The sequence below is a fragment of the Falco cherrug genome, chromosome 1 (assembly GCF_023634085.1).
Source record: "Falco cherrug isolate bFalChe1 chromosome 1, bFalChe1.pri, whole genome shotgun sequence".
Taxonomy (NCBI): Eukaryota; Metazoa; Chordata; class Aves; order Falconiformes; family Falconidae; genus Falco; species Falco cherrug.
In genome coordinates, this window is record NC_073697.1 from 68,760,906 (window position 1) to 68,882,801 (window position 121,896).

General features: G+C 45.2%; 1 protein-coding gene across 6 annotated transcripts; it reads left to right on the forward strand.

Annotated features, from left to right (window-relative positions):
- The first annotated feature begins 47,167 nt into the window (after positions 1–47,167).
- LEF1 (lymphoid enhancer binding factor 1) lies at positions 47,168–117,835 on the forward strand. Of its 6 annotated transcripts, none has more exons than XM_055704221.1 (12): positions 47,168–47,467; positions 48,017–48,245; positions 49,132–49,195; positions 50,690–50,823; positions 88,388–88,520; positions 92,578–92,668; positions 94,926–95,009; positions 96,898–97,020; positions 97,749–97,911; positions 100,517–100,624; positions 104,320–104,368; positions 116,718–117,835. In XM_055704221.1, the coding sequence occupies exons 2-12, from the start codon at positions 48,036–48,038 to the stop codon at positions 116,795–116,797; spliced, it is 1,239 nt and encodes a 412-aa protein (XP_055560196.1). In that variant the 5' UTR covers positions 47,168–47,467; positions 48,017–48,035; the 3' UTR covers positions 116,798–117,835. The 6 variants fall into 6 exon arrangements, with proteins under 6 accessions (XP_055560196.1, XP_055560201.1, XP_055560208.1 ...); XM_055704226.1 differs by lacking the exon at positions 47,168–47,467 and adding an exon at positions 47,580–47,634; XM_055704233.1 differs by lacking the exon at positions 47,168–47,467 and adding an exon at positions 105,019–105,059 and having other exon boundaries at positions 47,847–48,245; positions 116,718–116,856.
- Positions 117,836–121,896: the final 4,061 nt, after the last annotated feature.

Consider the following 121,896-nt stretch of genomic DNA (forward strand, 5'->3'; position numbering starts at 1 on the left):
TGCCATGCATTTTAGAAACAGTCACCCTGGGACTGCATTCATTTAGTATTGTTGGTAACTTAACACTATACAGGCAGTCCTTATCCAGCACTAGCACTCAGAACTTGCATGCGTGTAACAGATATTTCATTTCTTGGATCAGGCTAACAGCTTTATTAGTCAGGCCCTAACGAAGGATTCAATCTTAATCCCATAGGAAGCTTCAATAGGAGCAATTTCTGACCCTCGGGAGTCCTGACTATGTTTTACTTAAATAAAATAACCAAACCATTGGCATAGCCTTTGGAGATGCTGCATATAATTCTTGGAACAAGGCAGCAGAAGAAAATGCAAGGTGTAAAGAACTGATAAGATGACCAAGAGCTCACCAGCTGATCATGCACATTAGCAGTCAGCTCTCAAAGAATGGGGCCATCATCCAAAAGCCCCATGGATTATTGACATTACAGGAGGGAAGGCCACCCATCTGCAGTGCTGGATTTGTTTCCTTTACTTTGGCAAGGGGAGCATCGTAAGGACATTCATGCTGACCTCTCTGAAGAGCACTGTAACTCAGATACTCCTTTGGCTCTGGAGACAATTCCTTTAGATACTGTACTCAGCTGTATTCTTGTTATCCACAACTTTCTTCCTTTTGCCATGCCCCTACCCCATCTTCTGCACTTTCTCCAGCTATCCTAAAGAAGCAGCCATGCAAAATGTGAAGCGAGGTGTGAAATGTGACTTCATAGTCTCAAACCATGTGCCCTCTACTGACAATTTACACTAGTCAGGCTGCCAAGTACCCAAACACTTACTCTCCCCTTGACATGCTTCCATTCTGTTGTGGGCTGGCCCTGGTAGGCAGCTGAGCCCTACGCAGCTACACTCGCCCTCACACACACCCAAGTGGCATGGGGCAGAGAATCAGAAGGGTAAGCATGAAAACCATAGGTTGAGATAAAAACAGTTTAATAGGCAAAGCAAAAGCTGCACACACAAGCAAAGCAAAAGAAGGAATTCACTCACCACTTCCCATGGGCAGGCAGGTGTTCAGCCATCCCCAGGAAAGCAGGGCTCCATCACATGTAACAGTTATTTGGGAAGATGAACACCATAGCTCCGAATGTCACCCTTTTGTCCTTCTTTCCCCCACTTTTTATTGCTAAGCATGATGTCACATGGTGTGGGAATATCCCTTTGGCCATCTGGGGTCAGCTGTCCCAGCTGTGTCCCTTCCCAGCTTCTTGCGCTCCCCCAGCCTACTCACTGGTGGGACAGTGCAAGAAGCATAAAATGCCTCAACACTGTGAAAACCCTGCTCAGCAGTGACTAAAACATTAGTTTGTTATCAACACTGTTTTCGTCACAGATCCAAAACCTAGCACCATACAAGCACCTCCAAAGAAAATTAACTCTTTTCCAGCCAAGCCCAATACACATCCTCACCACAACTGCAAAAGTAACACTAGGATTTGTACTATAGCAACAGCAAACAGTTCCCCTTCATTCCATTACGGGGTATTTTTTAGTTAGGGTTGGTGGGGTTTTTTTCAAATCTAGAGAAATGCAAAAATATACCTTTTTCATTTTTGGCCTTCTCCCTTTGGTCACGCTCGTTGAAAACAACAAAAAGATCTGCAAGATACGTGCTGAAGAGCGGTTAAGCAGAACATGTTTTAAAATAGAGAAGTCACCAGTCACTGAGGTTCGGTGCTGTTACTATGCAATAAAAAACTACTGCCTTTTTCAGATTATGCTTTATTTACTTGCATGATTTTCTACAAAATGAGCATTTCTCCAAGGCTCCATGCCAGCCAGGCTAGGTTGTCAGAAAGAAACACATGGATATATTTCTAAGACATTGCTGAAAGTAGGTGTTGTATAGAGTATTTCAACTGAGGCGGGGGGGCGGGAAGACTGTCTGAGCCTTAACTGTGAAAAAAATGGACTATTCCAACTGTCTCTAAAAACAAATAAAACAGCAGAGAGCAGAGAAACTAGCTGGGCTTGGAGCTGTGAAGGCCAACATTCCCTGCCAGCCCCAGGCCAGCAGGCTTTTACTCTTTAATGGCTTCATGCCCTCTAATTAAGGTCTCCAAGTACGATCCCTTTGAACAAATGTTTACATTTCTCTTGTTAATTCCCATTACATAATAATCAGAGGCCACTGCAGTTACCTCAACACAGGCAAGATGAACCAAACACATGATCATATCAGAAGTTTTGACATTTAAGTACCTGATTAGTGCAAGCATAACAGAAGTGAACACCCGCAGGTGTAAAAAACAGATGAGCAAAACTGACAAAGCACATTTAAACTCCAGGTAAAAGTATGTAAATGCATCTCATGGGATTATAAAACCAAGGTATGACATGAGAGTCTCATACAACATCTTTAGTGCTTTTAAAAAACATCTTGCCCAAATTTTTCTTAAAAAAACATAAGTTACCCAGAAAAGAAGGAAAGTTGCCTTTTCCCTCTGACAGATCAGTCATTTGCTGTCTGTGCTGCTCTCCTTTGGGCAAGTCATTAAATCTCATTTGGGCTATATTTAGTCAAATAAATGGAGGCAATAGCACTTCCCCATGTCAGTGCTGTAAATGAGCAGGCCCTTTAACAGATGCGAGTCAGTCAAAGCTGTGTTTAGGGGAACTACAGAAGCACCTGGACAGCTGAGATAGAGGCAGGAAAAAGTCAAGAAGATTAGAGAAGCCAAGCAGGTAAAGACCTTCTTGTTCCGAATGTTTTTTTCTCTCTTGAGGGGGCATTGAAAGCTGTGCCTCTAAAAAAGAGAGCATAGAACTACAGAAAAATGTATATATAGGTGCATGGCAATCTGTAACGCTGGTTTGCTGAATTTTTTGTTTGTGTGTTCTCATGATGCTAGGAGACATCCTTAAAAAAAAAAAAATCATTGTTTTGCCTACTTGAAAAAAGAAAACCAAACCCCAAAACAAAAGATAAAAGCAGAAGGGAAAGACAAAAGCAGGTAAAAGGGATGGAAAATGTGTCGTGTCATTTTGTGCAAGAGTTGAGGGTATGGAAGTTTAGTGGAGACATGACATCACTTGGTCAGAAGGCTGTATCACAGCAGATACGTTAACCACCAGTTCAACTGAGGGCTAGCAGACCACAGTATGCAGTACTACAGCCAGGTACCACTCTGTCCAGGACAGCCAATTAATACAAGCATCACACAACCCCACCAGGCAGTCATCAACAAGGTGACAGAATCTCGGCTTTCCACTCAGGAGAATAAGGGTCCCAGCTCTTCTCCACAGCAGGCCTACATTTACTGCAAGCCTACTAGATTGGGCCAAGCTACAACAGTTTCTTCAAAATCATGATGCCCACTTACAACTTAACTTGTAATGGGTATTAACATTTTTCCTCCCCTCCTATCTTACATATCACATACCTGCCTAGAGCAACATTTTATGGACAGATATAAAATTTAGATAATGGAGGTTTATTGTAAAAATGCTGGCACAACTGTTACCAACATGGGACAAACTGGCGCCACTATAATTAAGTAGACATTTAAATGGGCAGTTGCTTGTTCAGTAGGATGAGTGTTCAGGTGCACAACATTAAGCCATTTCTCAACACCTCATCCTAGCCAGCCAGCTTTCATAAGTAAGTGCAGGAAGTGCTTTTTGCATGTAGCAAGAATGAAATGCTGGAATTCTCATGTTCTCCTCACATGCTTCATGGCAGGAACCACATGCTCATTTTACTAGAAGCAGCCCCAACAAAATGGCTGTCTGTCCCTAGCACTTGAATCACAAAATGTAGAGTCCTTCTTCTAATGGCAATCTGTGTTACAACTGTGGGAAGCTACACCTCCACTTATTTTCTGCTTTTTCTTCTGCTGCTTTCAGCAATGCTTACACTAGCTCAGCTGTGACCACTTTGCCAGCTCTAACATGCCAACAGTAATACCAAGCCACTCCAGATCCAAACACACAGAGATCAAGGTGCGCTGTACAGGTCTGCCAAGAAATCCAGCTCTTAAGCTCACGGCAGCATCCACATCTCCACAGCTCCTGAGATCAGGTAGCCAAGTGGCTTGCAGCCCAGTGCTGCCAGCACAGGGAACATGCATCATTCTGATGCACCTGGCTGTATGGCTGGAAGTACTTGATAAAGCCTTTGCTCTCATTTACCAGTTCTAGTCCCCAGTTCTTCCATCAGTCAGACTGTAACTAGTCAGTGATTGGTCAGACAGTCATCTTAAAACAAAACCTGTAAAGCTTTTTTATTGGTAGCTTTTCGAGGAGGGAGATTATAAAATACTGAGCCAACTATAAACAGCTGTATGGACTAATTTTCTTATGGTTCGCTGGAAGATCCAAAAGAGACCTTCCTCTGCATAAATCCCCTTATTTTCTTACTGAAGTGAAAAGCTGAGGCAGAAAAAAAGAAATTTACCAGCCTGAAACAATGTCTTGCTTGACTTCTACTTTCTTAAGCCTTTTGATGCAAAAACTGAAGGACAATATTTTAAAGTGGTCTTAGAAGAAAACAGAAATCCTTTTACAATGATTTTTTTTTAACAACCAGAAGCGACAAAAATAAAATCCTAAAATACTAAATAGCATCACTGAATTCCCATTTTAACATGCACTATGCACTTCATCTGGCTCTGCAGGTGAAAGCCAACATGCTTGCTTTCTCCCAGCTTAAACACAGGTAAGCTCAGTTTCCTCAGACACCTATATTCAGCCTTTTACCAGGTGCTCTAGGGGTTCAAACAGCCAACCATCTCCCTGTCTTAAGACACCCGTTTTTTCAAATGTCACATCTGTATTTGCTTGCTTGTTTGTTCTTGACAAGCTCCACCTCTTTCTTGTTTTGGCATTGCCACTTATTACTCAAACTTTTTGACAAGTAGCTTATCTTGCATCTTTTTCTCACCTATTTCTCTCCATCCCCCTGTATTAAATTAAACAATATCATTATGCAGTAAACAGCCCAATAACCCAAGTCAGCATATGGTATTCATAAGTTCTTACTGTGCAGCTCTAAATCTGTCACAGCCTCCATTTAAATATGTCCTGAACTTTGCAAAGGTCTGAAGTATGTGGTAAAGATACAGCTTCAACACCAGCAGAAAACCCATCCCATCAGAGCTGAAAGTTAATCCAGCAGTCAGAGACTTCATATACGGACAAAATGTGAAGGTCAGGCAGGAGAAGGGACGGCCAACTTTACTGGAAAGCACTGGCTCTACTCTCTGCGTGTAAATCAATTAATACTGTGCACATGCTTTAAGTCTGCTCACACTGTGTAGAAAACAGCCACAAAGCACAACCTGCTTCTGCTGGTAAGTCCAAGCGCTCCAGTCCCCCGGCCAGACTACCTGGGCACAATTGCTGCAGCGCCCAAGACAGACAGAACAGCAAGCATCCCCCATAACAGCCTGCCCACCAGGTAACATGATCAGGACAGAAATTCTTCTTTTCTCTCCTTTGCTCATCAGCAGAGGAGGAGTATCGACAGTCCCCACCGTAAGAATAATGCAAAACGTTTTCAAAATGTTTTGTTATTGATCATTAGATAAAGGAATTCTCTCTTTAATGTGGCCATTGAGTCTGACAGCTAATTTAGTTGTATACACACAGAAAGCAGCAAACAAGAGCAAGCAAGAAAAACAAGGAGGCACAATCCACTCCTACGTTGTGTTTGGTGATGCTACACAGGTTACACTGGGAACTATATTAGCATATGACCTACATTTTAAAATTAATTTTGTTCTCAAGTTAGGTGTTCAGGTTTTTTTTTACTCCTGCAGGCAATTGGTGCTATTGTATGTGTATTAATATATCAGCTCCACCATGTGTTTCCCCTCCCCTCCAGTGTTTGCAAGGGAGGTTTTAAGTAGCAGGGGGAGGGTCTTCTCATAATCAAGGTCCAAGCATTGCTGACTCTCCCATTCTGCACACTGCAACACTCATGTCAGCAAAGCAGCAGTAGCAACTGATGAGTGTTCACATGGGACCACTCAAAGCTCCAAGGACAAAGGATAATCGGTACTGGAAATGGAGGAGGAGGAAGAAACTAAATGAGAAGGCAGAGCCAGTTAAAGTTTTCAAGGAAAAAAATAAAAGGCTATAAAAAAATCAGAAGGAGAAAAGGAAAAAACAAGTTGATCTGAACTGGAAGAGGGTTAAAAGAATGAAAGGTTACTGCAGGTATTTGAAAGAGATTAAGCACAAATTTTGAGATAAAGTTGATACAAATAACTGAAATTGTTAGCACAATAGATGTCTTTTTGAAATTGTCTAACAAGAAACAGAAGCTTTAAATAAGTGAAAGTAGTTTTTGATTTCAGTTCATTTATTTTACAGGCAAGGTTACATATGGAAATGCCACAGGCTGGGGTGACATTTTAATGGGTTTGGGGTATTATGACATGTAGACAATTGGAGCACCTCTGAGAAACACTTTAAAAGAGCACTTGGGAAGTGGCAAAATATCAGGAGGAAAACACAGATACCTTGCTTGAAACAGAAGAATGAGGACTTACAGCAACTGTCACCCAGCCAACCATGTAAAAATTACTACAGTCTCAGACACTAAGGAAAAAATTATGGGTATTAATACTGGGGACCAACCCTCAGATAGAATCATACCCACAGGATCAGTACTTCAGAGCATACTACAGCAGCTAACAAACTGAAATAGGACAATTCCACAAGAACAAAGTCTTTTTTTAGGTGAAGAACAATCTCCCCCTTGCTTATCTGTGAATTTTTGCTCCATCTACTATGTTTCATAGTACCTTGTAGCATTTGCATTACCTGTAGCCAGCTTTAGAGCACTCAAGTTCCTCAACTTGCTGGAATTAAATAGATGTTAAAAATCTTCTTGTTTCACTTTTTATTTGGTAGTGGTTTTGCACAGAAGTTGTCCAGTTACTGTGCCTAATTCAGTGAGCCTTAACCAATGCAAGTAACCTAGTTTGTCTGAACTAGCCCTTCAGCCCCCAGTGAGGCATTTTCAAGCAGGTGAGAGGTGGCTTCAGATCTGGCATTTTTAGGTGCTGTTTGCCTGGAGGACAGTGTTCTCATCTGGGACTTGCACAATACCTGCTTTTATTCCTGGCTACCCTGCTGGGACAAGGAATTTTCACTTCTTTCCATAAATGTTTAGTTCACAAGGAGAAGGCAGTTCTGTGAATTAGGAACAGTCTCATCTATGAAAACCAGAACAGAATAGGTAATTATGCTGTTTGCAGTCTGTTTCTTGCAAAATTATTTAAGTCAAGATTTTTTTTACCTTACATTTACAAATTTGCAATACAATTTTTTTCTGGAAAAAGTGTGAATGGAATAAACTAAATGTTAGACTAAAACATTAATGTTCTATTAGCATGAATGCTGAATTTAGTGGCTAGCCTTATATTCAAGGTGAAATTTGTTGAGACATACTGCCTCTGACAGTCACATTTGTGGGGTCTACATCAGCAAACCTTCCCCATCATGAGGCCAGATGTGTACTACTAACAGTTAGAGGTATTCACTGGGTCCCATCTCAATCATTCCCTAGCCAGAGGCAGGAGGGACTGTCATGCAACTCAGCTCAGGCAACCTAATACAGATGCACATGCTCCATCATATGGCACCACATGTGCTCCTCATGTGAGCAATGCTGTCATTTTGATCAAAGAGCAGGAACAGATCTCCTTGCTGGTGTGACAGGAGGAGATTTGCACAGTTCTAAGGTTGGGGCAACAGGGAACTGATAAGCAGGACCAGGGGACTGCTCACCAGGCAGCTCTGGCAAGCCATACCCACCTGACAGGCACTGGGATGCTACCTTCAGTCTACACGATATTCTCTACAATTTGGGATGTCCTCTTGACCTACATGGTAGAATTGTTTATCTTCTTCATTCTTTTCTTGCCCTTTTTTTCCCCCACCCAGTAAAGCTTGAATAATGTCCATGTTTTCCACACCTCTCATGGGAACTGTGGGTATTCTTTAATTTTCTTTTCTCAGTTTGGATAACTCCAAGATAAATTTAACAAGAAACTCCTTTCATAATGCCTTCAGGATAAAAAGGAAGAAATGCGAGGTTTAAGAGTAAATGAAAGATGACAGCTAAATCTTTAAAATCATAGAAAGACTAATCTGTTAACTACAGTATCTCCAAATCACATGAGTTCACTGATCAGAGCATATTATTTGTCCTTCTAGGTAGAGAGATGCATTTTGAAAAGCTCCAGTGTGAGCCAGTGGTATTGGACTTAGTGGAAATAATTAAAATAATAACTGTAATCACTACCAAGAAATACTTACAATTTAATTAAAGGCAAGGATTCTTTGTCAGTGTCTAACTAGAGCTCTCTATGGATGCGATTTTCAGAAGCACTGAAATTTCAGGGGGAATAAAGTAATTTTAGTCTTTTTCTTTGCCAAGTTTCCAATTCATGAGAAAGGCTGACAATATACAATCATATCTAGTTCTTAGAGGGATTTTTAGGTCATTAAATCCAGTCCCCTTGGTCCAGAAATCGAACACATCATATAACTTTTTATAAATGTGTACCAAAACCAGTGCTGGCTACAGAGGTGTCCTTCAGCAGTACTAGAGAAGATGTCTGCTAGCAGGTGGTGATGCTGGGTCACAGTTTGTTCAGCTGCTGTAAGCACCTAGTCCCACAAAAGTGGGAAGATGAAGCTCAACAAGCCTGACTCAAAACTGTCCTTGAAAAGTCAGAAACAAATGCTTTTCTCTGCCTTTAAATGTCATGCTCAGCAATGCAAACCAAAACAAGTAACACTCCTGCTCTCACCCATTATCATCAGCAGCATTTGTCAAAAGATGATCACTATCATTCATATATGGAAGCCAAATGAGCATTAAACAAATTCAAGCTTTAGGGCTCTTTTTTTGTAAGATAACATCAGATATTAGCCACCATTTCTTGCCTCATCACATGCTGATCCCCTCAGTAATCAGGATTTTAATTACACAAATCTGTCACTGGGTATTTTCTTGTATAACCACTCAAAGGCATGAGTATACTGAACTTGTGGCTATAGTAGAGATGTGTGTTACAGACAAAATTCAAATCGGGATATGGTTTTCAAACTCTTCAAAGTTCAGGTGTGCAGAGATCTATGGGTTTATATCAGGGTGTTTAAAGATAATGGTTTTGTGACCTTCTTTTTACTCTGACCCTAGAAAGAATCTTGGTAATTAGAGACATATGCTTATATCTGCATATGCAGACATTTGCCAACATTATATGAAAGGAGATGTTTGTGTTGGCAGTTTTCAAAGTGCTGGCTCTTACTTTTGAAAGCTTGTTGCAGGGAAACCCGATGAAGGTTCTGACCTGGGAGCTTCAGCTCCTAACAGGGTAACTTCAAGCAGTTCAGAAGTCTGGTTACTTCTGATAAACACTCTCCAATTTGATTGCTTAATAACCTCCACCCAGTAAGCCTTCAGCCTGAACTAGGCAACCCCTTCGGTTCAGGCCCTCTCACAGGTTCCAACATTTTCCCATTCATTCCCCAGTTCCCAAACAGAACCAAGAAGAGCCTGACACTATAATGATAAAAATTACAGATAAACTTTGCCCTGTTGCATGGGGAGAAGAGGCAGGGGTTTAATCCTTGTCCAAGTATAAGGATTTTTCAAATCTCTCTACAGGGCCTATGTTACTATGTCTTCAAGGTAGACTTTTTAGTGATACATAGAGGGCAGCTACTTCATTTTTAGCAGGGTAACCAAAATTAGAACTTGACTTTTGACAAGCACTGAGAAATTCCTTGTGTGATATTTCTCATCCTATGTGAGAATGACAAAACACACCACCCATTTCACATACTTCCTGCATGAAAGCACTACTGTTCCCATGCTTCAGCATCAGTTTAAATGATGCTGGAAAAAGCAGCACATACTTGCTTCTTTTCTTTGTATGCCATAAGCAGATGCTGTACTAACTCATTTCCTTCCACATTAATACCCTGTTAACTTACATTAATTTTTGCACAAGTTTTTAACCATAGAAAAAATTAAGTAACATTTGCTAAGGCTGGAACCAAAATGGTTTTAGTTCTTGAGACTAAGAATGCTCACTAGCATCCACATGAGCAGCTGACAACACCCTGAGCTAGGAAAAGCTTGGAACAGAGCTGGACTCCAAATGACCCAGTCCAGAAAAACATGTGATAGGACACAAGCCTCAAGCTCTTCCCACCACAGGAAAATTAGTTCACAATTTAACTGCTCATTGGTCAGCTTTTATACCACTCAAAGACAATATATGGATTAAATTAAGGTCTTTAACAAGATAAACATTACCAAAACCCTGGAACAGAGTTAAGATTAAAAAAATAGGTTTGAGGAATGTGGGGAGGAAAAGGCAGACAGTGATGCTTAACAGAGGTAAATATCCACAGAAGCAATCTGAGGGGCAGAGCTGGCTGCCTTCCATTTTTGTGATACAGCTTGGTGAGTTTGGAATGCAGCGTGTTGTGTCATAGGGAAGACAGAAGTTAGCAAAGGTAGCTTGGGATTTCCATTTTTTTCCACACTTTATTAGCTTCCATTATTTCTCTCTTCCTCTCTCAAATGGTTAGGCCCATCTCTTTCAGAAGTTGCACAAACAAGAATTTTTCAGGTCTTAATATCTTTCAAAGGAATGTTACAGATGCTGTAATTCTAAAACAAAAAATCTTGAAAGAGGTAGGCTTCTAGTCTAGGCACTGAGTCTCTCCTCAGAGAAGCCTATCTCTGCATTCACTACAGGGAGATAAAACTCCTTATCAAAGCAATTCCAGTGCCTCAAGGCAGATGATGCAAAGCCTCCCTGCTCCAACACCACTCCTGTTCTCCTTAGCACACCCAGGCACAGCACTCCGTATGCCAGCTTGGAAGGTCACAAGGAAGACCTTCAGTTCACATCCAAAGACAGGACTTAGAGCAACTCTCAGCACTTGCCAACTTACATCTCTGAAGGCAAGGCAGAGGGACTGTTGGACATCATTCAAAGACAAAAGTATAGGAAAAGTCTTTCACAGTAACATCGTGCTGATGCAGCTGCATCTTTTGAAATTGACTGAATGACACCTCCACTTCCATATTGCTAGCGCCAAGCTGTGAGCAATGCAGAAAACACAACTCCCATCAAAGCCAAGTCTTCTGCAGTAGAGCAGAGCTCATACAAAAAGACGACAGCCTTGGGTTGCTTTTAATTTGTATAATATACAGCTTGCCCTAGTTTAATACACACTGCAGCATTAGACAATTAGACATGCTGAAGTATCATTATTCGCCTGACTTGCAACTGAGCATCCTCTATCTCTGCTCCCCTCCTCTCCCCTGAGTGTGTACCATTATCCTAATTTTTGCAACTCTCACAGAATAGCTGCCCCACAACTATAATTAGTCCACCGCTTGTTTTAACAGCTGTATTTTCTAAATCAAAAGTGGCATTCTTTTTTCAACAATCTTGATTTGCAAATTTTTGCCTAGGATATTTCTTTCAATTATTTTTCCTCTATTATCACATCTTTGTGGGGAAAGGAAAGGGCTTAGTTGAAGTTAAGATTGCCAAACTTAACTTCTGAGCTTAGGTATATTACAGGATTAGTAATTTTTGAAAATGAAAACACAATAATCTTTTGCAGAAGTGTCAGAAAGCAGGAGAAAAAAAAAGGGGGGTTGGAGAAAGTATTTGCAGCTGTTGTTTTATAAAGCAGCTCTATTCTAAGGTTTACAGCTTTTTCCCAAGGCATAGAAACAATGCTTCCCCTGTGACCTTGAGTAAAATTTATATAATGGAAGGATCACCAACAGTAATGTATACTTGTAAAATGTCTAACTGTTGATAAACTTTGCCAGAGATACAGAAACAGTAGAATGCACAATATATAGCAAAACACTGTGAAATGCAGTACATATGGAACAACTGAGGATGAGCATTGGAAAATTTTTCTACACTATTTTACATTATAGTCTACTTCGAGGTAAAGTTAGTATCCCATACTCATGCCAACAAATCAGGTCATGTGATCACATATTATCTGATATTGTAAATAAATAGGAATGTTGGGGAAACTTCAAATTGCTTGCTGGGACTACTTTTTGTCTAAACCTGCACTGCATTAGTTACCATTAATCCTGCTGTGTAGCTCCCAAATGGCAAGAAAAATAGCCACTTTGAAAAATTCCTAAAAATGACACTACTTTAACATCCATCATCTTGCTCCTTTCTAGCCCTAAGGAGTTCTTGTGCAGTCTTATGGGAAGTTTACAATATCTACTGCTAATAGGAGATGCTATTAGCAATACTGGTTTTTAGTAATACTATTTTTTAGATCTACAGGCTTGTGACATACAGCTTCTCAAATCTAGTTTCAGTTCATCCTTAAATATTTTCTTTTTCCTGCCTGCCTCTGTAAATATTACAAATGCCTGATGTAGCCTGAGTATTTTCTTTTTTGTACAATTTCTTAGCTGCCTACCCAAGTTCTTTTCTGAATATTTTCAAGTAAGTTCTGGGAACTTTATTCATGCAGCAGCAAAAGTTAAGGTAGTAAAAATAGGCTGCAAGTGTAATTTATCACATGAATGCCAAACGCTGGAATCCATGGAGCATTAAAACATAGAAATAACTTAGTCCACAAATTTAGTATCTTTTCTTATTCATTGAATAATATTAACTGGCAACTCCCTCATGCTGGGGTGAACATAATTTTTGTAGCTCTTTTCTGAAATGACCTGTATTAAGGCTCTATCACTTCTGAGGATCAGTATTTCTGAAACTGGACAGACATAGGTTTCCAAGTTGCCAAAAGTAGAAAGAGTAAAGAGTGGTTTAGCATATCCAGTCCAGGCAACTTCAAGATCTGCTCAGGGTCCTTTCAAAGACTACAGGACTGACTGGATTAAACTGTGGATTTATTTGGAGAGTTCAGAGCTTGCCTGTCTCAAGGGAGACCGAATAGCTCAAGAAGTAGTATCTTCTCAGGCAAAAGCTGGTAAGTTTGCTGCAGCTGAGCTTAACAGTCCAGAGTCTCCTCCTTTCTTTACCCCATCCACCCAGGCGAGACACAGAAGTACTGTGTGTTGAAATCTGCAGGAATTTCTTCTCCAAGCTGAAGAATCATATTGCTCTGAAAAATCTATTCCATTTTTACTAATGCTTGCTCAGTAGAAGAGTCACATTTGAGCAGAGATAGAGCCACCAGGGGCATATTTTTCTCCAAATAAAGCCATTAAAAAATTCAAAACATGCACTAAAATGGCCAAACTCAGAAAACTGCAACACCTCATTAAAAAAAAAAATAATCAAAAACCACCAAAACAACCAGTCAGGCGCATCACCATTGCAGGTACCCAAGCAGCATCAGGAATTACACTGCAATCTCTTGTGCCTTTCCCAGTTTGAGAGCTCTGCACGGTGTTACAACTTGCAGCTTCTCAAGGTTGGAGAGGCAGACAGCCCCAGTGGGGAGCCCAGCAGGCGCCTGTTGCATTTCTGCTCTTCTCTCCTATGTGGACTTTCCTGCAGCAGAAGGGAACAGGATGTTCATCATTAGTCAGCCACCATCTGTAGCTAAAGCATCAGATGGCAATGAAATGGAAGGGAGTTACTATTCTCTTCCAACCCTATTTTTTCAACAAGACAGAGGCAACATTCAAGACCTGAGATTAAAAGAAATATGATTACCATGGCAGAATGGAATTTTAGTCTACAGATTCAGGTGGCCAAATGTAGCCAAAGCTCACACATGGACAGACTCAGAGATGCTCTAGACCCTATTCCTGAACACTCCTTGAGAACCAAATATCAGAAAAGCCACATTTGTCTGCAACAGTGGTCATTGATTGAGGAAAAATACTTTTTGTATATGTCATAGCAGAATAAAAATATGCAGGCAAGAGAATACTACGCAGAGGAGAAAGAAACTAATAGTCCATCAAATTGAAACACTCTCTCAAAGCCCCACATCACTGACAGTCATGATAAAAACAAAACCCTACTCTGGGCCAACAGGTATAGATTTTTTCCTTGAGGATCTCAGTAGACAGTTCATGAAACAGTGTAGTTGCCACAGGGGGTTAGAAATAGAGTTTAACCTTGGGATTATTTCACATGGAAATTTGTTTCAAAAGACCCAGGCAAGCAGAACAAACCTAGAGGAAAGAAAATCTGGACTTGTGTATTTTGCCTACAACCTTTTTAGCAGAAGTAACACAATCTGTGATTGCAACATGACTCAGTGACTCATGTGAACATGCACCAATGTTAACAGAACTCTGCAGCCCCAAAATGAACCAGCAGGAAGACAACAGTGTATCCAGCAGCTTGAGCCCTGTATTCTTCCAACACTACGCCCCTGCTCCAGGAACTTAACATGATTTGGGTGGGCATTTTTCAGGTCTCAATCTCTACCTGCTGGATGATAGGCCAGCCTTTCTTTTTTCAGGTTCACTGACTCTGAATATTCGTACACACTTGCAATGGAGTGAAGCACCCACAATATCCTGTTTACCTGACACAATAGCCTACTTCATGAAAACAAACTGGCCCTAATCAGTACAAAGACAGTAAAGTAAGTTTGGAAGAATTGTGTCAACTCCAGCTTACATTGGACTGGGCAACTGAGAGGAGTGCATTGACAAGGACAAGAGAACCTCCTGAGGACACCTACTTTATTCCTTTACACCTTTCCTGTCTTTAAGTGTTATTCTTAGACCAGTTTTAAATATCACAGGCTATACCTCCAAGTGCTTCTGGAATTTAACCCAGCTTATTTAGAGCTATGCCTAGCATGTCTGTCCCACGCTGCAGTGTAAACAAACCTGGGGACAATGGGGCTTTCTCATATTCTTAGGAAGGTAGAAGCAACTTAGGATGCTTTTAGGAAAACTATCACACAAGCACACAGATTAGACTACAGGATGTCACCGGTATTGCTCTCAGTTGTGCCATTTGGCTCATCTTCACGTTTTTCCATGCTCTTCAACAAATACTAAATGTTTATCAAGCATAAAACGCATAATCATTATAATTCCAGTATATTTGCATTTTATATATATAATGAAAGAGAAGTTAACACTGAGCAGAGACCATACATAACATCTAAAAATATTTCACTGATTAATTTCAGTGGAAATTACTAAAGACAGAGCTTTATACAGTATTTAGCTATGGATAAATAATGCAATTAATCATGTGCATCTGAGAGAGGAAGAGACTATTATCCCTTCATGTTCTGTAACACTGGCAGCCTTAGGTTAAACATTTTCAAAGTCTTTCTCAGCTGAATCTAGTATTCCACTCTTTTGAGGAAAGTTGTTGGATCCCACTTAAAAGACCAATAATCCTGCAAAGAGGAAGACCACATTACCACAAGCAACTAAGAAACCCTCTGACTATCAATTATTAGACAACATTCACCAACAGGCCTGGCATGCTCTAAAATACATTAACTTGTAGCAATTGCAGGATATGTTGCTGTTTAAATCATGCACCAAGCATGAGAGATCAATTCACATCAAGAAAAGTCTTTTGGGTAGAAGATCAAAGCTCTCACCACAGTAAGACATTTCATGATCTGTCCCTTACATGCTGACATTACGCCTGGAGTTCCAACTTCAGGAATAACTGACTTTTCAGGTTGGCAACAGAACATGGAGGACAGGGGAGTGTCCTGACTACAACTCTTCTGAAATTTTCATTTTTCTCACAACTGCGAAAGCAAGCCATTTCACTGGGCACAAAACATGTTTTCACTATGAAACATTTCATTTGTAGGCACTTGGAAAAGAATCAAATGAAGCAGAGGGCCAGATGCACAAAACTGCAGGAGACCACTGCATGTCCTGCTTGAGAGAGCAGGAAACCATGTACACAGGAGTATGCTGGCTAGAGGTCCCTAACGGTACCTTGGCAATACAGGAGACAGGAACCCAGGAAGGTGGTGCTGGAGGGTACTGCACAGTCCAGTATAAACCAGGAAGCAATTCAGAGGCAGAGACCAGAACCTCTCCACGTGTCCTAACAGTCTCACAGCAATGGGGGTGAAAGCTGAGCATTTCAGGGGCATTCTCCAAATTACAAGTCTCATATATAAAATACTCAGGTGTGGGATTAGATATTTTTCCTCAGCCAGGAGTCAGGGCAGTTCCTGATGCTGAGAGGTCCTGCCTCTGAGGGAGGGAGGGCTGAAGGGTGTCCTTGCTTATCTTCTTGCCTCCTCCTGCTTGCATCTAGCAAGTTGCTGGAAGGCTGCAGCTGTGGGTTGACATTTCCATCAGCAGAAACCCATTGGCTTCCATAGCCCCATCTCCTGCACCAAACAAGATGACTGAAACCAGTGCTTTCCGAGAGCAGTTCTGCCCTTCATCACCTACTCCCACTGCTGCCCCCACCACCACTACCTCCCTCCATACACCGTATCTACCCAAAAAGACTGTTATAAGCTGGATAACAAACTTCACCCAAGATATCAAATGCCTATAACATGGTGGAATTACTATCTTTCCTCCAGCCTGCTTTTGTTGCACCCTTCTCTGAAGAGGCAACTAATATAGAAGCCAACTCGGGCCAGGGGCCCTGCAGGTCTGCCCCCAAAGGTGGCGATACCCACATTTTCACAGCAAACTGGCTGGAGACTTGCCTGCTTGTGCAGTCATCCCAGCCTCCTGAGGTCTTTGCTTCTGTTCTCACAGGACAGGAAGGATCAGCCCCCACTTTCTACACTCGTGAGACTGACCCTTAAGGATAAGCCATTGTGTTGTATTATTGAAAATATAATCTTTCCAACTGCATCGCTCATCACACTAACACGTTCCTGCTTTGGCATTCCAGAAAGCCTTCTGTGACCCTCCCTCAGCATGCTTTGCACCCCCATGCTCTGCAGCCACCAGATAGCATTGATGTCCTCTAATGAAAACAAGCCCTTCCTTCTCCTCGCTGAGAGGCAGGCGCTGTGACTCAGCAGAAGCTACCGTATGAATAAACACAGAAAACCAGATCCACCTTGACACAAGTAGCCCTTTGGCACCCTTCTGGCAATGCCAGAGAGCCCTGATGTGATTGCAAGCATGCCTCACACCTGCTTTAAGGTAATTTTGCCATGCCAGGGACAAGTAAAGTAGCATCAGAATAAATGAAATCAGGCCCAGCAAGGACAGAAATACTACAATGGCATTTCTGTGGGAACTTTCCCAAAAGTCATCTCCCACTGAAACTCTACTCTAGGGTGATGCTCATTCTGCTGGTCACATGTGGCTCCCAGATCTTTCCAGCTCATCAGCTTCTGAACATATGTGATGGCGTCTCTGTGTGGTGCAAAAAAAAAAAAAGAAAAAGGTGGCTCCGCTTCCAACTCCACAAAGGATATGAGCAAGCTGTGTATGCTTCTGCAGTCCATGTCAGTCAGTAAAATTAGAACCTTACAGCCCTCTCCCTTGAAGACATGTAACTAGCTTATACATCAGGCTGTACAGAGCTCTGTTCAGGCACGAGTGCAGCAGGAGAACAGTAAGAAGAATGCTGGCTTGGTTTTGCCACCACCAGGATCTTTCCAGTAGCTGGTCATCTCAGAGAGAACAGCAGTGAACAGGCTGCAAGGGCTATGTGGAGATACAACGGCCACTTCTCAAAATTATCACAGTATAATTAGATACTGTTTTCTTTTAATTAAGACTTTCTGATGAGCTTTAAGCAAAACATAGGAGTAAAAATATCTGCAGATTTCCAATTGTTTTAAATTACAGATTCATGGCTTTGTTTTTCTTGCTTGCTTTTTTTTGAATTCTAAGTTGAAAGCAAACAGTCCAAGGTTATCCTAAAGAAAATCTAGGTACGTGAGGTTCTTGTTAATTCTGTCTATAGGGGAAAAAGATAGGCGGCTTCTCTTTAAACCTTTAAAATAAAGTTCCATACCATAATCAGTGCAATAAAATGAACCGGTCAGTTGTGTGAGAAGGGCAAGAGGGGCTAATTTTTCCAGAGATTCCCGGTACCGTCTATGATATCTACGCTGAAGATTATACTCACAAGCCTTTTACAGTACTGCTGCCATTCCATGCAAATTCCTTTGCTAACTGTGTATTAGTAACATTTACAGTGATCTTTTTAACCTCTGGGTCCCCAGTAAGAGGAAAGTTGACTGAAAATGCAGAGAGCAACGAGCACTTTATGAAATTTAAACTGAGGACACCCCAAAGATGAATGCTATTTCAGACATTTGTTGACTTTTTCCCTTTAAATTAATTCAAGCACTTAAAAAAAGCAAATAAATGAGGAAAAAGCATCCCCAAAGGGTTAAATTTTTCCCTTACAGCTTTTCTAAGCGGAACTTATATTCTTAGTCTGACTTAAGGATATGGAATAGAAAGGCTGCCAACATCTGTTGTGGTCAGACACAGATAAAAGAGACTAATTCAGGGCTGGAAGAACCCATGTACAGCATTCTGTGTTGCATTACCCTTTTCACAAAAGCACGCAAAATAGTATGTGATAGTATGGAAGATACATGCTCACCTAAACTTCTTCACTGTAAAAAGCTAGGAGTTTCACATGTACGTGGGTACCCTCATTGTCATCTCGTCACACAGAGACAGTGAGAGAGCACAACATGAAACACTGAACTTCTAACTCAGGAATTCCAAGTGAGAATATTTCAGAAACACTAAGTATATAGTCATGCTGCTGTATAATGGGAATGAATGAAAGAAAAGAAGAAACAGGTCATTTGTGAGCTTACAGGTATTGGGAACAATACCGATTTAGCTTGCCAACCATGGAAAAGTTAGCACAGAACAGACTAATATGCTAATTAACTTTGGATGTGGATTAGCCCAAACTCTATGAAGCCACTTAGAGCAAGAATATCCACACAGAAACTTCAAGAAAAGCTACTGTGATTTACATTCACATACTAATTCAGTTATTAAACATACTTCATGTAGGCAAGCCTTCAAATTACTGCAATCGGCAACTATTTCCAAGGAAGCCAATTGTATTATGACAGTATAAGAGGCATACAGTCAAAACCAGCTCAAAATCTATGGACTGCAAAACTATTATGTCCATCTCTGTTTACTTTTGCCAGGACTAATCTCACTATGGGAAGGGAACTTCAATATCTGAAGTGGATTTTGAATAACAGCTATTTTACTACAGGAAGGAAACATTTTACAGGCAGGCAGCCTAATTACCAGTGAGACTGAAGTGACACCAAATGTTTAATGTAGACATTTTCTTTTGGTGCATCCTCTGCTGTCCTTATTCCACAGAAGCACCTGGTGAAGTCAGGAGAAGCTCTGCACAAGGAAAGGCAGCCAGCCTGCCTCTTTCGTCACAAAGCAAGAATTATCCCTCACCTTTTGTTTGCATCAGTTTGTAAGATGCAGGCATGGAACTAGAACTCCCTGGCAATGGGGCCATGGCATGCATTGCTGCCAGGGTAGAGACTAGAAGTGGTCACAGGGTCTGGGCCCAGCTGCCCAGCTTTTGGGAAGGGTAGAGCTGGAGAAGCTCTGCCTTCATTTGTTCCCCTAGCAGGTGGCCCAGTCCTTACTCCAATAGATGACTAAGCTTAGCAGTATTTCTCTCAACCTCTTACACCCTGACATGCCCCTAAAAGCACATCTCAGCTTTCTGCAGATGTGCAGAACTTCAGTAATAACCAGTCAAAATCTCAACCATTCTCCTTTAGCTACCTCCACCCATTTTAAAATTCACTTTGCACTTCTTGATCTTAATAGCCTGGAGAACCTCATCAAACATTTCTCACTTGATACAGAATAGTTCAGCTGGAAAAGACCTACAACAGTCATCTAATCCAACTGCCTGACCAAAAGGTAAAGCCCATTAAGAGCATTGTCCAAATGCCTCTTAAAACTCTGACAGGCTTGGGGCATCAACCACCTCTCTAGGAAGCCTGTTCCTGTGTCTGAACACCCTCTCTGTAAAGAAATGCTTCCTAATGTCAAGTCTGAAACTCCCTAAGCACAGCTTTATCAGATTATGAAGCACTGGATCAATAATTAGGGATTCTTAACGTAAACACCAGTTTCTTCTCATATACTTATAACTATGCATACCTTTCACAAAACAGGTGTAAATTTAGAAGCTGACTTTGAACTCATCCCCCATTGCCAAACTTTAAATTTTTTTTTCTACTCAATAGCACACTTACATATTAAATATACAAAGAATTAAGTCTTATTTACTGAGGGTTTACCACTGTTAGAGATAGTTATTTTGCAACATTTAAAGCCTCCAAATATATTTTAAATTATTTATAAGCATGTATTTTGTCATAATAGTTTTTTTGCAAATATAAATGTTTTGAATAACTGATCTTTACTTTAGAGGCATAGAAATCAATTATTTAAAACATACTTTGAGGTTTAAACAACTATACCATGTCTACCTCTTCTGTAATCTCAGGCTGCATATATCAAAATCAAGATGCACGCTGCCACTTAAAGACAACTTGCTACAGCTAAATGAAGTATCCAAATGCAGCTCTTAGATCCCAGACATGTTTCCCTGTTGTTAAATAGTATGCCCAGGAGGCTAATAGCAGTCTTTGTGCAAAACGCTATCCAGCAGGATTTTGCTGCCCAAAACCTGCCAGCCTCTAGATCCGTATTTCTACAACTGCAAAGGCAGCTCCCTGCAAAGAGACAGGGTTTGGGCAAGAAATAGGCGGCTTTAGTATACCACACTAGTTCCTCATCTTCCACAGTCCAAAATAGACTTATCTGGAGCCAATTTACCGAGTGTAATTCATACCAGACCCTTGCTGGAATGACTTGCACTCTTGCAGCTCTTCAGATGTATATCCAATAGGGAGCTGTCACTCTGTATGACTTTTAATACAGAAGTCCAAGTACAAAATCCAGTACCCAGAGACACCATGTGGCTTTGTAGCTCTCCTTGAGAGACGCTGAGCCAACATGAGAGCAGCTGGGCTACACACATCCATGGAGTCTTCCTACTTGTGACAGGTATAAAAAGAAGAAAATAACCTATATTAAGTTTTGACAATGTTCTTCAATAAATAAGGAGGTCAAATATTTATAATGAGGTTTTCAGCCTAAGAAGTCATTTTTTAACTTAGCTGTTATTTCAGAAGGACATACCTGGTCCTTAGAGATGCTGAGCATTGGCTACACCTCAGAAGAAAAGCATAAGGTATATACAAATTTCTTATGAATTTAAGGCCCTGGTAGCCTTTCATAGTGTTTAAGAGCATGAAATCCAAAAGTCTCTATATAATAGTCTCCTATATATCTGATGCCCAGTCTATATGTATTACAAACAGAGAACCCAAAACACAATGTAAGGAGCAGTAGTAGCCATCCAGGAATATCATCTGTATGCGAAGGAGCAATGCTTTGGAAACCATACGCTGAAGGTATGCCTCCACCTGCACCCTGCAATGCAGTACACGCACTCAACTTTCAGCAAACCATTTCCCATAGCAGAAGTAGCACAGGCTAGGCAGCATAAAGCTCATCAGGTGACCTCTCCGTAAACACTGGAAGAGAACCACAATAAGCAGAATTTAGCTCATTTCGTTGCAATTATAGTGTCCAGAAGTCCTTAACTAAAAAAGGGAAGTAACACTCCTGTTACATTTCCCTCAGAATAGTAGAAGCAGATTCTGTGCGACCTGCTGCATGGCTTTCTGGATATTAATATACAGAAACAAGATTATCTTCACCTGCAAGTAAACCTTAGACCATAACATCACTGTACTATCAAAAGGCAATTTCTAGCAGTCTCACATCACCCCTGCACCCTCACTATGTCTATTTTTCAACAGGGAGATAAGGTATAGGGAGACTATGCCTAATATCACACAGGCAGTCAGTAAGGGAGCAGAACGGTGAACGTAAAGTTACCGCATCCTAGATCACCACCCTATTTTCTAGAGCATCCTTTTAGCTTGAACAGAAGGAAGAAGCTCCCTCACACTGTGTGTCCAGCAGTTCCTGAACTGCAAACAAGACACCAAGCTTGCAGGGCAGTAGAAATGTCACCAAAGTTAAAATTAGTAGATTTTCATTAGCTAAATCTGCAAATGGCTTATGACAGCAACATGGCAGATTCCTAGTCATTCATTTTAATAGGCCCACTGCCTTCTGGTAAAGAACTAGGGATCTTTCCTAGATATTTTTTGCTAAAGTAGCTGAAATTTTTACAGCATTAGGTACCATATCAGTATTTAAGACTGTCATACTGAAAACCCTTGGCCACACACAGCAGCCTCACCAGCTTTGATATTTCAGTGATAAGAAAGTTCTTTTAAATTCTCACAGCAGGCAAAACAGGGCAGTGACCCCAGCCCCAGGGATATTTAGTTTCTGATCGCACAGGTGGTGTGGCCATCCAGCCCCACCAGAGCAGAGGACCAACAAGCAAAAAGGGCCACAGCAATGCCAGTGAGGACCCCAACCTCCCACACCACCCATCCATCATCTTGCTGGGGCCGGTGTGGTAGCCCAGTCATAACCTGCAACTAAAATCCAGGAAGCAGAGACAGGGAAAAGGTGAGGAACAGTGCTTATGTAGGTGCTCATCTAATTAGGTACTGAGGAAAAGAAAGATACAAGCAAGCTCCGCGGCTCATGACACACCTCTGCCACCTCCTGCGCTGGCAGTCTGTCCCATGCAAGCTCAGGGTCACCAGCCATAACCTACCAAAGCTGCCTGCTAGAAAGCAGCAACCATCCCATCACTCCATCACAATGCAAACCATTAGACACACACTCAAGTGCTTATTTATGAGTAAGCAGCACAAGAGCAGGGCTTGTCATAGTTCTCCAAACCTCTTGCAAGAGATTATTCAGCAGCAGGACACCATAGACGACAAAATCATCAAATACATCCTGGGCAACAGATACAGTATGAGGGATAAAGCCAAAATATGTATCAGATATGTATAGACTATTAGGAATACCAGCTTTAGGAAAATAGATGAAATTGCTGCCCTCATAAAACCACACATTAATAAGAGAACATGCCTACAGCTTTCTGTAGGCCATCAACATTTTAAACAAATGAAATAAAGGAATGCTTTTTCACCCCTTAGGCCCCACATCCAGTGACTTTAGAACACTTTTACAGTCTGCCTCTAACCTCACCGCTGCTTGGCACTAAGCAGCCACAACAGACAAGAACCTAGTCTGAGAAGGCTTGAAGTTAAAAAAAAAAAAAACAACCCAAAACCTCAAGAATAACCTTTGTGAGATCAAATGCTCCCATTTCATAGATGGATGGACCTCTCTGTACTATGCTTAACATACATACACAAGCCCTACAAGTTAAAACAGCACAGGCTCAAACAAGGCTGGGGATTAGCACAAATCAGAAAACATGGAGAGCTTACCTCAGTTGTTGAAGCATCTTAAAAAAAAAAAAAAAATAGCTCTGGTCATAACAGACTCATACCAGCTTAGATAGCTCTTCTTCCCTCCTCCTTTAAAGCCTTAGCTTTCTCCATGGTGCACCAAGGAGAGCAGCAATTACACACAACATCACCTACCCACAGCACAGCAGGGAAGATGGGAGTGTACATCCCCCAGCCCCCCAGCCCTTTATAGTTTGTTTTGCCACCTGGTGTGAGACACAGCTGGGATGAATCTTCCAGAACTGCTCCACCCAAAACATTAGGCTGTGTAATTTATGCAGACCTCATGGCTGTCAGAGTGGCACTAGGAGCCGATCTGTCTTTCAATGCAGCAGCAATTCTGTCTGCTAACCAGAGCAACAGCGGCTCCTCCAGAAGGCCCAGAATAAAAATGTAGTGAGCTTCTTTCCAATCTTTTGCAAAGAAAAGCTATTCCCTCTCATCTGTTAGAAACACCTTCCCAATGATGTGCTGCTTGCAGTCAAAATGATACCAGTACTTTGTTGACACAGACCTTTCATGGACAAACAAAGACCATAAAAATAGTCAAGTCATCAGATGATAGGGAAGCACCAACATATTTCCCCATGGCAAGAGAAAAAGCTATCATCATCAGCCTAAGAAGAAAAGGGTTGATTTTTGTTTACAATACTTGAATGTGAGAGCAAACTGGGCCATCCATTTAGAGCTGGATCCTGCTCCCTGACTGCACAGCTATTTTTAACTTCTGTGTTTTTATAACAAGTCTGGCTACAAACTCTGCTACAGCTCCTCGTACAAAGAGAATTCATAGACTTTCAGCAAGACTGCTGTATTTTAGATTAGATGGCAATTTTATTTGAAAAGTGACAAGGAAAAAAGTGGTTTCTCTTACTTGGCAGATCTGTGCCCTGTGTGTATTCAGTTATAATTTATTCATGGTGGTGATGAAATACATTCCCCTCATTTTCAGTCACTCAGCCCCACAGAGCTGGTGGAGCTCAGAGACAGAAGAGCATCCGCATCTTGGGGCTCTGCAGAGCACATCTGTGTAAAACTTCAAAGGTTTATGGTGTGGGGTTTTTTTTCTTTCCTTTTTTTTTTTTTAATTTGGCTGGAATTTCCATAGGTAGCAAGCACAGGTGGATCTCCCCTACAGCTGCCCAACTGAGCTACTGTGTGTCCAGATGCTTGTACCATCCAGGACCCACAAGATCTATTCAGCTAGCAGTAGGTAAAACATCATGAAATTCATCATGAAGCCAAATCTATGAGATCCTCATATAAATCCCTTGCCTCCAATAGCTAGGACTTTGAACAAAAGTTGTGAGATTTATGATAAAAATCATTTGGCGTACATAAATGCCACTGAGGTTAAGCAAAAGCTTTAGAAGAGATGAGTCTGCAAAGGCAAGCAAGTATGTATTTTGGCCATAGCACCACCTCTGTCCTCTGGGCCCACTGCCACCACAGCCAGCTTTGCCGCCTCCTGCCAGTAAAGCCCAGTGCAAGCAAATGTGTCACAAAAGTCATCGTGTTGACTAGCTACCACATATATCACATAATGTGATATGCTTGTAAGAAAATCACATATGCTTGTAAGAAAAACTGTAAGAGGTGGTAAGTCCAGTCCCAACTTTTAGAAGCATTCCTGCAAAAAGGCATACAGAGAGGACAGAGGAGGAGCAGTCCTCCCTGTCCAGGGATGTGTGGGACAGCTTGGAAGACAAGCAACTCTCCTACAACATTTGATACACACATTTGTTTGGTGGCATGTACAAGTGGTATTCCTTGAAGTTGGCCACCAGGTAAACAACACAGATGACACAGATGCAGCTGAAAAATGTATTCCTTCCCTGGGGCTCCCTCCAGAGTCTAGCTTTTAGCTTCCTGAACTTTAGGGAAAAGTTTTATTTGGGGAACGTGGGGGTGTCGGTGATTTGGCTTTTTTAATTTCTACATAATTTCAGTAGATTCCCTAAGATAGAAAACTTTAGAAATCAATCAGCCAAATATATAAATAAAGGGGGGGGGGGGGGGGGAAATGATGTCACCCTCAAGCAGTTCCATCAAGGGATGACATTTTAAATCACATCATGTCTCACACCCATTTCTTAGTGCAAAATAAATCACTTGAACAGAGTGCAAGCCAATTTTTACTTTAAGAAATGTTGTGTCCTAAGGCTCTCTTCTTGAACTTCAAAAGCATACTTCATAATTACTCTACCTATCAAAGGAAACTCAATATTTCACCTCCAACCTCCCTCTGCTTGTGTTACAATTTTTAATTGTTAATAAATTATATTAATTTTAAACTGGTTATTCTCTCTTGAAATTACAAATAAGTATGCAAACTTATTTTAAATTAACATATTTACCTTAAAATTATATTTCAGTAATTTGTTTATGACTTTTCTTCCCTGTTAATTCTTGTATTAGGATTTCAATCTTGAGTTACCCCATTTAATTTTATATTAATACTGTTGTCTCAATTTAAAAGTCAAAACCTATTTCATAGAGCTTGAGATTTCTGGCAAGCAAATATTCTTTTTAGCACATTTATATATTTTTGTTTGGAGGCCTCATTATCCACTCCATGGGCTTTTGTCACTGCAGACTTCAGACACAGGAGGAAAATTGAAGGTCTTTTTTACAATCTAAAATCTTTTATTACAGGTGCATGCAGCACTCTCACAGAATATACCACATCAATATTTCGGGCAGGGCTATATTATTTTCTTCAGCTAGCAGATATTTCACTTAACACTCAGTCCTTGCAAATATATTCAAGAAGGCCAGACACAACAGACTCCAGGCATGGTATTTTCTGTAATGCTGAGGGTGCTTCTGAACAAGGAAGCAAGGTTCCTGTGTATACTCAGGTCTGATAACAAAGGCATCATTCTTCACAGAGTCCAGCAGTCAACATTTAAGAGCTCTCAGTGATTTTTCAGGGCTGGTCACATGCTTAAATGGGGGAATAACTATTACAAAATGGTAGAAAAATGTCAGTATGCCAATGCCAGTGTGACATAAATCCGCACTCTTAAAAACTCCATCATGCAGAAATTACCCTCATGGCAGGACCAACCAAAACAGGTCGCAAAGCCTTGTGCTCAAAAGTGATTTGAGCTAGGAAACAGAGAAGTTCACACTCAAGCAACGTTCAGTTGGCTTCTGAGGCTCTTGGAGTGGATCAAGGCATACTGGAGCATGCTGCAAGGGAAAAAACGCATCCAGTTGGTGAACTCAACTACGTGGCTGAACAAACAATTCCCTCATTGAAAGAAAAATCTTCCCAGAGATGCCTTTGGGATTCCTGGGCAGCACACAAGAAAGAAAAACAAAGCGGAGATTGTCCCTGGAGAGTACGTTGCAAATGTTATGTTAAGACCAGTGTCTACAGGACACTATTCAGTGCCAGGTGGGTACTCCTCAGTCTGCAGGGTAGTTTTTTAAATAAAACAAAAAAGAAGACTAGGACTGTCTCACCATGTCAGTAAATTACATAGCCACATACAAAATTATTTTTTTCCAAAGTATCATAACCAACTGCAAATTGCTCATATTAGAACAACTCTGGCTATCAAAGGTGAGAGACAAACAGCCTGTATCTCAGAGATTGCTGCTTCCCAAACCTGCCACATTTTGTCATCTTGCCCTCGTTATTCTTTATGCACAACAGTCTTCCTGTAGGAAAAAAATCTGGGGTTTGCTCTTCCTTCAGCCAAGCTCTCTGCTCACAACCAAATCCCCAGAGACAACAACTATTTGTGAGTCCTGACGACACCCATTGCTGGTAGATCACAGGAGGACTAAATCACAGGATGATGGAAGCAGTACAAGCACACCAAAGAAGAATAGTTTCAGACCGAATTCACGGTCTTGCATAAATCTCAAGACATGCTCCCAAGTCCCAGCTCATCAAGATGAAAATGTAGCTCCTAATTCTTCCCATATGTTTCAAACAAAATGTTATGAATGAAAGATGGATCCTCTTCCCAGTTGTTCCCTTCCAGTGCAACCCACCCAACTCCAGATTAACCCACTTCATTTTAGTTCCATCCCCTCTGTGTGGTCAGAAGCAAAGCAGGGAGATGTGCCAACACAGACACTGGACTTCTGCTCACCAAAGGAGCAGGCACATGAGGTAGAAGGCAGCATGCACTGGAAAACTCAGATGTCAAAACACATGTTTTTCTCCAGCAAAACGAGAGAGGGAGGGGTCGTGTGGAGCGAGGCAGAGCAGCTCCTCTCTTTTATGTTGTGAGAACTTCCAAAAGAGAAGTGTCTTTCAAACAAAAGTGAGGCACGGGTAGCTTGCCAAACGTTCTCAGCTTTTTTCTGATAGTTGTCTTTATTTAAGGAGCAATGTGTTTTCTCTTGAGCCTGGAATAGCCACTGGCTGAAGCAACAGATGTACCACACTGATGATCCTGAAGAAGGAAAACACATCTGTCTGCAGTAGCTTTTTTGGACTCTGAGGACCAAGTGTGTAAGCCTGTGGGAACTTCACAGACACTTGAAGTCCTAATTTATTCATTGTTGACTTATTTATATACCTTTATGCAAGAGCTTTGGTGATACACAATAATGTATACAGAAAAGTTTTAGCATATAAATTACATTTGTTCCCCATGTTAAAATAGCAAGCAGGGAAAAAAAAAAGAGGCTCTAGGTATCTGTGAAGTGGCATGTCATTAGATACTTGTGTATTGAAGTGGGCATCACACGTTTTATAGTGTACACAATTGGCACACCTGGGAAAATGCATACACTGCCAGCTAAAATGCCTAATCTCTTCTTTAGCACATTTGTGGTTTAATTACAAAACCTACTGAACAATTAAAATTCCGGTCAGCACACAGCAGCAATACCAGCCTTTGATGTGGGGTCAGTATTGGTCACAGTCCTGTACTCATTACATAGGTTAATCAACTTAGTGGAGTAAATATGACAGGACTGACCAAAAATCGATGTAATTACCATCGCTCTGAAAGCACTGGCAAGCAGGGCTGGTTTATTTGTTTGACACACAAGCATTATTTTTTCTAAATAAAACACAGATCCAGAGCTGTTAGTGTAAAGCAGATCTGTTTCTTCCACGAGCAGTCATCCCTGTCGTTGCTGCTGCCCACCTGCACACGCATGTGCACGGGGCAAGGTGTGCACCCCCATGTACACACATGCAGGCACCCCCACACACACCCCATCTCGTCATTAGATTTGTACGAGTGGTTACTACTGCCCCTGCAGCATCCTGCTGACCGCAGCTGATTATGTTCTGTGCTGACTTGCAAAGCCACAGTGCAGACCCCATTGCAGCAATTTCACATGAAATAATGCGCACATTACTTTTTGTCTCAGAAAGAGAGAGGCATCTGTGTGACAGTGGCACTTAAATGGGATGGGAATATATGGCAACATATGTTTGTGACTGCCTCAGCCAATCTTCACCTCCTAGTCCAGCTCACGAGCCCTACTTTTTGTCAGTACAAATTTTTGGGCACGGTTACTGCTTAATAGAAATGGTTGCTACAGCCAGATCAAATATTGCTTTCTCTTGCCCGGATGTAGATTCTCCTTGGAAGATTGTAGATTCTCCCTGGAAAAAGGAAACCCATCACAAGCCTCAGACAGGTCATACTCTGTGCAGCTTGAGGGATGTAGCTAAGGCCAAAATGTCAAAACCCTCTGCAATGGAAAAGAGATTCCTGCTGGCTTTCGGGTGGGATGCACAGTGCTTGCTTCCCGCCTTGAAAGCCAGGAGTTATCAAGCTGTTCAGACTGGGATTTTCGCAATAGGCACCCAATTCCCCCTGAAAGGAGAATGACAGCTAGGAGGTTTGAGCTGGGATTTTTGCAACAGTCACCAAACTCCCAGGGAAATTCAGTGAGAGCTGGAGAGTTTTGATCCCTCACATGAAAGTTGATAGCAAATTAATATGCATTTCAATGGGAGTAGGAGTAGGTCCGGATGCCACACTCCCATAAGCTCTTTTGAAAATCACAGCCTTAAATGGTAATATTCTGATATTCCAAATATGTGGGGTTAGGTAATTTTTTCTAATTCTTAAAAATGTATTAGTCATAATTTTCTTCTGCCTTTCACTGCCTATGAGATAAAAGGAGTCTGGCTTTACAAGCAGCAAGATTTACCAAAATAGCCCCAGAGAAGTTTTAAACCATTTTCTACAATATTTCCAAATTCTTTCCTAGTTTTTCTTTCTGTAAAATGTGTGCCATACAGGGTGTAGGACTGTGGGCACTGTCCTGGCTGAGCATTTGTCTGGGCTGACATATGTGTGTTTCAGATGGATGTCATCTGAACACTATTGATTACCTTTGTGGCATCCCCCCTAGGAACAGCCAGCCAGCCACAGGTGACAATTAACCAAGGGAGGAAGCTGTAGAAACGTGCCAGAGGGTACACACAGCCACAAAACACAGAGCCAACAGAGTACAGCATGGCATTGTAATGGCATGCTGTGCTTTCATTAGGCTGTGCTGAAATATTAAAATAGGACAATAAAGAAAAAAATGTTTTTGTAATAAACCATGGGCCATCCCTTTGTGAAACAAAAGCTTAATTGCTCTAGAGACAAGGTCTCTGTCTTCTTGTGCTTGTTTTCTGGTGTCTGTCTCACCAGCCTCTTTATATACTATTGGAATAACGATAAATAACAGGAGACTTTAAGTGCTACTATAGTGTTAACTGGTAATGGGTGTTGATGAACAGATCTTTACTGCACATTTTCTGTTTGAATCCTACTCCCTACAACACTCTGCTCTCTCGTTCTCCCCACCCACTGCATTTAAACGAACAAACCACGTTTTCTTTATGTCATCTCCATCCATCCCAAGAGCTTTGATCACCAAAGGGAACATGTCAGAGCTGGCAGTGTTCTCATTCTGGGGGAAATGTTGATATTTTGAACTTATTTTTCTTGTGCATCTGAATGACAGCAAGTATTTTCAACTGTTTTAGTTTTCCAAGGAAAAACCACTCTGGTCAGGATAGCTTATTTAGCTTACTTTAAACATTTCATTTGCAGTTTGACTTATTTTATTTTTTAAAATGACTTTTTAACTGCTTCCTAGAAAAATAAAAAAACAAACCTTCAAGAAAAAATTGCTTGGAAACAAAACGCTGAAGCTGCTTGTGGTAGCAGTAAGCAAAAAGGACATATTAATATTTTGCTTTTGTATTTTCAAATAAAATTCAAGGAAATGGTCACAGACCCATTAGACATTCACTTTTTTAAATAAAAATGTTCTTTTTGGTAGAAAAAGATTCCGTATTATTTTTCATGGCCTAGTTGAAGCTACCAGGGACAAGCACAATGTCATTTTGCTATTTCTCACCTCCCTATTACTGAGTTTTACTGCCAGTTATTCTGCGGACTTCAGCTGGGTCACGTGGAAATGTGGGAACAGAAAGTTAGTTACGACACCCTTGAACTGAGTTAGTGGAGTATCTGTACTCCATTAGGGACTATATAAATATGTATCTGAGGCAGATGGCGTAGTGTCAGTCACCAGCGCCATCCCTATCACCATTCACAGCAGCAGAGCTGCTGATCCCACGTTGATCATTTTCCTTTATCTCAAGAGAACTCGCTTGGCTTCCCTTTTTTATTCCCAAGTCTGGAAAACAGGAGCAGTCCAAGGGCAGTGCAGTGCAGCGCCAGCAGGAGGTGCTCCTATAGCAAGAAAATCTGTCCAACAAAATAAATCATAGATAGGTGGCACCAAATTTCCCTTCCGCTACATAATAAACATTTGGCATACTCAAAAAAGGGGTTTTGGCAGAGCAGGGAAACCAGTTTGAGCTCTCCTACTGCAGAAACCTAGACAGATGCAATATTTCTCTTGTTTTTAAGTTACTGTAATCAAGCATATTGCAAAAGAGGAAAAAAATAAACGAAAATATGTTATTAGGTCCTAGTAGACTTGCCATTTCTGAAATTCTTTTACAAATGCCCATAGAGTATTCCATCTTTATCCTCCCAAGTCACTGAGAATAACACATCAAAGAGCATGTTTGCATTTCTATAATAGATAACAGCATTGACATAAGCTTCAGGGTTCGTACAAACTATAAACTGAATTACCAATCTCCTATCTCACATATTTATAAACTGTAAGTTGAGCCTGGAGAAAAAATTCCAACTCCAGGTGAAATAATTATTCTGGAGCTTTTAAAGATTCATTTCTGAGCTGCAATCTGAATTCCGGTGGACGTGAATTATCAGTTTGGTTTGTATCAGCCTCTCTCTGCTTGTGTAGCAGCAGTCAAACAGTGACCCAGACTCTGCTGGTCACTGCAGCGGTAAGGTTGGCTTCATCGTTTGAACCAGAAATTTTCTAAAAGTTTCAGGTCTGCCTCTCCCCTGGCCGAGGAAGGATGTGATTTTCTGCTGCCGTGCTCTTGCATTGCCTCCAAAGCCTGCAGGACCCAGCTCTCCCACAATCCTCCAACATGCCAGAGCCTTAACTGAAGAAGCCTTGATGGCCCAGAGCTTCTGCTAATGATCCTGAAAGCATTATAAACTATGACACTTTTCTCCTCATGCCTTAAGGAGGAAGAACATAATTACCCTTATTTCTGTAAACCAGAAGGCTCACACAGAAAGGACCCATTTTTGGAGAAACTGGGCATCTTCCAACCTCCTTTGACACCAAAGCATCAATAAAGCCAGGGGGTCCTGCCTCAGAGGCAAAGGTCAGCAAAACATCTAGAGTACTTCCAGAAGACCACAGGTAACCCAGCTATAAGTATGCCCTGACAAAGGCCAAACTGGGAAAAGTCAATGAAATCTGCCTTTCTCCTGCCTTTCTCCTATTGCCAGGTGCTTGGTTGTGCGTGCCTCACCTAAACCACAGGCCGGAGACCATAGTTCTTGGGTTAGGACACATGTCAGTGAAATACAATGTTTGGAGATAGCATGAGTCATTCACGCAGCCACTCTCTATACAACTACACTGAGGTTTTGTGTGCTATATTGTCAGAAAGGAAAACAAAGTGAAAAGGCTATCGTGCTGTCTCACGCACATATGTTAAAAGAGAAACCGAAACCCTTAAGCCAATACCACTTCTGGGACTCCAGTACTGGTCTGAGCAGTCAGCTCCTCACCATTACTCCCCAAAGCCTCTCTTCTGCTGTTACTGTTCAGCATGCCCAAAAGAAGGAACAATAGGTGTCAGAGAAAATAGTGGTGTGGGATTTGAGGCAGGATGTTCTTTTCCTGGGTAGTTTGGCAGAGACTGACCAGAGACTAAGGTGGACACATTTGTTTCTAGACCTCACACAAAAACAGTAGACCCAATGTTTTATGTGAACTTCTCAGTAGCATTTGGTTCTGGAATATATAACAGCACGTAGGCATTTAGGACACGCAAAATTAAATTAGGGGACTTCAGTTATTATGGGCTTGTTTTGAAAATTCAGACCTCTCCTCTTAAGGTCTTAAGAAACTATCTTGTCAGGAATGGCTCTAGTTTTTCATCTTAGAGACTTTATATTGCATCAGCCCTATGGTTCCTCACCACAATACAGATAGGAAGAATCCATTTCATTGCACCATCCCTTACTGCAGTACGCAAACACTGGAAATCCATTAAATTCAGTACTATTATGTACCTTGGAAGTGAAATCATCAACTATTTTTATTTCAGCTATAGGACAAAAAGCTTTTCTCTAATGTGTTGCTAATTTATGGAGCACTTACTAATTTAAAAACCTTTCCTGACAGACAGGACTGGTTCCAAACCAGACCAGATATAACACACTAGAAGTTCTGCCATGTGGTGACAAAACCAGCCTATAAAATGACTTTTTGGAGATTCTTTTAAGTCTCGTCAGCATGATCAATTCTTGTTCGCTTACTACCGCATCAGTATGCGCAGAGTTGGCATTAGGATTTGGGGTCGGATCAGCGAAAGGATTCTGGTGACAATAGCAGCATTCACAAGCTCTGTCAATGTGGCATGCTTTATTTAATTCAGCAAACACTTAGCTTTGGCAGCAGAGAAAGGCAAAAGCAATGCAGACAGAAATATTAAGGTAGAAGTACAGAGAAAAAAATTTCTCCGGCTAGACCATGTCTAGATTCAAAGGAAAATTGGGGGGGGGGGGGGGGGGGCAAGGGAGTGGGATTTTTTTGTTGTAGTTGTTGCACCTGGATTGGTTTTTTTTTTCTGAAACAGAGTCCTGTTCTTGTGCTGCAAGTGGCAGAAACATGAGGTGAGGATCACTAAGTGATGAAGGCTCTGCAGCTGACAGATTACAGGACAGATTCAGCTCAGTCTCTTTAACTTTGTTTCTCTGCAAACTGAAACACTTTTATTTTTCTCATTGGAGATAGTCTCTAAGAGGATGGATACATGGGAGAGAAGAGAGTTCAGTTTTCTGGGAAACAGAGACACAGCACTGAAGAGATGCTCAAAAAGGCCCTAGAAAGTACTTGACTCTTGAATAGGTTATTATTTAAAAAATTGGACTGTGTAAGTGAAAGATGAAAAACTGTTCCAGTAGACTATGCACCAACACTTTAAAATGGAAGTTTACAAACAAGAGCCCCTTTGTTCAGTGGCGCTGTTTCGTTTGGGGTTTGGAGGTTTTTTTGTTCCTTCCTGGCTCCAAGTTGCCTTAAAGAAACTAAAAATAAATCTTGCTCCAAAATCTTGCTGAAAAAATACTTCCAAGTTAAAACACACAAAAAAAGCACACGAACATGATGGGATGGTGTCGTGGTTTAACCCCAGCCAGTAACTAAGCACCACACAGCCACTTGTTCACTTCCCCCACAGTGGGGCAGGGGAGCAGATCAGAAGAGTAAAAGTGAGAAAACTTGTGGGTTGAGATAAAGACAGTTTAATAGGTAAAGCAAAAGCCATGCATGCAAGCAAAGCAAAACAAGGAATTCATTCACTCCTTTCCATCACCAGGCAGGTGTTCAGCCATCTCCAGGAAAGCAGGGCTCCATCACACATAACAGTTACTTGGGAAGACAAACACCATAATGCCAAATATCCCCCTCACTTCCTTCTTCCTCCCCCAGCTTATATACTCAGCATGACATTCCATGGTATGGAATATCCCTTTGGCTAGTTCAGGTCAGCTGTCCCAGCTGTGTCCTCTCCCAGTTTCCTGTGCCCCTCCAGCCCTCTCGCTGGCAGGGCCCAAGAAACCAAAAACTCCTTGTCTTAGTGTCAACATCACCCAGCAACAACTGGGTAAAAAACCATCAGCGTCCTATCAACATTGTTCTGACACTAAATCCAAAACACAGCACTGCATCAGCATCTATGAAAAACATTAACTCTATCCCAGCTGAAACCAGGACAGATGGTATGTTTGATCAACTCTCATTTCAAATGATTTCAGAATTTAGTTGCAATAGAGAAGTGGGGCAGATCCTCCTGTACATCAGGGAAATGGCCAACACCACCCCAAAACTGAGGTTGCTCAATAACGTGCAGGTGCAGTTATTATTGAGTGTCCCTGATACCTTCACATGACATCTCACTGCCAGGTGTCTTACTTGGTTTTCTCCAAATGGCTTGCAGCTTTTCTGCATGTACTGCTCCATAACCATCACAGCTGGCAGTTGTGCCAGACGCTGTGAAGTTTGAAGGAAGATGGGGTCCAGGGTACAGCATTTGCTGTGAGGTTCTTTCACCTTTATGGAGAGGTCTCCCTGCCTTTCCCAGGACAGCGTCAGCAAAGGCACTTCATACACTGCAAATAATGTATATCGAGGCTGCAGTCAGCAAGGTGGGTTTCTGAGACAGGAGCTGGACTTACAGAGTTGAGTGAGCAGTTTTGTGTTCTCCTAATAGTTTCATTTGATTTAAGCATTTAAAGTCCTACAGACTTAGAGAGTTGTCCTTATACTTTTTATGTAAATGAAATAAATCAGTACTACTGCAAAATTCCTGCCAATAAAGAATTCCCACTACACTAGTGTGTCTGAATAGTCAGACCTACTCATCACTACTAAACAGATGGTGGGCTGTTCAGAGAAACCCTCCTAGGTTAAGTAAGTATGGTTGATGGTGTAGGCCAGCACAACAGCTTGTTTTCATGTACAGTAACTTGTACAGAAGAAAACCTTCCATTGGAAAAGAAAAGTATAGCCAACAAACTAGCCCAGCTTAGACGCACATGAATTTCCCCACAGCTACATGCACTGAACTCAGACAGGGCAAGGAGGTAACTACGAAGAAAATGCCCTGGCTCAGCAGCCTCCCACTTTGCCAGGGAAAGGGCCGAAATCTTCCAGTAGGAAAATCTCTCACAGCTTCCCAGCTTGGCCATCTACTTGAAATAAAAACACTGTCAATCCTCACAGCTGAAGTTGTACAGCAAGTTATGCTGTGCTGTACAGCCAAAGTGAGCGCTGCTTCTCTGAAAGGCCCCGCTGGGCTGCCATCACCCTCTACATGAGCTAATCAAAGGGCATAAGCAGGACTTACGAATTGAAATAACACATATATTTAGTATTTGTGTCTATCACAGACCTGCAGGGTTACAATTGCTAAGAAAAAGGCGTGCCAAGCATGTTTCACCTGAGCAAAGAAAGGGGGAGAGCAAGGTTTCCCCTGCACCCAAGCAGGGAGCTGCGCCAGCCCGGTGAAATGAGGGCAGGCCCGGGCCCTGCTTGGCCACTTGCTTGGCCACAGCGATGTTTACACCAAGCTGCTCAGCCTGGACATATATGCTATACGTATACATACACGTATATGCACATACAGGTGTGTATTCTGACTCTAATTGGGACTGGAGTCCTGTTGTGTTCCTCATGGAACAAACACAGAGGATACCATGGGCCTGCTCCAAGGGGCAAGTCTCTGAAGCCACAAGCAAGGATTAATTTTAAGCAACTGCTGCCAAGACTGCTGAAAGTACGTGCCTGAAAACTCTTTCAATGTCCCTTGTGCTGGAGGCCGAGAGATTAGGAATGTGCAACCAGCCTCCTTCAAACACCTCTGACAGGACCCTAAGCCCAGCAGCACTGCGGCGACCCTGGCAGCCCTCCATGAGGAGATCGCGTTTTCTCCCCTTCACCAAGGAACAATTGATATTAAACACTTCTAGGTCTTAGCCAATGCTGTTTTCTTTTCCTTTGTTGGCCTCATGTCTGAGTCTCATAAAACTAAGACCGAGGGACAGTAAGTTACCTTGGGGCAATTTTCACACCAACCATCTGTTGCACGTAACTTCACAGGTGAAAGGGCCGGCGCCCTCGACACATCCAGCACGGAAGGAAGGACTCCCCAGAGGGCAACTGCGAAGGCGATGCCACATCTCGCAGTCAGCCCCAGGGCTGCTGTAAGCCTCCAACAAGCCTTGCTTTCAGAGCTGAACACCTGGCAAGCTCTTCCATCCCTGGCATGGCCAGGGAGCCATTTTCAAGGATCTTCCCCCCAGTCTTTACCCACCTTCTTCAACACCACTGCTGCCAGTTGCGCCTGAGCATTTCCCAGCTGCAGGCAAGGGGCTGCCTCCTCGCCATCCCCTGCCTAGCTCTGCTCCCGCACTGCCTGCCCACCACGGCTCCCCTCCTGCACCTCTGCCAAGCACCCCACTGCGCCGTGTGGTCTCTATCATCATCCGTCTTCCCCGGAAACTGCTTCCAGCGATCCTGTTGGGGCACGGGCATTGTCTTCCCGGACCTGATAGTAGCCCATGTCTCTTTCCAGGATCCTCCAGCCACACAGCGATCCCAAAGGAAGCTGAGCACTTGGATCAATCTCAGGCCATGCTTTCTCCATATCACCCAAGCATGGCTGACATTTAGGCTCCTGGCAGAACAAAAGAGGCAGAGCAGTTAAATGTTAACTATTGCATGCTTATTAAATTATGTCATATTATATTATTATCTCCGTTATCATAGGGATGGATCTCAGAATCGGTGTGAAAATTGTTGCTGCTGCCATTTCCTCCTCTACCATATAATAAATGGTTATTTGTGCCTTTGACAGGAGTAAGGCACGCTGGATCCCATGCTCGCGTGACAGACGACATCAGGCAGAGGCCCTTAGCCTGGGCTGAGGGTGCCTGGTGGAGGCTTTTGCATGTACGCCAACCCCCACTGAACCAACACGCAGGCACTGGCCCAAGCCCGATAGTTACGGGCATTGCTCCACACCAAGTTATATTTAATGAAGGGACCTAAACTACACAGCAGATGAGGAGAATCCCCTTTGAAAAGGCTTACAAGCTGCCACCTGTTTTTTCCCAGGTCAGAGTCAGGACTTTTGAAAGCACATATACTTTATAATATCCAGATCAACTGAATAAAGTAACACTAATAGGACTCCCTCCCCTGCTTAGGCAATGGGCACAAGGCAGCTGCCTTGGTGCCTGGGTTAAAATTAGTAGCATCTCCCAGGGGATGTTGCAGGCTTCCCCAGCTGTGGGGAGAGTTCATAGGGAGGATGTGCAGCAACAGCAAGGGAGACAAAAGTGTGACTGAGGGGACAGGGAGCTTCTGAGAGGTGAGAAGGAGCTGAAGGATAATGAATTTCCCCAGCTGAGGATAATTCAAATGAGGTCACATAGGAGCTTCCTCCAAAGCAGAAGCTCCTGTCTTTGGAGCAAAGACCTGCTAATTCAGAGAGCTTCCCATGTGCAACAAGAGGCTGTGTGGGCACCTCCATGAACTGTTGGGGGAAGCAGGTGGTGAGACCTTCCTGCCTGAGTCAGACCTTCCTTCAGACTCACAACACCAAATCCACCAGCACAGGCTAGCGTATGGATGAAGTAGAACCAGCTCATTGCAACCCTGCACAAGAGCTTGCATAAAGCAACAGACCTGAACGCCCCCCAAAGGTGCTCTGCGCCCTTTCTCTGGATCTGCCTCTGGAGTCTGCCTCAGCTGTCCTTCAAAGCATCCACAGCAGTTCCTAAAGCACCACCATTTTACTATCTACATATAAAACCTCCTGATGTGTTGGGTTTTAGTGAACCACAAACTACCTTAAAAATGCAACGTAAAATTAAAGAATTCACTGTTCATAGCTTGTTCATAGCTCCAAGTAGGGAACCAAGTAATTAATATACAGCTTAATCTACAGCTTCTGCTATCCTTATAAAGCTCCAGCGCTTTGGCCTGCAGCCCCTTTGCTTTAATTGCTCTCGCTAAAGATAGCACTCTTCTAATGCAAAATAATCTGGTGAATCCTATGCCCGTATCAGGGCTAAATGCAGGGTGCATAAGAAGAAAAGAGAACTCAGCATAACAAGGTGTTTGCTTTCATTCAAGGGAAAACAGAAAGGTTTACCAAAAGTCAAAATAATATATCACAGATTAAATTAAACCCCACTAAAAGCTAATTTTTCTAGTTATCTAGTATTATTTTGGTTATGGTGAATGTTTCATCGATGGTCTTTTGTTAACATATAATGTTGAGCCACAACCTGCCTGCATGCTAATGATACCCTCTAAAGAAATAAAAATACCATGCAACACGTCTATACTTTCTTATATAAAGATTATTTTTTTTTATGAAACACTATTTAGATGCTGCATGGCCAGCAAACATAAATAAATGTTATAAAAAGTAGTCTTGGCTGTGAGAGAGGTCTGAAAGACTGAATTCCTCAAGGGACAGACAAATAAACCAGGGAAAGTTTTATTTCATTATCAACATAGTAGTGGCACGCACACATCAGCTGGTATTAATCTTGGTTATAGCTTGAGGCCAGTGACTGACGGCATGTTGCAAATTCAAATTCTCAAGGAAAAAAAAAAAAAGTGACCCTCTTGATTGATATATTAAATCTCATTTTACATTAGATCAGATTGCAGACATATGACTTTTCCATCACAGCACACACTTGGGTCAGTTTCTGCAGGTTTTGGTTTTCTGCTCCACACGCCTCTGCTGTGTTACCTTCCCTGTGCCCAGAAGGACTGTCTGCAGCTGGAGGTTCAGGGACTTTTAAAGCTGGAGGTTGTATCTGACCTGTCATGTTTCATAGCTAAAATGAATTTGCCTAATCCTTTTCTGAATCCGTTCAACATTTTGGTCTCCATAACATCTTACAGCAAGGAGCTTCATAATTTAATTATGCATTGTGTAAAAAGGTACTGAAATTAGTAAAAGTTATTAAAGTCTTTTAGCCGAGAAGAATATTATTAGCTGGACTCTCTTGTTTTGTTGAAAAGCTTTGCTACGTGGGCAAGGAGGGTCAGATCTGCTGCTGGAAGTTCACCCAGATGTGTAAGTTTTGCAGCTACTCCTTCCTTCTGACCAGCACAAAGCAGGAGAGGAGGTAAGGCAGAAACAGGAGAGCAAGCATGGCTTTCTGCGGAGATGTGCAAGCCAGAAGATGGCTGATCAGTCATGGCATAACAGCCTGACCCAGCAGATGGGCAACAACAGCCACAATCTGAACCCTGTCTGGCTTCAACCCTTCCCAACCCGGCCAATCTCAACAGGTCCCTCTCCCTTGTTACCCTTCTCCAGTGAGGCAGAAATGACTCCTTAGGCAGTGGCTTATTCTCAGGGGGGCTGAGCACCCACAGCTCTAGCTGAACTCAGCAGGAACCACAAGCGGTCTGAAAGACTCAGGCCAGCACCCCACAGGGAATTTTGTGATGATAAGGGCAACCATTCACTTACTGTTTTCTCCTCTACACCACACTGTCTGTAATGTCATCCCCCTCTTTTCTAGCTCAGGATCTCATCTGTAGGTCCCTGCTCCAGCACAATTATGAGTCAAGGTCTGCAGAATTTGACCCAAACCTCCTCATGTATGGTGTTTGCCCTCCTTCGACAGCCCAGCCACACCCGCAGGACTTTCGCTCACATCCCTTTACTTCCCTCAGCCTTAGACAGCCTTCCTGAAATTGTGAATTGCAAGCCGAAACTGCCTGTTTTCACAGGACATGGACGCAGTAACCCATGAGACCCACGCAGAGGAGAGCCGAGCTAAAGGTGAAGCGGCCAGCTGCAACTTGGTCTGATCTCGCTCTTCATCAAAAGGCAAACCCTAATTGCTCTCCCCATAAGCCGTGCCTCTCTGCCTTGCAGTCACCATGAAGACACCTATTTTTGAATTGTTATCAGACCCAAAAGCGTGAAGCTGTGATGCTGGGATGACGAGGCTCTGACCAATATCCCAGACTCCTGCAAACTCCTCATTGTCTTCTTCTGACACTTCCCTAGCAAACACCACTGCCTTTGACTGGCATTCAGCTGCTACTGTTCAATACCTCTGTCAGGCAAATTAGCAGCAGTTACTTCCCTGGGAAGTGAGAGATGGTACTTTAAAATAAGACCCACCTCCAAATAACTTCCTCAGCAAGAAGGAAAATTTGCCACCTCGTTACTCGCTTCAAACACTTCCCCAGGGGGAGTGCCCCGTATTTCTCCAAGTGCAGCGAGTTCCTGGTACAGCCCAGCTGCCATTCCCCCTCCCCATCCAGCTGTGTATGGGCGATGGACTTGGTCACACAGAGGTCAGAGAATTAAAAAAAAAGTAAATAGAAGTCATGCCCTAGGAGCAAACATTCACTGCATTGCTGAACTGTCTTACTAACCCAGGAGAAGCCTCCCACACTCCCATGCCGTTAGTGCACAGCTGCCACTGGAAAGTTGCCCACGGAGCCTCCCTCCCCTCCCACCTCTTTGAAAGGACCTTGTCTGGAGCTACCAGGCTTCTGCCGGCAATATTTGTCAGGGCACAGAGAACTAATGTCACTTAAAAACAAGCAAGGGATTACGAGATTATTTGTTTTCGTTGTGAGCACATAAAGGGAACGGCCACTGTTTCAAAAGCTAGGAGGAAATGCTGGTGCACAGTCAGCTCGGCATGTTCAGTATATATTTGGCAGAATGTATCAATTGGTTTAATGCAGATTTCAAAAACAGGCCTAGCTAGAGCCATGCCAAGGGCTTTTGTAGAAGGATGACTTCTCCACAAAGCACCTTACATACTTCTGGGGCTACAGATAGTAATTTTGCACTGTACAAGCAAGTACCAGTAGAAATAAACATTTTCAGCGCAAGGCTTCCAACAACATATGCACAAAACCCCCAGCAAAAGCCCCTCGGTGCCTTCCCTGGTGCATCCAAGGAGTCGCAGTGTGAGAGACATGCACCGGCACCTCTGAGTGCAAAGCTGAAGAAGAAGCGGGACTCGGTCAGAGAGGCCTTTGAAAACCTGCCCACGGACACTACCCCTGGGTGCGGCATCCTGGCTTTCAGGGATGGAGAAAATCTCATGTTTTCTGGGACACATATAACATTTATTTACTCAGGAGCAGAACTTGCCCTTCTAAGAAAGCAGGAAATGTTGACGTAAGCGGGCAAAACTGCTACTCTGCAATTAAAATGCACTCCTTGTGCCAGAATCTCTCATAAATGTAGTGTCCAACAAAACTACTAAAGTTTGGATTTTCAAAGGGCCCCTCGGGGATGTGGTACTCTACTCCCTTTGAACATCTCTTCAGTCCTTTCAGAAATCTCAGCCTAAAAATCCCTGCTGGGGGGCAGCACATTGCTGTGCTCTTTTGAGGTCTTACCTTTAATACAACATTAATCTCACATTTTGCATTCTTCCATGCATGGCTTTCTGAGTTTGGTTTTGACTCTGGGTCCCTCCTCCCCTTTTATCCACATGCTGTGGATTATCTGATCTGATGAATCATCAGAAATAATCCTGCAACAGCACTGCTCGATGTAAGGGTTAGTTTGCAAGCTACTTCGTGTCACCATTTATTTGAATAAACTGTGCCACTTCCCCTGTATTTTATCTTGCGCTTAAAGAATGGAGAAGAAAGCTTGAACTGCTTACTATTTTACTCTCAGAGTAAGAGAACATATTTGTGAGATCTGAGCCACCAATGCCTTCCTCTAAACAAAAGGTCTTACAGTAAAAACGTGCTGGTGAGATTTTCCCACTCAAATCTCATAAAGCCCATGTTGTTGCAAGGGCTAAGAAAACCTAGCTCTTTAAATAGAGTAATTCTGGGCTAAGAACATTAATGGCATCCCAGAACTGGAAAGCTGGATGTGTAAATTAAAAAGCAAAAAGCACATATACACTCTTAATATCCTAATACCTATTACATGTGATCTCTTTCAAAGTAGCTTTAAATGAGAAGTACAGTTACTCTTTGATATAGCTGCTAGAAACGTAGCCAGGATGTCCTTTGTTGTAATTTTAAAAAATGAGCCCACATCTCATAAAGATTCATAATAACTGAGTTTTCAGAGCCAGCACATATTATTCCCTTTTTGGTTTTTTCCTCCATTCAGAGCACAAATCTGCAGCAAATACGGAGCTGTTTCCTTCACTCGGCAGCATCCTCTTGACTTCGCTCAACCACGGACCATTAGAAAGAAGCCTTTTTAGCCACCATAAGGGAAATGACGATGCATGTGGTGAGAAATCCCACCCCACCCTAAGTCCCCCCGAGGCTACTGGGGACTGGCATCGCTGGTTCATCAACCGGGACCCACAGCCCCAGCAAGGTCTGGAGACCACAGCAGGCAACCCACACTGATGAGCAGCTGGATATGGGTCATGGTCACAGCATCTGCAACCCAAACCTGGACCCAGATCCAAAGCTACACCAGCTATCTGGCCCCTGTGTTAATAAAAGCACTGCCAAAGGGACCATCTGCCTGGTACAACACAAGAGCGAGGGTGCTTTGTTTTTTGCCCCCAAAACATCCAGATATGTTATTGACCACTTTTCCTATGGCATTCATCTGAGGAGCCACAAGCGTTTTACACAGAACGTTGCATTTGTTCTCACAGGGTGAAAAAGTCTTAGAAGTACTATCCTTGTTTTAGAAGGAAAGAACGGGTCCATATTCCTAAATACACTCATGCAACCTGAGGCAGCCAGGGGCTGGCTCGCTGGTGGTACAGCACAGCAGCAGCGCATGTGGGAGACCGCAGCGATAACGCTGGAGCCCAGGGCTAATCGTCGCATCCCTACTCACCCCATGTCCTGACGGAGGAGGATTTATTTGCTTCAGAAGGAATTTGGGAATTCAGCCTATATATTCAACTTGCACATAAATCACAGATGTTATCTAAATAGGGTGGCAAACGCAGACCCAGGGAACATGCATAATTCAGTCACATTGCCTTGAAAAGGCACTGTAAAAGCTTGTTTTGAGAGATTTTGAAATCCAACATCCTTTTTTGTGCTTTGCAGTCCTGGGGGAGCCCAGAGGTGGGTGGCCGTCCCTGTGGGCCCAGGGCGAGCAAAGTGTGCACAGCGGTGGTTGGGCCCCCGGGGGCTCCCCTTCTGCACCCCAGCCCTGCCACCCATGCACCTCACAGCTCATAAAAAAGTCGTGCAGCACCTCAGCAGCGAGGTGCATGCCTGTCCCGCTGGGGAGCCACAGGGCACAGCGTGGGCTGCTGCAAAGAGCGCCTGCCCCACAGCACACCCACCCTTCGGGGGGCCACCCTCCACATTTCCCACCTGGGGGAGGAAAACCCACTGAGGGCTTGCCTGGAAAGATTCCCTCCAGACTGGCACTGGCCTCTCGGGCGGGGGAGGGGGGCTCTTTGCCGCTGTTCACTCGTTTGTCGGTCAATATAAAGTTTTGCCCATGGGGCCGCTCAGCCCCGGCCCGGCCGGGCGCAGGGACGCGCCGTCGGGCAGCACTTCCAGGCGGAGCCTGCCTGGCTCCACAGCCCGGTGGTTTTAAACAAAAGGGTTGGTGTTTCGGTTTGTTGGATTTATGTTTTTGGTTGTTTGGTTTGTTTTTTTTTTTTTTTTCTTCTCTGAACGTAACTACAACCCCCTTTGCAAGCATATATTTTATTTTATTTTTTTTTCCCTCCCGGAGAAAACCAGCTCCTTCCCGCCGGTCCCTCCCCACCATGTGCGCAGCGCTCCCCCCTCTCCCCCATGCCTCCGGGCTGGCATGCGCCCAGGCCGGAGGCTTTTTTTTTTTCTCCTTTCCTTTTTGTATTATTTTTTTTAAATTATTATTATTTTATTTCCACTGCACATTTCGGCTCCCCAAACTCTTTGATCTCCCCCCTCTGTCTCCTTACCCGGAAGAAAACCCTTGCCCGCTCAGCTGGGAGCTCGGCGCACACGTGGGCGCCCTGGCGCGCCTCCATGCTCCTGCCAAATTTAGTCACACAAAGGGCCCGGGGGGGGACCGAGGGGGGGATGAAAGGGGCCGCCGGCGGGACATCAAAGGCGCCGCCGCCCCGCCCCGCTCCCGCCCTCCCCTATATAGGGGCGCCGGCGGCGGACGGCGCTTCGCACGCCAGGGTGTCCCCCCTTCGCTTCTTGCCATGGGGAGGGGCGGGGGGTTCCATAGCACCCCGCTTTCCTCCGCTCCCCGGTCAGCCCCCCGCCCCGAAATCCCGCTGCCCTCGCCGCTGGTGCTCGGCCCGCCCCGAGTTCCGCTCTCTGTTTGCCCCCCAACCCCATCCTGGGGACGGGCGAGCCGGGGTGGTCATCGGAGAGTGCTCCAAGTGCGGAGCCCTCAACGCTGAAATGCAAGAAAAGAAAAAAAGAAAAAAGAAAGAAGAAGGAGAGAAGAAAGAAAGAAGAAAACCTCCTAAAACGCCAAAACCCGCTTAAACGACCTAAAAAAGCTAAAACGCAAAAACGTCCAAAATGACAAAAAAACCCAACCATCCCCCCAGGCAAACCAAACACGCGAAAATACCAAACTGCGGTAAAATGAAACGAAACCCACCCGCACCTAAAACGGAAAAATAACCCCTGGTGAAGTCCCAAGCAGCGGGCGGCCGGTGCGGGCAGGCAGCGGGCACGGCGGCGGGCGCGCTCCCGGCGGCGCGGAGGGGGGCGGTGGGGTCCTGCCGGGGGCGGGCGGGGGCACCGCGGGGCGCCCCCCCTGCCCCGGGCCTTGCCACCCCCCTCCCGGCCGTGCCCCCTCCCCCGCCCCACGAACTGCGAGTAAAGCGGCAGCTTTGTGTTGTCTCCAGTCAAATCTGGCGTTGGGGTTGAGGTTTCCTGAATTTATCCTCTTGCCATAAATCATTACGGTCTCCACCTCCCCCCCCCCTCCCCCCCCGCCGCCCGGCCGGCCCTTTTCTGCCTTCAAAATCCTTCCACCAAAAACTGATCCGGGAAAAACTCCAGCCCACATGAAGGGGAAGACCCCGGGACGGCGGAGGGGCGGGGGGAGGATGCTTTGCCAAAGGGACTCGGTAATGAAAGAGGCGGGTGGCCGTGCCGCCGGCTCCTCCGGCGGGGACCCCCGCCTGCTCCCGGGCCGTGCCGCCCCGTCGGGGGAGCGGGCTGCAGTGCTCGGGCGCTTGCCGCGGGGGTGCTTTTTTCCCAAAAGGGCCCGGGCGGGGGCACCTTCCCCCGGCGCGGGTGCCCGGTGCCCGCCGAGCGCCGGGAAAGGGAGGAGGGTTGGGAGGGATGCGGCGGCATCTCCGCGCACAAACCGTCCCCGAGTCGCCGTTTTCCAAACAACCGCTTCCCAGCCGCCTCTCTCCGGCCGCCTTCGGGAGAGGGGGGGCGTCCCTGCATCCGGGGAGCGTTGCACAATTAAGCCCCTTCCCAGGGTTTTACATTTCTAATTTCTTTCTTTCTCGATTCTTTATTTTACGCACTTGTTCGGCTTGACAAGTCCACCCCCGTTTCCCACTACCTGCCCCCTTTCTCGGGGTTTCGCTGGTCTCTGTTCTCAGCTCGATAATTTTAATTGCCCGTTGGCGGGCAGCGGCGGGGCGGGCGGCCGGGCTCAGCCCGCCCGGATCCCAGCCAGCCGCGCCGCCGCGCCGGCCCCAACATCTGCTGGAAACGGATCGAGCATCCACATCTTCCCGTTCCTCCGGCTCCCGACGCCTCAGCGGTTAGCAGCCTCGCGGGGCATGTGCAAAGCACGAAGCGCACTTTTCCGATGCCAAAATCGGGGGAAGTTGTTTCCTGCAAAATGTGCGCCCATCGAGTTCGCAAAAGAAAAGAAGTTGTGGATCCTGACGTTTCTCAAACGCAGCGCGCCTGCTTTTGTTTGGATGATTTTTTATTATTATTACTATTATTTTTAAAATTTACTTGTGCCCTGCGCTGGGGCGATGCCGTGTCAGCCGGGAGCTAACGGGGCAGCGGGCGGCTGCGGGAGCGGGACGGGGCGCAGGGGTGAACCCCAGTGACTGCGCGGGCTGCGTTCACCGGTCTGAACGCGGGGCGAGCTCACCCCGGCTGGTTTTCTCCCTGTTGCCCGGGGGCTACTACACGTTTCTGCCGGGCACTTGCTGGATTTAATGGGATGTGTTAATTCTGCCCTTCGTTCGAAGTAGGCGCGGGCAGCGCCCGGGCAAATCCTCGCACACTCCCTCGCTCCCCCTACCCGAGCAGCGCCATGTGGCTGCAGCACCCCGCACCCCCCAAAAAAAAACAACCAAAAAACAAACCCGAGGAGTCTCAACAAAGCAGCCTTAAAAAAGCAGGTCTGCCTGCCTGGGGGGATGCGGCGAGTGCCCGTGCCCGGCTCGGCAGGCTGCTGGCTGGGGAGAGAGAAGCGCGGCAGTGCCCCGGCGCAGCCCCCCCGGTGCGGCACACGCACACGCACACGTGCGCACGCACACACACACGCACACACAGACTGCTCGGCGCAGCCTGAGCAAAGTTTGCCCGGGGGCAGCCCCGCAGCCGCTCGCCCCCGAGCCGCCGGTCCCGGCCCCCTCCCCGCCCCCGCCGCCCGGCCCCCCCGCCCCGGGCGCTGTGTCAGTCACGGCGGCGGCTCCTTTCATCTCCGCCGCCCCCGCCCCGACGGCGGAGGGAGGGAGAGAGGGAGGGCGGGCGCGGTGCTGAAGTTGCGCCGCCGACGCCCCGCGCCCCACCGCCGCCCCCCGTGGGGCGCCGCGCCCGCCGGCTGCGGCAGGCGGCCCCGCGCCGGGCGCTGAGCGCGGAGGCGGCCGGGGGCGCGGAGGCGCCGCGGCGGCAACTTTTTTCCTTGCCCGCGGGCGCGGAGGGAAGCGGGGGGGCGCCTGCCCGCCCGCTCCATCGCTCCCGCCCGCCCTCCCTCCTGGGGCTGTTTCTTCCTTGCCCCCCCGCCCCCCGCGGTGCCGCCGAGCCGAGCCCAGCCGTGCACGGAGCCGCGGGCGAAGCGGCGGACAAAGGCCCGGTGGGTGCGCGCCGCGGGCAGCGCCGTCCCCGTCCCCCGGGCGCCCCCTCCCCCTGCCCGCCCACCCCCCAGCCGTTTTAACTCGGGCCCTCCCGGGTGGCGGCAACTTCACTCGGAGGCGAAACTCGGGCGGGCTCCGCTCCCCTCCACGTCCCCTCACCCCCGGGGTGAGCCCGGGCCCCGGGGCAGGGGGGGCGGGGGCCGGGGCTCCGGGAGGGCGGGCCCCGGCGCGGTGCCTGGGGGCGGGCGGGACACAAGCGGGTGTATCTCGACTTACTCCGGCCGTGCGGCGCGGCAGGGGGGAGGCTCCCCGCGGGGCCGTGGCCGTGCGGGAGCTGGGGTACCTCGGCCCCGAGGGGGCGGGCGCGCGGGCGGGGGTCTCTAGCTGTCGAGAGCAACCCCGAGGACTTCACGGGATTTTTCCTTCTTCTCTCCTCCTTTTCCTCCTCTCTCCTCCTCCTCCCTCCTCCTCCTCCTCCTCCTCCTCCTCCCCCCGCTGCTCCTCCCGCTCCCGCTCCCCTTCCCGCGGCGGGCCGGCGGCCGCAGCAGACGCCGCGTTGCCGTGAGGATGCCGCAGCTGCCGGGGGCCGGGGGCGGTGGGGGGGACCCGGAGCTCTGCGCCACCGACGAGATGATCCCCTTCAAGGACGAGGGGGACCCCCAGAAGGAGAAGATCTTCGCCGAGATCAGCCACCCCGAGGAGGAGGGCGACCTGGCCGACATCAAGTCCTCCCTCGTCAACGAGTCCGAGATCGCCCCCGGCGCCAACGGGCACGAGGTGCGCGGCCGCGGGGGCTCCGCGGGGCAGCGCGGAGCGGAGCGGCCGCGGGGGCGTGGGATGCCGGCGGGCTCCGGGATGCCGCCGACGGGAAGCGGGGGGAGGGAGGGAGCCTCGGCGGGGCACCGGGGAAACCCCAATTTGCCGAATTTTGCCTGAAAAAAAAAATCATCCTACCCCATGTCCCGTTTCCAGAGGGGCGGCGGGCAGAGCCGCGCGAGCTCCGCGCCCCTCCGCGCCCGGGGATGGTCCGGGAAGGGGGGGCGGGGGGGGCGGCCCCCTCTGCGCTTCGGCCCGGGACGAGAAAGTTCCCGCGAGTCCCCCGACGGTGCGGTGGTATTAGACCTCAAGCAGCCATGAAATTTCCTCGGTGAAATCAGCGGGGTCGGAGCATTAGCCGTAAACTCTTTAAGGGATTTGCATAAAACTGTTTCGGAAGAAATTCCCGACGCTAAAACAACTTTAGGGCGAGCGGGGAACCTGCCTTTTTTTTTTTTTTTCCCTTCCTCTTTGCCTTTTTTTTTTTTTTTTTTTTCCCTAAACATCTGGTAACGAGGGCAACCTGTTTTTCATCATTATTTTTGCTATCTTTTTACCAAGAGTGTTTGGACTGCAGAAGCTCCAAATATTTTCCAGAAATAAGCCAGTTCCATTAAATGTAGGGCGCTTCTGCTAGAAGCGTTTCGCAAAGCCCCATAGTTATTTATGTCGTTTCTGGTACAGTTGCCTTCCAAGTGACTTAAGAGGGAAAAGAAAGATGCTTACATCTTACTCTTAACTTTTTCCATTCTACAAGAGGCTGTAGTGCCATGATCGATACATGAGCATCCATACAATGACTATCCTTTTTCTTCTTCTTTTCTGATGGTGGATCCCCTGTGGTCAGGTTTCGAGGCAGACCCAAGCGCAGGATTCCTACCATGATAAAGGCAGAGAGCACTCCGAGGAAGGTGAGAAGTGCATGGTCCTCTCTTCTGATATTGGCCCTCTTAGTCCCCCTGTGAACCTCCAAGCAATCCTCAAAACGGGAGCTCGGTTTCTTTGGGGAAACATAAATCTAGTACCTTTGGGGGAAGGGGGATGCCAGGATGCTTTCAAAGTGCATTTTAAAAGGAGGTGAATGTGCAACATGTTTATCTTGAGTGACCAAATGGTATTTCAGTTGTTTAGAAACTGATAAGTAGGCCAAATGGATCTTCGCTGAAGAAATAACTATTTTTAGGCTATCAGTTTAAACACATCTATGCCCTCACTCATGCAGTGCAGCCCAGTTGTGTGTGTTCAGAAACTCTGTGCTTTTTTTGCCATAGCCAAAGTCTGTTGCTTAAATCTCCTCTTCCAAAATCGAAGCTTTAACAGACCTCTTGCTTTTTTTGATGTACCAGCTGGTTAATTTTGATTGAGGAGGACAGACGAAAAACAGTTCATCGAGTATCTCTTAGGAAGCTGGGCACATGTACAAAGAATGTGTGCTGTGAAGGATGGGAGATTATGTTTAAAATGAAATGCTTATCATCACAAACCAACCAGATCATAAATATCATACAAAGACAGACACAGTTCAATCCCAATGCTTTCTGGGACTCTGTGGCGATCTTTCTCCAAACTGGTCAGTAAACAGCCTAAAAGCAGTAATGTCCACGCTCGTACCATTTTGGCACTGAGGAGGTGGAGGTCAGCTCTATATAGTTGTCTTTTCAGCCTTGCATACTTGTAAAACCTCACTTTTGAGTAGTACCATTGTCAACGGTTATATAGGTGGGAGACCTGCTCAGCCCCCCTTTGTAGGACTGGGACCCAGATTCTTTATTTTCCTGCAAAATAGTCTCCCTCACTTGGCATCCCTCTTGACTGTAGTGCCATATGTGTGCAACAGTCAGGTGCCCCCCAGATCATGACGGTTTCCTTCCAAGCCAGCCTCTGCCCTCTAATTGTGTTCCCGGTGAGCGTGGCCAGAACGCATTGTTGACCGCACACAGTGGCTCAGTGAGAGAGGGAAATGATTATATCTAGTTATCACTGCCCTGTTCCTCCCTTTCCTAACAATGACATTGGAAACCCATACTGGCAATACTTCTGAATCCGCAAATCCTAAAGGGATGTGTAAAATGGGGGGAAACTGCTACTTGAGAAATGTGATGTCACTGCTCATGTTTCTGCCTTGATTTGAACAGGGACTAGCAAAATAAATCGGTTACTCTGAGCCTATTCCATATTTTAAGCATAAACTCTTCACTAAGAGTACTTGCTCCTTTAAGAATTGACTCTTCTTAAAAAAATGTTACTACAAATTGCTGTGGACCACTTTCAGGGGTAATTTCCATGAGTAAGGAAACGTTTGCATGCAGAACATTTTTATGAATGCACAGTACCTGTTTAAGTGCTCTAACTTACAAGAAATGCGTATGTGGGGGATAATGTAATCATTGTTTCCTCTTCCATAGGAAAGCATCCAGACAGTGGCTTATACAGCAAGGGACCATCATACTCTGGTTATTCTGGGTATATCATGATGCCAAATATGAATAACGACCCGTACATGCCTAATGGATCTCTGTCGCCACCCATCCCCAGAACAGTGAGTTATCTCTTCCTAAGACTGGGTTTTGCGAGCTGGGTTTCCTCCCGTTCGGTCTGCAGTGTGTGCTCACGCTGGGGTTTTTTGGGGTAGCTTCAGTCATGGTGAAGGTTGCGCTTCTGCTGTTCAGAGCCTCCGTCCAGTGGAGTTTGAGAGGTCTTGGAGGTGTTGGTTGCGATTCTGGTGGAAAAGCTGAGATTAACATCTGCGGGGTCTGACATCCTTTGAACAGGGATGGGGGCTTTGGGGAAGCAGCCCTGGTTTGCAACTGTAGGATAATGTATGGCGGAATGATGTAAATGCCGTCTTTGTAGTGACTGGGACAGATGTGAATTTTCTGGCTTTAACTCTTCGTTTGTTGAGGAAAATGGAGGGCTGGAAGCTGAACTAATAAAATTGCTTGTCAGTGAGATGAAAAGATCGGATTTTTAAATTTTTTTTTTTGCCTTCAGATACGGCATTGCTCTTTGCTGATGGAAATTTATTTCTGCCATCAGTTGCTCTGCGTGAAGGCTTTATGTTTCTGGCAGTATTGCTTTGAAACATACTCTCTATCTCCAGCCACAAATTGTGAAATGGTTGTTTAAGAATTAATATCAGCTGTGATGCAGTAGTTAGAGCTTTCCTTTATGTTGCGGCAGGCACTGATTCATCCAGGTTGGTCCCTCTGTTTCCATTGGTGTAGATGCACGTTTGATGGATTTTAATGTATTTTTAATTTTGGATAGTCAGTGCCCATTTTATTTTTGTAAATCTCTTGGTATATGTACAGAGCGATGGGGAGGGAATGTTAAAATGAGCTGTGGAAATGAGAGTAGTAGAACCGGAGTGGAGCAAGAAGCAAATTTGGTTGTACGCATCCTGCTGAAAAAATGCCACTGCGGTTGTGTGTGGTGTGATACAAGAAGTTGGACGCTGGTATTTCCCTGTGATAAAGCAGTTTTCTGTCTTACTGGCTCTTAGATTTTTACTTGGTGGTCTCTGTCAAACAACTAGCATTATTTTGCTTTCCGATGTTCTTGATTTTTCTTTGGGGTTGTGGCTTTTGACTTCAAAAACAGGAAAGAGGGGGCCTAATCTGAATTGGTAATTTGACAGTAGCAAAGCATGTTAAATTAGTGGATGTTCGGATTCAGAATGGCAGGGCGGTTTGGCACTGGGAAACACAGATCTGCCCTTTCTATATGTCACCATTTGCGTTGGAAAGATGCAAAAACTCATGCGATATATTGTTTTCTATAGCTCTGGGGCTTTTTGTGTATAAATTACAGTTCAGAGGCCTACAGCCATTTAGGGTGAAGCATGATGACCATGGTCTGTTGATATTTGTTGTTGTAAACACTGCTCTGCGGAAAACTTCGGTTCAGATGTATCATGGGGGAAAGGATGCAGCTTCTCGAGAGGGCACCGGGACTCAAACCTGCCCCTTTGAGGACTGGGAAACTTCAGACATTTTTTTTTATGCTTTCTTTCCCACATCGCCTTCCTTAGAAAGTCCCTAGTGCTGGTGCAAGGCTTTGAACAACAAAATCCGGTTTAATTATTCACTGAGGATTTTCTCTGTGTATGTGTGCCGTGGGGCTGCCGCTCTTTACTGATCGGGCATCGATGTCCCCAGAATATTGGCTTCTTGTGGAGGTTGTCTGCTCAGGTACTTGAGGAACCGTCCTGCGAGGGTCCATTGGAGGGGAGGAGCGGGGGAGCACATCTGCTTTCTAATTGTAAAGCTGCCTGCTGAACATCTGAGGAGCTAATTTAGTTCAGTGTTACTCTTGCATGTTACAGCAGCACCGCTATTTCGGTAAAATTGTGCTGTTGCAGGGCTGCAATGTTGACATAAGCCTGGAGTTCTTTCAGTTTAACCACAAGGCTACACGCTTGAGTTATTAAATAATTTTTTTGTTTAATTGAACTATAATCTTTGTTAGTCTCCTAGCTGACAGCTGGGTTTTAATGCGCGTGAGATCAAAACGCTGCATCCAGGAGATGACACGCTCGCTCGCTTCATGGCTAACCACAGCTCCAGAGTGGCACGCTGCTGGCTCTTCACCTTTGCAGGGTCCCAACCGCCGCCCTGCAGGTTTGCTCTGGCTCCCCTTTTCAGGGGGACTTGACGGGGCTGAGGGCAAGGAGCAGCTGAGATCAGCAAGCACTGGAGGTGGAGGTCTCCCCTGGGGTGTCAGTCCCCGGCCATTTGTTCATGGAGCAGCCCTGCAGTGTATACCTGCGCCCTTCCATTTGCATGACAAAGCCGCTTCTTGTTGATGCATCTGTTGCCTGGAGGTGTTAGGCAGGATTAAAAAGCTGCCCTGGGGCGCTGAATCTTTTTTCTGCCTTGGAAGGACCCGGCTGCCTGCAAACCGCCCAGGGGATGCACCCCTGGGGAAATGCGGCCGGGCTCCGGAGAGGGACCATCTATGATGGAGGTGGCCTCAGCTCACTGTGCCAGGGCAGAGAGAGCAAAGCTTTCTTGGAATGGGAAAAAAGTTACTTTCACCAGCATATATAGGGAAAAAAATGTCTTACTGTTTTTTCACAAAAGGCAAATGCTTTGCATGCTTACTTTGTAAAATGAAAAGTATAAATCTGTAGTCATACACAACATGTCTAATAAGACTTAAAAAAAGGAAACTGAAGTGTAATGTCAGTGCGGCTTTTGGAGGGGAAAGGGTGTTTGAGGAGGATTTCAAATCTTCCAAAATCTATTGCTGGAGTGGTCTCATCTTCCCCATTCTCCTCTTCTTAAAAATTTTTATCTTTTTAAATTTTTTTTTATTTTACTGGCAACTGATTTGCCTTTTAAAAGTTGTAATTTTAGGAGCAGGAGAGTGTTAACTACAAGTTCAGGTATGAGCCTCACGCCACAGTATGTATTCTTATCAGATAGCTGCATAAGTGAAAAAGCAAAGAAGTTGGTTTGGTTGGCTGCAGGAGAAGTGGCACATGATGGTACTAAACCCGCAGTAACACCTGGTGAATGTGCATCCTGTGTGCTCGAGTTATCTTTTGGTGGTTTCTCAGCATTGTGGGAGTACTGAAGATGGGAGATGGAGACAGCTGTTTGTTTTCTAACGTGTGGTTTTTTTCTTTTTTGTTAATGAGACTAGTTTTGGGGGAGCAAACCTTTCTTTCTGTATGATGGGAACGTGGGGACAAAGGAAGTAACTGAAGAAGAATCATTTATCAGTGTCTTAAATTAATCCAGAAAATAATTTTATCGTTGTTCCTCCCTCTTTTCCAATGAATTAAACTTACTGTGGGAAGGTAGAGGATTTCTGCAACCTTCCTTTTGTCCTTATGTCTTCTTGAGGTCTGGTTTTATTTCTTTGTGGCTAAACTGTCTCTCTGTAGCAGCTGGAGGTGTTAAATAGTTGGCGGATACAATCTATCCTTACAGTCACCTTACAGTGACTTGGAAAACATAGCATATCGTTTGAAAATGATGAGGGATTCTACTGAGAGAGTTTGAGTGCAAGGAACAACGTTTATACGTAGGACCGCCCTACCCTGCCTGTTTTGGATATTCCTTGTATGCTTCTGCATGACAAGGGGTGTGAAGATAGTTCCTGCATTGAAAAGCTAATGTCCCAGGAGAAATTGTGCAGATAATATTGACGGGAGGAAGGGCAAGGGTAGAAATAGCAAGAACGAGTGGCTACAGAGCCTCAGTAAGAGGGTTTTGTTTCCCTCGCTGCACCTTGCTGTCCCTCTGAAAGCTGGTTGGTTCACTTGCTTGTAGGGAATTTCTGGGACCCCAAGGGGAATGTACAGGAGCTGTGGGACACGTACCTGTTTTTTCATAATCCTGAGAGTTTGCTTCTGCTGACTGTGCAATCGTAGGCACTTGCTGGGAGCCGTGGTCAGCTGAAAGCTCCCTGGCCCAGTATGAAATGGGCTTCGTAGCACAGATGTTGGGGCTCAGCTCCTACTCCCGTATCACCCATCAGAAAGCTTTGCACTGATTCCCCAGCTGGCACTGGAGCAGGATGCTCCAAGGGCCAGAGGCAGCTGTGGTCCTGTCGCACGTCTCTTCCTTTCCCCTGCAGCCCCAGACCCGTGCCTGAGGAAGCAGGTTGCATGGGCAGCGGGGGGCTCGACAAGCCAGAGCTGCTCACCCAGCGCTGAGGCTCTGCTGCTTCACCCTGCATGTGTCTTCTCAACGAAGTTGACTGATGCTGATTAGCTCCTTAACTTTGAAATCAGGTGTAGAGGAATACAAAGCTTCTTGACTCTATGGAAGCAGAACTTGCTGGGATTTATTTGGGGTTGCATGGGGAGGAGTTTTAGCACTATTTGCTGAGGGGCTCCGTGTGTCGCACCAAGTATCAGCGCCGAGGGAGAAGAGGAATCTGCTCAGCAGTAATAGAGGGACCTCTCTGCTGTAAACATGTCTGTCAGCTGCTCTGACTCAAGCATCACAGCTGATCGAAGATACGAGCCAGGTCTCTGTGAAACACAAATCCAAGCCATGAATGGTTGCGGGCCGAGTTTTGGTGGTGCTTTCTTTCTCCCTCGTAGTGAAAAGAATTCTCTGGGTGGAAATGGGGGCAGAGGAAGTTACTGTGGTGCCTCTGGGTTGGCTTTTGTCTGAATCTTGATCTCATTGCCCGTGATAAGATGGCACCATCCAGGCAGTCTTATGTATGTATATCCATCATTAGCATGGTGGGCACATTCTGGTGAAGAAAACAGTCTTTCTACTTTTGGTGCCTTCTTCTTGTCAGGGTGATGCAATTAGCAAATTATCTAATTGCAGATGGGCAAGGGGGAATGAAAGTGGTCTCCTGATGTCTCAGTCCAGAGGCAGCAATTGCGTGTGTCAACGGAGGCATAATCAAAACTCCCTCCCATTACAAATCATCAGAGTCGGAGCTTTTTTATTTCGGTATGTGTGTATGCTTATGTTCTAAAGCTCCTTTTTTTCTATATATCTAGGAGCTCATTCAATATAAACTGTAAATAGTGGAGCTGATGCTTACGTTTTAAGGTGGTTTAAAAGCAAAATGTCACTCCTGTTGTTTTGGTGCTGTGCCACCTCTTCTCCAACTTAATCCCAGCCCAGAAAAAACATTAATAAGAATAGCTTGTTACGGGCTGCAAGTGCCAGGGAGGATATGGCTCAAGAAGAAAGCCTGAAGCTCCACAGGTTCAGGCATCAAAAGAGGAAAAGACTTTATCCAGATACTTGCAACACTGTATGGCTGCAGGCATCGAAAAGCCTGGGTACCGCAGGCCTGGCTCCTCCCGAGTACTTAACTTCTGTTTATAGTTAGGGAAAACTCCTCCTGATATGGGAAGGAAATAACCCACACAAAAGCATTTTACTGCTGCTGTGATATTTCTGAAGTCCTGTTAGAGGCATGTGCTTTTTTTGCTAGTAGTAAAACACTGTGTCTCTCAGAAGGCGGCAGATGTGCAGGAGTCTGCTTTAATGTGGACACTGAACACTTTGCAGCCTGAGGTCTGCACGTCGCATGGCCTGCTGTGGTCTCCTGTGTTGCTCTCACACAGACGGACACCAGTCCAGCATGCAGCTGGTCCAAGGGAAATGCTGCTGCGAGCCAGGCGGTCTGTGGGTCCTCAAACTGGCGGAGGCAGGTTGTCCCCAGCATGTGCCCTCCCCACTTCTGCAGGGGAGCCATGTGCTGTGATGCTCCAGTTGTGCGTAAATGACTCCCATTTTCCCCAGACTGACCCTGTCCTAGCTTGCAGGCATTTTTCCTAAGCTGGTTTTGGCTGTAAGGTGTGTTTGGCATGAAGACCATTCTCATCTGGCCGTTGGGTTTGGTCCCTTCTTGCAGGACACTGGGGGGAAGGCAGCACAGCTGCTTGGCATGCTGCTCCTGCCCGGGCAGTTAGGGATTAGTGTCTCTGTCACTCTGGCCCTTCATAAGCATTAGATTTACTTAAGAAAACTGCTTTCAGAATAACTTAATCTAGCAACCCAATGGCTTCTATTTTGAGACTTGGATCTTGTGGATATGTTTATTTAGTTTGGGTTTCCAACTTCAAAGGAATCTGTCCTCTCAGCAAGAAAGTGATTGAGCACTTAAATAAAAATGTATTCATTGAATCTTTGGGATTGAGCTAGAAGTGCAGTAGCGAGTTAACGTGTGTGCCAACTGTGCTAATCAGCCAGGGATTGCCTGTTCTCCTAAAGGAGAAGAAAAGTGGTCTGAACTGCCCAAGAAGTGGCGTGCCTTCCTCTGGCTTCTGGTGGTGGTGCTCGCTGACGCTTCAGGTTGAGATGAAGGACCTAGAATATCTTTTTCTGTGATCTTCAAAGATACCGGATCCCTCACTGTAGAAGAGCATTTTCACAGAGCTGAAAGGCCGGATCAACATTTGTTTATTTTCTTTAAGTGTCTGTGGGTATAGGTAAGGTTGGAGCATAAAATCAATAGGAATGAGCTTAGGCAGCAAAAAATTACGAGTGTAATGTTAACAAGGCTTTGGTTGAATGTTTATATAATGGGCAGTTTAACTTAAAAAGTAAGTGTACTGTTGTCATCAGCTGTAGCACATAAACCAGAGAATCACCTTGGTTAGGAATTATTAGGCAAGCCTGAGAGAGGAGTTAATTCCCAAAAGCGTCTGTCTATCCAAGTGCTTTCAGTACTGCAGCCCTGTACTTCAAACAGTACCGCACAAGTCGGCAGGCAGGTCTGCTTCGCCCGGGCCAGCGCGTGGCGGGGAAGACCCTTGGGAGCCTGTGGTTTCATGCATGCGTTTGCCACGAAGTACCTTCTGAGAATGCTGGTGCTTCAAATGAAAAGGGGTGCGGGTGCTCGTGGTGCAAGGGAGCTCTAGTAATGCTGCTCTGGCAAAGAACAGAAGAAATCATTTGCTAGACCTTGTTTTTTTCCTCCTTGCTTTCTAGGAAAGCTTTAAAGTAGCTTGAAGCAGGTTGCTGCTGCACATCCAGTGCGGTGCCAGGCACTGCATGTACTCGATGGCCCTGCTCTGAGAAGCCCACAGCTGTGGCTCGCGGGAGCTGCAGCAAGCCCTGCAGTGTCGGCGCGGGGAGTAAGATTTCAGAGAAGTGAAAGGCATGATGCTGAAATCCCATGGATACTGATGGCAGCTCAGCTTCTCCCCTTAGTGATAACCAAAGAAAACCAGTCTGGAAATGGTCTGATTTGTCATGTACATTCAAAAAACAGGGAAAGGGAACATGGGGGTTTTGTTGGGCATTTTGTTGGCTCAGAGGTGGGGAGTGATGAGCTCTAACAAGCCATCCCTGTAGGCCCTGTATTTCTGGGTTGAGGTCCTAGTGACACCGGCTGCTCAGAGCCAATGCTCTGTCTCAGTATGTGGTCATTTAGCTATGCTCTAAGTCTCCATTTCTTGGATTTTCTGCCTCTTTCTGTATTTCAAAACAGCCTCAGAGATTTGTCTTTGTGACTGTCTGTTGTCTCTCCACAGTTTTGGCATATCTTCTTGCCTTGATCTTTCTTCATGCCTCCCAAATCTTGCAGTGGCATGCTTTGTCTAGCATAAAAAAAGTACAATATGGAGGTGACGATTAAAGGTGTCAGCGCTCGTCAAACGCAGACCACGCATGGGGAGAAGGCCTTTTCCCTGCCGATGTGCTAAAATGCAGATAAACTGTGTCCAGCGATGCAAACGTGTTTACTTTGTTAAAATGCCACAATCCAGCGATTTGTTTAGGGTCCCTAATTTCTGAAGCTGGACTGGTGCTCTGTCAGGTTTAGGGAGCTGCTGTTAGAAGTGGTAATTGGTTTTGGTTGTGCTCAGCCTCCTCCAGCCCCAGCCCTGTGCTGCCTTCGCTGCAGTTCCGTGTGACTCCCGTGTACCCCCATGGCGAGCGAGGTTCCCGCCGCCGGCCCGTGTTGCATCCCACACAGCCCCGCTGCGCAACGGTGGCACAGGGCATCTTCCCGCCACGCAGCTTTCCGAATTAACTCTTACAGAGCGACTTCCTTCTCACATCTGTGCCCTTTCCTCACGTTTAGGGCTTGTGGCAGCTTGTTTCCTCCTGTGGCATTCTTTGTGGCCTGGTCAGCAGTGTTGCTGTTTCTTAAACTGAAGAAACACTTGTTACGGAAAAGTTGAGGTGACGCAGGAGAATAGCCGGGCGTGACAGTGCAGTGGCCCCTCCGAACGCGAGGAGGCTCTGGTTTCTCCCCTCAACGGCTGCACGTGAATTAGCCCCTGTGAAGAGTAAAAATTGTCCCAAGGTTCACGTGCAGGTCCTCCTCTCTCAAATACAAACGCATGCGCAAGTTCAGCCTCTGGAGGAACGTTTGGGAGCGGGGTGGGGGTGAGCGGGTGGGTGACACTTGGGATGGGAGCCCAGGGCGGTGGGGCGGGCTGCAGCCTGCCGGGTCCCCTCCGGGATGCTGGGGGGCGGGATGCTGGGGATCGACACATGGAAAGGAAAAGCGGGCTCAGGGGGCTGGCACTGGGAGAGCTTTTGAGGATACTGAGGAAATAAGCCATGTATCGAACATACTAAAATACATTTTGAAAAACATCTGCAATTAAAATAATTACCCTGAAGAATGCCCCTAAAGCTTTTTGCTTTGCTGCCCTCTGACAGTAGCGTGCTGGGTTGGATTTGCGTCTGTTCTTTGCTGCCCCATTTCCTCCTGCACACAACTGAAATTCAGCTTCACAAATAAGTTTGAACTGAGCATGTTGGATTTGGAAAATTTGTTACTCAAAAGCTTCTCTCTCACACGTTATTTCATGCCTTAAATACCCCTGGTATAGGGGGAAAAGGAAGCTGTGCTGGATTTAAAGGAAGGAAGAAATAAAACTTTAAAAAGCTTATCTTGTTAGTGTGTGGATTTTTCTGGGTTTGTTGAGACTTTTTTTTTCCTTCTCAGTTATTTTGAGGCTATTTCTAAGATTATAGTGCAGAGATCCTGTTTTAGATGTAAATGTTCAGAAGGAAAACTCGGAATAGGAGAACAACAAAAAAATGCTAATTTATTAGGCAACTCCCCAGACAGTTTGACAGCACTATTGCAAACATTTTTTTTATCTTTTTTTTTTTAAAACGGCAACTAAGACAACTTCATACTTTGTAATAAGGAAATATTAAGAGACTAGGAGAGCTGGTCAAAATGCTGTTTTGCATGAAACTTTTTTAATTCAAGGGGCCCTCCCAAAACAACTTGTGCAGAAAGCTTTCCCTCTTTCTTTGAAACTTCAAATCTTTCCTTTTCTTTGTTTTTTTTCTTCCCCAGGGATAAGTGTATAAATGAGAATATTATGAGCTAATGGGTCAGAACAATAAATATTCAGTCAAGAAAAGTGATTTAATCAAAGCTGGTTCAGAAATACCTGTGTTTGAGGCACAGGTAAACTTTTTAGGAGAAGGAGATCTTAGAGGGGATTTGGTGGAGCTTGTCTTCCAGCTCTGGCTGCGGGACTACAAGTAAATGCATTCAGTTAGTTAAACAGTTGTGTTTGCTGCACAGAATTTCCCTCTTCCATTAAATGAATCTTCCTGACCAACATCTACTGGACAAAGCATTTTTTTCGGGTCCGGTCAGCAGAAGAGCCTGCGGGTGGGTCTTGCATTTCTTTTCTGGAGGCAGCGTCACAGCCCCGGAGCCCGTAGGTCACCTGTTGGCCTTTGATGCGTTACCTGCATCCCCTCTCCTCTGCTTGCTGGGGTCTCCCAGGAGGGGGTGGCTGGTTAAGGCAGTGGCTGAGATTTGAGCGTAGGGGGTTAAGCCAGGACTGGGGGAGCTGCCTGTAGTACTGCAAGAGCCTGGTAGGTTTGTAGCTGTTTCGGGGGTGGAGCAAAAGTTTGTGCCTGTGCAATTAAGCATGAAATAGGTAAATTCTGTGTATAATTGCCCAACGTAGAGTCTAGCGTGAGGACGTGACCCGTGGAAATCGCAGTGCGTCGGTGGCTGCTGGCAGATTCCTGGGAGGTATCCCTGGTGCCCACACTAGCACGGGGAGGGGGGGTCGTGTCCTCTGCCTCCCCCTACCCTGCTCCCAAAAGCAGAGGCACAGTCTGGGAGGAGGCTTCTGCAAATGAGGATCTGAAAAAGAAAAACTTTTTCAAAAGTTTCTGAAAAACTTTTGTTCAGAGACTTAGAGGAAGATGATGGCAGAGGTGGGAACAAAATCCGCGTTTTCAGGAACCCGCCTGAAAGACATCTTGCTTATAAAGATACATTTCTTGGGTGGTTTGGTGGCTTTTTTTTGATGTGGTGTTTTTGTTTTCCTTCAGGAAAACAAACCAGAAATCTAAGAAAGTAAAAACTGGGATGTGCGTGGAGGGAGAGAATAAGAGTGCAGATAAGAAGAAAGCTGGTGTCAGTGTTGGCTGTGGCTGTGTTTCATACCCAGCCTTTCAGTTAAGGACTGAACAATCCTACTGAGGTTAATAAGTAAAAGCAAGGAGGGGCTTAAGAAAATTAGCTTAAAAACTTCTTGTCAAAAAGCAGACTTCTGTTTTTTTCTCTTTTTTCCTCCCTGCCATCACAGAAACACTTGTATCTTCCCACTCTGTTTTCTGTTTGTTCTCCTGCCGTGGGGGGAGCAGGCTGCTTGCCCTCAGCACCCCCCACTTTTGTCTCCATCCCTTTCTCAGAAATTCAGTGCAAACACGGTGAGATAACCAGCACGATGTGCTCCCTGTCCCAGGAAGCTGCCATCGATTAGTGGCTCTTGCACACGATATGCTGGCGACGGCCAGCCAGGGCTTCTCAGCCAGTTCACCAGCCTGGTGGGGCTTTTGTTATTTACCATGGGGCTGGGAGGACCTTGCTCAGCTGCTTCTCGAAGCAGCTTTTTGGGACGGCATCTCAGCAGCAAATCTGCTCCAGCCGCCATGGGCACTGGCCGTGGCCTCAGCAGTGTCCGTGCCCTGTGCCTCAGCAGCCTCTGGAGGAAAGAGTGGTGGGAAGAATGGTTGCAAGAAGGTGCTGGCTGGTTTGAAGCTGGGGGCTTAACTTCTTCCTGGGCATCCTGAAATACCTGCTGCTTTAACGTGCGTCCAGGCTGTGCTCGCTGGAGCACAGCTCTCAGCTTCCAACCTGTGTTTCTTGGGCAGCGTGCTCCAGTGGCATTGTCTCCCCAGGGATACCCTGCTCATGTGTGTTGGTTTCTTTTTTCTTCACAGCTCTGTAGCTGCAGCCGATACAGGGTGGCAAGAGCTGGCAATTGCACATCCCCCAGCACCACAGCCAAACCTAAAAATCGGTTTGCTGCAGTCATGCCGGCCGTCACTTTGCAGGGATCAGGTTTTAAGGAACTGGTGAGGTTTGTTGTCAGGTCTGCCGGCGCTCCCTAAGGTGGTAATCAAAAAGTCCTGTGTGAGGAGAAGTTGTGCCTCTGCTGGGGCATGGAGAGCTGCCTGTGTGGGTTATGCAGTGGGCTGCGCAGGATGGAAACCTGGCCGATGGCCTTCACGTGCCTCTCTTGGGGCTAAATGGTATCTCTTAACTTTCAGTGAATAGCTGCAAAAAAGTAGCAAGCTTTCAAGCAAAACTATCAAGTAGCAAGTGAATCCCTTGCAAATGAACACAAAAGTCCCTGGAAGGGAAAATAAGCAGTAATTACAGTAAAACATACTTTTTCATCACAGTAATGGTTTGACGCTGAGAGGCAGCTTTGCAGCATCATATAAAAGCGACTTCTCTGCTGCTGTTTCTTCATAGCGGCGAGTGTTTTGGAGACCTTTTCAATGCTACACATGTTACTTTCTCAGTTTCTGGAGGCTGGCATTCATTTCCAGATACTTGAGACTCCTTGTGGGATAGGCAGAAGTTGAATTAGCTGCCCTGCCAACATGGAAGCAGATACCTCTATTTACAGTGGCTGCTCCAGCTCCCTGTGTCTTGCTGCGCTTTCCTCAGTGTTGCTTTATGAGCATCCCTCTGGTTATCAGGATGGACACCAGAGCCACAAAGAATCAGTCCTGATTTAAGAAAGCCGGCTCTGCAGAGGAAGCAGTAAATTTGCTGGGGCTGGCAGGAGAAGGGCCAGCGGGGGGTGGGCAGGGGGGGACTCCAAAACTTGGATTAACACAGAAAAGACTTCTGTCTTAATACTGCTGGAAAACTATAAGCTTTTACATCTTGCTAAAGTGCTTGCTACTTTGGCTCTAGTTTCAGCCTCAGTATGGTTAGTGTGTGTTGAGGAACAGTCAAAGGAAAAACGAGACAGTTTCCCAGCCTTGAAATGACAGAGACATAAGCTCTATGTCCACAGGGAGGGAGGGCAGATCCCTTTGCTGTTGTCTTTGAGTCGGTGTTTTAATGACTGTGGGGAAAAAAGGAGTGTTAGAACAGCAGAAGAAAAACGATACAGCTAAGAGGAAATTATTTTTATTGCTAATACATGGGTGCTCATAATGTTTAATTCTTTACAGCTTATGCTTTATTTGCACATTCTTCCTTCCTCACCACTCTGCACGCTGTAGTGGCAGCTACCATATTTCAAAAATACTGCTCTTAAAAGCTCCTGTTCAGTGGGTTTAGTATGAATAAAAATATTTGTTGAAGTAGCGGTGGTGCTCAGACTGGTCAGCATACAGACACAGAGTGGTTCAGCTGCTGCTCCCTCCCAGGCTCTCGCTTTTTATATCCTCCTTATCCCCCTTCCTTTCCACTACTAAGTTTTAAAAGTTCCTTGGAAATATTTTTTCAGGGCAGCGTAGAAGTACGTTTAATCAAAGTTCAGGGTAGTCTTTCTTGATAGAGATTTACTTTTGTTTTCACTAGCGAAGCCAGATGAAGAGAGAGGAGGACCCTGGGAGCCTTTGATGCCCCTGAAAACAATGTTGTGGCAAGAGCAGTTTTAAGGCAGCCTCAGAATTGTCTGTGTGACTGGAGGAGAGGAGTCTTAGAGGAAGCTTTGTGGTATTTTACACTTTCAGATAATTATTTATCTTTCTGGATAACTAATGGGGGTTTAGTGTTTGTTTGCCATGTGCCCTGTGTCTGGCTAAGGGTAAGTGAACCACTGTCAGTTTGCTACAAGGAGCTGCAGAGGGGAGGTGACAGCCTAGGCATCTGCATTATTTTGCCTTGCATCAGGTGCTAAAAGTCACTAAACGTACCATGAGTCACAATATTTTTTCCCAATTTGACTTGCTTGCCCAATCGTATTTTTACTTCAGCCTTTAGGCTTGAAAAAGCATGTGCATAATCAGTTCATTTTGTGTGGTCTAGGCTATAAAAATGCCCCCTCTGTTCTTCCCATATGAAAAACCTGTTTTTAATTTTGAGGAACTTATATAATTTTCTGTGCTTTCTTTTGTATCTCAGATTAAAAACAAATGCTCCCTTCCCCTAACTTTGCATGTTCCAATTACGGAGTTGTGAAAATAAGTCATCCTTCAGCTTTTGTTACTTTAAAACAGCTATCGGTGATGTCAGAGTCAATACTAAAAGCATTAAGAATGCTGGCAGAATGTAATGCAGCTGCAATCCAACATGATGTTGGAAATGGGGTTGAGAGCATAAAGGCTTTCCATATTCCCAGGGCGCACAACTGCTCGCGGCCTTGGCTTTGATCTCTTCAAAGGCTGCTGCCTCCTCCTAGATGGAGAGACTTGGCTGCCACTCGCTCGCATTGAAAAAAGGCAGAGGTCTCTATTCAGGCAGAAATCAATCACTGTACAGAAACAATTATGTGTAATTCAACCATCATGAAAACAGGGCGAGATTATGGGTTTGTTACCTGAGTGACTGCGTGGAGATGGTGAGCAGCGGACACGGGAGTCCTGCTGACATGCCACATCTTGATGACAATTATAGACACATGAATGATGTGGCGGGCGGGGGCGGCGAGATGACAAATGCTGGTCACGCTGTCCAGCAGAGCAGAAAATGAGGTTACAATTGGGAGATAATGTTTGCATATGTAACCATATTTCAGCAAGCTGGGCAACTTCAGGGAATAGCGGAGACAGGCGATCGTAAACAAAGTCGGTGTGTGCCAGGGCTATCAGCTTTCTATAGTGCAGAAATGCATATGTGCAGTGAGAAACCTGGGTGCCATGTCCTGAGGAGCTGCTTGTTTAAAACAGCCTAGCAGTATTTTTTGCCAGGGGAGGGAAGAATTTCCTGGGGAAAGGAGAAGTCTCCTGAGTTCGGTCCTCAGAAGGCAGAGAAAGCAAACAAAAATCCTTCTCCATCTCTCTGTGTCTCGGGACAGGGTGGTATTAACATGGCAGGGAGAGATTGCTGTTTACGAATGGCATGGGCGAGCGCGTCTCACGTCTCCTGCCTTCCCCTCCCAGCAGGGATTTAGGCTAGCCTCGTGGTAGCGCATCTCTGAGCAAGAGCATTTTTAGATTTGCATGGTAACATCTTGGCTGCAGTAGACTGTTGGTAGTGTGACGTGATGCTCAAAATATCTTCTGATGTCTAATGGCCTCCTTTAATTAGGAACTTTTTTTTTTTCCTTCCCCTGAGTGGTGAGCAATAGCTGGCATGTGTAGTATCTGCCATGAGAATATTTATTTAAAATATTATTGCCTATAAAGCCTTAAAATAGTTTTCCTCCCAAAAAGGCAAAATAAAACACAGATGACTGATTATAAAATGGTATCCCCACTCAGTTTGGTACACAGGATGAGCTTACCTTTTATACTGCTCAGGCTTAGACATCAGAGGCACAAGAAGCTGCTTTGAGTTACAGATCTTCAAACAATAAGTCAAAACAAAAAATCAATCCCTCCAGTCCCTGGGTGCAGTTAGCTAAAGATAAAAGAGAAAAATAAAGTTATGCTAAAGCAGATAGAGGAAGGGAACAGATAGGCCAAGGAAACACAGAGGACAAGTGCAGAGTTGAAGTGGGCCTAGTGTGAGCCAACATCAATGAATTTTTATCTTATCAAAAAGTTTTAGGGTTGCCAATTCTTTTCAAACTGGATTCACTCTGCTCCGGGGCTGCCTGAAGCGTTGTCTTCAATAAAAGTTGCTTCTCCCCACCCTTTACATACCTCCCTCTCGCTCCTAAATGTAATCACACACAGGGATTAGGCTGCACCTCACTCAAGGTATGAAACTTCTCTGCAGACATCAACAGTAAATTAAGGACTCTGATAATCACTTGTTATTACAAATATAATCGGAGATTTCTTCTTAAGTATTTGGTGAAAGATGCATAATCTTAAAAAAGTAAAACCATTTCCTTCTGGGGATATTCCCCCCTCCCCCACACCTCCCAGTAAATCTAAATTGCAAAGGAATTTTTTAAATAGATTTTTTTAATTGCATTTTTTAACCCTTTCTCATAGCTAATTCATGGCATTTTTAATGCCACTTAACTGTCTTGATTGAATCAAATATGTGGCTTAAGCCTTAACCTGTCAAGAAGAGAGCATTGTGCCCCAAAGTTGCAATATGCAAGCTGAACCCTTCCCTGTGTGTCTCTTCAGGGTTGACATCTCGGGGTGCAGTCAAATGAAAAAAGCCTTCTTTGGAAAGAAGTCTGTTGGCTTTGGCCGCCTTCTGTTTCTGTTGCATCTTTAAAGGTGTTTATAATAGGGGCCAGCACGCATGCTTGAGTCCCGGCACAAGGAGCTTAAGGTGTCTGTCAGCATCCCTGGCTCAGAGTGGCTGGTGCTGGTACCCACCCACGGGCGTGAGAGACAGACAGGAGCGGGTAATGCTTCAGGTAATAGCTACTCCAACAGCAGAAAACACATTTATCCAACCAAAAGTGATTAACAGATATGGCTTGTACATTGCATGCAAAAATACCTGGAATGCACGAACATACAAAGGATTGGGAAAGTCTAGTTGATGCACGACTTCAGCCCAGTAGCTGCTGTCTCAGGGCCTGTTTCCCATCTGCAGTGCAGCATAATATCCATTTCATAGACGAGGCAACAGAGCAGAAGAGGAAGAATAAAAGAATTCAGGATATGCAGGTGCAAGTAAGCTGAGGCAAGGGTATTGATGTTAGGTCTTGCTCTTCCCTGAGAATTTGAGGAGGTGATTGCAGACAGCTGCCTGGGAACCTGGGGCTGAGCTCTTCTTGCTTCAGGCTGCTGAACCGCTGCTGCCTTCGCTGCTTTGAGAAAACCATAAATCATGCTTTTCTATGTAAACAATTGCATGACCTGCTACAGAGGTGTTCATGGGATTATGAACTGAATGGGAAAAGGGTTAGTGAGTATAGATATTACTACAAGATACGGTATGGAAGATGTGGCTCATAATGTGAAAAAATGGTATCTCCAGTCTCTCATTTGGTAAGCTAGAAGTTACTGTAGGTAACTACTCAAAAGAAACATTCAGCCAGTTACTGCCTTAAAAAACACATTAAAAAATGCAGCTTGATAATTATTCCCATTCATCTCTGGGTAGATTGCATCTTAAAGATAATATTTTTTTAATTGCTTTAATATTCTCCTTACAGTTGTCTTCTTTGAAGTGAAGAGCAGTGTGGTATGATACCTCTCATCAGGAGTGGCTGCACAGGGGGCTGAGCTGAAGCTGGAGGCTTCCCAGCTGCAGCTGCGTGTTGCAGAGCTGCTTTCGTCCTTTACCAGTTTTAGTTTCCTCCAGTCCCAGCTGTAGGTGAAGTCTTGTCAGCACTAATTGTCATTCTCTCAAAAGAAACATTTTGTTTTGCAGAGGCAAGAACGGGGCCAGGGCTTGGTACTCAAAATGCTGTGTATGGGATGTGCTGCTTACTGGCCAGTGGTTTTGCAAAAGTGAGTGGGAAGAAGACCAGTAGTCCTTGGGACAGATGATGCAGAGCAAAGATTACTGCAGAATAGTAGATCCTGCCCAGAGAAGAGGGCATGCGAGGCATGTGGTGCATTGTGATCGTTTCCCTGTTCTTCCTGAAGGAAGCACAACCTACAAAATGTGTTGGTTTGAATCAGGGTGAACTAGGAGACTTACAGGGCTGGGATGGGGCAGGGGCTAAACACAGAGCAAGGGCATGGCATGGAGGCGTGTGGCGAGGAGCTGGTGCACCCATCCTGTGGCCTGAGGCGAGTTCCCGGGAAGCTGGAGCTTGCGGGACAGTGGTGTGGGCATGATTTCTCAAAGCTGACCTACTTAGCCTCTAAAGTAAACACCAATTTGTGGTCTCTTAGTAGGGAGGGAGCAGTCCAATAACACTGGGGTAACTTTCTTGCCAGCAATGCTCATTGTTCAGGGCAGCATTTAACTTCATCTAATTGGGACACTCGAGTTTCAGCAGTTGGCTTGCAAAAACAGCAGACAACCTGAAGGTGCCAAATGATTTGTTAGACACCCGTGATACATAACCCGCATCTCTCCGGGAGAGATAGCCCGGCTGGATCCTCCTGCGGGTGGCACAGGCTCTGGGGGCTGCTCGTTGGCATGAGCAGGTACTTCTGGTGGAGAGGGGGTCAGAGCCCTCCTGTGATGGCAGTGGGAGCATCGGTGGCCTGTGAAGGCTCAGAAACACGAAGTCGGTGCCTTGAGGTCACTCCAGCAGCAAGGAGCCCTCTGTGAACGGGCTACCCAGAGGTCTCTGTTCAACTTCTGTCCCGGTGGAGCCGAGCCTTCAATAACAGGCAGATATTTGCAGAGTGTGTATTATGGAAATTGGACCAGTCATAACTTGACTGCTCTAAAATAACACGCGTCTCTTTAGAAGAGTGGCGGCATAGTTTTTTTTGGCTGGAGGCAGAGACAAATTTGTGTGAGCAAGGCAGTGGCCTGTGTGGGGCGGCTAGGGGCCAAGCCATGCCGTTCCCACCCCTCGGGGCACTCAGGCTGTCTTGGGAGGGCACAGGCCCGCAAGGCATGTCCCATGCTCCGGCGGGAGGGTTTCACTCCTTCCCGCTCCTGCTGGCTCCCCCTGGCCCCCAGCCCCTGCCCCTCGCAGCGGGCATCGTTGCAGTTAGGAGGCTGCCATCACAGCAATTAGGAAGTCTCTGGTGCAGCCATGCAGCTGCTGATCTGCATGTCTGCCTATGTTGGGCAACTTGCATGTCACTCTGCTTTCCTCCCTGGGGCTGCCAGCATGTGGCCATCTCCTGCGAGCTCCTTCCCACGCTCCGGTGGGTGCTGTCTGGCACACACATGATGCAACTCCTGCCTCCGGTGCCCTGAATCGGTCCAGCTCGGCGGAGTGGCTCAGCAGTGCACGATGGGTTTGAAACCAGCTGCCTTGCAGGGTTTTGCTTTTCCTTGTCTTGGTGGGTAGCTGGGGGGAGCGTTGCTTCTCCATCAGCACTTGCCCAGGGTCACCTGCAAGAGTAATTCAATGTGAAAAGTAAGCCCAAGTCTCATTGCTGGAACTTACTGTATTTTTTACGTTTCCTGCCTTTCTAACCAACCCGACCCCCTGGCCGTTCATGTTGCCCTCTCCTCCAGAGGAGGTGTCAGCACGGCAGGAGGAAGGCCGTCTTCTGCTCTCCTGTGGCAGCCTCATCAGCTGGACCTGCAGAAGTATTGAATTAGCTTTATTATGCCGCTGATTTGAAGTCATTACTGGTGTAAGCCGATGCAGTTCCATTATTGTTGATGGGATTGGGGCTCTTCATGTCACAGGTGAATTGGACTCAATTAACCAAAGCCATGGTCTTAATTAGAAGCTCGGCTTTCAGTGGCTCCTCCCGGGCGCCGGAGGTGGGACGCCCCCCACCTTGCCTTGCTGCCCCACGGGGCTCTGTGAGTTCAACGGGAGAAGGTGCCACTTCGTCCTGTGCAGCATCCACAGGGACTGCATGGCATCCTCTTCTCAGGCTATGTGGCCTCTCAGCTTTGCTCTGGGGGAGAGGAGACCCAGCACGAAACCTGGAAAGTGCATACCTGCCCCTTTGGGCTTGCTAGTGCAAAGCCTGGCGCCTGTATTTTGCCAGCTCTGGATCTGCCCCCATAGTCTTAAGTGGTCTGGCCAGTAGATGGGTGTTTTGCTCTTTACTCGAGAGATTGTTAGTCAGGGGTTTTGGCAGATGCTTGCCTTGACAAGCTAAGTGGGAGGTTTCATGTTTTCACTAGCTGACAAATTTTCAGTGGCCCTTATTAAATATTACTTCCTACAGCTAGGCCTGGTTCTCCTGAGTGCCTGGATGAAGCAACAAGTCCGTAAGTACTTATGAAGAACGTGGTGCTCATTATCACACTTACACAGGTAGAGAAGCCCAGGCACAGGGAAGGAAGCATCCACTTGTGGGACAGGCCAGTGGCACACTCCCAGGGAGGGCCAGGCTCCTGCCTCCCGCTGGGCTGCTGTGGAGCCAGGACCAGTGGGCTTGCAAATGGTCTTCTGCAGCCTGCCTTTGCCTTTCCATAAGAAAATGCAGCTTCCCAAAGGCGCACTCGTGCTGGGTGCTGGCCTGTGCCACTGCAGCAGGGTTGGTATGTGGGACCATCCTGAGGGCATGCCCGGCTGCCTTGCCCCTGCTGCTGGAGGGGACAACAGCCCTTCTGAAAGTGTGCACCCTCCTGCTAAATATAGCATCAGTGCAGGCTCTATTTTTAGTGTGCATTTTAAGTGCGCTTTTCAGCAGGAGCCCTGCAGGGTTTCGGCAGCAGACCCCGCAGCTGGGTTTCCCAGCAGTTTGTGTCCTTTCCTGGCAAGAAAGGATGTGCTGGGGATGGAGAGCTCACGTGGCTCTCACTGGTGGCCCCATGTGCCACATGCTTACCCAGCCGGCTGCTGCAAAACAGGCGGCATAGCGGCTGATTGCTGCCTTCTGCTAATTAAGAGCTCCTTCCCCTGCCTGGCCTCTGGGTTGTTCTTCCCTTCTCTCCCCTCCAAAAGCTGGTAGGAGCATAGCTGCTTGGAGACTTCTGCCCCCTGCTCAGGTGTGGCCGCAGTTGGTCAGCGCGCTCCAGAGTTAAGAGGGACTAAGCCATAAGTGTGGGCGAAGGCTGATTTAACCTGCACCCTCAAGTAAATCCCTTTCAGACCACTTCCTCCATTCAAGTTAGGATTCAGCACATTGCTGTTGCACCCTGTCATGCATCTCACTGTGGACTCACCCTCCCTCTAGATGGCAAGGAGAGGGTGAGAAGATGAAGACTTGGGCAGCAGGGGAAGGCTCAGCGCGCCGTGGTTTAGGCTTGTTGCATGGGACTGAAGTGTTTTGAGCTGTTGCTGTAGATGCTTACTCACCCAGCTGTGCTGCAGGTGGCAGCTTTCCTTGGGCCAAGCTGGAGTTTGCACCCACCAGCAGCCTTGGGGGTGAAGCATCCCTCCCTGCTCCACGGCAGTTTGGGCAGGGCCGCTCTTCCTGGAAGCCATCAGGAAGGACTCTGCGGTTCCGTAGCGCATGTCTGAGTGTGAGATAATGATGGCAGACCCATGCCTAGTGCCTCTGATTCTGTGATCTGCAAAATGTACTCGTAGCTGCACATGCTGGCAGTACCATCCTGCATGCGGCCCATTCCCTGGGGGAGGCAGGGGAGAGAAAGGTGCTGCTATTTTTGTTCCAGCAGTGGTTTATGATGGTTGTATCTTTGCCTAGATAAGTTACGGTGGGTGGCATTCACATCAGATGCTACCCCACACCCAAAAAGCAGAAAACAAACAAAAGCTGAGATAAGCGGTACTTTAAGGAAGATCAAAAACTCATCTGTGTGTTTCTTCTTCTTGGGGGAACCTACGGTCCTACTGACAGATCAAATACAGGTTTATGTATGTATATGTATACACAAGGCTTTCGACAGGCCCCGTTGTTCCCCTCTAAAAGTAGCAAATGAGCAGAGAGGATATGACAGGTTTGGTATAAATCACCCCATCAACACACCAAAAAAGTGATCTCTGAAAAGGTTATTTTTGTCCCAATGTAGACGGTCAAACATTGCCTCAGTAGTGTTGCTGGGCGAGTGCAGTATATGGTGGGGTACAGTAAAATGGTTTTCACATGGTAATAACACAAAACACGCTTCTTGTTACTTATGTCCCTAACAAACTTGCAGTGGCATGCACCATTACTTTCTAAGCCTGGTTTATTCTCATTTCAGCTCGGCTTTACTGGAGCAGCCCTTGCTTGCGCTCAACATGCCACGTACCTATCTGTGTATTTCCAGCCCTGTTACCTCATATAGGTTGAAACCTGATGGCCGAATGAAAAGCGTAACATTGTCGAGCTGCATTTTCTTGCTGAAGTTTTACATGCATCTTCATTTCACTGGCATAACTGGCATATGTAGGGGCTACTCTCTGCTGCTATTGCTATGCAAGAAGTCAGCCTCTAAACTTAGCTCTGATCTGAGCCACCTTCCCCTGAAGATGCACAACACTTCTTTTCACCGTCTTTGCTGACAGGCAGGTTTTATTCAATTCATGTCAAACACCCTCTTTCAGTGCTGTGCAGCGCCAGTGTCCGAGTTTTACCCTCTTTGTCCCCGGTGCAGTGGCCCTTCTGCCACAGCAGCGTGAGCGGCACCAGGCTGTGCCCAGTGTAGGCAGCAGGGCCGGTGGGCTCCTGGCATGCATGGCTGTGGGAGCTGCCACCGGTGTTTTGGAGGGCATGGAGCTGACTCTCCTCCGATCCAAGCAAAATCCTGTGCCAGCTGGGTAATGGGGAGAGATTAATGACTGCCTTGGAAGCCAGTTTTCCAGCATACTGGCCGGAGGGCAAGCATCGTGATAGTTGTAGCAGCTGGTTTGGAGAGGAGGGAAATGAGGGGAAGATAAAATTGCACGCCCAGAATGCCAGGGTAGCCTGTGTCCATGCTTTGATGTCTTCTCCCTCCACACCCTCCTGTGGGTTAAAAATGAAACTAGACTGCATTTATAATGGGTGTGTGAATATCTGTATTTAGCTCCAGCGAGCAAGCTCCTGGGCTGGATCCTCGTATGTGGAGAGATACAGTTCGGCCAAATGCAGGAATGGGTATTTTCTGTGCCCTCATTGTGGGGACAGACAACACACACACACACACACACATCATTTCATCAGTTCAGGCATCACAGCCAAACAAATTCTGACACACATGTACATGCTGGGTTATGAAAGGGGATAAAGGGAGATTAAACACGGTCCTGAGGTGTGTAGGTCAGGGTGTGGGTTCCCCCCGCGCCACTGTTGCCACTGCTTTGGTTAGGGCTGTGGGGAAATGACCCTGTTTGGGTCCGTGGCGAGGACACGGGCACTGTGCGATAAGCACTGCAGCCCAGCCTTGAAATCTCTTAAAAATGATTTGTGCGACCAGAGAAGCAGGGGTGAGCATCCTCCCCGTGCTGCCCATGGGAGGGGGCGGGAGCTGTCCTCACACCCTGGGGAAGGCCAGGGCGAAAGATGGGGTTCCTTCCATGTGGCAGGCAGGGTGCATGCATGAAGGCAAGTAGCTCTGAGGAATTTAGTTTCCCTCCTGTTACAGTGCAACACTTCTGCATCCACTTCTGCATGGCGCGCTTTAATCAGCAGCCCTCCTCCCTTGGCCCCCAGGCCTTGAAATTCCACAAAACCCAATTAACAGAGATGAGAGAGCTCTAGCATGTATACATATGAAATTTCAGAAGGCTGAAAAAGAGACTCTTAATACCATAAAGCCTGCCCTAAAGTAAAATTTGCATCTGAAATCTACATAGTTAACCCCGTGAGGAAGACAGCATAGCTGAGCACAACTTTTTTTCCCCCCAGAGGGGTAACTTAGCAGGTCTGCTCAGTTTGGCATCAGCCAGCTTGCAGCTGAGGAGTGCTGCAGAGCGAGACCCGTGCTGCATGTACAACCTGCACAGAGCACCGAGGAATTGTAGATCCCAGCTTTAGAGACTGTACTGCAGTGGCCCGAACAAAACAAAACAAAGCAAAACCCCAGCCTGAGAAGACCATGTGAACTTCTCTAGGTTGGCGATCAAAAGCAGGCTGAGTGGACTTGATGCTTGCATAGACTCATTAAGGGAAGTGTTCAAAACTGATCTAATTATCACTTAGAGGTTCAGTACATTCAGCCCAAGGCTCCAGGTGTTTCACACTTTATAACCTGGTACTACACTGGCTTGTTTAAATTGCCCATCATGAACTGTCCTGAGAAAGACACCCTCTCTTTAAAATAATTACAAACAAACAATCCTCAGCAAATCCACTCCTTTCTGTAGGGTTCAGTGTTCAGAGGGGAACTGCCAATAAAGCTTCATTCCTGTTCTGTGCTTTTATCTATCTCTTTTGCTATCTTGTTTGTGTGAGATACAAAATTTTCCCTCCTATTAATCCTACTTAGAGCTTAATCATGTACTAATTAGAGGTCTTACTGCAGTTGCTCTGCTCTTTTTTGAGTTTCTGTATGTGCACCTTACATTAAGAGTGGTACGCAAGCACCTTCTTCAATTAAGAAAAATTAAACGAGCTAAAAAAGTGTCACCTGAGTGCTTTATGTAATTTCCCTAGCTGACAGTGATGGGTTTGGCTTTAAAGTGGCTGGTATCTGGGGAGGGTGGTAGGGACTGAGCAGTGAACACAGGTAAGTATTTCCCTGCAAAAACATGAGGCCTCAAAGCTGCCTTTTTTTTTTTTTTTTTTTTTTATTACCTCCGGATTCTGCAAAGGGCTGGTTATCTCACGCTGCGAGCCAGCATGATCAAAGCCCCAGGAAAGGTCAGGCATTCCTCCAGGAGTGACACTCGGCTGCCGGCAGCACTCCTCCAGCCCACAGCTCCCACAGCCCGGGCTGCAGCACTGCACTGAAATCCTTTATCTCGTTAAGGAGTGAACCTACAGATTAGCCAGCCTGGCCTTAGCTTGATGTCAAGAGCATGTAACACCTGGCCTGGGTTTTCTGAAGAGGAAAGGTGTGGGTTTTTTGGTTGTGTGTTGGTTGGGGTTTTTTTTTGTTTTTTTTTAAATAATTTTGTGGGGGAGGCAGTATTTCCTTCCTCTGACTTAGTGTGACAGCTCAATGCTGTGAAAAGCTGTGCTCCATCTCTGTGCTACACTGAAGGAGCTGCTCTCCTCATGTTCTCAGCTCCTAATTTTGTGCAATTGATACAAATGGTGAGTTCCAAAATACTGGGCATAGAAGAAATTATCCACGGTATCTTCCACTGAGAGGATATTGTTTTCCCACTGTTTTGATAGACTGGGATTTAATTTCTCATTTTGAGCCTAGTTATCCCATACGAGCTGCTTGTGTGTGGGCAGGGAGGTTTGGGGAGAGTGAGTGGAAGGAAGAGATGTTTGAAATGAGCAAATCCTGTCTCCGCTTATGCCCATTAGATGCTGTGGTGTTGCATCTCGGCTAGTTGGGTGATGTGAGGGGGCTGCACCCCTCAGGTTGGGGAGATGGGGATTCACTCTGTGGCTCACGGTCCCATCTCTGGCTGTGGCTGGGGGCTGACCTGAGCCCGGCTGGCTGCTTGGTGTCTTTGCCAGCTTTGTCTTCAGGCCCCAGGCGCTGAAACTAGAGGAAAGGGGAGGGGGGTGGTGTGCGTGTGTGCTTCTGCCTGTGGTTCGTGGTGTGATACTGTCTTGGCTGTGAACCAGCACCTGTGGGATGGTGGAAGCATGTTAACAGCATGAAATTTGGGGTGATTTTTATTTTCAAACGAGGTTAAGGTATACCGTCCTAGGTATAGGATAGGAGTGAGAGAGTTAGACATGCTTTTTCTTGTGCAGCATGTGATAATACACAGTAAGGGCACTTACTGCCACAAAAGGGGAAAATTAATTTTTTTTTTTTTTTTTTTGGAATCGAGCACTTGATTCCTTCTTAAAAGTTCTGAAATACATGCCCCTGAATCTGTCTCCCACCTTGCTTCTTGAATAAAGGGGCGGTAAAATTTTACCTCATCCGCAAACAAGCATAGCAAACTGTGCAGCTGGCTGTGGATATGTGGCCTCTGGAGCAAACGGAAAATGAGTCTGCATGCAGCATCTGCGGGGCCTGCAGCAGGAGCGCCCGTCTGCTGCCCAACCTCCCAGTGATCCTCAGATCCCAGAGCATTGAGCTAAAAAGCGCGTTCCATCTGCAGGGGAGAGGGGAGGGTCTGGTGCTGACCTCCGAAATACCATGCTGGGAATGGGGAAGGGGTCTGCTGGGAGCAGAGGAAAGAGAGAGGGGGAAGGGGTGGTGGTGGGGAATTTCTCCAGTATGTGGCTGCAGACCTTGACCACATGCCGGGCTGGTGGTGCCAGCTGGAGCGCCTGCTGTGTGGGAGCGTGGCCGGCTGAGTGTGCCCAGCACCAGCACCAGCCCACGCTGGGCGCTGCAGCAGTTCCGGGGTGCGCTGCCCTGGGGCAGCAGGCGTGCAACGGGCAGGTCGTGCAAATGTACTTCGTGTCCACCCCAAAAAAAGAAAGGGGTTAGCATTGCATTTGGGCACTTGTGGTATTCCTGACCACCTGCCCTGTCAGCAGTGGAACGGAGGAGAGAAGGGCTGAATGCTTCTCTGAGCTCTCCTGCTATGAGCTGATTTTTTGCCTGATAAATTGTTTAGTGTTGTTTTGTAGAGTCTAATGTGGCCACATTTCTCCCAAGCGCGGCATTTATTGCAATGAAAAGTACTGAGGAGGCATGCAGTTACGATAAGAAATTGTCCACCTCTTCCTTTGCCACACTTTGGAGGCGGCGGGGGTGTGTGGTGTGTTTACACAGGGAAGCGCTACTTGCATGAAAAATCAAACTGTCGGTAATGATGGGGCGATGGTAAACTTCAGAAGTGCCTCTTTAATGAAATCAAGCATAACTCATATAATGTTTGTGGAGTTTAGTAGGATTGAAATATAATTGCAGGGTGACCCGTTGCTACTAGCAGGGCTCCGTGTGCAGCTGTAAGCCCATCTGGAAGGGTGATTTACTGGAGGCTTGGGCAATCTGGCAATTTAGGCCCTTTTTTATGATGTTTAGACTTCTACCTGTGTTATAAAGCACAGTCCAGGGTTTTTATGAGGATGTAGGTGCCTGCTGCACAAAACTTAGGTCGTGGGCTGGGTGTGTTTCTTTCCTTTCAAGAGTGACTTCTTAAATTTTAAAGGGCACCTCTTGAATTAAAAAAAAAAAAAAAATCAAGTCTAACAGCAGGCAGAAATATCCTACGCAGGATTTAAAGGGAGTCACGTGTCTTGTGCATACCAGTAACTTTTTTGTAAGCCCCGTGGCCAGCTGGGGGAAGGAGCTTAGTAGTAATAGACTAAAATGGGTGGGGTGGGAAGGGGGAGCAGGTGAGCGGCACATTTCTCACGTTCTCCCCCCATCTCACGGGCTCCCCAAGCTGGGGCTGCCCCACCTGCTGGAGAGCCTTCAGGTCAGTGCCCAGGATGGCCGTGCGCCTGCATGGGTCAGGCCTGAAAACAAGGAAATGTCTGGTTTTGGGGAGCCTGAGGGTGCTGTGCAGTAAAAGGAGCCAAGCAGGGCCAGGGGGTCCCAGCAGCTTCCTGGGGGTGAGTGCAGGGTGAGGATGCTCTCCTAAGCTGCCCTGGAAGACAGCAGACACAAAGGTGGGGTGCTTCATCTTTTCTGGGTACCCTTTTCCCCCCTCTGCAAAAAGGATGGTGAAGTTTGTGTGGGCCCCTTATAATTACAGTACTCCCCTGACCTGAGTCACTGAGTCATCTCCACCGGCAGCCCATGGCTTGAAGGCATTGGTCCCTTTTTTCTATCTTCTAAGAAGCTGTTCGGCAAATGAGACTAAAAATACCAAGCATTTAGATTATGTGTCGATAGCTCAGCATCCAGCAGTGTTTCTCGGTAGGTTTATTGGTCTTGTTCACGCCAAGAGTCCAAATGAAACAATTGGCATCGATGTTTTGGGCCAAAAAAAGTGTTTGCAACATACTTTTTTGAGCCTGTGCCTTGATTGAGTCATTCTTTGTTCATCCTTAGCTGTGTGCTGTGATTTTTATATTTTTAGCGACGCGTAAATGTAATTTTAGGGCATTTTTTTGTGTCTCATTGACATGACAGACCCTCATGGGACTGATCTATAAAATTAAGTTAGTAGCTTTTCAACACTTGTGTTTATACTGAAATAATCTTGCACAATGTGATAGAGAAATAATTCCTGTTGTGACCTTCTGCTGATGGTTCAAATAACCTGTCTAAGAGACATCCTGTTTCTGGAGGGCCCTATTGCTTTAATTCCTGTTAAAATTGGTTTTTGCCTTCTGTGGAACAGTGCTGTAGAAATTAAGTACTTGCAAATGCGTTTTACCTCCAGATAAATGTTGCAGTTTGCATTTTCAATCCTAGTGAAGCTTTAGCAGGCTGCTACTTTTGGCTTAATCATTTGTACGTTTTTAGGGATTTTTTTAAATTTTTTTTTTTTTAGTTTAAAAATGAATATTTTATTTTAAGCCTTTGGACCATCTTGCCCACATCCAGTGATGGATGTCTAATGAGATGACTTTTTACCTCCACTAAATGATTATATTGTTTGCACTGATGTATGCTAAGACTTGATGCATTAAATCTTTGGTCATTAGCAGATGCCATTAGCAGAAAAGTCCAAATCACTTAGAGCTGGGACTTAAGACTTTTCATTAAAACCTGAATTTGCATGTTATTGGATAAATCTGTTAATACGGTTTAGCTGGACTCAGGGAAGTTACTTGAAAACTTTTTCCAGTGTATATGCAGGGCCAGTGGTGCCTGGGAGCCTCAAATTTAGAGGAAGTGTCACCTCTAGTGCTTCATACCCCGTCATATGCTGAGTGATCCCTGCATCAATTCCATCTGGCCCTGCCTGCCCCTGCCACCATCTGTGGCCCACAGTCCCCGCTGTCAGCATTGGGCTTCAAGCTGGGCATGGGACTGCTCCACTTCTGCTGGGAAATCCCCCTGAAGCAGCTAAAATCCCGGTGGTGGGGGCTCCTCGCTTCCCAGCAAAGCGTGGGCAGCCCTTCTTGGTGCTTCAGAGCCGGAGGGGGTTGGCCTCAGCAGTGGTTTCCCTGTGGGAGCCTTTCAGCAGCATTGGTGTGGTGAGATGCAGGGCTTGCCAGGAGCAGGGACCAGCCAAGGAGTCACTGATGTCATCAAACTCATCACTCCTTCATCTTCGCATCTGTTTCTATCTTGTGCTGCCCCAGCCTGTTTTTTAGAGGGCGGACAAAGCAGGAGCACTTGCAAAAACATCGGTCACGGTGGGTAGTATGGCTAGCACGGCTGGATCTCCATTTTGCTGGAAGTAAGCAGTGGTTGCCTAGTCAACCTCTAAGCTGCAAATTTAGGCATGGTGAACAGAGGTTTTGGGCACGTAAAGGTGGGTCGGGTGCTTGCACAGGCATCTGAGCCCTTGTTCTTACCTTCTGTGAGACAGAGCCGAGATACCTTACTGACGCCTGTCATACTCTCACGTTTTCTTAATCAAGAACATTTCTGTTCATTACATTTTAAAAATTGCTGCTCGAAGAGAATTTGACCCATTTCTCAGCCTTCTAGGCCTCTGACAGTCTGTCTTATGCTATGTGGCATTGAATAGGCTGTAACATAGACTTAATGTAAATACATTTAAGAGAGGTCCTATTTCAAGCACTTTTGATCCACTGTGTGTACAGTGCCGAAAGGCATCTTCCTGTCACCAGGGTGCAGGACAGATTTTTTTTCACGGTTCCCCCCAGGAGCCTAGGTCTATATCCTGTGGGACATGAGAAGGCCCATGAGGAAAAGTCGTCCCATCCTGTGACGCACGTTGTCTGCCAGAACAGGAACACCAGGCTTCAGAGGCTGCCATCAGACCGCCCACTTTCACACAAAACTTGTATGCTTATGTAGGAGATGGTGTTTCACTTTCTGAGTGGTTTTCATGCTCAATTTAAGTGGGTGCTCAAGGGTGCAGAGGAGTCCCCAGTTGAATATCGGATCGAAACACATCCCTTTGCTCAGGAGAGGAACATTAGCTTGTGGGTCTGAGTACCTTGGAGAAGAGAAGGTGCCAGAGTTGTGAGCAGGGATCCTGATAACCTGGAGGCAAGCAAAACAAGCTTGTGTCTTTGTCCTAACTCAGCCGATGGTTCTGGTGACAGAAACCAGAGCAGCTTTGTCCCCTGGGAAGAGCTGAAGGTGGCACAAGAGGTGACACTGGGGTGGGCTCCAGCACCTTTTCCCCTACCCAAAACCCCTGGGGGTCCCTGGCACATAGTGACCCTACTGATCCCGCCCTGGCAAGTGAGTGGACTGTGGACACTGGTTCCTCTGGTGTCCTGCAGACTTCCTCTGCTGCTTTAGAACAACGGTCCTTATTGTCAAAGCAATTAATAAGCCAGACCCCCGTGACTCAGAGGCTCGAGCCTGGGCTTGTTAAAACATTGTGGTGCCTGTGTTCCCCTTGGCCAATAAAGAACAGAAAGGGCTGTGGGCAGGTCAGGAAATGGCAGGGGAAAATGCCTTTTCAGCTGATGGGACTGGCTTGTGTGTGATAAGGATGCACGAGGCAGAAGCAGGGATGCTGCATAGGAAAAAGGCTGCAGAGCTGCAGCCCATGGGCATGTTACCATTTAGAGTGTTTCCAGTGCCAGTGGTCCCATTACCAGGTTTTGGGAGTGCTTATTGACCCCTGGGGTTGAGTGTGTGATTTGATGCTGCAGGTTGCTGTTTGTTGAGGGTCCAGGCTTCTTGGTGCACATATTTACATCAGGAAAAAGATCAACTGTTCAGGATGGGCAAAATTAAAAGGACCATCGTGTGGGAACCGGAGCTTAAAATGAGCATCGGCTGCCAAATTGTGGAGTATGTACTAGCAATTAATTGCCATCGGAGAGGATCCGCTACTGAGTTTGGAGAATGAAATAAAACATTGCAAAATATTTCAACAGGGAAAGCTTTCCCTGCAAGCTTGTGACTTTGTCGGCAATTTAATGCCCTATCAGTTGTTAGTACCTATTTCTAAAACGAATGGGCTGTGTATACGTGAGCGTGCAGCGCGTAAATAGAAGTGGGCTTGTCTTCCCTGATCCGAGCCTTGCAAGACCCGCCTGGCTCCCCGTGTGGTTCACCAGCACGCCAGGTCTCCTGACAGCCTTCCTGAGCAGGCAAGAACAAACAAATTAAGAAGTCACGGGAGAGAAGAAAATGAAGATAGCAGGGGATTTCTAATCAAGCTATTTTAATACTGGGTGTGCTTTAATCACTTACTTAATGGCAGTACTTAATGAACACTTGAAGTAAAGCATGTTTCTGTCAGAGATTCAACACCCGTGTTTTTAAAGCTGTCTTGAGGGAACTCAAATGTTTATTACAACTTTTCAGCAAAAACCTGTCATAGTTGTGCTATATTAATTTCCAGGATTGAGGGGAAAGGGAAAGGGGGGGGGAGTTAGAAAAAGGCAAGAATGTACACAAGCCATTAGCGTGGCGGTTTCTCACTAATGCTGCAGTTAACTTGAATCCAGTTGCTTATTGTAATCCATCTAGATAGATGCTTATTCTAGGCTTTATCAAATTGCATGTACTCTTTTCTTTGCAATGCTCCCCTGGCTGTTGCACGGAAGTTTTTACTGCACACCGACCCTTCGGGCAGAGTGGTTTGCTCAGACTCCTCTTGCCTGTCCTTGTACGTTGCCTGCATTTCCCACCGTGACACCCCCTTTGCTTCAGGTGCTGATTCTGCGTGCCTGCAGACCATGGCACAGCACCATTGGCTGTGAAGCTGCCTTTCCCATGCATTGCAGCCGCAGCTGCTTGCTGCTGGGCTTCCCAAAAAGAAAGGCGGTGTGGGACTTGGAAAATGGCACAAACTTTTCTTGCTCGTGAATAACCACGGGAAGCTCTAGCAAGGATCCTGGGTGCCTCCTTTGTCTGCTGGTGTGCTAGAAGATGCTTCTCTCCTTCTCCCAAGGGTCTCCTGGGATGCTGTGGCTCTACCATTGCCTGATGAAACATGCCCTGGGGAGGAGGGGAAGCTTGCAATGACTGACTTAAAGTAACTTTCTTGTTCTCCTCTTCCCTGGCTCCCAGCACTAAATACAACTTAATTACGTGGCAAAGCACTGGAGTACAGTATGTGAGGAAAAAGGGGACCAGGCAGATTTTTAATTTCTGACCTTGGCAAGCCATCAGTTTACCCCCTGAAACATGTGATTTTGATTCTGGGTTTGTTCTTTGAATAAGTGTTAGCAGCGGCAAAGCCGTAAAGCTTTGCATTGGAGTGGATGCAGCATCTCACTTTGCCTCTGTACTGTGATGTGAGTCACTGGGGTATCACCCCCACGGCTTGTAAGCACAAAAGGTCAGTGAGATAAATGGCCTCCCGTTGCTGGGTTGTGAAGCAAGACAGAAAGACTGCGCCTTTTTTATTTGGCTTTCATAAACCACAATATTCCTAAGCCCCTGTTTCCTGTGAGCAGGGTGTTCCTGTGGGCATGCTTTCCCATTGCTGCTCCTTTTAGCTTCAGGTGAGGCTAAAAGTAAGGTTACAAATCCACCACCCCCATACCTGCTGTGTCATTTTCCCAACTGTACCGTCTAAGGATTGGAGGTTTTGAAAATTAAGCATAAAATGATCTCTGCTGTCAAAAGCCTAGGAGGAGGTTGGCTTTGGACATAAACCTATTGCTCTAAATAAATGATTTGGGGATGGGGGGAGAGTAACTTGAGCTCTCGATACATCAAGCTTGCTGCATCTCTGCAAAGTTGTCTGTGGAAAGGGATTGTGTGAGAGCTCCCAGGGAGGGGGCAAATTGTGCAGTTATTGCTGGTGTTGCTGAGATTTATCTGTTGGTAACCAGTTCTGGCCAAAACACCTTAGTGTTACCTCTCCTTCTTCCATCTCTGGTCCCCCTATGCTTGTCCGTGATGAAACTGGACATGAGCCTGGTTTTGTCATTGCTGTAAAACTGCGTGCTTCTTGGTCTTGCATTTTTATTGCAACAGCTGGTCAGCAAAGGCATAAATGCAGAGTTAGTTTAGCCATTAAAATGCTACTGCTATTTTGAGAGGACAACTGAAATGGCTGTCTTCTGGGTTTGCTAAAACCTTCTGCCTGAGGATGATTTCAGGGCTCTAGAAACTAGAAATTAAATAGGCTGAAAAGGGCATGGATTTTTCCTGTCTCTTCAGGTCAAGGTATCCTCAAATCCTCCAACAAATCAATGGTCCTTTTATTTTGGGGTACTGCTGTAGCAACAGTGGAAGTGTTTGGGTTTTTTTGAGGAGCTATCTGTTACTGTGTTTCCCCCCTGAATTTAATATTTGCTGTCAAAAACTTGAAGCCATGTATTTTTTAAATTACCCTCTCTTCTAGGACCAAAAGTGAATGCATCCATTTCCCCATCCTTAACTTTTGGGTTGGATTTTTTTAATTGGTTTATTTTAGTTTGAATTGAGAAGACCATCTGCTAGTGCCTGTGCCCAGCACACAACTTGTTGACAGGAGAGGAAAAGTAGACAGGCTGGGGCCTTTCTCGGCATTTTAGAAGCAGCTTTGTGTTTAAAGATAGAGGAAAAACAAACAAAAAAACCCCAACAACTGAGCACTGCTTTGAGTGTTGACTCAGGGATGTTTGCATCTTGGGTGCAGGAGCTCACTTGCTCGCAGTTCTCTCCGAACCTCCCTGCCTGTCCTCCTTTGTAGATGCGCATTCTTTGAAGGGTCGTTAATTTAATATCTTTCTCTGTGCAGCAGCTGGAACAAATGGTCCCCCCAGCTCCAGTGGGAGCTCCTAGCCGCCTGCCTCGCCCAGTGCTGACCTACAGGCATTTTTGCCATGGCTGTCTCAGGCTTTTTATAGTTTTTGCACACTTGTTGCATATAGGATACCTTACAGGTGCAGGCCTTCATTAAGCATTAACTAGCTGTTCGGGGAGGGCTTGGGTGATTGTTGGCTTTTTTTCTGGTAGTCTTGCTTTACTTCAGAAGCATTTCAAAAATGAGGGAAAGCTTCATGGATTCAGACCAAATCAGAGATGCTGTGTTTCACCACTAGCTCACTGGATATTAATTTAAACTGTCTCAAAGTGTACTCCTCAGATGAGAGGACAGGCGCTTGTTTAAAATGGTGAGTAACTCTGTGACTACACATATGGCATCGCCAGTGCAGAGCACTTGCAGGGATCGCCCAGCTGCGTGGCAGCAGCTGTACCAGTGCCATGGCTGGGGGATTTCTTCCCCCCATCTTTGTCCTGCCAAAGTGCCTTGATTACAGTTCAAGCCTTACCTCTTGCAGACTGTGACTGCTGTTCACAAGGGAAACGTTTGCTCTTGCACTGACTTGTGCAGTTGTTCCTGCATTACTTCGACACAGCAATTGTTTTAAACCAACGTCCAGTGCAGAGCGAAGCTCCTACTGGGGTAATGCCTACTGCTGGGTCAGGATCTTCTTCCCTGTCAGCTCTTACCCTTTCTCCACCATCATTATATTAGGGATTTTGGGTGGGGGTTTTTCAGGCCCATCATAAAACCGAATAGCAGCCTCCTCATAGCACTGGCTGGCCAATTAATTTGGCTCCTGCTGTTTCCAGTACATGTATATTCTCCCAACTCTGCCTGTTTGCCCTGTTGGTGTCCCTTTAGGGGACCATCCCCTGCCTGCACTGCCTCACCTTAGCCTGAGCAGATGCTCAGGAGAAGTAAAATATACCGACTGTGAAGGCCCAACCTGGTGAGCAAATGTCCAAGCAGCAGAAATGACCCAAGGAGGGCAGGGAAGAGGTCCCGTGAGTGTAAGGCCAAAGGATGCTGCCATCGGCTGTGCTGCAAGACTTTGCGTTAGGACTGGAGACCTGGTGGGCCAGCAGCCTCCAAGGAGGCCACCAAGGTTTGCTCACTCAGAAGCGAGTGTCTCTTTGAGCTGGGTTCCGTGGGGCACAGCTGGGTGTCCGTGTCCACAGGCCAGCAGGTGCAGGTGTTCCTTTGCTGTTAACCCATAATGCTCATAACAGGTTATGCTGTGCATGACAAGATGCCCTGAAGTATAAGGGAAGGTCTTCATGATTGTAAACCACAGGTCCTCATTTTTAATTGTTTATTTTTTTTCCAAATTGCAGATCTTGAGTGAGGCTATATATTCAGTTTCCTTTACTTTACAGGTTGTGTGAAGAAGCTTGGGCCCAGAGTTTAATGCAGGTGACTAAACTGATGTGATGTGGTAGTACACTATGTATGCTACGTCAGAGCCATGTTAAGAACCATTTCAACAAACATCCAACTTCTTCAGATTGTCTTGGAAATGAGAATTGCATCCTCATCTGCTTTATTGTTTCTAGGTGCTATTTAGGTACCAGCTTAGATCAAATTATGTTTTGGTGGGTGGGTAAGCATCGTTTCTGTACTGAAATATTGAAGAACCTCCTGTAGGACGATGGGTAATTATGTAATTGTCTCGTTGAAGGTGTGTGGACTGATTGGGTTTTGCAGGAGAAGATTTTAAGGTTGTGTTGAGGAGAAAAGGTGCTCTCCAAACCGTGCCTATATGAGATGTAAATGTCACCGGTGTGCCGCGGAGAGCTGTGGCGGTTGCTGGCTGAGTTGGCAGTGCTGAGTCACGGGGGACAGAGTTCCCCCTGCATGGACGTCATGTTGACCCAGGGCGGCGGTCACTGTGTCCAGGTCTCTGTCAGTCACTCCAGTGTTTCTGCAGCTGTATGCACCATCTTCTGAGGATTTGGGGAGGGAAATGCAGGAAGGATGCCCTGGTTTTGGGAGGAGGAGGAAGCCTATGGGCAAAGACACTGGGCTGCGGTAGGAGGAGTCTAATCAGCGCTGTCTGGTACCTCAGCATGAGATAGGACTTCGGCCATGTCCTGCAGCCCTGAAAAGCCTTTGGAGCTGTAATGCCTGCTGCGAGCAGTACACAGTGGAAGGGGCTTCAGCATCGTCTCCCGTCCAGATACCCCCAGGCAAAGGGTGCAGGCCAGCATCTGTGGAACTGGCTGGAGTGTGTGGGGCCGGTCTGCTCCTCCACTCATCCCAGCCTGGGGTTGGGAAGATTGCGAGGGCGGTGAGAGGGGCATCCAGCTCTGCATATGAGATCTTGGTCTCCTGCCCTGAACCTGCTCTGGGAGGACAGCCCAGGTAACCCATCTGGGTCGACTTGTAGTGCAGGTGCCATAGCAGAACCTACTTGCTCCATAGGGCTTTTGGAAAATCTGCTATCAGGCTCAAAACTGTATTTTGTGTGTGGTTTCTCCCTGTCAGTCCCTGTGGTTACCTTGGTGGTGGGGCTGTAGGGGATGGGAAGGCACAACTTGTGCCCACCAAGCCCCTGTCTAGTGGCACGCCTGGGTGCCCAGCAGGATTTAGAAGCCAGAGCTCCATAAGCCCTCCCAAAGCAGTGTTAGGGAGGTCTCAGCCAGGCCCGAGAGCATTATTATTATTAATTGTTTTATTATTATCATTATAATTATGCTCATTATTATTATTTATTGTTACTGTTTCTTCTTTTTTTTTTTTTTTTTCTTTTTTTTTTTTCAGTTTCTGGCTCTGCAGACCCCCAAATGCTCTTAATGGAGATACAGCCCGTTTATATGTTAATTTTAAGCCTGCTGACAAGCGGTTTGCTTTTCTCATGACTTCTCAAGGTTCCGTCGCCCATTGAAAGCTGCTGCTGTGGGCTTAGGGGATAAGGTGCCGAGAACTAGAAAATAAAATAAAATCTGCAGGGTGCTGGAGAGTGAGGGGGCACAGGGGCTGGCTTTCTTGAGGTACAAATGAGTGATTTCTGAAAGCAAGTAACCCTGATACCAGGGGTGTGCATGACAATTACACTCAGTATAATACAAAATGTTAATTACTAAATTTTGAGAAATTAATGCTGATTAGCAGCTCTGTGTGTGACCTAAATACATTTATTGCTTGATCTTTATTCATAATATACAGTTTATTGTTGATAAAGCAATTGCTGAATGGTGGGCTGGCCCACAAGTCTCGTGGCTAAAGACTGAGGCCCGATTTGTAAGTCATCTGAAATTTGTTGGCATCTGTTTTTTGTTTAATTTATACAGCCAGGGAAGATGAATAGCAGTTTGAGCTATCCCCTTTACAACCCAGCTCATAGATATTATTGAGAATTCATATTGCTTTTATTATTTGGTCACAAAAATGGACCTAATGCTTGTTGGCTTTAAAACACCTACTAGCGCTGCTTTCTCTCTCCATCTTGCAAAATATAAGACAAGGCCGAAGCTTAAATTAAAATCCTCAGGTTCTTATCTCTTTCCCACAGGAAAGCAAATCTGTGTTGAAAACCGTAAAATTAAGAGGAGAGCAAGGATAGCATAATTTAGCAAAAATTCATGGCACCAGATTCTGAGCTATATGACTGGAGGGATAGGTCAGACATTAAGAAGATACTGCCTACTAATGCAAGTTCCTTAAGGTGGTGCTCTGGAAACAAGGCAAGCAGAAAATGCTGCACTGGTTCCCGTTTGCTCCCTTTCCTCCACTCCTACCGGCCTTAACAATAAATTGAGTTGTCCATTCAATAACCCTTCTGCTTCCAGAAGCCCAGAGAAATCCTGAGTTTGTACTTGGAGTATTGTCCTAACGTGTTTGTGCTGGGATTTCAATAGTGAACTCAAAGAAAATTAATTTCATTGAACTCCTTTTTTTTATTTATTTTATTTTTTTCTTAGTTCCTTATATTTGGCAGACTTTCCTTGCTGAGTTTTATCGGTATTTCTGTCTGAAGGACAGTTAATGTTTTGCCTTATTTTTTTAAAAAAAATTATTAAAATCCTGTTTGCACCATAAGTATTTTTGCTAAGGGGCAGGGTATCGTGGTGGGATACAAATGAGGAGTGCCTGTTACACGCTGGCATCATTGCTACAGCTCGTCCTGCCACGGGAAGAGCAGCTTGTGTTTCAACCAGCATTTTGTCAGGGCAGATGAATCCCATTGTCTTGCAGCCTTGATCCACGAGTGTGATTTTGGGGGGTGTCCTGCCATCATGCTGAGTGTCCCCTCCCTCCCCTGTGCCTCAGCAGGAAGCCTGATGAGAAGCGTGCATCTTGTCCTGCATGGGCATTGCCTTACAGCACCCATTTTGGGATCCTCTCGGGTATTTATAAGCACTTTGATTTCAGGCCACTGCCAACTGCTTATATGTCAAATTAGGCTTTTAAGGGTGTTTTTCAGTTGCGTACTACACAAATAACGAGATTTCAACCAGAGTTTGTAAAATTGCAAGGGAAAAAACCCACCATTCCTTGTGGCAATGGAGGGGTGGGGAGGCACAGCCTGTCCCCACCACTGCAACGCCACAGCCATGCAGGAGAGCAATGGAGAGGAAGACTGAACTCAGTGAAAGTTGTGATGTTCTTAAGGCTGGAGATGTGGCAAACATACACTTTAAACCTTTTTTTTTTTTTTTTTTAATTCTATCCTGTAACTGAAGGGTTTCTTCAGCGTTGCTGCTGGCTCTGCCATACTTTGGATACAGCCCTTGGTGCGCAGTGCCTGCCAGCCCGGTGTGGTGGCGGTCCTGCCCTTCAGCCTTTCCAGCCACTGCTTTTCTGGCCCCATCTCTGTATTTCCCAGATGCCTTTCCTCCTATTCCTGTCCCCCACTCATTTCCTCAACGCCCACATCCCTCCTCAGGCATCAGTGATTCAAGGATGCCAATTCTGGCAGAAAACCTGGTTGCCATCCACCAGGCCCAATGTCATGTCTGTCTATCTGTTCCTCTCCCTTCGGTAGTGCAAATATGTAAAAATTGCATTTCGGAAATGTTGGGGGTTTTAGATTTTTTTTTTTTAAATGCAGAAGCCCCACCTTGCTAACACTTATTTTATTTTTTTTCTTCTCTTGCAGTCAAACAAGGTGCCAGTGGTACAGCCTTCTCATGCGGTTCACCCCCTCACCCCCCTTATCACTTACAGCGATGAGCACTTTTCCCCAGGGTCGCACCCATCTCACATCCCCTCAGACGTCAACTCCAAGCAAGGTGAGCCCGTCCATCCCAGCATGGTGGGGATGCAGAGCAGTGCTGGTGCCCCCTGTGCTGCTGATAGAGCTTTATTTGTAATATTTTAGATTTAGAGGGTGGGTTCCAGGCATGCATGCCTGCTTTCAGAGATGGTCATTCTGCCATGATGCTGGTATTTAACTTGGCTGTTTAAATCCTCATGCTCTTTCTAATGTGATAATTTGGGCGTGCTTTACTCGTCAAAATCTTTTAAAATTTCAGTAAGCAGCAGCCAGTCCTCGCCATCCCCTGTGGGGCCCAAGGCTTGTAGCACACAGAAACAGCAATCATCCCTCACCTTCTCAAAACCAGGGGAAAAGTACTTCAGCAGTGGTGTTATTGAAACTTTTCCTTTCCCCCTTTTACTGAAAATTGTATTTTATGTCCTTGTATCCTGGCTGTCTGAATTCTTCCATATGTCAGTTGGCATAACAGAAGCATAGCCCATAAAATACAGTTTTGAGCCTGTGCAAGTTAAGGCTTTGCAAACATGACATTTTGTTTAACCTTCTCGTGCCGGCTGCCTTCTGCAGAATGCATAGTTTTAGATGTCTGAGTCATGGGGGTCAGTTTTCTCTGCACCCCTAGGACTCCTTCAAACAAAAGCAGCCCCCCAGATCCTCATCTGGGAACATCACACCAGCACCCTCCTGGTCAGTCTGCGGGCTGCCAGGGAAGAGGGAACAACCTGTGAGGTGCTGAGCCCAGCCTGTGCCGAGAGTACTTGACCAGTGCCCCAGCAAAGCTGGGGGTTTCCTGGGGAGGGTGTGCTTGGTTGCATTGAAATGCAGGAGCTGGGGGGGATGTGATGGTGGTTGGGGTGGTGCAAGGGGAGGACTGACCCTGGCCGGCACAGGTCTGAGCCTGGGTTTGTGTAAGTGCCTGAGAAGGAGAAGCCTGCATGGGAGAGCTGGTGACGACGAGGGAAGCAGAGGGAGCAGAGGGTGTACAAAGGCGTTCACTGTAGTCAGGACATCTGTGTGTGGTCGTGAAGTCTGTCTGTGCTGGGGCTGGTCCTGGAGGGTGCCTTTCCCTGCTGTTTTCTGCCCTCGCATGTCCCACCATGTGGTGTGACACCTAATTGACAAGATCGTGAAACTCTGCTTTACCTGGGCACACATCCATGGGCACAGTTGTCCCATTTATCTGGAGAGGTGTCTAGCCACCATCGTTCAGGGAGAGAGACCTTTCTTAGTTCTGACTTGCCCTGAATGCCTAGATTTTTTTTTGGCCTTGCTACACAGATAATAACATGGGCTACATCCAGAAAATTCCATGGCCCTGTGGCTCTGTGTGGTTTTTTGCTCTTTGCTGATTAGTTGGTTGTTGTTTTTTTTTAGGGAGGGGGAATACAAAAAGCACTCTGCCTGGAAAGCCTGGCCTGTAAATACAGGTATAATATCTTTTTCAGAGTTGGAAGAAGCAAATGGAGACCTCCTGTCCTCATTTGTCTTCCTCCTTTGCATCAGTGCCCAGGAGAAGGATATTCACATTCATTCCTTGAAATCCCAGTGGTGCCACCAGTTAGAGAATGGGGTTTCCACTTCTTGTGCAAGCTGGCTGCAACGGCTGGGGCACACCCTGCTGCTGCAGTTCATGACCTTAAGTGAAAACCTCTTGCCGCATGATAGGTTTGCCCTCCTGCACTCCTTCTTTGCCTTTACCCCTAGGTTATTTTTGTATTCCTGTCCTGCAGACCCAAACCAAACATCTAGTTTGTTGTTTCTGCTGCCCATTGTCCCTTCTGCCTTTTCTCGCCCCCTCTCCTGTCCAGCCCCAGTGCATCCCACCACTCACATCGCCATCTCCAAGCACTAGCCTGGCCAGGGGCTCTGCCAGGGGGCAACCAGGGGCATCTCTGGTGCAGAGCTCATGTCCCCCCCGTGTTCCTGAAAGGGCTCTCGATCTCTTTGCTTAGTGTCTGGTGAAGATGGGGATGGATAATACAGACTTCTGGTTTTGGCTGTGACAGTCTCCTTTATGTGTGTGGTCTTTCTATACTCCCTGTTTCGGTGCCGCTGGCATGTGGGAGCAGCCCCAGTGAAGTGGCCCATGCAGTTGCTGTGAAGAGAGGATTTATTTTTTTTTTCCATCAAGTCCTCTGCCAAACGCCTCCAACCATTGTTTCTGTCCTTGCCTCCCACCGTGGATTTGGAACAAGGCACTGCCCTGGCACCCCAGCCCTGATGCCAGGGCCAAGGTGCCCTCCTCCCACCAAAATCCCCCGACAGGGGTGTCCACAGCAGCTTGCCTGCAGTGCTGCGTCTTGCACCCCAGGCACTTTGGGAAGGAGACACAATCACCACCTTGATAAAGTCAGTCACTTCCTCTCCTTTGTTTTTTTTTCTTCTCTTTCTTTCTTTCCTTCCCTTAACCCTCTCAGGAGCAAGAACTTGCTTTGGAGAGCACTGGCTGTATGGTAGCTGTGCGTGTTCCTGCTGGCCATTAGGTGTCTAGTAGCCCCCCATCAGGGTCCAGAAGCTTTGGACTAGTGATAACCACTGTGCATTAGTGCAGGGACAGCAGCGTTGTCTCTGTTGGTCAGAAATGCAGATTTTGTGGAAGGAGTGGCCCGGTTCCTTGTGCAGAACTTGGTCTGGCAGGGGCAAGGTCGTGCTGTCACTCCCAGGAGCATCAACCATCACCAGAGATGAGAGAGATGAGATGCTGGGCTTGTTTTTCACCTTTGGTTGGTTGTTGTTTTGTTTTGTTTTTTTTTTTCCAGCTGCTCTGGAAGAGCATTCCCTCTCACATTAAAACCCTGGGGTATATAAAGTGTTCCCTCTCTTGTCAGCCACCAGCTGTTTTACACCTTTGAAAAGACAACTAGCCAGAAATTTGATCCTCACTCAGATTGCGGTCCCAAGTCTGAGAATTTACCTTTTTTGAGACAGTAACACCACCAGTATTGTTGTCTGTCTTTTCCTGTACATAGTCCTGAAAGATGTTCTTCAAATCTTGTAATTAAATTCAGTAGATTAAAATACAAACTGGGGGGGCAGGGGGGATAAATCACTGGCATCAATCTATAAACCACGTCTCAAGGTAGCGCACACATTCAGTCTTGGACCTTTGGAGCGTCACCACATAAATATTTAATACCCCTTTAAAGGAGCTGATTTAACATGTGAAGTAGACTTAACAATTCCTTCTGCTTCAGCCCCCTCTTCCCCAAACACATTTAAATAAACCGATGTCTTTGTGGCCTCTGCAACCATAATTCCATGTCTCCTGGGGGCACAAGGTTTAGGTGAAGAATGGAGACCACAGACCCTTTTGGGACGAGGATTAGCTTTAATCTTGAGGTGATTCTTGCAGTTGTAGGACTCTGTGTTCTGGGGAATGTGAGCTGATGGATCATTCCTGATGGGGCTCTTATTTTTCCATGAAATACTACCATGCAAAACAGATTGACCTTGGAGCCCACAGGAGTCAACTTGATGAAGAGCTTAGTTGGAGCTGGAGTGACAATTGGAAGCCAAATGAATCATATCAAGTGTGACCAATACAGGCCTGAAAATTATTCTTAATTAACCACTGATCCTCTGTGGTAGCAAGTTTCCAAAATCTGTGAATCCATAAGGGAGCCCATGAAAATGTACGAGTAGCAATTTACCTAATCTAATAGCTCTACTGTAGTGCCTCTTTGACAACGCCTTATTTTCCTCTTGTTTCATGCAGTGTTAGAAGAGGTCCTTAGGATTTGATCGGGTTTGGTGAAACCATTGAGAGGACAGTATTGCCTAACGCGCTTTACAGAAGATCTAAACTTGCAGGGGTCCTTACCTGTACAGTTATGTGCTCCTTCCACTTTGTTTTTTCCAGTATTTCCCTTTGAATTGCAATATCATGTGCAATTTATCATTTATAAAGGTGGCATGGGTAGCCTTTTGCTTTTAATGCTAACCAAGAAGGTGGTTATTTCTTATCCAGAACACTAATTCCATTGTAGCATTGGCTGTGTTAGCTGTGAACTGTAGCTCACGTGTAGTATTTTGAGGGGGAAAGTCATTCATTCTTCTGTGCTCTTTAACAGGCATGTCCAGGCATCCTCCAGCTCCTGATCTCCCTACCTTCTATCCCTTGTCTCCAGGGGGGGTTGGACAGATAACACCACCTCTTGGCTGGTAAGATCTTTTAGCTTCTTTTCAGACAAAGGTGCATGTTCACGCCATTCACTGTTGTTGAATCAATTGCAGCATTTACAAAGTAAGAATGTGGCTGCAGTAAGAAATTACTATGTTATTTTAGCTGAAAAGATCAAAAAATGGCGATCTTGGAAATGAATTGAATCTGGTTTTTGAACACTTACAGAAATTGAAGTGTGCAGATTTCACTTTGAAGTCTATATATTTCTTATGGCTCAGATTTGTGGCTCTTGGCATTCGGAAAGATAGCAGAAAACAGTTCTCAAGGAATTAAATGTAAATTTTTAATAAACAAGATTGCAATTACTAAGGGGAGGGGAGGTAAGAAGGAACTTTGAAGTGTGTGTGTGGGGAGAAATCTTGAAACTGCACCCAAATGGAGAACAAACTTTCGTAGTCTGCTGCTTTTTAGCTTCTGTATGGAGAGAAGCCTCTGCCATTGGGAGATTTCACTGCTCTAGCTAATACTGGCACTCTCAGGATCTCTCTCCGCCACTCAGAGTGTCATTTTCCTCTTGGAGGAAACACGTGGTATTTTCAGAGTAATCAATTCAGCAGGATGCTTCATATCTGCTTGGGGTAGATAGGTACTTGCCCTCAGCTCTGTCGGAGAAAGAAATAAGAAAACTCAGCAACAATTTCAGTACTTTACAGTTTGTATCTTGACTAGTCTGTGCCCATGCAATAAGCGATGCAGATTTTTTGGGGTTTTGGTTTTTTTTTTTAATGTGTCTATGGGAGGGAGACATGATCCAGATGACAGCAGGCAGAGAAAGTAGAGAGCAGAAGATTGTGAAACGCTGTATTGCTGGCAAGTCTTTCAGGAAGTGTCACATACCTTTTTGGAACAAATGATTATCAGATACCAAGCTAAAATATGGAAGTATCTGACTCTCTATTTTTATATTATTACCCCCTGCCCCCATTTATTGCATTTATTGGGCTGACTTCACCACCACCAGGCAGTTCCTGGCATGCATTTTCCAGATGTGGTTAATCATTTCTTCTGAATGGTTTCTAGATGCAGAGGCTGGGGGGGAAGGAAGAGCAAAAAAAAAGAAAGGGAGAGACTAGATCTGGTCTTAAAAGGCTTGGGGATGTGTTCAGTGGCACTCACCAACAGTGGGACATGCCCAGCCATCCCTTATGCTATCATCCAGCTGCCTTCTGTGCAGTAGCGCTGCTGAGACTTCCTCCACCTCCCCGCCCCAAGCACTGCTGATTTCCAGTAACATACACCAGGTGTGAAACCTCTATCCTGAACCTTACGAACACCAATATCCCTTTTTTCACCCCTCTGAAAGCTGATCTGTCAGTCAGTCAGTCAGTGAATAGGCTTGATGCATGTGGTGGTCTTTCTGGGCTGGTTCAGGTATTGGGGCAGAACCGGTATTTGTTTGCGTTACCGTAGCGTGCTACTTCAGGGTGTTCATCATAGTTGCAACCTGAACCGTTGGTAACTGAAAGTAACCAAAATGTAATCATGATGATTAAAAACTAGAGTTCAAATGACAGGCTGCTAACAAAATACTCTGTATCTATGGGAGTATAAAGGAGGTAAGAATTTCACCCAAGCTTCTTTTACTGGATTGCAAAGTTTGATCTTTAAGTATAGTTAAGATGGCCTTGTGTTTCTGTGGGCTTTTAGGTGGCTGTGGTTTGGGGTTTTTTTATCAAATAAACTTCTACTTTTTTAGAAAAGCTGGCCACTTGTATCTCACTATAGAAGATGCAAATGGAAAGAGTCCGTCCTAAGCTTTCAAAGATTTAATAAAACCGTTCAAAAGGTTTTCTAGCTTAATAATTCACAATCTGGTTTTGTGCTGATCTACGATAGAACTATTTGGAATAAGATGCCTCTTTCCTAAGAGCTGGTTAACCAAATCTGATACCAGTGCTTTTGAAACTAGGTGAGAGTGGGACAGAGATGGAGGAGTGTGCATGTGTGTGTGTGTGTGTGCGCACGTGCGTGCACATGTGCTCTGGGGGAGGAAGGCTGTTTGTTTTGGCTTTTCTCCTGGGTGTAGAGCCAGATTGGGAATCTTTAATAGCAAGGGAGAAAGCCCAAAGTGTTCAAGTATTTGTTAGTTTTTAATACAGCAGAACTCTTGAAAGTTTTACCTGTTACTATTTATTTGTGACTAGTACTGAGTTCCCATCAAGTGCTTGTAACTCTAGAGTAACTATTGAATACCGTATCATATGATTGATGGGTTCCTTTCTTCTGTGACCTCAGGCAAGGTCAGCCTGTATATCCCATCTCGAGTGGATTCAGGCAGCCCTATCCATCCTCACTCTCAGTCGACCCTTCCATGTCCAGGTAGGTGTAGGAGGTGAATGACTGACTGGGGAGTAACTGTTGGCATTAGAGGGCAAGTTGGTCTTCTGCTTGCATCTTGGTCTGCCTTTGCTTGCTTTTCAGTCAGCTAAAACCTTATGCATACATTTTTATTTAACTTATTTGTGTATATACAGTTTGCCTGGATCCCACACTGGTCTCATTCAGCATTTTCTTGGCAGTCTCTGGAGTATTGCAATTAGGAGCACCGGTGAATTGTCAACAATTAATTGAGCTGTTTCATCTGAAATGAGTCATTAGTTCATTTCTAGATGCAACGTATAGTGTGCATCCTTGGGTTTTGCTCATGCAAGTATGCAACCAGGTGGATTGTCACTGTAGTCTGTGTTCTCTAGTCCTAATTTCAAAGTCTTAGTAATTAGTCTTGAATCATTTAGGTATCACTCTGTGTGGAAACTTGCTCGCAAGTAGGTATTTTATAGCCCAGAGCCACTAATGGCAGGGGATGCCAGCACAGTGTATTTGTACTGGTGTGTGAATCAGGCACTGTGTCTTTATGTCTAAGTGCAAGCAAGCAATGCTAATTGAGACCTGGCCATGACACACTCCAGACCTCCTCTCCTCTGCTTTTGCACTCTAAAGACAGCTTCTGCATCCTGTGCTTTGTGTACACAAGGTTGCAATATACCATTCTTGGTTGGTGTTTTGTGTGACCTGTAGAAGACACATCCTCTTGCACGGGGATTTAAGACAGGCCACTTGATAAGTGGTGGGTCCTCTGGCTTCTATTTGTGTGGACTCCTTTGGATTATCACTGTCCCTTCACTTCTTTACAGGGGAATGATAAGCATGTGCCTGTCAGGGTGACTGCGAAGAAAACCCATTCTTTCTCCGTAACAAAATTACTTGATTTCGTTACAGGGCTTCATGTTTGCTTTATTTTGATGGCATGAAGGAGAAGGGCAAGGGGGCTAGGGAATGGAGAAAGGGGAGGCTGGATGCCGTTCCTTAACCAGCACTCATTCAGCAACCCTTTGGGGCGTGAGCTTGCTTTTCGTGTTAATGGTACTTCCTGCCAGTTCAAAATAAAGCATGCAGGTTTTCTGCTGTGCTTGAGCTTGCAATGCTCAGCACCTTCAAGATCTGTTTCAGCTATCCTTGGGGATGACCTGGGTTCATAGGGTTGGATGATTGAGTTAGTGGTACTTCGGTTTTCTTCTCCATTTTCCTTCTTGTACGAATGAAAGGAAGCTTTATTTGGAAGTCGCTCTCTCCACCCCCCCACCCCCACCCCTTCTTCCAGGATGCAGGATTTTTAAAATGTATTTTTATTTTAAGCATTTGAGGGAACGATAGTGAGTTCAGGTGAAGTGACGTTAAAATCTTTTAGCTTAAGTACCTTGAAAAGTAAGAGATTCCCTAGAGAGCCATCAGGGACTTCTTGAAAATACTCTTCTTCTTTTATTTTATTTGTTTCTGCATGGCAGTTCCCTCCTTTGCATTCGCTGGTGGTGGATAGTTTAAGAATGTTTCTATCTTGGTGTGAAAATACAGTTTTTGGTTAAGAAATGTGTATTTTTATTGCTAGTCAGTGCAATAGTACAACCATTAAACGTTTCTTGTTTGCATTGCTAAAACTGTTTGCCTGAAAGGTAATAAAAGAACTTCTTTACAACCAAAATGTTGACTGATTTTTTTGTGTGTTTGTTTTTCTTGAATAAATGGGCTACAATGCACAAATCTTAGCCAAATGGTTTTCATGCACTCTTAAAGAATTGTCTTCCATTGCAAGCTCTGTAGCATTTACATTCTTGTAGTGTTGACATTCCTGGGGCATCCCACTGCTGTCATATGTGTTTGATGCCTGTCTGCAATAGGGTTACAGACCTTCCTTTGTTTTCTCTTTTAGGTTTTCACATCACATGATTCCTGGTCCTCCAGGCCCTCACACAACTGGAATCCCTCACCCAGCTATTGTAACACCTCAAGTAAAACAAGAACATCCGCACAACGACAGTGAGCTAATGCATGTGTGAGTCTGCCTTTCTGCGCTAGCCCTTATTTTATAAAAGTTTGAGAACTAACTCTATCTGAAGAAGAGTCGAAGATGTTAAAATAAAAAAAGGTGCCTTTCATGAACTCTCTTGAATTTTAACTCTTCTCCTATAACTGAAATGGGAGATGTGGGGCACTATTTGGGAAGAATAATGAGACGTGAAGCCATTTTTCATTCCAGTCCAGCACTTGTTAGCTATCAGCAACAGTCATTTTGATTCAGACATAATCATGGACCTGTCTACCTGTGAATGTTGCTTGAGTGTGAACTCACAACCTTCTGCTGGAAAAGATCTTAACTGCAAAATTTACTAGTAAAAAGCAGCCTTTTGCCATACTAAGCAATAAGGCTTAAGAAAGAAGCGGATGAGGAGCTATCCTCCTGTCTGTAGCAGTGGTCTTTTAGGGTACTATGGGTAGCCTTTCAAAAAGAATTGAGAGAAGTGATCAGTTTGGTGTAGATTCACAGATCAAATGTTATTTGCTAGAGACTGTCAACCTGACATCCTCCCTGAGTGTTAAATTAAGTCAGTTCTCTGAAAAGATATGAAAGTGAATGGGACATGACCGCTGAAATTCTCATTCTTACTACTTAAGTGTTACTGTAACCACAGGTTGGTAATTTTCCATTGGTTTTTTTTTAGGCTGAAGGTAAATGGATGCTTTTTTTTTCCCCTCCTTTCCCTTTCCCCCACCACGTTTTAGGAAGCCTCAGCACGAACAGAGAAAAGAACAAGAGCCAAAAAGACCTCATATTAAGAAACCTCTGAATGCTTTCATGTTGTACATGAAAGAAATGAGAGCGAACGTTGTAGCAGAGTGTACTCTGAAAGAAAGCGCAGCTATCAACCAGATTCTTGGCAGAAGGGTATGTACAGGAGGGTGTGTGTGTACTCACGTGTGCTGCTAATTTGTGTTTCCTTTGAGTTGGGTGTGATGGCTGACTTTCTGCTTGAGGTGCTAACTAATGTGCAGCTATCAAATTAGCTATATAAGATAAAGCACGCAACTAAAAGCAGTATCTTCATTTTCCTTTTTCAGCATTAGCAACATCATCAAATTCGTGTCTGTTCCACTTGTGGTGTCAGCACCTCAGGCATGAAATATCCTCATTCACACATGGAAGTGCATTCAAATCACCTTCTGGGTCCTTCCATACACTGCCATCCATCAGAGCAGGAGGGAATCATTCAAAGATGAACACTGGACACCAGTAGAGGTGGAACTCAAAAGTGAATGTAATGTGGTCCAGTTGTAGAGTCATGTAGGCTGAGAGGCATCTGTGCAAGGTCATCTAGTCCAGCAGCTGCTCAAAGCAGGCCCAGTAACATCAGGTTGTTCAGGGGGTTGTTCAGTCAAGTTTTGAATGTCTCGGAAGTCACCAGCCAAGTACTGATGGTCCCCGAGCCTTGCTGAGGCCATTTCCTTCTGCAGCACTGTAGGCATATTTTGTTCTTTCCGTGCTCTGAAACAAAAAGAGATGCACACCAACCCAGAATGACAAACTTCATGTTCATGGTCAGTGTTGTTCTTCCAAGGGAAGGCAGCAGAGGTAGATGCTAATTTTGCCCTTGACTGTCCCAGAAATGAGAACAGGGGCAACTTTTGTATCAGTCAGAGTTTGAGTAGGGAGTATTCGAATCCCCCTTCTTGACCACTGACTAAGGCAGTATTGAGAGACACTGCAACTCTCTGGAAATCCTGTGCTTTTAAGTGGGAAATCAGTACATGACCGTAACTGCTCCTTCTCTGTTACAATCTGAAGACCCTCACCCCACCCAACCCTCTCAAACAGAGCATACATCTGTTGGTACTTGTCCTGGTTCCTGGTTCCTGCAGCCTTCTGCCTTGTCTCTGATGTTCTTGTTACCTTCTCTCTAAGGACATCTCAGTGCTTGCCTTTTCCATTCTTTCATCCAGGTCTCTAGGATCGTTTTTTCATTCTCACTCCCTCAGTAATCGATCTCAGTTGCTTAGTATGTCACCCCTGTTTTCTTGGCTTGAATGAGGGCAGTGGCTTGCTTATCTCTGTTTTGGTAATGAATCAAGCCTCAGTGCCTCTTACCTGCTTTTTCCACATCTTGGAGTCTTCCTTTCAAGTTACTGTTCTCTGTGAAAGTACCTCAAATTTCATTTTTACTGTGGTACAAACCATGTCTAAGTTATCCAGTATAATTGCTTGGAGATTAATTATTGTCAAATGTTTTGTCTTCAGTCCTCCTGGTCACTGTTTACTATACCCTGTGTCACTCTGTAACAAGAACTACCTCTGTTTTCAAGAGCTAACGCTTCGCACGCTGCTGGGCTCTGTGATGCCACTGCATAACGTTCACTGCCTTCCAGTTTTGGAATGCACGTGTGGAGTCTGAAAATTGCAAATAGGCTGAACTGCTGTGTTCTCAGTAACACATCGAACTTGCCAAGTCCAGACAGACAAGTGCTTTAGTTCACGTCTTCTGACATGTAACAAACCGACATATTAAATCAAACAAACGTGATCTGATCTGAAATCCTAGTTCTGTAAATTATTCTTGCATGAGTCTCTTAATGATTTCATGTGGCTTTTTTTTTAATAAGTTCTCCCCCCCATGCATATTGGCAGAGTCAAACAAGAAGATGCATCTAATGCTGCAGCAGTGGAATCTGATTCAAAACAAAAGGCATGTACTCTTCTTGGTTCAGGTCTACGATAGGTGTTTCAACAAGACCAAAATGATTAGATACTGATGTAGCTGGTGCCTTTTCAAATGTGCAGATGTGAAGGGTTTTTTTTCGTTTCAGGTTGTGTTGTTGTTTTTTTTTTTAACTACGTAAAAGCAGTAAGTTTATCCCTACTTGACTACACAGGTCAACTCATGTAATTTGGAAGACTACAGTTCTGTGGTTTCTGTCTCTTAGAAACTTTTTGCTGTTGCCATTTTCTTCTGTTGTAACAAAAAGAAATCAGAAAGCAGGTACCTTGAAGCTCAGTACTTAAGAAGTTGATCTTGGAACAGGAGCCTGCTGACACCCAGAAAGCCCTCTGCATCGGCATTGAAACCTGTGTGTAGATGCTGCTTAAAACCAAGGCAGCAAACCTTTCTGTGGTGGGGAGCTTGCTGCCCTTCAAAAGCAGCACAAAACCTTTCTGTTTTGTCAGGAGCTAAACGGTGGGGTTTTTTGTTGGATTGGGGATTTTGTGTTGGCTTTTTTTTTTTTTAAGTAGTGTGAGGAGAGCATGGTTCTGTGAGCAGGTTATTTGGTGAGCCCTGTTTCCATAAATGATTTTTGTCTTGCTCAAGGCACTTGGCAGTTGCAGAGCTGACGAATGCCTGAAAGCTGGTTAAAAAACACGGGTGCTTGTAATTGCTAATGAATTTCATTTTTGCAGTGGGGAAGGACTGAATCAAAGTCACAAGAACACTTGCTCGTGTCATCTGTTGCCTAGGTATGAGTTATGTCCTAGTCTAATGCTATGTTTATTTTGTTTGCAGTGGCATGCTCTCTCCCGTGAAGAACAAGCAAAATATTATGAACTAGCTCGTAAAGAAAGGCAGCTACACATGCAGCTTTATCCAGGCTGGTCTGCAAGAGACAACTATGTAAGTCACTCACTTGAAGGCTTTTTTTAAAAACTAACTTCCTTTACCTAACTTCTTTTTATTTTCTTCTTTTTAATTTGTGGAAAGTTTTGGATGGAGGGACAAACATAAAACATTAGCCTTATTTGTTTGTACTTCACTCATCCAGAAAACTTGAGATGTTCTTGTTGTAGTTGACATGCTGCTTATGGAAGTCACAGTTTTTCAGAGGAAAAGATGAAAACTGAGGTTTTTTCTAAGGCAATGACCCGTACTGTCTGAAAGCATATGTTTTACTGTACAGCTGTGATTTTTCCATAATCTTCTATTGGATCACTTGCTATCCAGAAATCTTCTTTAGACCTGAGCAAAAAAGGGATGTCTCTCTTGAAAGAGAACTGAAAGCCCAGGGGTCTTAATGCAGACTGAACTTTAGCTGAAAGTAATACAGAATGGTCCATCTCTGAAATAAGGCCTGCAAAATTTGTATAAGTAAACTTCCTGACAGATTCTGCTTTTATACCATTCAGTGAAGCTACTCAATTTTCTTAAAATTACTCTTACTTTATAATTAAATATCAAACAAGTGTTAATAGCACATTGTAAGCACAATGGCATAATTGTGCAGTGCAAGCTGTGCGATGAGGTGTCAGTTTAGTCATATGTTATGTTATGAAACTAACAAGCAGCATCCTGAAAGACTGATCCTAGTCTGAGATCTGGGGTCCCTTCTGTCCCCCCGTCAGCTGTGGCATTATTTACTGTGATAGGAGGTGTACATGCTATATCTGGCTCAGTTTTTCATCTGCATTAGGTGGACAGTCGTATTTTTCTACTTTGGTAATGTCTTGTGGACATCAAAGATTGAGGTACCTAAATACAGTGTTAACAGAAACTGTAGAAACTGGCACAGAAGGTATTGACACAGAAACTATGTGATTGTCTTTTGAAGCAAATGCCTTGGTCTCGCTGACAGCCATGCCCGGTTTTGTAAGCACAGATGCTACTGTAAGCCCTAGCAGCTTGTTTCTGCCTGTCTTACAGTCATCTTTTCTCGTAGATGAGTTGTCATGACCTTACGCAGATAGGGTTTATTTCCAGTAACCGGACCGTGTCAACAGAGCTGTCTTGAAATATACCTGGAAGCAAATAGGGCCTTAGTGATACGCTCCTGAAAATGATGGGATTTCGATTGTCTTGAACTTACTTGCTGGAAAATCAAACCACTTTGGAGCCTTGTCAGTTCATGCTTACTGGACGTCAGCCTTCAAGATTGTCCTGCGATGATTGCTCATGTTGACTTTGGGCACTTGACATGTTTTGCCCACAGCCTACTGCCATACAGCACATGCAGTGGACCTGCAGATTCTTAAAAGCCTTGATAGACATCGGGAGTGTGTAAGGTGGCATGTATGATTTCTTTCTTCAGTGTGCTTCCAACCTACATCCTGTATGGAAGTATAGCTGCGATGTACTCCAGTCCTGTATGTTACAAGGGAGAACTCTGGTAGCTTCCTCTCGCAGTCCTTCTCCCTGCCTTGCCAGGAGTGCACACGTTTGTTGCAGTGGAGGTGAGAAGGTGATCATAGTAGATGTATCAGTGAAACCTTTTCAGGTATATATAACCCCTTTTTTTTTTTTTTTTCTTTCTTTCTTTTTTCTCTTCATTTTTTTTAACTTGGATACAATTTCATTTTTTGACTGCTTATTTAGCACAGATATTACTTCAGTATTTTGAGAGTTGGAAGTGACTTCCATTTCATGTGGCTGAATTTCATAAAACAGTACAATTAAAAATATGTACTACTTGGTTTTAATTCTTCTATTTTAGTTTGCCTGGTTATGCAGGATTTCAGAAATGTCAAGAAAATGTTAAGCATTGCTATGCAACTATTGACAATATCTGTGTGCTTTTTTATTAATGACATCCAAAGCAGTTCTGCAAAGTTGTGTGGTAGTCATGAGAAGCACAGTGTCTTCATAATGTGGTGGTGTCTGTGTGTGCTGGAGTTGTCAGAAACTGCTTCATTTGGCAATGCTGACAATTAGTTTCCAGCCCAGCCTTTTCCTTCTGCTCCTCTGCTTCCGGTATCTCATAGATGGATCTCAGATCAGCTTTCAGAATGTTTTAGCACTTGAAGTCAGCCTGCCATAGAGAATAAACCATAGTTTTCCTCCTGTGATTTTTGCATGTTAACATCTGCGCTAATGCACTTTCCTCTGTAAAGAAGTATTGCCTCGGTGCCTAAAGCATATCACTGCGAGTTTCCAAGAGCCCTTGAAATCTGCTTTCCAACTTCTAGCCTTGGTCCCATCTTCGGGAGCTCGCTCACAAGGCATTGCCCAGCCCTGCTGTCAGCCTGAGTTGGGCAGACCCAGACTGTCAGCGGGCTGGAGACAAATTCATCTGCTGTAGCTTCAGTGTAGCCTGTATTTGGAGCCCTTGCTTGCTGTCCATCCGTGAGCACTGCGGTGGTTTGAGGTGGTTTCTCGCATCACTTGCTTTCCGTCCTGTCACCTTCAGAGCTAGCTTATGGCACGATGTGCCCCTCCACCTCAGCCCTTCCAGTCTGTGGCCACTGTGCGTGGCACGGTCTGTACCAGGACATGTGTTGGTGGCTGCCAGCTGTGTGTGTGGGGTGGCCCCTGGCTGCGGGCAGAAGGATGGACAGCAGGCTGCAGTCCCGCTTACAGCGTCTGCACCAAGGTTCGCCTTTGCTAGAGCTCATCTGTTAGAGCCTGTCCTGGCACCTTGAAGGCTTCTTTAAAATATAAACAGATATGCCTTTTTTTTTTTTTCCCCCCCCCAAACATACAAGAAAAAAAGTTTTGACTGACAATGTAGGACAATAAAGAGAAGTCATATGGAGGAATATCAAAGCAGTAATTAGGGCGATGCAAAATGACCGAGGTTTAAAATTGTGGGTATAAACTGACCTTTTGTTTCCTGAAAGACTGTGTGAATGAGGAGCTCTGGCCTTTTCCATAGATGGGGGTGCGGGAGAAGGTTGTGTGTGTGGGTTGGCGCAATGAGCCTGTGCTGGCATGCTGGTGCCAGTGTGGTGTCCAAGGCAGACAGCTGCCAGACGTCCTCTTCTGCCCTGCACCTTGGTCGCGTTAAGGGTGCTTTGCTGTACTGCAGCCTGCTATTTGCTTATTGTACAGCACGTTCTCCAGACCAGGCACAGCCATATGAGACTTGGCTTTTGTTAAGGTACCAGCGTTATCAGAACAGTTTTAGTTGGCTGGTGTGCACCCTGGGGGCAAGTCATGGTCATCCTGGGTACTTTCAACACCCTGTCTGCTGTTGCCATGTATGACAGTGTAAGTATCTGAATGTGTGAAGAGCTCTTGTAAGAGCCATAAATTATGATATCAACATATGTGTCATCAGATTATTAAGCGTGAGAAGTCTTTTAGATGCTTGCGGCTGCCAGGGTTAGTTGAAAAACTGCCAGAAATTGTAATTCCATGTGGATATAAAAATGTGTATTGCTCGTGCATATTTCTCCATAGATGTTGAGGGCAAACCTTGTTACCACTGAAACAGTTGCAAGTGGGTTAGAAAAGGTTTTAGCTACCCTGAAACCAATTGGGTTTTTTCCTAAATGCTTTCTCAGTGTCCAAATGGCTTTCGTTTCTATGCTGTGTGGTGGGGGAGTGACCAAGAAAAGCTCTACACATGCAATGGTATGGTGAAATTTCCTGTTTTTTAGGGGAAGAAAAAGAAGAGGAAGAGAGAAAAGTTGCAGGAATCAGCATCAGGTAGGCCATGGCCAACTCTTACTTACCATTCACCTCAGGTGTATTTTAGAAACCAGGGCTTGTGCTATTTAATTTTTACATGCTTTTCTCTAACACTTGCTTCTGATGGATGTTTTAAGATACTTCACTTTGAATCCAAGCTTGTGAAAGTGCACACAATACGTGTCTCCTTTCCCTTATGCCTTGATGTGCCGCAGTCCTGATGGCATCAACATCTTTGGCTGAACTTCTGCATTGCTGCAGTCACTGTCCTGCTTTACCTTTTGCTTTTCTCCTCAGCCAGCGCTGTATCATCCTTAGATTTAACTGTTCTCAAATACTGTGGGATTATTGGACACGAGAAACTTTACACTGACCTTTTTGTAGCCACTGTATTTTTATTGCTGTATTTTGTGTTTCTGTGTACACTAACAGCTGCCTAGTAGGTTGGCTAAAAGCATCAGTGAGGTCTCCTCTTTGCCTGTAAAATATATACAAAGAAGCACCCTGTTTTCCACAATAAAAATGGCTGGTATAAGAACCATAAAAAACCCAAACTACTAAACCAAAAACACACCAAAAAATCCATGTAATATTGTAGCAAACAAACTTATTTGGAATGTGGAAAAAGTCTGTAAAGAAATTTGTTAAAGGAAAACAATCTTCTACAGGTACAGGCCCCAGAATGACAGCTGCCTACATCTGAAGCATGGTAAGAACATCTCTAAAGCTTTCCTGATGATAAAACTGAATTGTAAAATAAGCTTTCTTATAAATTTTATGCAATAATATGAATTTAGCAAAAATTGCAGAAGTTATCATATCCCAAAGCTAATGTTACTTTGACTACTGATGGTTTTTATACCGGCTATCTATTAGGTGTTCACCATTTCACTTCTCAACCTTAATATTTTCAAATTGACCATACCTCACTGACTCGCTGCAAGTCTGCCTGTGAAGCACAGGGATGGGTTTATTAAGCAGTGCAAACCCTCCCAGCCAGCAGACTGTCACAGTTCATAAGAGCAGGTTAGATGCTGGCTTCAGAGTACGTTTTATGTGCTGACATCTTTTAGATGCTGGCTGGCTGGGTACACTTTTTAAAAATGTATTCACCTGTATACTAACAAAAAATCTGCTAAAAGATGGGGCTGTATAGTTGTATCCAGAATTTCTCAACTGTACAGTGGTATTTCATGTGTGGTACGGGTTGGTTTTGTTGTTATATTTCCATTGTGTGTTTTTTCTTTTATCATATCATATCATCTGCACTAAAGATGGAATGACTAGTGATCCCACATATCCAGTAACAACATCTAGTCTGCTTCTGAGTGCACACAGGACCACAGTGAGATCCTAATTTCTCAGTGTTGGTGTTGGAAGGCTGGGCCTTCTCTTCTCACTGCAATACATTTTCTAGTAGGAATGGTATTCATTTGATACAGTAGTTGTTCTACACTGTCTTAATTAACCCAGACTGCTCTCAGGAGATCCATGAGAATTCCAGCAACCATGCAAACCCCCCTCCTACGTTCTAAAGACACCTATACATTGTAACAAAAACTGTCTCTTTATCGCCTCTCCCTCTGCCTCGTTTGGTCGTGTGATCGCCTTGGCACTCAGAGTGGTCAGCAAAGCAGCCTGGCCTCCTTTGGCCCTCTGCTCTGCTTGGACTTGCAGCCAGAGGAAGCCAAATCTGAGTTTGCTCTGTGCAGTGTGGCAGTCATCAGCCTGTAGTTATGCCATTGTCCTGGTTAGTCTAAACTCTGTTGGATCTAAGACTTTGGGTTGTTCGTTGTTGGTTTTGTTTGTTTTGGTTTTTTTTAACATGAAAAGGCAAAATGCATGCTCTTTTGTTTCTTCCTGATAAGCAAAAGGTTTTCAGGCAAGCAGACAGTCTTGCCCTTCGCAATGTGCCTGAGTAATGCTGATTTTAAATGTGGATTGCAGTATTTGGGTTCTTTAGCCTACACAACAAATGTAGCTGTAAAGTATCATTAGTTACAGTGACTGCTGTAAGTATTATATCTATTATTAAAAAAAAAAAATAAAAGCAAGTGTTTTAACGTTGAGTTTTAGAATTGGTATTTCAGCTTAGTTGCCCAGGTCCACGATTACTGTTTTTTTCCCTCTCAAGTTAACACAGAACCTAGTAAGCAGAACATGCATAATTTTATCTGAATTGACTTAGAGCACTTGATTGGGATCGGAATACAACTCAAGTTCAAGTGACGGTTTGAAAACTGAGGGATATTTGGTTTGTTGGATGCCTTACAATCTAAGGATGAGTGCCTTGCCTACACTGAACTGTTTTGTTGGAGCTTCTCTGCATTTCCATAGTAAAGGATTAATGTTCTGAGTATGTGGGTTTTGTCTCTTTCCCTTTTATCTCTACACCCCTGCCTTTCTTCCCCTTAAGCTTTGCAACAGTGTGGAAACTGTTGGCAATAGCTGTCTCTGTCCTCACGCAATTTGTATGACGGAGTATGAGGACAGTAGGTATCTTCTTCCTCTGGAGAGGGAGTGTGCTGTTGACTCCATATACGTGCATGTAGGCAGCCTCACTAAACATCGTGTGCCGAGGGAAAGCTCCCCACTGCAGACGTACAGATGTGCTCTAGCTGGAAGTAAATGCACAAAATGATTTAGGGAACCTGAATCAGCCAGACTTCAAAGTAAACTTCTGAAGGTTAAGACTCTTGCCCTTTGCAAGCCTAATCCAACAAATGTTTTGCCCACAAGCGTAATATCTTACCAGGCCCACAGCAGAGCTGTTGTAGTCTTTACTGGATGGAGATAATAAGTTTGGGAATGCCTTTCAGTGAGTGCCGCAAAGAGCTCTTGAAGACAGGAAAACACTAGCTTTCTTACTCGTAGGGATGGTGCAAGGAAGAGGGGGAAGGAGGGTGGGAGGTCTGGGAAGGAGACAAGCGTTCTGTTATCTGAGAAGAATCAGAAATGAGTAGGTGGCAAGACCAAAGAAAGAATCTCGAGATCAGCACAAAGGAGATCAGCCAGGGCTGTAATTACAGTGATGTAAGTGAGAAGGATGAAATGGTGGGAGGGTTGTGTGGTGGGATGTTCAGAGGAAAGTAACGGAAGAGACGCGAAAACAGAAATGATTTAAGATACTGTGAAAGTTTTGGGTGTGGGGTTTTTTTATGGTTGGGTTTGTTGTTGGGTTGTGGGGTTTTTTTTTGTCCATGAACACTTAAATTAGCTCATAACTGATTTTTAAGGTGGACCCCAAACCTGCGTTTTTGGCTTGGACATCATTTGACCGGTGAAGTTAAGGTGGTAGTGTTAAGTGGCCCCTCTTCCCAGGGTTGTACGCAGCAGCAGGTTTCTTCTAGCTTCACTGCTTAGGATTTAGCCAAGTTCCATGATCTCCTCCAGCCTGCTGAATGACTGGTTTGCAAAATATTTTAATATTAGAGTGCTTTAGGAATACTGCGACCTGATGCTCCAATCTTTGCTAAATTATCCTGGGGTACTCCAAAGCATGTTGCCATTCTTTAAGAGTTGTGGAACTGTCCCCAAGCAGGATTTTGTTTTCAGTTGACATGGCCCAACACCGATGTTTGAAATAACTTTTATTTGTTGAAGAAATAACTCGTGTTTATTTTCTCCTTTTGAAATCAACCGAGAGTGGCATAAGACCTGATAATGCTAAAAATGAGTTTGGGAGAGGCCAGGAGGGAAGGGGAAATGAGGAAAGCCAAGATTAAGGACAACATAGAGATTGTTGAGTACCTTTCAGAAAGGTGGGTGTTTTCTTGTTACTTTAAGCACAGCCTTCTAGAAGACTTGTAAATGGGAGCAATTCTGTGTTGGAAATGGAGATTCCCCATTTCCTATCCAACTTGACTTGTAGAGGGGGGAAAATGCTGCTTTTTAGCATCTCAAATCAGCAAGGAAGTAGAAGGGTACTACAAAAAATCCTCCTGATTGTTCCATAACATGGAAGTAGTTAACTTATGACTTGCTACGTACAGTAATTGTAAAAGGCACACCATTTGTGACATGTGGCAGGATGCAACTGGGAAGTCCTCACAAGCTACATAATTCAACATTGTGTTTTGGCATATCTTCGGGGGCTAAAAAGAGTGACAGAGGAGCTTAACAGACATTTGAAAACCTGTGAGAAGTGTATTTGTGGCTTTCAAAAATTCCATGACAATTAGCATTTAGATTAGCAAAGCTTTCAAAAATGAGAAAACTTGACTAATACTGATTTACAATCAGAAGCACTTAAAAGGATCAGATTAACACTCTTTAAACAACGAATTATCTGTAATATTTCAAACTTCCCATATGGAAATGAGAGCCAAATTTTGGTGCAGAAGTGTTGTTGGGATAGTGCTATAAGAAATTTATACAAATTTATAACAAATTTATATTAAATATAAACAATTTATGACTGGGTTATCTTTTCCTTATTACCTGGAAATAAAATGGAGTGAGGCTGTGAAAGCAGACTATGAAGTGGACCTATTTACAGCCAGAATACTGTGGAAAAGGGCTGTCTGATGACTGTGGTCATGATTGACCATGGGTTTCTGGCCAGCATCCTAGAAAGGAGATGCAAAGAGGATGTGGTACCTTGCTTTGAGGGACATGTTTTCCAGCCTGGGTTGTCCAGTGCTCTTGAAGTTGCTGCTGGAGTAGCTGAAAATGCTCCACCCCTTTCCATGCCCCTTGTCTGCTCAGCAGCTTTAAACAGCTTCTGGGGGATTTGTGCAGAAGATAGCGTGGGTGAGAATTTGGGGAAGGGGGTGGTGGTGGTGCAGAGATGTGTCCCCGCTTGCTTTAAAAATTGTTTCCTACGTGACCCATGTTTCCCTGTTCCCTGTTTTACCTATGCACGGTGGCAAGGCAAGAGGGGCAGAACGAACAGGAGAGAATTTGCTGGATTGAAACATTGATATCGTTGAATACTTCGGTTAACTTCGGCCCTTTTCAAATCGGCACAGTAATTTCCAAAGACAAGGAGTCCAGCCCTCAGACAGATCCCCTCCTGCAACTTAATTCTGACCTGACATTAATCTTGCTGGGGTGAAAGACAGAAAACCTCCTCTCTCTTTCAGGCTCCCTGACTTAAAGAAAAACATCAGAGGAGCGAAGGTGCCGAAGAGGCGGCCGCCTCCTGCCTGAGCAGCAGGTACAGCAGGGCACTGACACCTGCTGGGAGCCCTGCGGTGGGGCAGAGCGAGCTCCCCGTTTACCAGCTTGGCGCAGGACCCTCGTGAAGGGCAGGAGGGAAGGAAGGAAGGGTATAAATGCTGTCTCGGGTGCAGTAAGAGACTATGGGAGGGATAAGGGTAAGTCAGGGTAGGAGCCAAGCATAGGCTTTCTAAATAAAAAGGCCGCAGAACACTTTCAACTAGACCGACAGCGTAGATACGGCGTTAGAGAAACAAGAAAATTTTTTTACAAAACGGGTGCAGCGTGGTCAGCTGTGAAGTCCTCCTTCAGCATTTCAGGTTTTAAACTGAAACTGACAAAGGGCAGAAGTAGGTAATTCAGTAGGTGAATGTTTATTTTGCCGGAGATGCTCAAAGTTGCAGATGCTGCTGCAAAATTAGAGATGCCTAATCAAGTTTGAACTCGGCCACATTTACAAGGGATTAGAACAACCCCGTATCGTTTCACTTCTGAGGTGTTAGCAGTAGGCAGCTTGGGCTAGAATGAAGGAACACTGGGATGACTATTGTTCTAACTTTTCCTGTGGGATAGGGTGGGGACAGAGAGTTGATGGCTGGTGCGCCATTCTTCTCTGGAGGAAAACGGTATATTTTAGTGGATTGAGTAAACTCAGTCTCACCAGATTGATAATTCTAAGGTCGTGAGAAAAATTCTGTAGAAACAAACTGTTTTATAAAGAAAACATAAGATTTTGAAATGTGGTTTCACTCTCAGTTGGAAGAAAACCTCAGCATTTAGTGTTCATCTCAGGCCTGTATTGCATTTTCATTTTTTAGAATATTTACATTAAAAAAAATTAAAATGAGAAATGGATACCATATTTCTGAACAGCTAGAAAGCAAGTTGGTATGACATCGTCAAAGTGTTTCTCATTTGTTTCTGGTGACTAAGCTTGGGTGAAATCTGTCCTCTAATTTCAACAGACTTGTATTCAAATGCAATTCTGTCAAAGCTTAGCAAGCTCTAGCACTTTTTGTTTCTGACTTTTAGAGATTTTTGTTGGATTGAAGAGGTTTTCTGATACACATGAATGCAAAACTAGCCATCCTGAAGACAAAAACAACAAAACAGAACCGAAAAGCCTAAATGTGATGTTGCAAAAGTCACTACTAATAGAGCCAACCCTCTCATACTAGTCAGTTCCTTAATCTTCTACTTTAAGACTTTTTATGCAAGTCATCTTTCAGATCTCTGATCCTTTACCCACTCGTTAAGACTCTTACCGTATAAACAGTTTTGAAAGTGTGCAGATTGGAAAGCTGTACAAGGAAGGAAGCTCACAGCAGGGCCAGCTGAAGCACCGCGGTCTAGCCAGTTAAACATGAGACTGGCAGCCAGTTAGCATGGGTTTTAGCCTGACCTTTCAGGACACCAGCTTTCTGCTGTTGGTTCCAGTGGCAGGAGCAAATGTTGGAAGCATTTGTGCTGTGAAGGTGTCGCTGGCACTGGGGCGTAGCGTGTGAACAGGGTTAGATGCAACTGAGGGAAATGGTACCAGTGACTGTATCACTGAATTTGTGTTCTTGTCACAGGCATCAGTAGAGTGAGGTCAGGGGGTAAGAGAACTGAGGAGGCTCAACTGAACAGAGACAGATAATTTCTGAAGTCGCTTCCTCATTGCAAAAGTAAGACACATGTTTCTTCATTAAGTTGCATCAGAATTAAACTCGGGAGTTTTGAGAGCCCTCTACCCTTCATCTCAAGGATACATGAAATTGCACAAAGTAAAATGTTAATTGCCAAAATAACTACATATAATTAGTTTTACGGTGTGTGCATTTGCCTTGATACTAGGCAAGACCATGTTTTGATGAATAGTTGGGTCTCTTGAGGTACATAACAGGAGCTTGTGTGTTTCAGACCAGTAGAGATTTTCTGCTGAGGTAAATTAATTGCATCAAAGTGAAGCTGATGTGTTTGAATTCTGTCATGGTTTCTGCATACTGCTGTCTTACACTGGTAGTGTTGCTTTGCGGATGCCTGTGTGTAGAAGAGTTGATGAAGCTCAAGAAGGTATTCAGGTTACATCTGACTTACCTTTGGTTGCATGAAGGCAACTATTTAAATGAATGCATGTATTGGAAGATGTAAATGTTGAGATGGTCTTTCAAGAGTACAGTGTAAATTCTACCCTGTGTTTAATTGTGGCAGAAAAGATGTTCTACAGAGGAAAATTTACCTATGTTATTTCTTTCTTTTGAAAGAATCTTCACTTACTACTTTACCAGTACCTCAAGTCTTTTTGTGTTACAGCAGGTGAAAACTGAAGCAGCAGTTTCAGTGCCCCTAGAACTGATGCATCTTTCTTCACAGCTCTTGGGCTATAGAAGAAATGATTAAAAAAATAGTCTTCTGAATATTTACTGTATGCCACAAAGATACAAAAAGGGGAGAAGCCTATTTCTTCCTCCCTTGCAGATCACTTTTAGTATATTATTCCACTTTAACAAGCTGCTAGAGACAGCTGTCTAGAGGTAGTTGTTTTTATTACAAATATGGAACCTCTCTGCTCTTCCACCCTTAACAGGAAAAGCATGTCCTGGGTCTTCCAGTAGGATCATTCTGAAGATTGTAGCGCAGTGATAGAGCTTCTAGTTTCATGCTGCCTACACTGGGGGCCTTTGATAAGAGCCACACCTGCTTTGGCATCACTAACTTAAGCCACACAAAGCGGGAGCCTTAAAATACCTGGGCGTTTCCCATGCTGACACCATCCTGCTCTGGAAGGGGTCTCTGACTGGGGGAGGCGGGGGAGGTATTTCTGCTGCTCACTTAACCCATGTAGCTTAGGCCAGACTAAGAGGACAGAAGTTAGGACGACAGACTCCACCTGTAATCAGTGGAGAGAGATTTTCAGGGGTAGATAGTTCAGCACACCTGAACCACCAGTGGGTCATTTGTTACGGAGTCTCGATTCACAGTTACCAGCGATGGGCTGAGGCTAACGGGGGGGGGGGGGGGGGGGAACGGGACGGACACACACCAAACTCCAGGAAAACTTGCTCGTGACATACCTTCAACATAGCAGTATCTGTTACAGTTTTAGGGTACAATTTTATGTAAGTTCTTTGGCAACAAAAGCAGTTTAAAAGGTTTCCTCTGCTGCCTGCTGGTATCCAGCTCTTGCAGGGAGGGCTTTTTCCTGTCTCCTGTAGCTCTCTCCATCCATGTGCTGTAGCAGCTTGTGGGACCCTGCAGCAAACTGGATTACTAAAACGATTGGGGTTTTATTGGGAGATGATGGGGTTTTTTTTGGGGTTTTTTGTTTTATTTATTTTTTTTTAGAAACAACAAAGGTTGCGGAGTGTTTGTTTTTGTTTGCCCTGAACGTTTCAAGGATCTGGTTTAGGCTAACCCACAAACCATGGCACAGCTGGGCAGGAAGAGGAGCAGACTGCAGTGCCGGCATCTATCTGTTGCGCCTCAAACTCTCTCCAGCTCTGCCTCTAAAGAAAATAAAAAGGGGCTTCACAAACAGCACGAACCTTTCTGATAAATAACGACCTGGTTTTGCATACCCAAGTTTCTGGAGTATTGGATAAACCCTGGCAGTAACTTGAACATGTTCATTTTGGACTTCAAAAGAAAATGACAGTTTCAGCTGCCGGGTCCTGGAGTTCGTTTGAAGTACTGGATTAAAAGCCAGGTTTAGAGACTTCACTTTTTTTTTTTTTTTTAAATACATATAACTGCTGTTATATGTAGTCTTGTCTCTTCTTACAACTGTATAAAAACAACCTATGGTGGAGGAAGGTGTAGAAAAAAAGGGCACCTGGTTTAAAACTTTCACTTTCTCCTGCTTTCTGTGAAGGGCTAGCTATCTCTTTTACTCTGTACTTACTCCTGTACTGACCCAGACGCTCTTGACTTTCTTCTGTAAGCCGTGTAATCCTCTCCCTTGTTCTAGAAAAATGCAGATGAGTTAAAGGCCTAGAGGAGGAGCACAAGACCCTTGCGGACCCACCCTTCCATCCACCTCATTCCCAAGTGTGGGGAGGAATTCTCATCCCCCTGCGATGTTCTTGCCCTCAGCCACTAAGACCAGGCTTGTTAGGAGGCTTCGGTTTTACTGTAGTGATTCCTTAAATACAGTTTTATCACTTCAGTAGGAGGGCTTTTTCTTTTACACCGAATTATTGTTGAATTTTATTTGTTTCTTTCTGGAGGTGTTCCCCCCTACTCAGTCCACCCCCCCCCCCCTCCACCCCCCTTCCCTCCTGCAGTCAGACGTATGCTGCAAATGGCACAGACAGTGCCTCCTATTGTGGCTCAGGCTCAAGACTTCACATATGTAAAATGTGACTTGCAGCACTTTCTTTGAAGCCTAACCACAGCCAGGGAGCTGTAATTGCAGTCTTTGATTGCACCGACTTCACTTGTGGATTGGGCTTTGCTAGGGCACGCCTCGCTTGGCGAGACTTCAGCTACAGCCCCCCAGTGAAGCCTTAGATGTGGGAAGTCTTCAGTCTCCTTAGCACATGCCTGCGGTTTCTTGAAAAGAATCCTGATTTGACCTGTTTTATATCTGTAAGGCAACACCATCATCACTTGTATTTTTTAGGTATGACTTGGTTTATCAGCAGCAGGAGCAATTTCCAGCATGTAGCCTTAATGTGCAGCTGGGGAGAGGCTGGGTTCTAGATGCTGTTTTCAGGGCAGCTACTGTGTAATTTGCTGTACTGCAGTATTTGTTCAGAAATAAAAATACTTGGGGCTTCACCGTGCCTGTCCCCTTGCAGAGCTGCAGTAGGTTCCGCAGGGTCCCTGCTGGAGCGAGGGGCTGAGAAAGCAGCCATGGCCGCTGCTTGAGAACGCTGAGGGCCAGAGCAAGGCCACGGCCGTTATTTTAACCTCCTGACTTCAAAGACAGCTTGCTGGTAAGGGAAGGGGGGAGGAGGCAGGGAACCATCTCAACAGAAGAGCATTTCATTTCCTTCGGTGGAGTAGACATTCCTGGCTGCTAATGGGGAGTAGCTCTGAATCACAGCGCTTGTATCAGACTGCTGTGAACTACTGGCCTGGCGCCTCAAGGCCATTCCTCAACAGGAAGCTGAATGTTTTCATGTAAGACTGAGAGGAAAACCTTCCCAGGAAGAGCAACCTGGACCAAACCTTTGAAAATCCGGGATGAAAAGGCACAAAATAAATATAAAGCTGCAGGGTGCTCTCCCCAGTGTTCCTCTGCTGTTTGCTTGGCCTCTTTCGTGCTCCTTGGAAAGGTAGAGGCCTTCACAGCTCTTTGATCCGCACGTGTTACAGAGCACTGTGCTACTTTATATATTTAAAAAAAAAAAGGCAGGAAGCTCAGAAGGCTTTTTTTAGTTGGGACTTGGGCTGGTTTTATGAGGAAATAGGAACTGAATTAGTCAATACAGACCACCTCTGTTGAAACCGCTGGTTTTCCAGTGGACTTTCAGCTGTGCTGTTCAGGAGGCTGCAGTGCCTTTGTATGTCCTTCTGTGGCTACCAGCAGCAGGTGACAATTATTCATTATGTGTCAGGAATGGTGGTAATTGGGAGAGGGAAGAGCATCCTTCAAATTAAAGCTATACCAGCCAGTCTGATATAAATCTGTGCTTGTCCTTTCTACTGTACTTAGTCTGCAGTTGAACTCCTTCAGTGTCCGCAGCTTCCCTTTCCACTAAAACAATGGCCAGGTGGGCAGCCTCTGATGAGGCGTCAGCTTGTTTAGTAAAATTCTGGGGCCTCGGCTTGCACTCACTAAAATCAAAGGGTCCGTAGTCAGTTTTGGAGGCTTTCTCCCCTAGAGTATATTGGCCTGTGTAACTCTTTATTCAGGAGCTGTACTCAACCAGTGCAGGCAGAATGCTCTGTGTTGTCATGGCTTACATGGAAGGTGCAGCAGATGGGACATGGGTACCCAGTTATAAACGGCCCTGCTTTAAATACTGCTGCTGTAATACTTGCTGATTAATTCTGCTTTCGGTTCTTACAGGCTCAAGCAGTCTATCTATTATGATTATTCTAACAGAAGTTTGACGACTTGTGGTTTAAGCCACTTCTTTATAAACTTGTTCTGTCTTGCCTTGCTGATTCAAGGTGCTGGCAGCGTATCTTCTTCATGTGACTAAGCATTTTGTGCTGCTTCTGGTGAAAATTCACTCACTCTTTCCACTGAACTGCATTCCTGTGCTAATTTTGGTCATTCTGAAAAGCTCCGGTCATTGAACCCTCTACTTGCTTGGCAGCTGTGTAGTACCTGGAGGCCTGGAGGTTAATGCAGATTTTTTTGAGATACTGATAATCCTGGGACCATTACTGGAGAGCATGTGTCCGTCTGTGGAAAAATGCCTGACTCATTAGACAGGCTTTGGGTGGAGTCCCTGTTAGAACCCAGTTGTCTGGGTCAGAAGGGCAGGGGTGACGGTTGAGTTAGCAATTGTGTAAGTCAGCTGATGTAACCCAGAGGCCTAGTGATGAAGAACTGTTCCTCTCTGGATCAGCAGTACCTACAAGGCTTGCAATGTTGGCCTTTTCACAAGTTATAAGGATGTAAATCCTTCCAAGATCCTAGTGAACTTTATGGCTAGGAAAGAAGCCTGTGGCTCTTACTCAACAGGAAGGTGTTCCCTACCCTGCTGAAGAGCAGAACAATTCCTACCTAGGCATGTGGACGCATGGTAGGGTCAGTGTTCACACAAGCCTCACCCACCACATTCCTCTACCCAGCTGCTTGCAGAAGACAGCATTTCTTCATTTCTGCAGGGAGCAGAGTTTGAGGCTCTGAAGTGGAGGTTTAATTGACCTCAACCACCATAGTACCAAAGCCTGAGGATGTTTAGTTTTGTAACAGATATCTAGGTCAAATGTTGTAGATAAATGAAATCCACTACAAAAGGGAATTACTTCTGTGATATGCTGAATGTCTAAATAGCTTAAAACCCCACCTTTCTAGTTGGTGTGGACATCTGTTTAGTCTAAAGCACTCTCCATAAATATTCTTGCAAACTTCAAGCAAGAGCAAGTAGCAATGCGCTGCACTTGTTTGATATTGCAGATGCACATTCCGTTAACACAGTTGTGTCATAGAGTTACAGTGACCCATCACCAGCTACTTTGAAGGATTAAAAAAAAAATAATAAAGGCTTCATATAGTCTTTATCACACACATTCTCTCTCTCTCTCTCCTCCCCCCTCCCTCTAGGTGGGAAAAGAAATGCTTTCTCAACTTGCAAAGCAAAGGCGGCGACACCAGGACCCCTTCTGGAGATGGAAGCTTGTTAAACCCTAGGTGTGTCCTTCATCCACACAGACCACCCCCAAGGAGTCTGTCTAGGATGTCATTCACCCTGATGTCACTGCTAGAGACACTGAATCATAAAGACAATCACTGCCAAAATCCTTCACTATCACGAGGTCCAGCCCTGATATAAATAGAGCAAATAAGCTCCTGGGTCAGCAGAGCAGCTTTTGTCTTCACTCCACCTCTGCCTTGCACTCTTAAGCTCCCGTCTCATCTGTGTCCATATCGAGTCAGCAAACAAAGTAGCATGGCTGTCTCTGCCTGCTTCAGCCAGCAGAATAACGTAGACCACAGCTGCCCCATACAGCACATCGAGGAATGGAATTTGCCTGGACCAGGATGACACACTCAACCTTCTTTTTATTTAATGGTGCGACAGGATCAATTTTGGTTTTAGCTTTTTTAAGAAACTTGAATGCTTTTATATTTTAACTTTTAGTTTGTAATTTCATTGGTGTATATTTTACTAGGTATGAGCTTTTAAACAAGTGTCAGAAATCTGAAATACTTTTTAAATAAAAGGGGGTTTTCTTTTTCTTTTTTTTTTTTCTGCCAGAGGAAAAGCCTGTATGGAAAAAAAGGTGGCTTTTTTGTTAAACTATTTGTAACAAATAGTGGCCTCTCAGTCTATATAATACAGTGTCCTATAGAACTAAATACATGTAACAACATCAGCTGGTCAGTAGACACCTTAGTCTTGCATCATCTACTCTGTAAACATAGCAATACATCCAGCAAATCTGACTGCAGTGAGTTCTCCTTCTCACCCATTCCCCTTCTCCTTGTAAAAAGCCCAGCACTTGAATTATTACTTCAATTGTTCTGTATTTGTATCTGTTTTTGTTAGCCTGTTAGTGGGATTTTATGCCAGTGTTGAAATGAGCATTGATGTACCCATTTTTTAAAATAGTAAGGCACAGCCTTTGCCAAAAATACTGTCAACCGATTTTTTTTTTTGTCATTCCAGTTTGAGTTAATGTGCTGAGCATTTGTTTTTTAATAAAAGCTTTGTAATAAAACTAAAGTCAATTGTCTGGCTTAAAAAAAATAATGAGGCTAGCTTGCACCAGAATCCCTCAAAGGTAGGAGCAAGCCCAGGAAGGCACAGTTACATTTAAGGCTAAATACTTGTGGCTCAGTCTTCTCTTAGAGGAAATGCAGCGTGTCTGTTTGCTCACCTGAAGTCACATCATTGTGGAAGATGACTTACTTCTTCTTCCTAAAGAGAGAAGTCGTCTCTTGTTTTCATACCAGGAGTAAGGAATGGGCAGGCTTGGTGCTCTGTTATGCTTCTCGGTTAGGTTTGGCCCACATGAAAGTAGCGGGGTCTGTGATGCCTCCCTCCGTCTTCAGTTTCCTACTAAAACCTTGGTGAACACAGCAGTGGTTATAAGCTGATAATTAGGAATATGGATTCCCTTCTTTCTGGATGCAGTTCGTGCCCACACAAGGGGTGGGAGCCTACAGTTAAATTTCTTATAGCTGTATAAATTATCCTTCACTCTGGGACCAGAGCTGGCTGCAGCATCAGCTGTGGAGGGCCCAGTTTCATGGTGTCAGATCCAGAGAGCTGGCATGACCTCCCTACTGCCAGTGGTGCCAGTGGGATGTTCCTGCAATAGCAAGCAGCTCCTCTGCATGCTTCAAAACTGGAAACGCAGGCAGTTGAGTCTTTCAGGCCCCAAACCCTACCAGCAACTTGCCTGACACCTTTTGTTCAGGGACTGATAGTCCACAGCTCTGAAAAACAGACACAGTTGCCTGACCTCTACTAAAGGACTTCAAAAGGAAAAAAAACCCACTCCAGCTATAGATAAACTAAGCCAATGGTTTGTGAGCACCACTGCAAAAGAAATGTTACAAACTGTACATCGAATCAGCGTACCTTGTATTCTAGCTCCTCAATCCTGTTTGGTGCGAGACCGGACTGAGTCAAGCTCGAACTACAAGAAATGACAAAGGTAAGTTACTGCCTAAGGAAGCCTAGTTATTGGGAGTGTTTATAACTGACCCTTAAACTCTGTTGCATAAGAAATTTCATAATTAAAAATGTCATAAAACAGCTTCCTTTTAAACCAGCATGCGCTGCACACAATTGTAAGAATGTAACCAGTGTATTAGTTCTTAAAATATTTATTTCTAGCAACTGATGATTACCTTAAAAAAAAAACCCAACAAAAAACAAACCAAAAAAACCAACCAAACAAAAAAAAATAAAAAGCAAAACAAGTGACCAGGCAAGGGAATGCGCTCAGATGGCAAGATAAAAGACATAGAGGAGAACAGCAACTGTATACTGGAGTTTTGCAAGACTTGGCTGTGTTTCCATTCCAGTCAGTTATCCCAGCCTTTGCTGGAAACCTGTCTGGTTTTTGGTTTGGGGTTTGGTTTTGTTTTTAAAGGGGAAAAAAGCAAGTACTTTAGTGCAGTAATTGTTCTAAATCAAGGATTATTGCAGCGAGTTCTGTAAATTACATGGTCCAAAGATAACAGTTCTTTTTAAAACTTAAAACATAGTTACTTGATTTAGATCTTTTAATGGCTATTTAAAAAGCCACTTTTACTCATTTTGAAAAAAAATAACTGTTCCCAATAGATGTGTTAACCTTATGTTGTCCCAAATAAACACACTATGTATTTGCCTGTCTTAAGGGCGAAAGGTCTTTCAGCTCTAATAGTGAAGGAGAAAAAGAATTCAGGAGCTAAAAATAACATCTCTGCCATTAACATACAGTGAGCAAGCACCGTGTGTTGGGTTCATTCATAGATTGAAGACCTTTCACATATAGCAGCTATGGGAAAGGTTAACTAATACACAGCGCTTAGGATGCTCCCAGGAGAGCACCTGAAACAGTAACCACGCTATCCTGGAACACCCTCTGTGGCCTGGGTCAGCGTCCGCTCCTGCTCCCGCCACTAACTGGCATTTGTTCCGGTGGGACCAAAAGAGCAAAGCGACCTGGGCCCTCACTGTACCACACCAGCTTGTCAGTGGGGACAGATGAGCTGGTAAAAACGGCCTACTGATGATGGTGTTACCCTGGCAGTAAGACCAGGCTTAAATCCTTGTGATACTAAATAAATTATTCCAGTTGAGACTCAAAAAGGACACCTAAATTCCTGATGTGCAATTTAGGCAGAAGTCAGCCTTTAACCATGTCTGTCTTGCATGCCTGAGGAGATGATTACCCTGTATTTCCCACAAAAAAATGTCTTTAAGGATTTAAATGCTCCTACCTAACGGCTGAGTTAATTACCCAGACACTTCTGTACAAGCATTCATAAACCCACTCTCTCCCTCCATACTTCATCCCACGCGTGCGCCAGAGACAGTTGTGCACGGATCACGGTACAGGTAGCCCCGTTCCTAAACCCAGGAGATCCCCTAGCAGCTGGGAAACACGCGTGCTTCCCCCTCCCCTCACGGAAAAACAACAGAGGGCAAAGACACAGAACAGGGCAGTTGAGCCAGGATTATTTACAGCTCATCAGGCCAACACCACAGGATGGTCTGGCTCCTCAGGCTTCTGGATCGCCTGGACCAGAGCCATTTCCCCTCTGTTACATAAAAGAACAATGCTCCAGGCTAACTTCGGATTCTTACACAGCAAGTGATGACAGATTCACTAGTTGTGCTTATAGGGGCTCACCAGCTCTGGAGAATTATCTTCTGTTGTAGTTTCCGCTTTGGATTAGCTAACAGAAAAGGCAGTGAGTTAGCTGTACAAGTGACAGCTCGATGGTTAGCTCTATTTGCAGCAAATGTGGGACCTTAAGGACCCAGTACTTGCTGCAAGCTGTAGGACAGCAGAATCCAGAGCATCAGTCATCTGCACTCGATTGAAACCATGACAGTGCACAAGGCTTTGAAGCAACCGCTCCGTCTCCTGATGGCCTCCTGCTCTGACCTACACGGTGGCTGACTGGGCTAAAGCAAGGCAGGCAGAAAATGAAGGACACTGCAGAGAACAAGAAATGCCTGCTGACCTCCCCAGTAGTGCAACTGCAGTTTGCTCCCTTGCATTCACAACGGGGCTAACGTGCCAGGATGAAACCTCTCCTCCAGCATAAGGACCTAATACAAAGTAGGACATTTGGGGGGCAAAATGACTCCACAAATAGCCAGAAACCTGTCAGCTATGAACATATTTCTCCTGAGTCAGGTCAGTGACAAAACTACTGGGCTAAGAAGGAAGTTAGCCAAAAGAAGGGCAGCTGTAACAGGAAAATGGCCTGCTGTAAACACAGACATTCCCAGCTGTAGCCAAAAACCTAGAAAGTAAGCCCAAACACATTCATTTTTCCACATGACAGGCCAGGAAGAAAACCTCTGGATTAACGTATGAATTTACCCTGCAAGCCTCCTCTCAGATACAACTATCAACTTTAGAGAGCAAGCAAGCAAACAAGCATCTGTAGCCCCAGAAAAAGGGACATATCTGCAAGAAATATGGGAAATGAACATCTTAATCACCAGCTTTCAGCCAGGTCAAAGCAAAGACTGAAATTCTGCTCCCCATCCTCCCAGGTAAATATACCTTCAGGCCATGGGCTTTAAATGACATCTTCTCTCTGGCTGGCACATTCCTGCAATAACCATAACTTCACTGAGCCAGAGAAGCAGCGTCTGCTTGGTCGAGGTCTGCGATACCAAGGTTTTCTTCCTGTGAATAATGTTCTACAAGACGCATTTCAATAAATTCATGCATCCCACCTCCCAGAAACCCAACACATATAAGTAAGTGACAGGTTTGTTCAACCCTCTCAGCTATGGTTTTCCAACATGAACCAGCAAAGCTAGGAGAAAAATTTCCATCTGCCTCATACCAGAAAAGCAACTTACCCAAGAACTGGTCTGTCCTGTTCACTGTGCTGAGAAAAGGCAACTATGAGAAAATAAAATCTTCAGCAGAATAAGAACAATAACATACTCCACAGCTTAATGGTGGTCAAGACACTTACTTAGGCAACTCTTGACTCTTTGAATTTGGACTGATTTCCTACAGCTAAGAAAAGTGGCAAAAAAACCCTGCAGAATATTGATTAGGCTGAGTTAGGACCATCTCTGCATTGTCTTTTA

Excerpts from the sequence above, each read along its gene's own strand:
- LEF1 (XM_055704221.1), top strand. The coding sequence starts at position 48,036 with ATGCCGCAGCTGCCGGGGGCCGGGGGCGGTGGGGGGGACCCGGAGCTC. Across the intron at positions 49,196-50,689 it reads CAGAGAGCACTCCGAGGAAG|GAAAGCATCCAGACAGTGGC; the intron begins GTGAGAAGTGCA and ends CCTCTTCCATAG. Across the intron at positions 95,010-96,897 it reads GTCGACCCTTCCATGTCCAG|GTTTTCACATCACATGATTC; the intron begins GTAGGTGTAGGA and ends TTTCTCTTTTAG.